Source organism: Sarcophilus harrisii, chromosome 3 (genome assembly GCF_902635505.1).
Source record: "Sarcophilus harrisii chromosome 3, mSarHar1.11, whole genome shotgun sequence".
Classification (NCBI taxonomy): domain Eukaryota; kingdom Metazoa; phylum Chordata; class Mammalia; order Dasyuromorphia; family Dasyuridae; genus Sarcophilus; species Sarcophilus harrisii.
The window spans coordinates 536,776,107-536,916,042 of NC_045428.1; the positions used below are offsets into that span (position 1 = coordinate 536,776,107).

At 38.7% G+C, this 139,936-nt stretch overlaps 2 protein-coding genes across 5 annotated transcripts; both read left to right on the forward strand.

Moving 5' to 3' along the window:
* The first annotated feature begins 5,637 nt into the window (after positions 1 to 5,637).
* Positions 5,638 to 105,523, forward strand: DNHD1 (dynein heavy chain domain 1). Of its 4 annotated transcripts, XM_031962083.1 has the most exons (35): positions 5,639 to 5,760; positions 14,443 to 14,484; positions 14,804 to 14,925; positions 15,475 to 16,156; positions 27,901 to 28,077; positions 30,136 to 30,339; positions 30,570 to 30,680; positions 33,028 to 33,184; positions 43,205 to 43,459; positions 43,555 to 43,692; positions 44,038 to 44,089; positions 55,643 to 55,959; positions 56,306 to 56,549; positions 60,074 to 60,231; positions 60,544 to 60,669; positions 60,944 to 61,220; positions 61,359 to 61,486; positions 61,717 to 61,915; positions 62,217 to 62,311; positions 63,913 to 64,129; positions 71,154 to 71,279; positions 82,272 to 82,369; positions 82,512 to 85,347; positions 85,651 to 85,828; positions 86,072 to 86,264; positions 86,374 to 86,656; positions 89,497 to 91,111; positions 91,332 to 91,540; positions 91,794 to 91,998; positions 92,240 to 92,342; positions 94,407 to 94,556; positions 96,077 to 96,259; positions 96,676 to 97,107; positions 101,978 to 102,022; positions 105,443 to 105,523. In XM_031962083.1, exons 3-34 carry the CDS (start codon positions 14,832 to 14,834, stop codon positions 101,999 to 102,001), a joined length of 10,266 nt encoding a protein of 3,421 aa, XP_031817943.1. In that variant the 5' UTR covers positions 5,639 to 5,760; positions 14,443 to 14,484; positions 14,804 to 14,831; the 3' UTR covers positions 102,002 to 102,022; positions 105,443 to 105,523. The 4 variants fall into 4 exon arrangements, 3 of the variants coding, with proteins under 3 accessions (XP_031817945.1, XP_031817943.1, XP_031817944.1); XM_031962084.1 differs by lacking the exons at positions 101,978 to 102,022; positions 105,443 to 105,523 and having other exon boundaries at positions 96,698 to 96,817; XR_004233301.1 differs by lacking the exons at positions 91,794 to 91,998; positions 96,077 to 96,259; positions 96,676 to 97,107; positions 101,978 to 102,022; positions 105,443 to 105,523 and having other exon boundaries at positions 5,638 to 5,760; positions 94,407 to 94,517.
* Positions 105,524 to 105,663: 140 nt separating this feature from the next.
* LOC116422772 (dynein heavy chain domain-containing protein 1-like) lies at positions 105,664 to 121,057 on the forward strand (the record flags this gene model as incomplete). The annotated part of the gene is made up of 11 exons (XM_031962086.1): positions 105,664 to 105,838; positions 106,475 to 106,627; positions 107,035 to 107,213; positions 107,727 to 108,698; positions 109,777 to 109,954; positions 112,211 to 112,330; positions 112,602 to 112,827; positions 113,058 to 113,149; positions 113,539 to 113,688; positions 119,442 to 120,571; positions 120,679 to 121,057. Coding segments are annotated over 11 exons (3,726 nt in total), but the record flags the coding sequence as incomplete, so codon positions are not given.
* Between the last annotated feature and the right edge of the window lie 18,879 nt (positions 121,058 to 139,936).

The window sequence follows — 139,936 nt, forward strand, 5'->3', positions numbered from 1 at the left end:
TCAGAGCTCCCAAAAAACTATTTTAATGACCTAGAAAAAATAACAACAAAGTTCATATGGAAAAACAAAAGGTCAAGAATTTCAAGGGAATTAATGAAAAAAAAAATCAAATGAAGGTGGCTTAGCTGTACCAGATCTAAAATTATATTATAAAGCAGCAGTTACCAAAACCATTTGTTATTGGTTAAGAAACAGATTAGTTGATCAGTGGAATAGGTTAGGTTCAAAGGACAAAGCAGTCAATAATCTTAATACTCTAGTGTTTGACAAACCCAAAGACTCCAACTTTTGGGATAAGAACTCACTGTTTGACAAAAATTGCTGGGAAACTAGTATGGCAGAAACTAGGCATTGACCCACACTTGACATCGTACACTAAGATAAGGTCAAAATGGGTTCAGGACCTAGACATAAAGAATGAGATTATAAATAAATTAGAGGAACACAGGATAGTTTACCTCTCAGATTTGTGGAAGAGGAAGGAATTTATGACCAAAGAAGAACTATAGATCCTTATTGATCACAAAATAGAAAATTTTGATTATATCAAATTGAAAAGTTTTTGTACAAACAAAACTAATGCAGACAAGATTAGAAGGGGAGCAATACCAAGTCATTATTAATCAGAGAAATGCAAATTAAGACAACTCTAAGATACCACTACACACCTGTCAGATTGGCTAAGATGACAGGAAAAAATAATGATGATTGTTGGAGGGGTGGGAAAACTGGGACATTGATTCATTGTTGGTGGAGTTGTGAACGAATCCAACCATTTTGGAGAGTAGTTTGGAACTATGCTCAAAAAGTTATCAAACTGTGCATACCCTTTGATCCAGCAGTGTTACTACTGGGATTATATCCCAAAGAGATTATAAAGAAGGAAAGGACCTGTATGTGCACAGAATTTTGTGGCAAGCTTTTTGTAGTGGCTAGAAACTGGAAACTGAATGTATGTCCATCAGTTGGAGAATGGCTGAATAAATTGTGGTATATGAAAATTATGGAATATTACTGTTCTGTAAGAAATGACCAACAGGATGATTTCAGAAAGGCCTGGAGAGACTTACACGAACTGATGCTGAGTGAAATGAGCAGGACCAGGAGATCATTATATACTTCAACAACAATACTAGATGATGACCAGTTCTGATGGATCAGGCCATCCTCAGCAACGAGATCAACAAATCATTTCTAATGGGGCAGTAATGAACTGAACTAGCTATACCCAGAAAAAGAACTCTGGGAGATGACTAAAAACCATTACATTGAATTCCCAATCCCTATATTATGCACACCTGCATTTTGACTTCCTTCACAAGCTAATTGTACAATAATTCAGAGTCTGATTCTTTTGTACAGCAAAATAATGTTTTAGTCATGTATACTTATTGTGTATCTAAGTTATATTTTAATATATTTAACATCTACTGGTCATCCTGCCATTTAGGGGGGGGGGGGGGGTAAGAGGTGAAAAATTGGAACAAGAGGTTTGGCAATTGTTAATGCTGTAAAGTTACTCATGTATATATCCTGTAAATAAAAGGCTATTAAAAAAAAAAAAAAAAAAAAAGAAATGACCAACAGGATGATTTCACTAAAGGCCTGAGAGACTTACACGAACTGATGCTGAGTGAAATGAGCAGGACCAGAGATCATTATATACTTCAACAACAATACTAGATGATGACCAGTTCTGATGGATCAGGCCATCCCTCAGCAACGAGATCAACCAAATCATTTCTAATGGGGCAGTAATGAACTGAACTAGCTATACCCAGAAAAAGAACTCTGGGAGATGACTAAAAACCATTACATTGAATTCCCAATCCCTATATTTATGCACACCTGCATTTTTGACTTCCTTCACAAGCTAATTGTACAATAATTCAGAGTCTGATTCTTTTTGTACAGCAAAATAATGTTTTGGTCATGTATACTTATTGTGTATCTAAGTTATATTTTAATATATTTAACATCTACTGGTCATCCTGCCATTTAGGGGAGGGGGTGGGGGGGGGTAAGAGGTGAAAATTGGAACAAGAGGTTTGGCAATTGTTAATGCTGTAAAGTTACTCATGTATATATCCTGTAAATAAAAGGCTATTAAAAAAAAAAAAAAAAAAAAAAAAGAAATGACCAACAGGATGATTTCATAAAGGCCTGGAGAGACTTACACGAACTGATGCTGAGTGAAATGAGCAGGACCAGGAGATCATTATATACTTCAACAACAATACTAGATGATGACCAGTTCTGATGGATCAGGCCATCCTCAGCAACGAGATCAACCAAATCATTTCTAATGGAGCAGTAATGAACTGAACTAGCTATACCCAGAAAAAGAACTCTGGGAGATGACTAAAAACCATTACATTGAATTCCCAATCCCTATATTTATGCACACCTGCATTTTTTACTTCCTTCACAAGCTAATTGTACAATAATTCAGAGTCTGATTCTTTTTGTACAGCAAAATAATGTTTTGGTCATGTATACTTATTGTGTATCTAAGTTATATTTTAATATATTTAACATCTACTGGTCATCCTGCCATTTAGGGGAAGGGGTGGGGGGGTAAGAGGTGAAAATTGGAACAAGAGGTTTGGCAATTGTTAATGCTGTAAAGTTACCCATGTATATATCCTGTAAATAAAAGGCTATTAAATTAAAAAAAAAAAAAAAAAAAAAAAGAAGGGGAGCAATAAACTGGGAAAACATTTTTACAGTCAAAGGTTTTGATAAAGGCCTCATTTTGAAAATATATAGAGAATTGACTCTAATTTATAAGAAATCAAACCATTCTCCAATTGATAAATGGTCAAAGGATATGAACAGACAATTCTCAGACAAAGAAATTGAAACTATTTCTAGCCATATGAAAAGATGCTCCAAGTCATTATTAATCAGAGAAATGCAAATTAAGGCAACTCTGAGATACCACTACACACCTGTCAGACTGGCTAGAATGACAGGGAAAGATAATGTGGAATGATGGAGGGGATGTGGGAAAACAGGGACACTAATACATTGTTGATGGAATTGTGAATACATCCAGCCATTCTGGAGAACAATTTGGAACTATGCTCAAAAAGTTATCAAACTGTACATACCCTTTGACCCAGCAATGGTACTACTGGGCTTATATCCCAAAGAGATCTTAAAGAAGGGAAAGGGACCGTATGTGCAAGAATGTTTGTGGCAGGTCTCTTTGTAGTGGCCAGAAACTGGAAACTGAGTAGATGCCCATCAATTGGATAATGGCTGAATGAATTGTGGTATATGAATATTATGGAATATTATTGTTGTTACTGAAGTAAGAAATGACCAACAGGATGATTTCAGAAAGGCCTGGAGAGACTTACATGAACTGATGCTGAGTGAAATGAGCAGGACCAGGAGATCATTATATACTTCAATAACAATACTATATGATAATCAATTCTGATGGACCTGGCCATCTTCAGCAATGAGATGAACCAAATCAATTCCAATGAAGCAGTAATGAACTGAACCAGCTACACCCAGCAAAAGAACTCTGAGAGATGACTAAGAACCATTACATTGAATTCCCAATCCCTATATTTTTGCCTGCCTGCATTTTGGATTTCCTTCACAGGCTAATTGTACAATATTCAGAGTCTGATTCTTTTTGTACAGCAAAAAAACAGTTTGGACATGTATACTTATTTTGTTTTTAATTTATACTTTAATATATTTAACATGTATTGGTCATCCTGCCATCTAGGGGAGGGGATGGGGGGAAGGAGAGGAAAAATTGGAACAAAAGGTTTGGCAACTGTCAATGCTGTAAAATTACCCATGCATATAACTTGTAAATAAAAAGCTATTAAAATTAAAAAAAAAAGATAGAGATTAGAGAATATTTAATAAATTATTAAATGGGAGAGATTTACTGGGACCAAATGGATCCATGTTTGGTTCCAGGGATGAATGAGACTATCATCTCCAAGAATCCAGCTGCAAATGTCAGATACAAGATTCTTTTATAGGGTAACAAGAACAATGACCTAATGGGGGGAGGCACCTAGGATGACATAATGGGAGGTACTTGGAGAGCCTCCTGGTATTCTAATGACATCTAAAATGGATAAAGACCTTTATCCCATCAAACATTAAGAGGGAATAATCATAGCCTAAGGTCTAAAATATAAGACGTTTATCGAGCATTAAAAGAGAATGGTTATAACCTGAGGCAGAGTAATTCAATAGGACATTTGGGGAAACTGGATCAGGACATTCTGTGGCACAGCACCATAAGCTATCTTGCACCTCAAATTTTAAAGCCCATGGTTTTCATTTAGTAAAGGTTATAACTTGATAGAACTGTGACTGTTCAAAATTGCTAACAGGCATTTCTTTAGAAGTTTTCTTAATTCCTTCTTATCCCAAAAGAATAGAGATTTTTTCCCCCTAACCTCCTTCCAAACTCTAAAAGCTTTTTACCCTCAAATCTCCACTCACAAAGTCAGTACAAAAGTTGATTTTGATGTGGGTGTGGTCCTTTAAGATTTCTTTCTTCCTGATTCCCAACCCCTCCTAGTTGATGTAATTATCAATCAAGGACCTTTTGATTCACAAATCCTGTCCCTTTGAATTGCAATAGAAGATCCAGGCCTGTGCCAGCCCCACCTGGATCTGAGCCAACTTGGGACTACACCCACAGGCCCCTCTAGCTACTCTCCCATTATAAAAGGGCCAAGCTGAGAGCCCCTCTTTGCAGGTTCCAAACTTGCCAGCCTTACACCTGGCATGCCAGGACCCTCTGTCCGCTGGAACTCTTGTTTCCCTTCTTATCTCTACCTTCACTTATTTTCTTAACTATACTCTAACCTTACTCCCAAACCCCACAATAAACCTCTTTTATCAATCTAGCTTTTCGGGCCAATAAAGCTTTATTGGGCACTGGGGCCGCTTCTAGACCTTATTTAAGTCTGTATCCTTGCGCCAAATCCAGTGGGGTCGCAGGGAGCTCTCTCTATATTTCTCTCCATGTAATAAACGATTGGATTGTTCTCTAATCTGTCTTGCTCAGTTTCTGCCGTGTTACACACTCTCCTCACGGCCCAAATAAACCTACTCCAGTCCCTTCACATATCCCGTATCACCTCCCACGCATCTGGCGCGCCCTCTCTTTGCCTACTCCGCAGCTAATCATGCCGTGGGAGACCTTGGTCCGTTTAAGCTGAGGCTTTCCACAGGTCTCAGTTTGTCCGAGACCAGCCCCGTTGGGTGATTAAGGCTAGCTAGCCGCTGAGGCAAAGAATCTCCTCTTCTACCCAGTCAAAAAAATCTGAACGAGTAAACCTGGGAGGGGAAGACCCTCGGGGTTTCTGGCCAAAGAAGAAGGACGGCTGACTTTCCCTCCCTCCCCCCTCCCCTCGCCACGCCACACCCTTGCCGACGACAGAGGCCTGGGAAGCTTTTTCCCCACTAGACGGGCGAGGAGACTCTTTGCCTAGGGCCAGGCCTCCCGGTTTGAGCCAGGGTCTAGCGGGGGGCTGAGCAGCGGAGAGGCCCCGCCCCCAGACGCCTCCCACAAGGCCCGGGCCGCTGCCTTAGGCTGGCCCAGCGCCAGGTGCCTTTTCTCTTCTGCCTCTTTCTCCCCGTAGGCCCCGCCCCAGGCATGTGCCCGCTTCCTCGCTCTTTAGAGGTTCTGGCCCCGCCCCCACCCGCGCTCCGCACATTATCCCCTAACTCCTGTAACGGCTGGAATGGAGACGAGCTGAGCCCCCGAGTGTGAGTGCGGACGCTCGGACCCCGCTGCAGGGAGACCAGAAGTGGGACAGGGGCCCTGCCTGGGGCACGGAGCGCCCGCCTCCACCTTCCTCTTAGTCCCACCCTCCCGCTTAGCAATCCCTCTCTCCTCTCCTCCCCTCCCCCTCCTCTCTTCCTCCCCGACTCCTCTCCTCCCTATTCCCTTTCTTCTTTCCTTCCCTTGTCTCTTCCTCTCCCCTCCTCCTCTCTTAACTCTTCCCCTTTTCTTCCCCCTTCCCAACTCCTTTTTCCTCCCCCTCTTGTACTTCTCCACCTGTTCTCTCCTTCCTCCTCCTCCTCCTCAAGTCCCCCTCTCCTTATCACCTCCCTTCCTAATTCCCTCCTCCTTGCCCTCTCTGCACCTATGACCCCCAGGGAAGCACTTCCGTAGCCTATGACCTTTGGCCTCCGTTTCTGGCTTGTGCTGTGTGCGGAGGGCTCGGAGTACTCGTACTCCAGCTCCCAATCTGGGACCCTTGGGCCCCCATCTGTCCCCCTGACTTAGTTCCCTTGTCTCTTTGACCTCCGCAGGATTTCCAGAGGCCGAGATTGGGGTAGGAGGAAGGCCTTGTCCGAGGTATACGGGGCGGGAGAGAGAGAGGGTCCCGCAGTTCCGTTTGACTCTGTCCCACCTGTCCGTTGTCAGTTAAGGAGGTCAGAGGTTGGAAGGGCTGGCCTTTGGAACAGGGCCTTTGTCTTTTGCTTGGCCCAAGAGCCAACAAACAAACAAATAAAGCGGAGGCAACTTTTGGCTGGTTGGAAGGAAGAACTGCTGCTCAAATCGAGTAACCCGAAAATGAGATGGGAGACCTTGCAGGGCCGAGGTTCCTCGTCACTGGACGCTTAAAGGATAGTGGGATTGGCCACTTGTCTGGCATATTCTAGAGAGACTCCTGTTCAGTTAGGGATTGGGTTGTAAATGGCCTTTGAGGCCTTCTCCAACCCTCCCATTCTATGGTGAGATGGAATTTTTTAGAAGCGGCCTGTGTTTGAGGCCCCAAAAAGGATTAGGCATCTTAAGTGCAATGGAAAAAATACTGAATTTGAGGACACACACATTTAAGTCCCAGATATTTTACTTACTGCCTTTCCCTTCCCAGTCCTTAGTTTTTAGATACATAAAAGAGGGGTCAGGTTGGATATCTTCTAAGGTTAACTTTTGTAGTTAACTTAAGTCTCTTTTGACCTGTGATTTTACAATTAGATAAAAGCGAGTGATAAGAGGAGTAAAACCCAAGTAGCCTCACATAAGAGGGAAACATCAATATATGAGTAGTCAATACTGCATCGAGATCAAAAAGGACAGTTGGATTTAGTGATTGGGAGTAATTTGAGATACTGGGGAGAGCATTTTCATGAGATGGGTAAAAGTAGGGGTGAAGGTAGGAATCATTAGACAGAGCTGAGTTGCTGATATATTAGAGAAACACCTTGATGTAAAATGGTTGAGAGTGTTGGTCTGGGAGTCAGAAGCTTTAAGTTGCCTCACTTCTAAAACTAGTATTAGTTGCATGACATTGGACAAGTCATTTAATTTCTCAGTGTTGTAGGCCTGTGGTTCCCAGTGTTTTTATTTTGTTTTTTTGGTGAACCCTCTTTCAGCAACAAAAATATTGCAATATATTCTTTATATTATTTTAGATTGATTTATTAAAAGCTTATAACTACAATGAAAATTTTTGCTCCAAATGCTCTACGTTAAAATTTACATTTTGTAATTATGAATATTTTATCTGGGATATTTTATAAGAATTTAAAAAAGAAATCCTCATATGCTTACTATTATCTGCAAGAATTCATTAAAATTTTATAAATGTTGGCTATAAATAACATTTTATGTTTTGGTACTTGCTCAGGGTTACAAAGCTAGTAAGAAAGATCAGATTTGCACTCTCATCCTCCAAACTCCCAAGATTAGTGCACCACTTGGTTAGACCCCCAAATATTTTAATGAAATAAGTTACAATTTGGAAGATTTTTAACATAAAATAATCATATATAAAACAAATTTCCTTTTTTGGGGGTAAATACTGTTTTATTTTTTCCAGTTACATTAAAGATAGTTTTCACCATTTATTTTTTATAAGATTTTGAGTTTCAAATTTTTTTCCCTTCCCTTCCATCCACCTTCCTGAAAATGGTAAGGATTCTCAAATAAATTATACATGTGTAATCATTGTGTCTTATGTAATGACATTCTCTCATAAAAAAGAATAAATCAACTAACCTGACTCCCATTTTGTCCCCCCCCAAAAAATCACAAAAGACAATCTTTTATGTTAGTCTCTTGCAGGATCTACTAATGTTTAGCATTCCTAAATATTGATACTTGTTTACCTTTTCATCATGCAGACAGGATACTTGCCACCTTTCAGAACTACTATCCTTCATTTGTGTAATATGTAGACTTTACTCTGTTTTTCTTTTGATTACAAGTTTATCCTCCTTTTTCTCAAATTGTTAGCACAGTAATGAACAGCAGGATGCTGGAATTGATAAGACAACAATTGAGCATAATAGCTCTGAGTAATTCCCCACACACTTCCATATTTGCAACCAGTACATAAAAACAGGTAGAAGCAAGGGTTTACTGTTACTGTGCATAAGTTACTATATATGCAGAACCAAGTTCAAGGGTATATTTTTTAGTCCTGCAGTGAGAATCTAGATTTAATCTCTCAATCTACATTGGCACTGGCAGGTCAGGTCGTCAGAATGGCTGAGGTCTCTTTCATGATCTAGGGGTATCTCAAAAAAGCATTGACTTCTAATGCTTTTGTTTTGAGCTCCATTTCTGGGGTGTTCTCCCTAGAATAACAAGTGATGAATGCCTCGTCATTCTTTGCTAGTGCCAGTTATATCTCCCCAGTATCATTTAACTAGTTGATTATTTTCCTTGATGACATTGATAAGCAATTAACATCATTGAGCTTTTAAAGCAAGAAAATATTTGCTAGTATAGTGGGAAGAGCTCTGGACTTGATGTGACATTACTTTGACCATATTGTGTGGCTTTAGGTAATTTTATAAGAAATTTGCTGAGATGATATTGCAAGGATGGATACACAAACTTATGTTTAGCACATACTTTTTGCACAACCACCTCAGTTTTTGAGAAGATTGGGCTGAAATTTAAAGTGGTTGAAAAGTGATTACTACAAAACACAAGTTAGCTTCCTGGAGGGACATAACTGCTATATGTGTTGCTTCCTTGCCTGTAGGTATCCTGGCAGTCAAATAGATTTTCTGATCAGGACTGATTCTTCCTAAGGCTTGGCCAGTAGATCTCTGGTGGATTTTCTGACCTTTGCTTGACACTTGATTGTTGGAAAGAACAAATAAATTATTTGTAATACTTTTATAAGTCATGAAATACCCATTTTGACCTTACCTTGGTAAATGGCATAAGATATTGCTCTATATCCAATTTCTGTTTTCTATCTTTCCTAACAATTTTTAAACAATGAAATCTTATCCCACAAATTTAAGTCTTTACACTTCTCAAATGAAAGATTACTATAGTTAATTTGCTGCTATAAGTTAAATATCTACTTTGTTCAGCTGATTTTTCTGTTACCCAGTAACAGAATTGGTAATTACTGCTTCATTTAGGTCATTAGTGACTACTTTTAAGATTTAGTACTACTAAACTATCTTCCCTTTATCATTTTTTCTATTCATTCCATTGATTATCTTTTGTTCTTCAAAAATTTTTTATAGTTCAGTAAAATATACATATTTTTTGTAATTCAATTTGCCTCAGCATTTAAACTCGGGTTCTCCTGACTCCAGAGCTGGTGCTCTAGCCACTGGACCATCTAGTTGCTCCAAGTCTTAGTATTAGTATTATTATTTAGTCAAAGTAAATCATCCCATCCTATCTTTTGCAAGATGGTTTTATTTACTCAGTTCTTATATTTTTATTTCTCCTCTTTTTGCTATTGTTGGGATTTCCAGTAAAATACTGGATAATATTGGTGCCAGTGGGCATTGTTATTTCATACTTGATCTTATTCCATTACAAATAATGCCTACTAATGGTTTTAGGTAAATGTTTCTTATCAATTTAAGAAAAAAGCCATTTGTAGCTATACTTTCAGATGTTGGGTTTTTTAAAAAATATAAACCAGTGTTGCACTTAATGAAACCTTTTTTGCATCGATTAACATAATTATATGATTTTTGTTATTGAAAAATTTTTTTTTTAATGTTAAAACACCCTTGCACTTTTGGTATAAATTTCACTTGTTCACAATTTACAAACTTTGTAATTTATTGTTGTAATCTCCTAGCTAGAATTTTTATTTAAGATTTTCGCCTTCATATTCATTAATGAAATTGGTCTATAATTTTTTACTCTTCCTGGTTTAGGGTATCAATATCATATGTGCTTGATAAAAGGAATTTGTTAGGATTTCTTCTTTGCCTATTATTCCAAATAATTGGAATTAGTTGGTCTTTAAATGTTTAATAGAATTAACATTTAAATTCATCTGATTCTGAATTCTTTTTTCTTAGGGAGCTGATTTATGGCCTGTTCAATTTCTTATTCTGAAACATGATTATTTAAAAATTCTATATCCTCGTCTGCTAATCTAGGTAGTTTATCTTTTTGTAAGTAGTCTTCCATTGCAGTTAAAATTTTAAATTTATCATCATATAATTGAGTAAAATAATTCCTTGTAATAATTTTGATTTCATGTTTCATTAGTGGTTTATTCACTCTTAATTTTTAATGCAAGTAATTTGGTTTTCATCTTTTAAAAAAATCATATTAACTAACGGTTTATCTATTTTATTGTTTTTTCCCCAATACAAAATCAGCTCCATGGTTTTCCTAGATCCAGGTTTATGAATCTTACCTTTAATTTTTAGGATTTCCAATTTAATATTCAGTTGGGGACTTTTAGTTGTTTTTTTCTAGTTTTTTAAGTTACATACCCCATTTATTGGTCTGTTCTTTCTTTGTTTTGTTGATGTAAACATTTAGAGATATAAATTTTCCTGATTACTGCTTTTGCTGTATATCATAGTTTTTGATACATTGTCTTATTGTATTCTCTTTAAGTATTGTTTTCTATGATTTGTTCTCTGATTTATTCTTTAAGATAACATTGCTTAGTCTTCAACTAGTTTTTATTCTGTACTTCCATGGTCCCTTATTAAATACAATTTTTATTGTATTTTGCCATGAAAAGAATGCATTTAATGCTTTTAACTGTAAATGTTTTATGCTCTAATATATGGTAAATCTTTATAAAGGTACCATATACCATTGTATTCCTTTTGATTCCCATTGAATTTTTTCCAGATTTCATATCTAGCTTGTCTAAAATTCTATTCACTTCCTTGACTACTTATTTATTTTTTTGGTTAGATTTATCTAGTTCTGAAAGGGGAAGGTTAAAGTACCCTGCAATTATAGTACTACTGTCTATTTCTGCCTAAACTTTTTTTTTTAAGTTTAGATGCTATAGCATTTGATGCATATAGGTTTTATATTGATATTGCTTCAATGTCTATGGTATCTCTTATCATAATTTTAGTTTCCCTGTTTATCTCTTTTAATTAAATCTCTTTTAGCTTGAATTTTGTCTGAAATCATGATTGCTAGCTCTGCTTTTTTTTTTCCTCAGCTAATGCATAAGTTCCACTCTAGCCCTTTACTTTAATTGTGCATTTTTCTCATTTTAAACTGTGTATTATAAACAACATATTGCTAGATTTAATCCATTCTGCTATTCCTTTTTGCTTTGTAGGCAAATTTATCCCATTTACATAAAAAGTTATAATTATTATATATTTTCCCCATCCTATTTTTCTTCACTATTGTCTTCAGCCTCTTTTTATTCTCAAACCATCTAGTTCTAATCATTAATCTCCTAATCCACACCCTTTTTATATGTTCCTTATGATTTCTCCTTAACTTCCACTTCCTTATTTTACCCATCCCCTTAAGAGTCTCTCTCTTACCTTTTTCCCTCAGCCTTCTAAATTTTAATTTACACACACTTTTAAAAATTCTTCGCTTATCTTATTCCCTTGCTCTCTTATTTCTTTATAAATTTAGAAGACTTTTATACCCTTCTAGATATGTGTGTGTGTATATGTATGTATGCATGTATATGTTGTTTTTTTAATATACATATGATGAGAGTAAAAAGTTCCAGCACTATTAGCCTTTCACTCCCACTTGCTTCCTCTGTATCAATTCTTCCTTTCATGTCTCATTTGTATGAGGTAATTACTTCTTTTTACCTTTTTGCTTTTTAGAATCTCCTCTATCATATTTAGCTCAACCCAATGTTTCTTTCAAACTCCTTAAGTAATGATAGTCTCAACAATATTTGTAACATTTTCACGTATAAGAAACAGTTTTTGACCTTTTTGAGTCCCTTATAATTGTTTACCTTATATTCCTCCTAGATCTTCTATGTTAACTTTAATATTGAGTTTTCATTGAGTTCAGGTATTGGACATAAATACCTGTAAGTCTTTCAGTTAGTTAAATGCCTTTTTTTTTTTATTATTCAGAATTATATTCAATTTTGTTGGGTGAGCAATTTTTGGTTGCGCAATCTCAGCTTTTTTGCTCATGAAAATATATTCCAAGACTTTTTTTTTTTTTAATAGCCTTTTATTTACAGGTTATATGCATGGGTAACTTTACAGCATTAACAATTGCCAAACCTCTTGTTCCATATATTCCAAGACTTATGGTCTTTTAATGTAGAAACCACAAGATCTCATGTGATCCTGATTATAGCTATGTAATATTAAAATTTTTTTATTCTTGTTACTTGTGATATTTTCTCCTTAACCTGGTAGCTTTGAAACTTGGTGATAATATTAGTACAAAATTTCATACTGGGATATCTTTCAGTTGATAATCAGTGGATTTTTTTTTTTTTTTCTATTTTACCTTCTTGTTCTATAATTTCACTTCAGTAATTATCTTTAATGATTTCTTATAATATTATATCAAGATTCTTTTCTTTGATCATAACTTTCAAGTAGTCTACTAATTCTTATCTTGTGTCTCCTAGATCTATCCTCCAGATCAGTTGTTTTTCTAATGCGATGTTTCACATTCTTTTCTATTTTCTCATTCTTTTGATTTTGTTTTATTATTTCTTTGTGTCTTGTCCAATTCTTATTTTCAAAGAGTTATTTTTTCCTTAAGTTCTTGGATTCCTTTTTCCAATTGGTTGACTCCCTTTTCATAATTTTCTTGGTTATCTTAGATTGCTCCCCTCCCCCCCCCCCCAATTTTTGCTTGATTTCTCTTATTTGACTTTTGAAGTCTTTTTAAAGTTCTTCTAAGAACTCTTTTTGGGCTTGTGACCACTTGACATTTCTCTTTGTGGTAGGAGTATCTTTTATTTTAATTCACTGTCTTCTTCCCTATATCTTCTCTGTCCCCATAGTAGCCATCTACAGGTGGGTTTTTTCTCTTTTGCTTACTCATTTAAAAAAAAATTAATTATTATTTAATTTAATTCCTACAATAACTCTGTGAAGTTACTGTCCCCATTTTACTGATGAGGAAAGTGAAGTTGAGGTAAAGTGTATTTGTAATTTTATTTTATTTTTGTATTTTATATCATATTTTATTTATTTTGAGAAGGGATACTTTCATAGGTTCCATCAGATTGTCAAAAGGGGCTCATGGCCCCCCAAAAAGGTTATTTCTGCTTTAAAGTAGAAGGCAGCTATTTCTGGTGAGGGCAAAAGCCTCTGACACTTCTTTTATAGACTGGGAAGAGGAGTGAGGCAATTAGAAACCTCTGGTTGTAGTGTCCAAAAACCTGTCCACTAGGAGGGACCAAGATATGGGCTCAGCTCTAAGGAAAGTGAATTATCCCTATCATATGAGAATACTTTTCATACAATGTCAGAAGAACTGCAAAGACAAATGTTATGAGAATTCAGAGGTGGAAGTGAGGTTAGTTATTGTTGGAAGAAATGAAGGATTTTCTGAAGGAAATGATATTTGAGGTAGACTTGAGGACATTATAATAAGTAGCATATAATAAGTGGGGAAAGCATTCTGGGCAGATGGATGAGTTCAGATGGAAAAGAACCAAGCATTTTATTTTTATTTCAGTGGAGTATAATATAAATGTAGTGTGTGGTAGTGTGACAGTGAGTTGAAGCTAGAGGGGAAACTAGATGGTTCAGGTGATAGAGCACTAACTCTCAAGTCATGAGGACCTGAGTTCAAATCCAGCCTCATACACTTTTAACATTTACTAGCTCTGTGACTCTGGACAAGTCACTTAATCCCAATTACCTCGACAAAAACAAACAAAAAACACCCAACCAATCAAGAAAAAAACCCAAAACAAAACTAGATGAAATACAGAATATAATGGACAAAATGAAAAAGTTGTCTTGTGTCATTCCCTGATTGCCTCTCTTCCTTCCCTCTGTAACCGGTCCTTCCTTCCTCTTCTAATATCATCTACTAGTGCTATGAGTCCTCTGCTCCTCTACTTAGGTCCCCTTTGAATCTCTTCTCTCCCTTCTCTGTGGACTTTGCTCTTCTCTCTTCCTCTCCTCACTTACTGATAGACAAGTTCTTCCCTATTGAAAAGGGAAGAGAATGAGAGATGGATTCCTCTCCTGCCTTACGTTAAATGAGGTATCTCCTTTCTTTCTCAGGTCAGTGCTAGAGTTGACAGAGGACACTTGATGCTCCCTAAGGTGATTAGACTGGACATAAGTGTGATTGTCTGAGATGGTGTGTGTGCAAGCGCCCGAGCATGTGTGCACCTGCTGTTTTTCTGCTACATGCTGAATGTGGTGGTAGGGGTACATGTGCAGTACGTCATTGGGGCAGTGGGTGTGTATAATAAATAGGGTGTAAGTGGATTTGATTGGAGAAGCTTCTGTGAAACTGGTAAATGATCATGACTTGCATTGCTGTGTAAAGATACAATTTAGGTGAATTGTGTGGGAGTGGTGTTTCTTGGGGCTGTGATAACAAATGTCTGTGATTGGGGGTTGTTTTGCTTGGATATAGGCTCAGACTCTGTGCTGTGACAAGGGCCATGAGCTACCCTATGACTTCTTCACCTAAGGAGCATGGCTTACCTTCATCGCCCCCATCCTCCCCTGTTCTCCTTAATCAGGAAATTAGACCAGGTGAGAGGGGAAGGGACTGGGGGGAGAGGAGGGGAAGGTTAGAACCTGAGAGTACCACCATTATAATTTCAGCCTCATTGAACCAGTTCCTTGTTGGGTCTCATAGGATAAATGGCTGGAGAAAGATAATATGGTACTTTGGAAACTCATGGGGTCCAAGGGGCATGATATCTTCTACCTCTTACAAGCCATGGAGAGGCCCCATCCACAGTCCTTTCCCCTATTAACCTCTCTCGCCATAAATATTGCTTTGTCACTACACAATTCCTAGTCTTTTCCCAAATCACCTGTTCTTGGGGAGAGGTTGGTAGATGGTTCCCAAGCATTCCATAGGCCTCCCAGTTACTCAGGACTAGGCAATCATTCACTTTGTATATTCCTCTAATATTTTACTGGGTAGGAATGTACAAAGAGGAAAGCAGAGAGGCTACTGAGACTTTTCTTCCTTATCCCTATTTTGGAGCTCTTCTCTTATTCATCTCTTCTTCCCTTCCTGCTCTCCCCTCTCTTTCTGTCTTCTCTTACATTCCTGTATTTTTTTCTCCCTAGTAAAACCAGTAACCTGGGACTGGCAATCAAAACCAGAGCTGTGGGCTCAGGTCCTTCGTCAACAACTCAATGCCCAGCTGCAGCTTTCCCAGAAACCGGACCAGTCTCCAGCAGTGGAGCTCCTTTTAGCTGAACTTCAGGTCCTTCTGACTGCTGTACTCAAGGATGGTAGTCCTGCAGCTTGGTACTACCTGTATAATGTTCTGGCCTCTCTGTCACCTTACCAGACGCTGCTTTGTGGACACCTTCACATAGTCCCTTTGCTGGAGCAGTTATATGCCTGGGCCCCCCACATCCAGGCCCAGCTTGGTCTGGATTTTCTGGAGATGCTGAAACAGACCTTTCCGCCAGACACCTCTATGATGGTCCCATCCAGCCACACTTCTTGCAGAAACCAGAAGCTGAGAGTACCATACTCCCAAGCTGGTTTGGGCCCACCATGCCCCTTTGTCCAAGCTGAACAAGGGCAGACGCAGAAGTCTACGAATGAGGATAAAAACTGGGTGTACCCTGTGACCCTCTCTCAGCTACAATATGCTCTGGGCATTGTGGGAGTAGATGTGGCCCATGATGAAGCCTTCTGGATGAATGGCCTTGGTCTTCTGCCTTTGGCCTTGGCCACAAACATCCCTGTGAAGTACCTCAGCAGAAAAGAGGAGGAGTATCCTGAAAGTGGTGCCGGGTAAGCAAAGACAAGAACCTGGAGAAAGATGGGAGTCAAGATCCTCTGACTTTCCTCTTATTCTCCTCCTTTCTAGTCCTTTCCCAAGATAGCAATAGAAACTCTAAATAACTGGGCCCCCTGGGTGAAGGTGAGGGAAGCTCTGCTTCTAGACTCTCTTATTGATACAATCTAAAGATTGTACCATTTTTGGTTTTTGGCCATGGGAACAAAGCCATCCTGCTTATTTTTTGCCCACTATTGCTAGATACTTTATGCTAGGCACAGTTTTTTCTCCTTGATCCACTTACTTTAGGTTAATACCACCAGACCCACATGAGTATTCATAGCAAATGAATCCCTTGCTTTCCCCATCTGACCCACTTGAAATATTCAGGCAACATGAGTACCTCTTCAGATGTTTATTCCAGTCTTGGAATGAAGTAGATGCAGTTTCAAGAGTGGAAGAACAGAAAGAGGACTGTTCCAAGGGATTTCAGAAGTTCAAGGAAAGACTCAGTGGGTTTGGAATTTGAAAGTTTAGAAGCTGCCTTTCTTGCTTTAGCTAAAATTTGTAACAAATTGTAACAAAAACAAGGTTTTGCTTGAGAAAATCTTGGCCCCTTTTTTTGGAGCTGGGAAGTCATCAATATCACTCCTAGATGACCTATTCTTGCCTACCTCTTAGAACAATATTACATTGGACTTTTGACAGAAAGTCATTGTCAGTTATCGAGCAAGTTAATTTTCACTTCATGAGAAAAGTTACAAAAATTGTTATAAATAAATAAAGCCCAACCTGTCAAGGTGAATAGATCTGGCGTTTAATCAGTTTACCTCAGCAGTTCATTGTGGAAATTGGCCCCTAGAGCTACCAACAGGGAAGATTAAGATTTCATTTCTAGAAGTTATAAAGAGCAGGGAGAAATTTTCAGTGACTTATATACTATATAGTGTGAGATATTTGTTTTTCTGGCATGGCCAAGTAACTGGCCTCTATCTTGAAAATATAGCCTAATATTGCTCCTATAAGGGAAGAAGCAGAGCTTGCACAATGCCTTTCTGTTCTCCAGTTTATTAGAATGAAGTATTTGTAATTGGGTATAGAGTTGCTGATCAGGACACTGCAAATCAATTGATTTTCCAACTTCTAGCCCAGTTGATAAAATTATAGAAGTTAAGGAACAGACAACAGAGACCAGGACATGTTAAAATCTTAAACAAAATGTAAAACAGTGCTTTATACTTTAACATTTTATGAGGAGTGAAGGTTTTTGGCTCATAATTGAAGTAGTGGATATTCAGCCATTTTGCCAACTGAAGTCAGTTAAGGTGGCTCTGAGGAATGTTACCCAGCTTAGAGAAGAAAGCCACCTATGGATTCAAGAGAGAATTACCAGTTAGGAGATGAGAATTACCAGCTAAATCCTGCCCAACACAGATAGTGCAGTTTTAGAAGAGAAGGGATACTATAGAACCAGAGTTGTGAATTGCCCTTACCATATGTGTTTCCTGTGTGTTATCTCCCTTAGCAATATAAACTATATGTGTGCTCATTCTTCCTTCTCATGATATCTTTGTGCGAGAATACATTTTAGGTATGGACCGAATGTTTGGTAGCTTTTATCATCATTCAATATGACTAAAAGCTTTTGCTTTTAGGTAATTGTCTTTACTGGCTAACTGTTAAAGGCTAACAGAGTATATTAGGTATTTGTTTTTAGGAGTTTCTTGAACCTAGGGATAGTTGCCCAGTGGGGACCCAATCTGCAAGCATGAATCAAGAAGCATCCCAGAAGGGGAGTTACATTTTTAAAATATACTTTCAGGTTTTCAAATCAGTAAACATTAAGTGTCAGCATAAATAAGGATCTGAAGATGTAGGAGAGAATCCCTGAATCAGGAAGTTGAAGAATAAAAAAAGATTCAGAAAAGAAAGGTTCACTGAATACTTGTAACACTAGATATAATAAATTTGTGTGTGTCTGTGTGGAGAAATTAAAAAAAGAATATGAAGAGGTAGAGAGAAATTCTTACATAGAATTCGAGGAAGGAAGACGCCGAAAGAAATATTTGGAGCCAAGATATAAATTTGAGCCTCTTTCTGAAGAGATCAGGAACTTGGTGGTTTGAGAGAAAGCAATTGTTTGAATTCCAATAAATAATAAGATTAGTAGATATTAGGCTTGTCAGGTCAAAGTTCATTTAGTAAGGGTTGTTGAAGAAGAAAAGAAATCAGTGAGTCTTTGCTGTGGGGATTATTGAGATAGCCATTTAGCAACCTGATAAAGATACAGAGATTTCCTATTTTTTCTGAATCATGTATACAAGATATGACCGGGAATCTGCTAAAATTTGTTAAAACAGATGACCACTATCCACTTCTGGTAATTCATTTGGGCAGAAATAATACTGTCAGAAGGAATCCAAATTACAAAATCTTGGGCAAGAAACCAATATAAGAGTACCAGTAGTGTTTTTATTACTCTTGCTCACTGAAGACAAATAGTGTAGAAGAAAAAAGGAAATTTGACAACTAAAAGTTAAGATGATGGTAAATGAGATTTAGATTTCTAAAACAAAACACAGGAACATATTAGCTTAAATATCTTAAACTATAAGAATGAGAGACTCATATAGGGATGGAATTTACCTTCTCAAAGATCGTTGAGCACATATTTGCTTGATAGTTTACAAATCTAATGAAGAGGATTTTAAACCCCTTAATCATCACAGGATCATAAAATTTATGGTATATGTGATGGAATATTATTGTGCTATAAGAAATGATGAAGGGGCTAGTTTCAGAAAAATCTGGATATGAATTGATAGAGTGAAGGGAGCAGATTCAGGAGAACATTAAATGTGAAGATTAAATGAGATAGTAGGTGACATAACATAAAGGTCTTTGTAAACCTTGAAATGCTTTAATAAATGTTAGTTCTATATAGCTTTTGTAGCTAAATAGCTAGCTAAGTGCCACTTTGCAAGTGACTTAATCTTTGTCCCCCTTAGCAACTGTGATTAGTTGTAGAGAAATTGCTAGTTTACATTGGGAGAGAGAGTTTCTACACTGGAAGTTTTCTATTAAAAAAAAAATTATAGTTGCTATAATTTCAGATCTGGAAGGGACCTTCAAAACCATCTTTTATATACATGAAAAGGAGTTCCCTCTACAGTTCTCCAAAAAGTTATTTATTACTTGAAATCCCCTAGGATGGGGTGGTTAACTACCTCCCAAGGCAACCATCATCAAAAGAGAGAAAGAAGGAGGCAGAAAACTACCTATGTAAAACTACTAAACTATATAACTACCTAACAAACTACATAATTACATAACCTACTTGGAAAGTACTTAACCATGTAGGAAGAATAGTAGCAGTTACAGACAAAATCCAAGGAAAGAGCCAGAACTAAAAATGTATGTAGACCTGAAGTCAGGAATACCTTAGTTCAACATTTTCCTCAGATACTTATTAGCTGTGTGACCCTAGACAAGTGACTTAACCTTTCCCACCTTCAATTTTTTGTTCATAATAATCTATAATAATACCTTTCTCTCAGGATTGTTGTTGAAGATTAAATGAGATAGTTGGTGACATATAACATAAAGGTCTTTGTAAACCTTGAAATGCTTTAATAAATGTTAGCTCTACATAGCTTTTGTAGCTAAATAGCTAGCTGAATGCTACTATGCAAGTGACTTGATCTTTCAGTCCTCCTCCCTAGCAACTGTGATTAGTTGTAAAGAAATTGCTAGTTTACACTGGGGGAGAGAGTTTCTACATTGGAAGTTTCCTACCAAAAAAAACTATAGTTGCTATACTTTCAAATCTGGAAGGACCTTTGAAACCAATTTTTATAATCTGTACATGAAAAAAAGTTTCCTCTACAGTTCTCCAACAAGTGATCTATTACTTGAAATCCCCTGAGACGGGGTGGTCAACTACCTCCCAACGCAACCCATTCTACCTTTGGAGATCTCTAATCCCTAGGAAGTATTTACTCTTGAATTTATTTATACTTAAATCTAAATCTTCTGCTTTGTAATCTTCACCACTGTCCCTGGTTAATAGACTTTGGGGAACCTGGGTCCTAATGGTGATCCTATGGAGTAATATTCGAATTTTGGGAGCTGTGAAAACTGAGATCTGTTAGACAACAGATAAGTACATGTTGCACTATCCTGAACCCTTATCCTTTGTTGGAAAAGAGCGTACTCAGGAAGAAGCCAAAGGACACCCAAAGTCTATATAAGGACCTAATTAAAGCAAATAGGAAGTGTGTAAGGGTGGAATGTGTTAGTAGTGGTAGTGAGCCCCTGTTATCCTCTTCTATATAATGCCCCTTCAGATACTTGAAAAAAACTATCCTGTATCAAGTCTTTTTTCCCAAGTCTGAATAGTTTTAATTTCTTTATTTGATCCTTTTACACTCTTTTGTTTATTTTTAGTTCAAAATTTGTTCCTTCCCTTGACTCCCCACCCTTGCCTATCGAGACAGCAAGCTTATACTTGTGAAGCCATTATACAGATGAAGTCATGCAAAACATATTTCCACATTAGCCATATTAAAACAAACAAAAAAAGAGAATAAGATCTGTATCAATCTGCCTTCTTGAATCCATCAGTTCTCCATCTAGAAGTGGATAACATTTTCCATCATGAGTCCTCTGGAATTGTTGTGGATCATTGTCCTGATCAGTTAAGTTTTTCTCTGTTATTGCATGTGTTGCTCTCCTGAATCTGCTCTCTTAACTTTATCAATTCATATCCAGAGTTTTCTGAAACCATCCCCTTCATCATTTCTTATAGCACAATAATATTCCATCAATATACCATAAATTTTATGATCCTGTGATGATTAAAAAGATTCAAAGCATAGTTTCTGGGTAATCATTTTATTAATAAGGCCAGTAAGTTATTAATAACAGGATGGTCATTTGATTGTCTATCTTAACCCAAAGACAATCCTGGCTTCAGATTCACAGTTTATATACCCTTCAAAACAGTAGGTAATCCACCAAATAGCAATCAAATCTAATTGGTTAACATGATAGAAAGTGAGTTATATTAAAATGAAAGGTTGAGTATCTTTTGGATGGGGAAAGTGTCTTTATACCAGACCACCCATAGTTTTAAGGCTATCAATTCAAAGAATGTATACCCCATCCTAGCCTGAGCAAAACACAGTGGCTTCTGCCAGATTGGGACCTTGAGCAAGAAAGTGAGCCCAATCTCATCATTATTAATGTTCTTAAGAACTGAATTTAAAGTCAGGACTTTAGAAAAAGGGTCAGGCTCTGAATTTCTACCTTGCTTATTGGTCATTAATAATAATTTCTCATAATCCTTTTATGATTTTAAGTCTTGATTACTGCAATCATTTGTCATCCCCCTCTAGACATGTTCCAGTTTATCAATATTCTTTCTAAAATATTATTATCTAAAATATTCTAAAATAAAATAAAATGCTCAGAACTGAACACAAATTTCAGATGTGACTTGACCAGGACGAGTAAAAATGACCATCACTCAATTCTTAGCACTATGCCCCATGCTACCTGATAGCAGGTTACTTTGACACCTAGAAGAGAGACTATACTTTGGAGATTATAATCCTTTCAGTTTTGGAATACATCCTGTATCTATCCTGTATCTAGGTTGGCTTCATCCTTGCTTCACTTTACTCCATCTTTTTATTAGCCACTTTGCCATCTTATATATCTCTCTACTCCTCCTCATCTCTGCTCCTGTTTTCCAGTAACATGCGGAATCTTAATCAAATGAGTATACTACTGCTGAAAAGATTGTTACTCTACTTATTGTTCCACCCCTCATTCTGCAACTTTCTGAACCAAAATTCCCTTCCCTGGCTACCACTGTTGTAGAAGTATTATATCCCTTATCTGAATATAAGATTCCATGAGATTAGGGACATTTTTTTTGCCTTTGTATTTGAATCTCCAACACTTATCAGAATGCTTGGCATTTAATGGAATGAATTCATGAATTCATTAGCTTTTTTGTTATGGTCCAGAACTTGAAACAAGGTTCTAAGTCAGTGGAATTGATAGAAACAATGGTTATTTAGCATGGTGCTTAACAGTTCTCTAGTTCAGTACATGTACTTAGTACTTATAGGTCTACAAGATTCACACCTTTGATTAGAGAGGATATAAACTCCAACAAACTCAGCCAGAATGAGAAGGAGGAAAGACATAGAAGTGGTGGCAGGCTCTCCTCCTTCGCTTCCCCACTGAAACCAAGAGCCCCAAGGCCTCCAGAAAAACTAGCTGAGCCCCGAGACAAAACTTTGAAGGAGACAATAAAGGATTTGGACTTTAACCCCTGGCAACTCGTGTGGTGATTACTGAACTGAAACAAAGGCTGCCTCCAGAGACCCCAAGAAAACCTCAACAGAGAATATTACATAAGGGTAGTGTTTCACAGCAGAAGCCATTAGGGCATTCCCCATCCTCTGACCTGCTTCCCTCAATTAACCCTTCATGGATGGAGGGAGAAGGAGGAGGGGGAGAGGTAGTAACACAATCAGCATCACCTATGAAGCAGCCTATGACAAGATTACAAAAGGCACTGGTTAAGGCAAAAAATGAAAGATAGGATATATCTGATTTAATAAATGCATATCCTGTTATTGAAGAGCTTGACTCTTCAGGTCAACAATGGAGAAGAATACACTCTTTTTGATCTAGAAAAAATTAAGGATTTGAAAAAGGGTTGCATTCTTTATGAGGCTACAACATCTTATGTTAAGATGTTATTAAAGAGTTTGGCTTATGAAATTTTAACCCCCAGTAATTGGAAATGCATAGCAAGGACATGTTTAGAACCTGGACAAAACTTGTTGTGACTTTTGGAGTATCATGAATTATGTAGGTTTCAAGCCGAATACAATAAGCAAACTGGAGTTAATGTACAAATCACTAACCAACTAGCAGGTGAAAGTCAATATGCACAGAATTCAGCACAGATTAATTACCCCATAGGAGCGTCTGAACAAATTGCTACTGCTGCTATAAAAGCTTGGGGTTCCCTCCCAGGGAAAGATCGAGGGGAAGCCTTCACAAAAAATAGAGCAAGGCAAGACTTTGAAGGAGACAGGACAGGATTTGGACTTTAACCCCTGGCTACTTGTGTGGTAATTACTGAATTGCCTTCAGAGACCCTAAGAAAAACTCAACAGAGAAAATTACATTTTAGAGAGAATATTACACTTTTTTGTCTTCTGTGTGTCTTTGTCAACACATTAAGCTCTGAGTCTGCTTGAACTGCCAGGATTTTTTATGTGTTCTTTTTTCTTTCATAGGAACTGTTTTCTAGCTATGTTTCTTCCATTTGGCACTTCATGCAGTTGCTTTTTGGAGCACAGATATAGGACTTCACATTTATGTGTCTACAGTTAATAGTAGATTTATAGAAATCATCCAACTTACCAGCTATATCTCCCAGCATATGTCATCTATAAATCTAGTAATATGTCAACCAGGAATGCTTATCCTAAGCCAGGCTGGTTGGGCTGTTTTTTTCTTTAAAAGTATTAAGATTTTCCTCAAGATTTGGATTAGCTCAGGGGAGCTAACTTGAATAAAGAAAAGAAGAGGATTAAGATATTTCTTCTACCACATGTCTATATAACAGCTAGCATTTATATAGCTTTTTAACATTTGTAAAATGTTTTACAAATATCTCATTTTCTCAGAATAACCCTGGGTGTAGGGACTGTTATTATTCTAATTTGATGAGGAAACTGAGACAAATAGTAATGATTTTCCCAGAGTTACAGCTAGTATCTGAGAATTTTGAATTCAGGTCTTCCTGATTCCAAATCAAGCATTCCATCCAAGTGCATGACTTAGCTACTTCCAAAAACTCCAAGTCATTGATAAAAATGTTGAATAGTGAACAGTGAAGGCATATTACTGGGATACTCCACTAGAATGATCCCTGTTTTAAGCCTATTAATTCTTTGGTTTCCATAGTTCTGTCCCCTTCTAAATCCACCAAACTATCATATCACATTTCTCTTGCCCATTAAGACAAGGAAGAGGTAACAAGGGCCTATTAGGATTCTGGCAGTAACAAGTTGTGAATGTGGAATTGCCCAGACTTGGTAACTGATTGATTTTTCCTTTTTCCTTCAATTCAAATCCAATGGGTTCCTAGGAAGATGGAGGTTTCATTAATGGAAATTAGAAATTTGGGAATAGAGATATGCTTAGCTGGGCAAAGATGATGGATTATAGAATTTCAGATTTAAAAGAGACTTCTATGGCCATCTAGTCCAATCATTATATAAATAGAATCCTTACTATAACTTAATCAAGATCTCCACAGAAGATAAATGTATCTTTTGAAGCAGCCAGCTTATTTCACTTTTGGATACCTCTAATTGTTAGAAGTTTTTCCTAAATTGATCTTTTTACTCTTCTAGGTCCAAACAGAACAAGTCAAACAGGGGTTTTTACATTTTAAAATTTACATTTACCTGACCACCCTTAAAATACTAATCAGCAATCATGTCCTTCCTGAGTTTTCTGATCACCAGAGCAAACATAAAAATTCATTCAACCAATCCTCATGTTATAAACTTGAGCCTAGATCATCCTAATTGCTAACCTTTGTATACTCTCTAGATCATTAATGACCCTCGAATTTAACACAATATTCCATATGAAGTTTGATAAGGGCAAAGTACAGTGAAACTCTCACCCACCTCCTAATTTCTGGAGGATTTCCCCCCTTTTTTAAAAAATATAAAGCTTTACAATTTCAAAACACATGCATAGATAGTTTTCAACATTCTCCCTTGCAAAACCTTGTGCTCCAAATTTTTTCTTCCTCCCTTCCCCCCATTTCCTCCCCTAGATGGCAAGTAATCCAATATGTTAAATATATGCAATTATTCTATACATATTTCTTTATTTATCATGCTGCACAAAAAAAATCAGCTCAAAAAGGAAAAAAAAACTGAGAAAGAAAACAAAATGTAAGCAAACAACAACAAAAAAGTGAAAATACTATGTTGTGATACATTCTCAGTCTCCACAGTCCTCTCTGGGTGCAGATGGCTCTCTTCATCACAAGACCAATGGAACTAGCCTGAATCATTTCACTGGTAAAAAGAGCCATGTCCATTAGAATTGATCATTGTATAATCTCGTTGTTGCTGTGTACAATGTTCTCTCGGTTCTACTTCTCTTGATTCTACTTACTACTTTTGGCATCAGTTTGTATAAGTCTTTCCAGACCTTTCTGAGATCCATCTGCTGATCATTTCTTATAGAACAATGATATTCCATTACATTCATATACCTTAATTTATTCAACCATTTTCCAACTGATGAATTTGCCCCTCTTAATGTACTCCACAGTCATGTTAGGTTTTTTGGCTACCATAATACAGTGATTACCACATCGAGTTTGCAATCCACTAAAATCCCCAGATCTTTTTCAAAACAATTGTTAATCTATTAATGTTTTTCCAGTCTTATGGTTGTGAAATTGATTTTTTTGTAACCAAGAACAAGACTTTATTTTTATCCATATAAATTAAGTATAGTTGATTTAATTATTACTTTTTTATTGGATATTGCTTCCAGTTTTTTGCAATCACAAATAAAGCCGCTATGAAAATCATTTAACAAATAACTCTTTTTGTTTTTGGTAATACTTTCAGATCATGTCCGTGCCAGTTGTTATAAAAAACTTGAAGGATTGTTACATGGAAAAGTTAGATTTATTCTGCTTTGCTCCAGTCAGTAAACCTAGGGTATATGGGTTAAAATTAGACTTGTTTTATTTTTTAAATGTATAGCATTCATTAAAAAATCAGTTCCATATTCTTAATTTTTTAAAAATGAGGTATTTGGGGTTAGGTGACTTGCCCAGGGTCACACAGCTTATATTTTAAGTATCTGAGACTAGATTTGAACTTAGGTCCACCTGACTCCAAGGTGGTCAGTACTTTATCCCACCTCCCAAAATTCTTTATAATTCCTGTCTCCTGTCCATTGAGAAGGCAAATTATACATGTGAAGTTATGCAAACATTTCCATATTTGCCACATTAGTTAAAAAAATAAAAACAATAAAAAGGAAGAAGCATGAGTGGAAAACACATGCTTCAGTCTCTGTATCCAAAGTTCATCAGACATTTTTCTGAAGGTGGATTGCATTTTAAAAATTCCTTTGGAATTGGATCATTGTATTTTCATCAGTGGATCATTGTTACAATATTGTTGTTACTATGCATGATATTCTTTTGATTCTGCTCACTTTTCTTTGCATTATTTCATATAAATCTTCCCACGTTTTTCTGAAACCATTCTTCTCATTATTTCTCATAACACAGTAGTATTCTATCACAATTATATACTTGTTCAGCTATTCAATTGTTGAGGATTTCCTCCATTTCCAATTCTTTGCCATTGCAAAAAGAACTGCTATAAACATTTTTTGAATTCTTTCCCCTTTTTCTTTGATATCTTTGGGATAACACTTAATTGTGAAATTGATAAGTCAAAGGATATGTAGATAGTTCCAAATTATTTTTCAGAATGGTTAAACTAGTACAATTCCAACAGAACATTAGTCTATCTGTTTTCTCACATTCTTTCCAGTATTTGTCATTTTACTTTTCTGTCATGTAGGTAATCTGATAGGTGTGAGGTGGTACTTCAGATTTATTTTAATTTGTATTTCTCTAATCAATAGCGATTTAGATAATTTTTTCATGTAACTGTTAATTTGATTTCTTTGTTGGAAAACTTGCCAATTCGTAATTTTTTTTACTATTAATTGGAAAATGACCCTTATTTTTATAATTTTTGTTCAGTTCTCTATTTTAAAAAATGGAGAATTTTATTAGAGAAATTTGCTGTAATTTCTACTTCTCTTTCATTTTTCTGATTCCCTCCTAATCTTGTTGCATTGGTTTTGTTTGCAGAAAAACTTTTTATTTTATATAATCAAGATTATCCTTTACTTCCTACAATCCTCTTTATATCTTGTTTGGTCATAAACTCTTTTTTTTTTTTTTTTTTGGTCATAAACTCATCAATAGATCTGACTTAATAAAATTTTCCATATTCCTCCAATTTGCATATATCACATCACTTTTTATGTCTAAATCATATGCTATGTATGGGTAAAAATTAGAGAAAGGCAAGTTTTACTCACCTGATAGAAAATTTAGTGAAAATGGCCAATTAGCCAAACATATAATGAGCTGCCTCAAAAGTACTGTGAATTCCCTGCCATTTAGAGATATATAAGTGAAGCCAGGGTGAAATCAAGAATATTTCATATTGGATTCATATTTTGGTTTGTAGTTGGTACCCTGAGGTCCTTTCCAGATCTAAAATTCTATCATTATATATATATATATATATATATATATATTTTTTTGAAAGGGAGGAGATAGGAGTATCTATGTGGTATGGACCTATCTGTGTAGTCATATGTGAAGAATGTTTTTATGTTATATGTGAGTTTCAATATCTGTGTTATGTGTACCCAAATTCCTTTTGTACCAAATCTCTTCCTCCTTGTTGATCTGTACATTAAGAATGAGCATATAGCTTCTCTCTGCTCTTATGGAAAACAACAGTCAGCATGCCATGGAACTGAGCTGTCTTTATTTCCTTAATAATTCTAGGTAAAAGGATCCTTTGTTTTCTCCCCTACTTTTACCCCTTCTTTCCCCTCTCTTTTTCAACACTGTTTAATATATTCTGTTTTACAGATATACACATCAGCTCTTAATTGCTACTGAAGAAAGGAGCACTGAAATGGTAAGCTCTGACTTCTCATCTAAGGCTAACCTGCTAAAGAACAAGATCATTTCTTTTCTTCAGGAGAGCAAATACCGATCTCAAATCCATTTCATTTACCTCAATTTGGTGACTACTGGGGGTTTCAGGTAAGGATCTAGCATCCAGGCATTCTTGATTTAGTCTCATATCGTCCAGTCACTTTCTTCATTTGATCTCCTCTTTTTTGGTCAATGTCCTAAATCCTGCCTTTCCCATTCTCTTTCTTTGTCCTTTTCCTACAAATCTTTCATCCTACCCTTATCTGACATTCTTTCCTTGGCTTGGAATCCTAGAATTAGAAATTACTCTAGAGGTCATTTAGTCCAGTCTTCCTTTCTAGTTCAAGAGTTCTCTTTGTTAATAGTTTATTCTGCTTGTTTGAGCAATTCCATTAACTTATCTCCAAAGACAACTTTTTCCATTTTTGGACAATTCTAATTGTTAATACATTCTTTTTTGCATCGAACTAAAAACTTCCTCTGTGCAACTTTCCATTTATTGGGCCTAGTTCTGTTCTGCGGCTCCTTCCTTCATCATCCCAACATTTCCAGACTAACTTTTCCTTTTTGTATACTGTTTCTGATGCTTTTTTTTTTTTTGGATTATTTCAAAGCATGAATCTTCTTTTGTCTCCTTCTTCCTCAGCTAGGAAAACTGTGCTATGGAAGACATTTAATTCATATAGGACCTAGAAGAGCAGCATATATCACCATGTTCTTCTGAACTTACTTTACTTTGTCAATGTTCTTCCTAAAATATAACACTCAGAGTTGATTGTAATACTCAGATTTGTCCTGAGCAATGTGAAGTCAAGTAGAACTGAACATTTATTGTTCAGTTTTAACATGCTAATTAAACATTGGATTTTGTTTGTTTGTTTGCCATATTGTTTTGTTGACTTGTTTAAACACATAATTCAACAAAACCCTAGAACTGTTTTGTAATCATGCCTCTTATATCAGTTATTGATGGAACTATTTTTAAAGTTAAGCACAGGTATTTTTATATAACCCCATTAGGTCATATAAGTGGTGCAATAGAGAGCTGGGCCTGGAATCAGGAAGAACTGAATTTAAATATGGCCCTTACTAATTATGTGATCTTGAGCAAGTCATTTAACTTCTGTTTGCTTTAGTTTCCTTACCTCTAATGAGGAATCCTCTAAATGAGGATAATCATAGCACTTCCTGCAATTGAGGTGAAGATCAACTAAAATAATATTGGTAAAGTACTTAGCAGCACAATGTCTGACACATAACCAACACTTGTTCTCTTACCTTCATTAAATTCTCTTTGGTTAGATAAAGTTAATCATTTTAGGCTCTAGAAATCTATTCCAATCTTGATTCAGTCATCCAACTGTATCTTTGTTCCCATCAATGCAACACTTGATAAACATGTTGAATGGAATAGGACCATAGGTATATGTCATGCCATTAGATAGCTCCATCACTATTCTTTGTATGTGGTTGTGCTACAAATCCACTATCATCCCATCTTCATCACTGCTTTTTGCTTATAAGAATATCATAAGATACCTTGTCAGGTACCTTGCTAAAATTCAGTTATAAAATTCAGAAATATCATTTCTCTGATTAATCTACTAGTAAAGGTATTAATCAAATACATAGTCAAGTAAGTTACTAGTCAAGTAACCCTATAGGTTTGTTCACATAAGTTGTTCTTAGTGAATCCATGCCACTTGATTGTGATTTCTGCTTCTAAGTACTCCCAGATCTTTCAATCAATAAATCACTTTAAGAGTTTACCAGACATCTATAGCTAGTAGTTTCCAATGGAGGGGGAACCTTTGGCCTTTTCCACTTATTTGACAGCTTTATTTCTTCATGATTTTTCAGCAATTACCAATACCAATATCATATTCTTATGTTATTTGTGTGAGCCTAGAGGCTAAGATTCATTTGAAGTGATCCTTACTATGATCTTATCTCTCTTGAACTGCATTTGGTTTTAGTTCTTTCCTATTTGAAAATTATGATGTCTTTTTCCTGTTTCTCTTTTGTCCTCTCATCCTCTCCCCCCATCTTCTATCCTGTTAACTTCCCACCTCCTCCTTCTCTGTCTTCTTTTCCTAGCAATATAACCTAATTGTTGGGGTTGAGGGTATGTTTGTGTGTTCACTGATTAAAACACTCCCTTTATAGGCCATACTGCCTGACAGTGGTGCCAAAGAGACTGGCAAATCCAGAGCACTACATCTTTTCTCCTTTTGGAATCCTGCATGTGCATCCTGAGGAAGGCAATGAGTTTATAACCCTGGGGGTCTGGCACCGGCATGCCATGCTCTGGCAACGACTCCAAAACATCTCTTTCTTCAAGCATTATTTTGTGAGGAAGGCCTTTACTTGGTGAGCGTGAAGTGACTGGGAATGCATGAATGAAGCAGCAGTAGAGAGATGGCGGGAGGTGGGAGAAGAAATGGAAAAGGTGGGTGAGGGAAAAGGTTATGGGGAAATGAGATTGTGAGCATTGCTGCAGACTAAGGGAGGCTTCAGGGATGATGAGGAAATTCTGGGATTAGAGTTGAGTCAGAGAAGGGGGAGGATGAAGAAAATTCTTACTGATCCTTTATCTACAGCTGGAGGAAGAATGTTAAAAGGCAGGTGCTGCAGAAACGCAAGGATTTCCTGAGGAATTACCTGTTCTTTGCAATACCCCACTTTGGGATTTGTCTGCTTCATATTAACAGGTGAGATCATGACTCTTTATTTCTTGAAATTTTTTTCTCTCTTCTCCTCATCAGCCCTCTTTACTATCTTTACTATCCAAGTGACAAAATGTCACATTTTCTATAGCTTTTTTCTTGGACAATGTGTGAGGAGCAGAAGACAAATCTAGCTGTATCCTGAGGGTCCAGATCCCTTATATCAGTCCTTTCTCACTTTATAGTCCCCTCCCTTCTTTGTGTTTCTAAGATGTCTATCTTCTTTTTAGGGTTTTGTTTACTTTTATAGACAGCTTTGGTTAAATCTTTCTAGGCTAGTCCTTATTACTGGGTCCTTCAAGATTGACTAGTAAATCTTGAAGAGAGCATAAGAAATAGATTTCCTGGCAGACTCTTATAACTCAGGTCTCTCATTTTTTAGTCCATTATTTTCTTCTCACTCAGATGTCCCAATATTACCCTTTTCTTCTTAGCTGGTTCAGTTCTTCTCTCTTGGCTCCTAGCTTACCCAATACATATCATTGCTTCCCATGTACCATATAGTCATTTAATATGAAGTAAACAGATAGTGATTTCCTGATCACAAGATCTTCAGAAATGATATTGACAGGGCAAGGAATTCTTCCTTTTTCCTTTTTCCCTGATTTTTCCAATCCCTCTTCTTAGATTTGCTTTCCTAGATTTCCTGTTTCTTTTATTCTCCTGCCTCCTTGAGTTTTTACCCCAAATCCTCACATCCTAATATTTCCATCCCTTGCTCTTATCTCTTTTTTCCCTGACTGGGCTACTATAAGCCTCTGGCTCCTTCTATCGGTCCTCTTATATTTTCCTTTAAGGAGAGTAGGGTAGCCAAGGAGTTTGGTCCAATCTAGTAAGCATGTAGTATTTTGCCTCTCATAAGCAGCTGGTCTTAAAGAGTAAAAGCCTGGTCTTAGTCCTCAGGTTTTCAGGAGAAACTCAACGCCACAAGGTACTTTCTCTGGGGCCAGAGAGTGAAACTGGTTTCTTTCTAAACTAACCAATCAGTAAATCCCTTGTGGATACTTATTATGTGGCCAAGCCTATGGCAATAAGCTCAGACAAGGGAGAGAGGAGAATATGTGGTTATTGCCTTCATGGAGTTTATTCTATCTATATAAGTAGCTCAGGAAAAGTAGTGTTACCTGATGCTAGCCTAGATAAGGTATTTTTTTTTTAAGTTATAGGTAACTGATACCTCTTTTTATCAAGTCTAGTTCTCTATCCCTCACCTCTTGATTGCTACTGATCCCCTTTCAGCAAGTGCTACAGATTTTTTTGCTGAAGAGATCAATTCCAGTTTTCTGTTATGCCCAGAAAGGCCAATAAAAGTCCAGGTACCATATCATTGGGGGGGGAGGGGGGAGAGAAAGAGAGGGAATGGGAGAAAGAGAAGGTGAGGAAGAGAGAGAGGGAGGTGAGGAAAAGAGAGAGAGAGGAAGAAAGAGAAAGAAAGAGAGAGAGAAAGAGAGAGAGGAAAAAGAAAAGAGAAAGGAAGGGAAGGAAGTAAAGAAAGGAAAAAAGGGAGTGAAAACTAAACAGGAACTATTCTTCTATCCCCATATAGATCTTCGTTTGTCCAGATCTTGAAAACAAGATGAAAAGAGAATCTAGAAGGTTACCTTGTCTCAGGGAATAAATAATTAGGGAGTTTAAGAAGTGGGAAGGGGAAGGCCCAGAGAAAATATCTTGTGGGGTTGAGACCTATCCTAACTCCTTCCCCTGAAAACCTGAGGGGTGAGACCAGGCTATCATTCTTGAAGATCAGCTGCTTAAATGAGAGGCTAAAATGCTACATGTTCACTAGGTTGGACCAGACCCTACTCGGCTATCCTGTTCTAATTAAAGGAAAATGTTAAGAGGACTGATAAAAGGAGCCAGAGAGTATAGTAACCTATTCAGGAAAAAAAAAAAAAAAAAGATAAGAACAAGGGATGGAATGATTAGGATGTGAGATGATTTGTGGTAAAAACTCAAGGCAATTTACTTACCAAAACCTTGGTTCTGCCTCTGAAGTTTGGAAATAATTTTAGGACTCCTTCACAAAAAAACCAAAATAAAACTAAATAAACAATTTGTACAAAAGAAATTGACAGTATAAACCAGATTATTTAGGAGATGGTTCAGTTACCTAGATCAAGCAAGAAAAGAAGATTTTTTTCTGATTTCTTAGAAGCTGCCAAAAACCTAAGACATAATTAGACTTAGGAAGGGGTACAGAAATACTACTGGTACAATTTCTTATGGATATTCAGAGAAGGAAAATGGGAAGTCCACAAATGGCTCCTGTCCCTTTGTGTAGGGGGCCCACAAGAAATTTTGATCTTAATAGTCTATGGGCCTTTCTTTACAGGTTTTTGCAAGAACTAAATTCTGTTTCCTGGCTGCCCCAGGAGGAAAATCGATGTTATACGCTAACTGAGCTGCAGCGGACCCTGGCTAAGATGAATAGAGAGGCCTTGAAGGTGTTGCGACGTTATCTCCGCCTCTCTGCAGCTGTGCTCCAGTTGGTATGCTTTCTAATCCCAAGTAGATATCTCAAAACCATTCATCCTCTGTCCCCAAGAGTTGAAGATAATATAGCATTGATATAGTGATTGATGGTTTGCAAAATGCTTTATAAATACCTTATTTTAGCTTCATAATAACCCAGGAACCATAGGTACTATTATTACTCCCTTTTTATAGATGAGGAAACTTGCTCTTGCTCTGGCCTAACCTGTTGCCCTTTACCAAAGTGCTATTGGGCAGATCTTTGTGCAACTTGCTGAGGAGAAACTTTGACGAAGGGCTTATCATGGACGGGGGTTTGACTCAGTCTGAGGAAGAGAGAAGGGAGCTACAAAAAACAACTGATTGCTACCCTTTTTCACTACTCCTCTATTCCTTCGGTTACCAGTTCACTCAAATATCATTCTCTTGTCTTCCATCTCCAGTTCCAAAGTTTCATCTACTCTTTGAATATGCAAATGTTCTTTCAAAAAGTAATTTATTATGTACTTTAAGCAGAGATAAAACCAGTCAATCATACACATAAAATGATTTTTTTTATAGCCTTTTATTTACAGGATATATGCATGGGTAACTTTACAGCATTAACAATTGCCAAACCTCTTGTTCCAATTTTTCACCTCTTACCCCTCACCCCCTCCCCCAGATGGCAGGATGACCAGTAGATGTTAAGTACATTAAAATATAAATTAGATACACAATAAGTATACATGACCAAACTGTACAAAAAGGATCAGACTCTGAAATATTGTACAATTAGCTTGTGAAGGAAATAAAAAATGCATGTGGGCATAAATATAGGGATTGGGAATTCAATGTAATGGTTTTTAGTCATCTCCCAGAGTTCTTTCTCTGAGCGTAGCTGGTTCAGTTCATTACTGCTCCATTGGAAATGATTTGGTTGATCTCATTGCTGAGGATGGGCAGGTCCATCAGAACTGGTCATCATATAGTATTGTTGAAGTATATAATGATCTTCTGGTCCTGCTCATTTCACTCAGCATCAGTTTGTGTAAGTCTCTCCAGGCCTTTCTGAAATCATCCTGTTGGTCATTTCTTACAGAACAATAATATTCCATAATATTCATATACCACAATTTATTCAGCCATTCTCCAACTGATGGACATCCATTCAGTTTCCAGTTTCTAGCTACTACAAAAAGGGCTGCCATAAACATTCGTGCACATACAGGTCCCTTTCCCTTCTTTATAATCTCTTTGGGATATAAGCCCAGTAGTAACACTGCTGGATCAAAGGGTATGCACAGTTTGATAACTTTTTGAACATAGTTCCAAACTACTCTCCAAAATGGTTGGATTCGTTCACAACTCCACCAACACACATAAAATGATTTAAGTTTAAAAATGAAATTCTACATAAAAATCTACAGTAGCCTATTCATTACTCCCCTCTATCCCATTCTGTTCTTTTTGTTCACTGATGTTTGTATTTGTATATGTTTAATATATCTCAAATGTCTTATACCTTAAAACTGCATTGCCAGTATAGTTCTTTGTATAAATTTTTTAAATTAAAATTTTTCTCAATTACATGTAAAAAGAAATTTTTATCATTTAATTTTTTAATGGTCAAATGGGCAGTTTTATTTATTTGTTTTTGATTAAATTTTCAAGTTCTGAATTCTTTTCCTCATTCCCTCCTCACTCCACACTAAAGAAGGCCACCATTTGACACAGATACATATGTATCTATATCATATATATGTATATATATCTCTTTCCATCTATTTATCCACATAATCCATATGATGCATACTTTTATTTATCAGTTCTTTCTCTGAAAGGGGATAGCATTTTCCATAATAAGTCCTTTGGAACTTATATTTGATAATGACTACGATCATTATATTTCTGAGAATAGCTAAGTCATTCATAGTTGATTATCAGACAGTGTTGCTGTTAAAACTGTGTAAATGTTTTCCTGGTTCTGCTCATTTAACTTTGCATCAGTTCATCTAAATGTTGTCAGGTTTTTCTGAAATCCTGCTTATCATTTCTTATAGCACACAAAATAGTATTTCATCACAATCATATATCACAATTTGTTTAGCTGTTTTCCAAATAATGGTCACCCCCTCAATCTCCAATTCTCTGGTGTTTTTTTTTTTGTTTGTTTGTTTGTTTTTTCTTGAAGCCACCCTTCCTTTCTCTGGAAGGAAAAAAGAATCTGGTGGGATCTGGGCCTCCTTCCAGTATTATAATTTTGTTATTTCTTTTGAGTATTTTTAGCTCTGTCTTCCTCTTTGCTTATTTTAACAGACCATAAAATCTAATGCCAGCCTATTTTGTCTTGATTGCAGCCACCTAAGAGCTCTGTCACTTCTACAATTTAAATTTTTTTTGAAAACTAAACAATCATACTTTGTGTTAATACAAATTCTCTTCTCCTTAATAATGCAGAATTTCTTGTAAAAAGTAAGTTTATGCACTTAATTTTAAGCAGCAACAAAGCTAGTCAATATGTTTATAGTTCCATAAAGTGGAAAATTATTTTTTACATAAAAATCCATAGCAGCTCCTTAATTACAACTTCTGTATTCCCATCTTTGTTGTTCTTGTCTGTTTGTATCTAGGTGTATATGTATATATATATCTGTAGATCTATATATTTATATATACATATACACATACATATATATACATGTAAATATATTTCTTCCTTATAGATAATTTGTTGACTGTTCTTTTGGTTTTAGTTTTTTCTCTTTGAATTACTTTACAAACATTTCAAATTTCTTCATATTATTCATACTTGTAATGTTTTATTGTGTTATACTATTTCATTGTATTGATAGACCATGATTAAGAAGTTTCATTAATTTTTGAATATTTTAGTTGTTTTCCAGTTCATGGAGTGATGTGGTGACTAGTGCTTGAACCTCATCTTCTGTTTAAACAGGTGGAACCATGGATATATAGTATCACTTAGAAGTGCTGTGTCCTACTATTTTTTTCTTGGAATCTTATCTATTTAGGATCATGACTTAACCAATTCTTTTAGGAGATCCCCATCTTAGCTTTTTCACTCTTTCTTGTCAACATATTATTAGAAGATCGTTATCTTAGTAAACAGTTCAACTGGATTAGGCATAAGATTAATAAAAACAGAAGTGTTTATTTCATGTAATATAGACTATATTTTCTATTCAGTTCCTACAACCAGTTTACCTTTTTAGGCTTGCATCATTTTCTTTCATCTCTCAGTCATGTGATGGGATTAAATCATGAGACCTAACCCAAAGTTTTATTTTAGACTTCCTATCTCCCAATGAAATGACAACTGGATAGATGCAATTTAATAATTAATTTAGAAAGCACTATAGAAACCTACAAGTTTCTTAGAGACACAGGCATATGGACAAATAGCAAGGAGGATTCTGACTCCAGGGTCTTGGTAATTTTGCTCCAGGATTTAGAACTTTGCTGTACTTCACATTGTTCCTGCAGTCCCATTAATAAAATAGGGTGGGGTTCAAGTGCCAACAAAATTAATGCTTAAATAGTGCTTCCTATTTATGGATCTAATGCTAGAAGTTACAGGGAACAATTGTAGCCCCTGCTGCCCATATGTCTTTTCCATACTCTGTTTCTTTTCCTTTATTTATATTCCTATGTGGTGATGTCTCCTGAATAAGAGTTGTTCCTAAAGTCCACCAATCAAATCCAATATTATTATCATGTTATCATAAAGCCCCTTATAATTTCTCAAATAAAATTTATCTTTCTAGGTTTTTTTGACTGTTAAAATTTCAAAGATTTATTCAACTGTTTTTTATATCAGAAATCTTTAACTGTTTTCTTCCATTAAAGGTCTATTTTTTCCCTTGTAGGAACTTTGAAGGGTAAATTATTCTCATTTTATAAGCCTATATCTCTTATCTTTTATAATATTGAATTTCAGGATTACCTCTCATCTGAAGCTGTCAGGTTTTGAGTGACTCTACATGTGATTCTTTGGTTCCTTAATTCTTACCATTTTCCCCTCTGGTTGCTTGCAGTCGTTTTGTTGTTGTTGTTGTTTGTTTGCTTGTTTTTTCCACTTTGAGGGTTTCTTTTAGGAGGTGAGCAAGCCTTTCTATTTTCTTCTTTGCTTTCTAATTCTGAGAGTAATTCTAATTCTGGGGTAGTTTTCACCTGTGTTTTCTTGAAATACAATGCTTAGGCTTTTAAAAACATATCCATAATTTTCAAGGAGTCTGATGATTCTTAGATTATCTGTCCTTTACCTGTTTTCCAACTAAGTTGTCTTTGGTAGAAAATAGCTTATGTTTTCTTCTGTTTTTTCAATCTTTTCATTTTTTTTTAACAAATCTTTTTTTGTTGTTGTTTCATGGAGCCATTCATTTTTCTTTGGTATATTGTAATTTTTATGGAATCTGCTATTTTGGCAAAATTTGCCTTTTGACAGTGTGTGTGTATGCACACAGACCATATAGGTTATATATGTCTGCATGAATTGTCTAAATGTGGTGTGTGAAAGGTGTTGATAGCTATCTTTGGAATCTTGCCTCCCTTTCCAAGGGAGATCACAGATTACAATTTCTGCCTTAAGGGGAGCAGAAGAACGACCTTGAAACTGAATCCTCTGTTCTTTAGTCTTTGAGAAGAGTATTGGCCTAGAATGATATCACTCTACTGTGTCCCCTTCTCTCCTCCCCACTTTGACAATTACTTGTCTGGGGTAAGATTTAAGTTCAAAACAAAAGCCACTTCCCTTGCAGTTCCTAAAGGAGAGTTACCTTAAATATATCTATAGACTTAACTTCTTCCTATGAAATGTTAGTTATATTAAAGATTATCATAGACAGTTAATAGGTATCAAAACATATAGCAAACAATTCAGAAAATTTATATAGATTAGAATTAACAGAGAATATAGAGTGAATGGGTTTTTTAGATTAAAGTGAGATGAGATTTTAGAATCCTTACAAAGTCATTTGAGTCAATAGAAACAATGTTTAAACCTTTAAGAGTTTACACATTAGAGTTCACAAGTTTGAGAGATTCACAAGTCAGAAACCCACAATCCCACTCTCTCAGAGGAACAGTCAACCTTTAGGTTCATACCTTTAAGAGATTCTATATAAGGAGCTCTTGGAGTCAATGGAAAGGAGAACCAAGATTCAGAGGGAGCTGGAGGCGACAAAAGACAAGCTGCAAGAGCTCTTAGAACCAAGGAGAGAGGTAGGCCTCTAAGAAAACTAACCAGGCCCAAGGAAAGAGACAAGACTTGGAAGGAGAAAATAAAATTTTGGATTTTATCAGCTGGCTGTATTTGAGGTGATTATTACTCTGAACTGAAACTAAGGCTGCCTCCAGAAACCTCCCCAAGAAACCTGCTCCCAGAGAATGATCATATTTTAGAAAAGAAGAGAACACCACAAGATTTCAACTCAAACAAGAGAAAGGTCCTGATCTTTCATCCAAAGGAAAATTCTCTAATCAGAAAAGCTTGAAATCAGGAACTTATTGAGGAGTTTTCTTCCCTATGTCTGCCATTTCCAGAGACTGTTTCTTTCTCTCCATATATTCAGAATTGGTCCCCAAAAGACTAATTTTTGGAACCTAATATATCCTTTTGATAAATATCTCCTCCCTAAAATTCTGGCACCTAAACTGCATTTTCACATAGACATGTGACCTGAGGTATTTGCTCAATCTAGAGTTATGCCTATGAAGCAGCATGAAAATATACCATACTTGGAAACCTGATTATACCAGTTTCTCTTTTAAGCTATTTATAAATATCTCACTATTTCACTGTTTTTTTTTCAGAGATTTTATTTAATTTTTTTTTTATGTCTAGCATAATTTCTTTTAGATATTTCCATAGTCCTTGTGGAAAATTTACTTTTTCCTTTGCAATTAATATTGAGTTATTTTCTCCTTCTAGATTGCATTTTTGTACATTAAAATTCTTTATAGCAGCCTATATCTTCCCTGTAGTCATCTTTTATTGGGGCTTTTTATCAGAGCCAGACTCTGCCTTCTTTGGTACTTTTGAGTGATGTGGTCAGTTCTTTTTGCTCTTAGTTTGATTTATCTGAGCTCCCTGTTCTAATCTCTTAGCTCTCCAGGTTAGGCCCCCTTGAATTTTTGAGGTTCAAAATGCTCCTTCTTCAGTGTACTTTGTGTTCTCAGGAGTTCCAGGGAATTGAATCTGTGTTTCTGGCTGAATGCTGCTATACCTCTAGACTGATTACTTGGAAGCCCTGTAGCTTCCAAGATACGCTTTTTGGGTCCCTTGTCCTCCAATGGATTTATCAAGGAAGTCCTTCACTCTCTCCGACTGGGGAGAGAGAATCTTATCACCAATATGTGTGTCTGGCCCATCTCTTGACATGTTAAGAACCTGCTGGATTGTTTGCTTATAAGTTGGCAGGTGGCTTGTTGACAGCCTTCTTTCCTATTGCCTCAGGCTTTCTGGCTGATAGTTTCTTGATCAATTTCCTTTTTTTTTTTTTTTTAACTTTTTATTGACAGAGCCCATGCCTGGTAATTTTTTTTTTTTTTTTTTTTACAACATTATCCCTTGCACTCACTTCTGTTCCGACTTTTCTCCTCCCTCCCTTCACCCCCTTCCCCAGATGGCAAGCAGTCCTATATATGTTGAATATGTCGCAGTATATCCTAGATACAATATATGTGTGCAGAACCGAACAGTTATCTTGTTGCACAGGGAGAATTGGATTCAGAAGGTAAAAAATAACCTGGGAAGGAAAACAAAAATGCAAACAGTTTACATTCATTTCCTAGTGTTCTTTCTTTGGGTATAGCTGCTTCTGTCCATCCTTGATCAATTGAAACTGAGTTAGATCTTCTCTTTGTCAAAAAAATCCACTTCCATCAGAATACATCCTCATACAGTATCGTTGTTGTCGTATATAATGATCTCCTGGTTCTGCTCATTTCACTCAGCATCAGTTCATGTAAGTCTCTCCAAGCCTCTGTATTCATCCTGCTGGTCATTTCTTACAGAACAATATTCGGTAACATTCATATACCATAACTTATTCAGCCATTCTCCAATTGATGGGCATCCACTCAGTTTCCAGTTTCTAGCCACTACAAACAGGGCTGCCACAAACATTTTGGCACATACAAGTCCCTTTCCCTTCTTTAGTATCTCTTTGGGGTATAAGCCCAGTAGAAACACTGCTGGATCAAAGGGTATGCACAGTTTGATAACTTTTTGAGCATAGTTCCAAATTGCTCTCCAGAATGGTTGGATGTATTCACAATTCCACCAACAATTTATTAGTGTCCCTGTTTTCCCACATCCCCTCCAACATTCCGCATTATCTTTCCCTGTCATTCTAGCCAGTCTGACAGGTGTGTAGTGGTATCTCAGAGTTGTCTTAATTTGCATTTCTCTGATTAATAATGACTTGGAGCATATTTTCATATGGATAGAAATAGTTTCAATTTCTTTGAGAATTGTCTGTTCATATCCTTTGACCATTTATCAATTGGAGAATGACTTGATTTCTTATAAATTAGAGTCACTTCTCTATATATTTTCGAAATGAGTCCTTTATCAGAACCTTTGACTGTAAAAATGTTTTCCCAGTTTTTTGCTTCCCTTCTAATCTTGTCTGCATTAGTTTTGTTTGTACAAAATCTTTTCAATTTGATATAATCAAAATTTTCTATTTTGTAGTCAATAGTGGTCTCTAGTTCTTCTTTGGTCATAAATTCCTTCCTCTTCCACAGGTCTGAGAGGTAAACTATCTTTTGCTCTTCCAATTTATTTATAATTTCATTCTTTATGCCTAGATCATGAACCCATTTTGACTTTATCTTGGTATATAGTGGTAAGTGTGGGTCAATGCCTAGTTTCTGCCATACTAATTTCCAATTTTCCCAGCAATTTTTGTCAAATAATGCATTCTTATCCCAAAAACTGGGGTCTTTGGGTTTGTCAAACACTAGATTATTAAAGTTATTGGCTGTTTTGTCCTTTGAACCTAACCTATTCCATTGACTTGATCAATTTCCTAATCATTATTTGGTCTGATGATTTGTTGTTGTTGGGGTTACGTGACTTGCTGAAGGTCACACAGCTAAGAAATGCTACTGAGGATTTTTTTTAGATTTTTGTTTGAGTAGATGTGGGGGAGTTGAACTGCCTTTATCCACTTAGGCAGGCATCTTTAGCCAGAAGTCCCAGGTCTAGACATTTAGCCCTTCACTACCTCCTAAGTTCAGTTCTTGCATCATTAGCTACCTCCTAAATATATCCAACTGATATCTTTTAAGCATCTCAAACCCAGCATGCCCAAGACAGAATTCATTATTTCTACGTACCCACCTACAACTCGTATAAATTTCCCTTTTTCTTTTGTGGGCTCTGTCATCTCTTTACTCAGATTCACAACTTCAAGTTCATTTTAATTGCCTCATTGTTATGCACCCTATATATACAATCAGCTGTCAAGTTTCCTTATCGGTTTCCTTGTTTCATGTCTTAACTTCTCTCCAATACATTCTCTACAGTTGCAAAAGTGGTACTCCCAAATAACAAGTCTTACCATGGCACTTTCCCCCACTCCCTGCTCCTTGAGATAAATTCCACTTATTTCCTCTAGGATCAAATACTGATTGGCTTTACTCAGTTTGCTTTTCTTTCTCAGGATTTTTGTGTCCCCAGCACCTAGCACAACCCCCAGAACATAGGAAATGCTTCATGAATATGCTGATTGTTTTATTGATTGAGGAGGGAAGGGGTATCATTGGTCACTTGTCTGAAAATCTTCAAACTTGGACTTTCCCCAGCTGAGTTTTGGTTCTCCATATCTGCTTAGAACAGCCTAATTCCTTCTGATAAAGTTAGAACCTTCTTAGTCTCTTGTTAAGGAAGAAAAAAGAAAAAAGGAAGAGCTATATATGTAATCCTCTCCCACTTTATCTTAGCCTTAGTTGCTAGCTAACTTTAACCACTGAATGGGTGGTTAGTCAAACTTGTTAAAGACCTTGGCTTTGAAAGGCCCAGGTCTCCCATTAGATCCAAGGCCATCTCCAGTCATCCTGATCTATAGCTGGCTCTGGAGGGGAAAGTGAGGCAGGCGACCTTGCCCAGGCCTCCCTAGCTCCAAACCAATTTACTTGCATGCTGTGGCATCTCCTTCCTAATGTCCTGGTTTTTGAGAATGAAGGATAAATAACAGTACTGTGTTTGGTATGGGAAGCCCTTTATCATGGATTCTTACTTGGCTTTCCAGTCTTATTCAGTATTACTTCTCTTCATCTATTACATATTTCATTGACCTTGTTCTTCACATAGTACATTCTTTCCTCCATCTTCATGTCTTTACACAGGCTAGACTCCTTATCTCCTCATCTCTCCCTTTTGGAATCCAGTTTCCTTTAAATATTAGCTAGAGTGCCATCTTCTACATGGCACTTGATTGGGAAAGAAGTAAGGAATGAGGGAGAATGAGAAAAGACCATTAGATTTGGCAATTAAGAGATTGTTAGTATTCTTGAAAAGTTTCAATTGAATGATCGAAGTTAGGCAAAGTTAGGATTACAAGAGTTTAAAGAGTAGATAAAAGGAAAGGAAGTAGAAGCAATCAATGTAGGTGGGTGGTTCCTTTTGTTTTTAGGAGTTTGAGAAAAGGAAGATCTAGACTAGAAGTTTGGAAGAATGGTAAGGTTAAGTGAAAGTTCATTCTCTTACTTCTCTTTCCCATTGGACCTTGTTTTCTTCCCCATCACCTGCCCTGAAGCCATATCTTTGGTCTCACAGAAATAGGCAAACTTGAGAAATTGAGTTCAACATCCTGATTGACAGATTAAATAAAACAAAACTTGATGACTTTTAGATTTTTAGCTCTAGATAGATCTATCCTTTTTTTCTTTACCTTTCTAAAAGGTGGTTCTACTTCACATATTTTTGCTGCTGTGTATATAAATGGTCTGGACTTTGGGTTATGTTGGACTTATAACCGGGTTGGGTCTGTGGCTCTGCCTTACTGTGTTTCCATCTTCTATGCCAGGTGCATGAAGACACATATCGCATGCGGCAGGGCCTGCAGGAGCGAGTGGAGAGCGTCTCTGAGTACAGTTCAGCAAAGGGCTCCATGTACCGAAAGTGGTTTCGTAGGCAGCAGCTAATGCAGAAGCTGAACCGAGCTGAGCTGTGGTGGCAACTTTTGGGGCGCCTTGCCTGCCTTGTTGACCTCATGACTTGTCAGAACCTCATCTCTATTTTGGAGAACGAGCTGATCAAATTTGTTACTTGTGTCCTACAGGTAAGAGCAAGGCAGAGTAGTATGGGGTAAGTACAAAGTTCAGGAAAATGGAGAAGGTTAGCTTCCCAATGATTTTTGCTGGGTATCCTCTCCAGGCTCCAAGGACAGTTGCCTTGCTGACAGGAAAGTTAGCCTTTGATGAAGATGGAAAGCTACTCGTGGTGCCAAGTGCAGAGCAGATGGCTCATAGTTTATCTGAAGGGTTGAAGACTGTGGTGACCTCAGCCCTAACGGTAACTGGACTAGGAGTGGAGTTTGAGAAGGGAATATATTTCTGGGTCACACAGTATCTGGCACAGATCTCTGTAAAGTTGTAGATATCAGTGTGGCCAGGCCCTATACTCCACCAAAATTCTGTGTGGTAGGAGCTCTGTCCTAGCTGTAGCTCCTGCAGTCATCCATGCACCTGAAATATATTTCTGGGGGCCACCTTGATTCCCACCACCCTTCTTTCCTTTCTTCTTATTTACCATCACCACCACCACCATCCCTTCAAAGTGCCCACTGCCCTCAGCCTAATGTTCATTACCCTCTCTGTTCTTATTTTCTGCATTTTCTCTGACATCCTCATTTGAAAGGTCATGAAGACTGCAGATCCTCAAACCCCTGTAAACCTTCCCCAAGCTTCAGGTATGTAACAAAAAAGACACATTCATTTTGGCCCTGGCTGAGGCCTGACCAAGCTTGGAATGATGAGCAGGAGAAAAGGGAACCAGGGCATTGGAGGAATGGGGGGAAAAGTGATATGAAAAGATTGCCTAGGATAGGTTATAGTGGCTTAGCTCCTTCCTTGTGACTCCAGAAAAGAGTTTTATGGAATTTGTGTTTAGTGTGGAGAGAGTCGATCCAAAGCTCTGAGAGTAAATATTGAGCAAATATTGTGGGGTGCGAATGAAAGTGGCAGTGGAGAGAGTTTTTGAGAATAGTTCATAAAAGTGGATATTAGTAATCTGGTCTTATCTGGAGTTCGGTCTTAAGAGTTACTGTGATGCTCTTTTTATAATTTGGCTCTTGGGCTTCAGGTGTTGTCTTCTCTTTGTCTCTGCCAATTCTTTCTCATTGGGCCTTGTTTGCTTCCCCATCACCTACCCTAAAGCCAGATCACTGGTCTCACAGAGACAAGCAAACTTTAGAAATCAAGTTCAACACCCTTGACAGATTAAAAAAAAACCCAAACAACTTGATGACTAAGCTTGTTAGCTCTAACTAAATCTGTTCCAGTTCAGTTAATGTCTTTAGTTCAATCTTGACTTGAATTTAAGGGTTTCTTCTGGATCAATGCTGAACTGGACTTTCTACTCTCTGGGCTCATCTTAGTTACTTGGCTCCTGAAGGAGAAATAATTTTTTCTTCAAGTTGCTTATATTGAACTTGTGCTTATTTCTGCTATCTCTTTCCTGGAAGTTTCTCTGCAATTTTTTTCCCCTCTAACTTCTCTTCTTTTTGGTACCTTATAAACTGATACTTTAATTGCCAATAGTAGTTTTCCAGGCAGATTAGTTTACTAGCACTGTAGCCTGCCTCTAAAGGACTCTTTAAAACCCAAATTCTGTCCTATACAGTTAGTACTATCTCTGAATGGGATGAGGCTTGGGAGAGAGGTGAGGGAGATTGCATAATCTCATAAGATCTTGCTAGAGGTCCAATCACTATACTGTGTACTCTCTAGCAGTAACTTTCAGAAATATAAACAAAATATTGTACCCTATGCACATGCTGAGTCAGGTAATGACTGAAAATGTGCTTAGGGATTAGGGTTGCTGTCTTATTAGAGAAGTACAGAAAAATGTCTGATTATAGGGCCAGATAGAGATTCCCTCTATTACCAAACTGAGAGCTTGATAAGTGTCTTGGAGAAATTTGGTTGCCAATCTCCTGATATCCCAGCATTCATTGTTTTGCTAAAATTGTTAATGGATAATCATTATTGGGAATTCTGCACTGATTACCCCAAGTTAGGCTTCCAGGTTTCCTATCTGACTGGGCTGGCTGTTCTCTGGGCCACATTTTATCTTATGACAACAACCTACTGCTTAACAACTTAGAAAACTTCATATGAGGATGCTAAAATTCCTTTTATCACTTACTTCACAAAGAGTCAGTCAATGCATGGCTCCACTGACTCTGAAGGGGGTGATGATTATTAATTGAATATGTAAGTGTAACTATTAGGTGTCACTGTGCAGTTCTATAGCAAGTGTAAGGAAGTCAGGCTGGAGAGTGAAACCAAAATAATTGATTTCCTCTTTATTGTCCAACCTTCTTTTGTGACTTATAATTATAATTGGAAAAATTATGAAGAGGCTTGGAATTCTATTTTTTTGATGTTTTAAAATCATTCATAAAACTAAACAATAGCTTGGTAAGTCTCCAAAAAACAAAATTTGTGCGCGCCCCCTCCCCCCCCCAGTCCCAGTATGGAAGGTGATATTTCCAACTTATTTGCTCCTTGCATTCTCACACCAAAGTTAAAGCATATCAACAAATACATATCCTAATCATCAACTTTTATAAAAAAAGAGCAAAATTTGTATAAACCCCTTAGCATGTAACATGAAATAACTCAATCAATAGCCATTTATTTAAGTGCTTTTTGTATGCCAGGAACTGTGTTAAGCCTTGGGGATACAAAGGAAGACAAAAAACAATCTCCTAACCTTAAAGAGCTCACAATTTAATGCAGATAACATACAAACAATTATGTAGAAACAAGCCAAATACAGGATATATAGGAAATTGTTGTTGTCTCAGATAGGACCAATGACGTCAGGCATGTTTAGTTTTGACATACAAGTGGGATTTGAATTGGATTTAAGTGAGGCAGAGCCTCATTCTTTCCTCCAGTCTTCTGGATCCAGTGGCAAGCCATGAGTCAGGATCCCTGGCAATGGCCCCAGTATAGTGAGAAAACTTGCCTTTTTAAGCTAAGGTCTTTCCCAAGTCTCAAGTTTGTCTGAGGCAGTGCCCATTCAGCAATTAAAGCCTAGATTAGAATTGAGGCAAAAGATGGCCTTAGTTTGCCTCCACAAAAGAATCAATTAGGAGGGGAACACATTTCTGACTAGAAGGTGATGGAGTCAGACTTGGCTTTAAGAAAATCAGGGAGATGGACTGGAGTGAGGAAAAATTTGTGGCAGATGAACCAACCAGCAGGCTGTTGCAGTAGTCCAAGTGTGAGATTAGGATAAGGGTAGTGACAGTATTAGAAGAAGGAAGGAGGTCTATTTGAGAGATGTAGGAAATCAAGAGGCTTTGGCAAAAGATTGGATATGGGGTGTGAATAATGGTGAGGAGACGAGAATGATATATGATATCTATGAATGTGGGGTAGTGGGATTATGTGGTGCCCTTAACAGTAATGGGGATATTAGAGAAAAAAAGAATTTGGGTAGAAAGATAGAGTTCAGTTTTGGACATGTTGGTTTTAAAATATCTATAGGATCTCCAGCTTTAGATGTTTAAAAGACTGTTGGAGATGTGAGACTGGAATTCAACATAGAGGATAGGGTAGGATAGGTGGATCTGAGAATCATGAGCTTAGAAATGGTAGGTAAGTAATCACCTTCCTAGAATAGAAGGAGAAGAGAACAGGCCTAGAACAGAGTAATAGTACCAACAAAGACTGAGAATAAGGGCCAGCCTGAATGACAATTAGGAAATCCAAGGAGGGCTAAGGAGACCCAAGAAGAGCCTTTTGCATGGGGACTAGGCTGGGACCTACAGAGCTGCATATAGAGCAGGGAGCAGGAAAGAAGTGAGTTGTTAACTGTGTTGACTTAACCCTGGATCCTAGCATTAGATCTAGTTCAGTAAAGGGTCTTTGAAGAAAGGCTTAAAGACCAAATTTAATTGTAGATTAAATAATCCTAAAGAATTTATGTCAAGGAATAGAAATGATAATCAAGGAAAATTATGAGATAACTCAAATATGTGGAATGCAGCTAAAGAAGTACTTAGAAGAAAATGTGTCTCTAAACATTTTTATCAAAGAACATGTTAATTTGTCATACAACTAAAAAGCTTAGAAAACAAAGAAATTTTTAAAATTTTATTTGAACAGCAAAACATTAATTTTAAAAATCAGAGAAACAAAATTGAAGGCAAATAGCCCTTATTTAATTAATGAATAAAATAAGGAACTGTTGTAAAAAAGAATTCACAACAAATGAAGGAAAACATATATATAGGAAATTATTAGAAACAATTTTGAATATATGTATATACCAATGAAACTTAGAAAAAGAAATTGAATAAGCCATAGACTTCCAAAGAAAAATCCTCAAAACAAGTTGGAATTTAAAAATTATATCAAATAGAAAAAGTCCTATGTGGTATTAGCTATTTGAAAAAAGTAGGAAAGAAATGGGTTTTATATTACTTATATGATAATAGCAAAGTTTTGATAACTAAGCCAGATAGTAGTAAAACAAAGAAAACTGCAAAACTGAAAATATCTATAATAAATATGACAAAAAACCTAGAAAATGTATTACAGAAATATATCACAAAAATGATACATTCAAATCAAATTAGATCAAAATTGGATTGTATCAAAAATACAAAGTTGATTATTCTTTTTTCTTTTTTATTGTTTTCTGGTTATGCATTTACATTAGTTTTTTTAGTACACATTTCTTTATGAGTCATGTTGGGAGAGAAAAAGCAAGACGAGGGAAAAACCACAAAAGAAAAAAAAACAAAAAAAGGCGAACACAGCATGTGTTGATTTACATCGTCTCCATAGTTGTCTTTCTGGATGCAGATTATGTTTTTCTATCCAAAGTTTATTGAAATTGCCTTGGAATATTGAACTGTTGAGTTCTTAAGAACAGAGTCTTTTCATAGTTGATCATCGCATAGTCTTGCTGTTACTGTGTACAATGTATTCCTGGTTCTATTTGTTTCACTCCATTTCAGTTTGTATAAATCTTTTCAGGCCTTTCTAAAATAGTTTTTTATAGAATAATATATTCCATTACTTTAATATACTATAACTTATTCAGCTATTCTCTAGTTGATGAGTATGTATTCATTTTCCAATTTTTTGCCACCACAAAAAGAGCTGCTCCAAAGATTTTTGAATGTGTGGATTCATTTCCTTCTTTTGTGATTTCCTTGGGATACAAACCCAAAAGTAGCACTGTTGGATCAAAGAATATGCACAATTTTATAGCCCTTTGGGCATAGTTCTAAATTGCTTAACAGAATTTCACATTTTCACATTACATTTCACAACTTTACCTGTAATGTATAAATTTCCCATTTTCCCTACATCCCCTCCAACATTTTTCATTATCTTGTCCTGTCATCCTAGTCAATCTGAGAGGTGAGGTGGTACCTCAGATTTTTAAAAATTTGCATTTCTCTAATCAAGAGTGATTTGGAGCATTTTTTCCATAAGATTATAGATGGCTTTAATTTCATCATCTGAAAATTGTTCTTATCCTTTGATCATTTGTCAACTGGGGAATGATTTGCATTTTTATAAATTTGACATAGTTCTTTATATATTTTATAAATGAGGCCTTTATCAGAAACACTGGCTGTAAAATTTTTTCCCCAGCTTTGTAGTTCCCTTTTAATCTTGTTTGTATTGATTTTATTTGTGCATAAAATTTTAATGTAATATAATCAAAGTTGTTCCTTGTGCATTTCATAGTGTTCTCTAGTTCTTTGATTATAAATTCCTCCCTTCTCCAAAGGTTCTAATAGGTAAATTGTAGAGGGCCGGAACCTCTGGAGAAATATACTTGAAAGGAGGATACTTACAACAAGGTGTTAACTCAGTGTGATTGATGAGATGATGGCTCTCTAGTTTACATACACTTAGTATTTAGCATGGTGAAGTAATAGTTCCACAATTGGCATGTACTCAGTATGCTATAATGATGTAATTGTAATAGGGTATTTAAGTCCTGAAAGAACTGGGGACACAGAGTCAGAGTGAACAGCCTAGTGGAGATAGACTGTGGAGGAGAGCCTGAGTGAGAAAGAGTGTGAGAGTGAGTGTGTGTGTGAGCTCAAGGTCAGATTCCAGACTCAAGAATAAAGACTCCAGACCCTGACCATCCTCATAGTGACTCTCCTGCTAAGACCAAGATCTATCCAGAGATCCTCAAGAAAGCTATCTTGACCATTACACTAAACTATACCTTGCTCTCCTAATTTGCTTATAGTATCACTCTTTACTCCCAAATCATGTACCCATTTTGATTTTAGTTTGGTATGGGATTGATTCAGTATTAAGAAAACTGAGCAACATGATTGACCTTATTAACAATAATAGCAACAATTTTTTTAAAAATAGCTTTTTATTTACAAGTTATATGCATGGGTAATTTTACAGCATTGACAATTGCTAAACCTTTTGTTCCAATTTTTCCCCTCCTTCCCCCCACCCCCTCCCCTAGATGGCAGGATGACCAATACATGTTAAATATATTAAAGTATAAGTTAAATATAAAATAAGTATACATGACCAAACCATTATTTTGAATAGCAACAGTTTTTATCAATAGATGCAGAGAAAACTTTGGTCAGGATTTTATCATTCCTATTTTTTAAAAAAAATTTAGAAAACATAGGAATAAGAGGAAATTTCTTTAATGTGATAGATATTTATCTAAAACGAAGAGCTAGCATTACATATAATGGGGCTAAACTAGAGGCCTTTCTAGTTAGATCAAGGATAAAGAATGTCCATTATTATTATTATTTGATATTATGCTAAAAAGATTAACCATAACAGTGAGACAAAAATAAATGAGACTAAGATGAGCAAAAAGAAAACAAAATTATAATTTTTTTTCATATGATATGACTTAGAGAATCCTAGAGAGTCAACTAAAAATTAATTTAATAATTTAAGCAAAATAGCAGGTAACAAAATAAATCCACCTTTTGGGGGTATAATATCAACAGTAGGAATTGATAGATTCTTATTAAAAATAATTATATAATATATAAAATATTTGAGAGACTACCTTCCAAGAAGAACCTATATGAATACAACTACAAAATATTCTTTACAGAAATAAAGACAAGCCTAAATAATTGAAAAAAAGTCTTCATAGGTAGGCCAAACCAAGATAATGAAAAGATCAATATCTAAATTACTTGTTCTATACTGTATCAATCAAATTATTAAAATGGTTACTTTATAGAGATAGAAAAATCATAAATTTATAAAGAAGTTCATTAATAATAGATTTAAAAATTCTTCAGGGAGATAATGAAAAACATTAAGGAATAGAATCTAACAATAGCAAACTCAGCTACATTATTTAGCAATAATCACAAAAATGATTTGCTACATAATAGAAAAAAATGAAGCTAAATGATACCTTTGATAAACCCAAACACTCCTGATACTGGAGTAAGGACTCACTAATAAAAATTGCTGGGAAATTTAGAAAGAAGGTTGGTAGAAAGAAATTTGGTATAGATCAAAGGTACAACCAATTGCACCTTCACATGAATACATGCCTTCGTTTTGAAGGGAAGAAATTATCCATAACTATGAATCAACAAGAATCACAGAAGATGGAGTGGAAAATTTTGGATATACAATGGTATCTCAGTACTTACCCTTAAATGGTTCCAGAAGGAACCTGCATGAATCTCCAATCCACAGCTTAATAGGCCTTCCCTATTCAGTTCCCCAAAGTGGCAAGTGGGGCTAACAAGCTAGCCTAGCCCTGCCCAGCGAAGGCTCTTCCTCCCTTCTTGGCCCAACTCACTTTTGACAGTAACTATGACCTTCCTGCTAACTCCACCCCCTCCAACCTTCCCAGAAAGGAGTGTGGGGGCGGGGGAAGACTGGATGTGGAAGCTGAAGCTGTGGTCCAGCCCTGGAGGAATACCTTGTGCGGCTGCTGCTGCTGCTGCCTCTGCCTGGGCTGCTGCTTGGGCCACCACTGCTGCTCCATGTCCCTTCATGTACTAGTGTTTGGGGAGCTGGCAGACTACACTGCAGTCACATCATCCTATAGGAACTGCCCCATGACCTCCCCACCAATGAATGCAATCTCAGCATCCTAGGCCCCAACTTAGCAGTTCTGTGCACCAGGACATCCTTCACTGGAGAGGAGCTGCCTGTGGCCAAGGGCAATGGTAGGGGGTTGGGGTTGGGGTTAGGGAGGGGGGAGGCGGCGGTGACTGGGCAGTATCCTGGCCAGTCTCACATTGCCTTGGCTCAACCAAGACAATAACCAAGTCTGGAGCATGCATCAAGTGCTGAAGCATCTTTTCCGGGTCAAAATGCATCAGATAGTGAATTCAAGTTTTGAAGCAGACAAGGGCCTGGGTACCACTATTAGTCTTCAGATACTTAGTAGCTATGTGGCCCTGTTTGAATTAAGTGACTTGCTTAAGGTCACAATGAGGCCAGATTTGAACTCCGGAAGATATCTTCCTGACTACAAATTGGGTACTAGCTGTGCCACCTAGCTGTCCTTAAAATAGTCACAACTGGCATTTATACAGATGCCAGTATTTGATATACAGTGTTCCTTCTAGACATTTGCTTCATAATCTATTGAATTCAATTTTTGATGCTGTTCAACAAGGGGAAAATGCTTCAGCGTTGAATGCTGTGTGACTCTGGGCAAGTCACTTAATACTGTTTGCTAAAGTTCCTTATCTGTAAAATGAATTGGAGAAGGAAATGGCAAACCACTCCAGTATCTTTGCTGAGAATATCTCATATGGGGTCTTGAATAGTTGGAGACAAATTTTTATAGCCTAATTTTTTTTTTTTTTTTGCTGAGGCAATTGGGGTTAAGTGACTTGCCCAGGATCACACAGCTAGGGAGTGTTAAGTGTCTGAGACTAGATTTGAACTCAGGTCCTCCTGACTTCAGGACTGGTATTCTATTTACTCTGCCATCTACCTGCTCCTACAGCCTAATTTTTAATCTAGACTTTGTTCAAAGATCTTTAGGGAGGAGGAACCTATTATTTCCCAAAGCAGCTTACACTTTTATAGCATATACTCTGGGGTGTTTATTCCAACTCTGTTTTCACTGTCAGTTGGAGTCAGAACTCATCTAGCTTTCAGGTTTTTTGGAGTAGCCCTGAGGATTTGAAGATTGTCTGTGCTCTGTAGTTCATGAGCTCCCACCAATATATTTCTCATCATGTTTGTCAGTTGATTATTTAGTCAGCTAGACTTAATTAGCTTTTAGTAAGTGGTATTTACTGTAATGTCATATAGTAAGAACAATTGATGTAAAACATGCTCTCACAATCTGGGACATACACATTCACAAGTATAATTTGAGTCCTGGGAAAAGTAGACTTATGCTTATGAACAGATGAGGTGAGATCTTTCAAGACAGTTGTGAAAATCGAGTAAGGCTTCATCTATTTCAAAGTTTGAGTAGGCCTGAAGGACTTTTTAAGCATTAAGTCAAGGGAGTACTTAAGTCCCCTCCCTGCTATCCCCTAAGGGCATACTTAAGTCCCCTTGTTATCCTCCTATGACATGAGTGTCTTTGTGTTTAGGCCAAATATGGTCAACTATGTACTTATTGGTCAAGTTCAATTTCTTGGGTAGTTCCCAAGTTTAGAATGTAAGATCCTCAGCCAATAAGAATGAGGGTCAGTGGTGGGAGGGGGTATTTGCATTAGGGATAAAAAGGGTTACCCTGCCCCCTACGGAGCTTCTTCCCTTCAATTGTCTGCCCCATGGGTGGGATGCCCAAGATCAAATAAGAAACTTTGCTTTGCTTCTTGATATCTCTCCAGCTTTTTTTAATTAAATGCTGTCTGAACCACACACTTAGAACATGTGGAAAGGTGGCAGTTTACAGGTCCTATATTAGAAGTCCTTTTCTTCCCTTAGTGGAATGTTCAGAAAGTGTCCTCTATGCAAGGTGTAGTTTCCTTGCAAGGCTCCTTGTAGATTCAGTCTCTTCTCCATTCCCAGTGCACATATTGTTGTCCTGGGAATACAATGATACTCTGGACTGCTCAAAGGCTCTGGCTAAATTTGGGCAGGGGAAGGAGGCCAAAGTTGAAGCCAAGGTAATCTCTTCTCCATCTCCCCAGTGATTTCCTCTCAGAGACAAATCTCTTTTCTGCTACTATGTACTCACTTGATTCCAAATCCCTTTGGGCCTAAAATGGCTTGATATTTATTAATAGCCTCATAGTTCTTCAACTATTATAAACATTCTTCCTGAATGGTATCATTTCTAATTCATCTAATAGCATATTAGAGACTTCTAAATTTGTCAAGGCCTTTTCACACTTTGTTGAAATGCCTTTGATTAATTTAATTCACTTCTTACCTTTAAATGAGACGGAGTGGGATGAGTTGATTTGCCCATTTGGTCTCTCTCTCATGCTACCTTTGGGGACCACCTCCAGGCATCCTGATCAATATCTTGCCACTGGATCCAGATGCTTCTAGAGGAGAGAGTGCGACTGGTGATTATGGACAGCCTGCCTCATTTAAATCCAATTTACTTACAAGTCATAATACCATCTTGCCATATAAGACATTATATGGACCCCAGAGACCTTTTTTTTTCCCCTGACAAGACCTATATCCAGAGGGGTACATATAGATGTAAAATTGTTCATGCTTTCTTCATTGTATAATGCTGGAGAAACCGAGGCAAGATAGAGATTAGAGAGGTTTTAATAGTTTATTTGGATTTCTGAAAGGGAGAGATTTTCTGGAACCAAAAGAATTCATTTTTGACCTCAGGGCTGAATGAGACTTTTGTCTCAAAGAATCCAGCAGCAAATGTGAGTTTCCCATGAAATATATATGGCTCTAAACTTGGGTAGGTAAACAAAGGTGAGGAGGGTGAGGGGGTAGAGTTCAAACTCTGATGAGCTGAAATCTCTAAGAAAAGGACCATCAATTCAGTTCTGACAGGTTGGGGGGTAGGACCACAAATTCTTACATATTGGGAAGACTTAGGAGGTATCCAACTGGAGCCAGGAAGTCTGAAACTTAGAGATATAGACAATGACAATTAGGTATCTGAGAGAGGACATCTGGAGTCTTGTCTTCTGGAATGTCAGACTCCACAGTCATAATTATCTCAGTTCTAATAAGCAGAAAAGAGGGGTTGCAACCAGGGGGTTTGAGACAGAACAATTCAAGGAATTGAGACAGAACAATTGGGGAAACTGAGGCAGGGTAATTTAGGGAAACTGAGGCAGAACAATTAGGGAAACTAATTGAAAGTAATGTCAGAGTAGGCTCATGAACTTATGTATGCATACATGTACGAAGAGAGTAACTATGCTGCCCGTGAAAGATGTATGTCTACATGAATTACCTGTGTGAAGCCTTTGGATAGACATTATCTTGGCATTCTTTCCAATCCTTCTCCCAGGGAGATTGCAGATTGAAATTCTCACTTGAGGGAGAAAGAGAAGGGACTTAAGGCTGATTGTTTTATAATCATTCTTTAAAAGAGAGGTCTGAGACTTGAATTATGTCCATCTGGCACCATCACTCCTTCCACCTCCTGGCCTAATATTGCTTGTCTTTGGGTATGATTTTGATATAAAACAAACTACTTTTCTTATAGCTTTTAAGTGGAGAAGCTTACCCCAAGCTTACATTCACAAGCTTAATTCCTTCCTACCAAATCCTAGTTACACAAAATGTGAAGCACAAATAATGAATAGTGACTAAACTTTTTTATTGAATCATATTACATATAGCATTCAGAGAAATTATACAAATTAGGATGTACTGGAAAATATGTAGACTGAATGAGCTCTTTAGCTTAGAGTGAAATGAGATCTCAAGCCCCGATCTCACCCAAAGAGAAAATCCCTAAATTTTCTGAGGAGGCAAGTTGATAATTGGAAATATTGAGAAGATGGCTGCCACTTCCAGTCTTTCTGTCTGTCTCCATATGTGTCTCTTCATACTGAAGAGTATATAGACCTTCTCAAAAAAGGGGGGAAAATGTCTCCTCTTTAAAGCTTTTGCTCCTCCCTTTACTTATCACATTATATTTAGCATTCTCCCCAGCAGTCTGGAATCACTCATCTATAACATGAAATATCCCAGGGTGCTTTGTGCTTGTGTGACTTGTGTGAATTTGTATTTGTGTGTATTCTGGAGCTGATTTTAATGAATCTATGTATGTGATGGTGATACATGGAACAGACTTGATGTCTATATCAGGGTGTGTGTTTTGTGGACACTAGATGAGGCTCAGACGGGAGGAAGCACAACGAACACTTCAACTATGCTAGTGGAGGAAGAGGATGAAGAGGAATTAGACTCTGCCTTAATTTCCTTGGCATTGCGGGCCCAGTCTAATGAAGCCGTCAGAATCTTTTGTGGCCCTGAGACAGAGATGGTGCGCTCCAGGAAGCCCGACTCCAGTGCCAGACCTCTCGAGGTACTTGGACACAGAATAAGATCCCAGTATGCTCCTCCTAGCCGAATCCAACTACAGATTGATTTGGACACAAATGACGGAATCCAAAAGGCTCTGGCTACCCAAAAAACATTAGTAGAGGTAGGGAGTAAGAGAACTCCCCTTCTCTGCTCTTCCTTCACCTCTCCTTCTCCATTCTTACTTTTATTTTACCCCATTCTCCTTTGTTTCTCTTTCTTGTCCTCCTGCAGACCATATGGTCTGACTATTTTTTCTTCCTTTTTGAACTTTACTGGCTCAGACCTTCTTAATACTTAATGACCTCTTTCCCTATGACCTCTTTCCCTCCTTGACTGTTCTTTCCCTAATCTAGACTATTTCTACTAGACCCCACCCCTTCATTTACTCGACTCTCTTACCTCCTATTCTTGTTAGTACAGAAGGGACTGTGCCCCACAGCCTCTCATTGCTTGTCTGTTGCATCTAGGATATGCTGTTGGAAGTGAAGAAGTTCTGTCAGAATTATAAATGGCTCAGGAACATTCACCAGTTTCTGAAAAACTGGGGTCCCCAGAAATTGGAGTCCATTGAGAACTGGTCCGCTACAAGATACCAGAGGCTCCTCACTGATCTGGAATCCTGGCAGAACCGAGTGAGTGAGGTGCCTACGGAATTGTTCACTGAAAATCTGCTACTGCGGCTCAACTGTAATTGTGTGCAGACAGACATTGGTGAGTTTCCTTCTCTTGTTTCTCTACTGCATTCCCTCACCCATTTCTCTTTCTTTCCCTTCCCTGACCTCTTTGCCCTACCTTATTCTCCTCTTCTCCTTTTCCTCCTTCTCTCTTCCTTTCTAGCCCCTTTCTCTTCCCTTCCTTCTCATACCTCTCTCCCTTCCCTTTTTTATTCTTGCTCTCCCTTATTGCTCCCTCTCTTCTCTTTTCATTACCACCTAATGTACTTGGCCTATCAGTAGCACTCTGAATCTTATTCCTTTTTTTGCCCCAACTACACACTGTAGAACACAAATCCAATTCAGTTTAATGACCATTTTAAAAGCTTCTACTATTTGCAGGGCATTGTGTTAGAGATGAGTATCATGTACATAGAGAAGAATAATAGATAATGATGTATTATAATGGATTAGAAGTGGGTCTCTTTCTTATAAATTCTCACTCATAAGTAAATTGGAAAATATTCTGGGGAGGGTCAACTAGTGACACAGTGGATAGAACATTGGCCCTGGAGTCAGGAAGAACTGAGTTCAAATTTTGCTTCACACACTTGATACTTCCTAGCTGTGTGATCCTGGACAAGTCACTTATCCCTGATCATCTCACTGCCCCTTCCCTCCCCCCCCCCAAAAAAAAAATCCTGATGGGGGGATGGGGAGAGGGAGAAAGAATCTCTTATGTATTATCAAAGAATCCAAGAGTTGTAGAACAGAAAGTTGCATAGGCCACACAGTCTAGTATTCAAGGAGGAGCAAAGTGAAATCTTCTTAGATCGAATTTTTTTTTGTAGAGATATCAGGGAACTACTGAAGTTTTATGACTAGGAGAATGACATAATGTATACTTTAAATATATCAAGTTTGGTAGGTGTGAGAAAGATAGATTGGACAGGGGAGAGATTGTTTTCAAGGACATCTTTTAACTGATATTTATCAGTTAAAAGACTATTGCAATATTCTAAACTAGGAGGATCTGAAATAGTGTGGTAGTTGTGTGAATGAAAAGCACCATGACTACCAAGAATTGCTGTATTTGATATTCCTATAAAATTCCAGGTGGAATTCTCCAGTAGGCAATAAGTGATGCTAGACAAAGGTCAAGAGAAAAAAGGCCTGTTACCTAGATTTGGGGATCATTTTTAAATCAATAGCTAAAGGTATAAATAGCATGCTTATCAAACTGCAGGTGGCATAAGGTTGTAGCAATAGCTGGCATACTGGATGACATATCTAGCATCCACAGAGATCTTTACGGGCTAGAATGATGGGCCAAGTCTAATAGATAAAATTTAATAGAGATAAATGTATAGTTTTACGTGTGGGTTTAAGAAATACATTTCACACATAACAGACTACAGGAGGCACTGCTAGACAACACTTTGTCTGAAAAAGGTTTGGATGGATCACAAACTCAACTTGAGTCAGCAGTGTGAAGTGGCAACCAAAAAAGTTCTTGAGACCTTAAGCTGCTCAAACTTAATGCATAACTTCCCAGCACAAGATGAGAATAGTGTTTTTCTACTCTGCCTTAGTCACACCACATATGAGTGTTAAGTTTAGTTCTAGATGTCATAGTTTAAGAGGAACATGAATAATCTGGAGAACTCCTTATGCTCAGAGGAGGGCAACTAGAATAGTGTGGAATCTTAGGGATTATGAAGACCATTTAAAGAAATGATTTCAGAGGTACAGGAGAGGTATGATAGCTTTCTCCATATATTTGAAGTAGTGTTCTATGGAATAGGCAACAGGTTTGTTAGTGTTATCCCAGGGGGTGGAACCAGGAACAATGAGTAAAGTTAAATAGGCAAGTTTAGAATTTTATCAAAAAACACTTCCTAACAATTTCTTTTATGTTGAGTAGTTTTTTCCAAATGTGAGCAAAGGGGCACCCCCAGCTCTTGAACAAAAATTGAAGGTACAATATGGATATTGGGTATGGGGTAGCTTTTATTTTGCCAGACACACAAAGAATCCCAGAGGAACCAATGAACAGATATAGCACTCAATTAGGTTGTCAGCTCTCCCTTTTCTCTAACAGGAGCCAAACTTGGGTTTGCTAGTGAAGGAGAAGCCTGCTATTCCAGTGAAATTCCTTTCTTCCACAGGGTGATGAATAGCCCTTTCTAGACTCATACTGCCCCCTTGTGGTTTAGGCCCCCATTCCCTTACCTGATTAGCATAGTACCAATAGATCAATGTCTCTTGGTACAACATCATTTATATAGTTAACTTAAAACAGTAGCAGAAGCAGCAGTACCTTTCAGAGTGAAAAATGAAGAAGCATAAATCCAAAAAGCCAACTGAGCTTTCAATTCTAGAAAGTCCACAAGGTACCACAATGAAGGACAAAATCCTTACCTCTGAATCTAGTTTCCTCAAAACTTTTACATTATCTTCTCCAGAGACTTTTAGACAATGTCCCAGAAGCCAGGGTTTGTAGATTCTATGGAAGCATCTTTCATCTCCATTACCATAGCAACATAGGTTTCCATACTTACTGCCTCTTGGGGTTATTGTGAAGAGAACAATTTGCAAATCCTGCAATGCTTTATAAATGTAAGTTATTATGATCATAGGCATTTCTAATGACCTTTCCATGGTGTGGTATGATTGAATTTCTCTATCATTGTCCTTTTAAACTTATAGGTATAATTGTGTAGAGAAATGCACTTGAAGAAGAAAAGGAGTGTTTGTTAGGAAAAAGAACCAGGAGACAAAATTGGTAGCAGTAGGAAGAGGACTGTAATTTTCAATGATCTCTGAATCCAAAGAATCAGTTCCAGGGATAGTAATGAGGGCAGGATGATCTAGCCTTCAAGTTGTATTTCAGGGGCATTTAGTAAAGAGTGTAAAATGAAATTTCCTCTGAAATTTCTAATATCTAGATCTAATAAACTGGGAAGCAGACTGAGGGTCTATGAAACTGAGACTCATAATTGGATCCTTGGCATCTTTTACAACTTCCCTTAGATTCTGAGATTCAATTGGCAGCTCAACAGCTGGGTCCTACTGCTGCCATCCCTTTGGAATGTGTGCCAATGTCTCAACTAAGACTTAGAGGCTTCTTTCCTTGGCTATAGCTTCAAGAACAGAAATATTTCTCATCAAGCAAGGTATTGATAGTCATAGAGTTGTAGGCCAGGAGTCCAAAGGTTAAAAAATGTCCTCCTGTTTGGGGGTAAGGAGTACTTAGGCGGTAACACTATCCAAGTTAGCAGACACTGAGTAGAGTCAGCATGTGAAATCCAGCTCTATGTGACTGGGTTTATTAGTGATCATTTGGTTCTAGATTCCTCTGCTCATTTGCTTAAGTCCAGGCTATTCATAGTCCATTCATCTCCAAAGTCCAAACTGAGTTGTTCCCTCAATCTTTCATCTGCTCTTTTCCCACCTTTCCCTTCTATCTACCCTTTCTTCCACTTTTCCTCAACTTCCATACTGCTCCCATCCACCCCACTATCTTTTCCTAACTAACTCATCTCCCTGACACCTCCTTCCAGCCTACTTTTTTTTCTCCAGGGTCACTGTTGAAGAATGTCAAGGATGACATCCTGGCTCAGGTGAATAGTGTGAGGGACACTGAATGTGAAGAGCTCATGAATGAACTCTCAGAGTTTGTGGAAGTTTTCCAAAACATCTTTGATGACATCCAGACCATTACCAAGTGTTTCCAGAAGGTGGGCATATGAGTATATGATTATAACCCAGGGACCTCATGGGAAAGATCCTGCCCCTGGCTACATGGAGCCTTGCTCTGATAGTAGTGTCCTTGGACAAAGCAAGCTCCTCATTTGGTGTGGAGATGGAAGTGGTGCTTCTTGTCTTCTGTGTGACTGTTCTGTGGATTAGATTCTAGAAAAGGAAGGTGCTAGTCTATGGCAGTTAAACAGGGAGGAAGCTCCTGCTGAAGAGAAGGAGCTGAGGAGGAGAGGGCTTTGGATGGGGAGCTGGTAAGAGAGGGCATGGGTCCTGAGGTGAGGTGCCTGCAGCTGACAGAGGCCAATGAGAAGAGTGAAGACCTGGAGGAACGAGTAGATCATGTGTGTGCTCTCAACAACATCATCCGATCCCACTTTGGCAAATTATCCTATGAGGATGAGGGGCTGGAGATTGCGGTGAGAAACATGCTGGACAGGACTCTTCCCAGGGCTTGTCCTCGCCACTCCCTCGGGGGTCCCTGGGCCTCCCTGGGGGTTCCTGTCCCTCCCTGGGGGTTCCTGTGCCTCCCCGGGGTCTATGTGTTTCCTTTGGGGTTTTTGTGCCTCCCTCAGGGTCCATGTACTTTCCTCAGGGTCCCTGTGCCTCATTCGGAGTCCCTGGGCCTCCTCGGGGTCCCTGGACCTCTCTTGGGGCCCCTGTGGTTCACTATCTCTTGCTCTGGGCCTGTAGCTGCTAGATGTGTGGGAGACCTTCCTCTTTGAGCGGCAACAGGCCTCCGAGGTCCTACTGGGCAGGCAGAGCACCTTGGTGCCCCAGCTCCAGGAGATGATGTCAGATGCCCTGAAAGAGATGGAAGACTTGAGCATTCAGGCTCTCAATGACCCTTTCATGGATCCCACCCAGGACCAGCACAGCACTGAGCAGGAACTTATCAAAATGGAGCATAGATATTTCTCCATTTCTGCCCACCTGGCGGAGCTGCACCATGCCTATGTCATCCTAAGTGGTACAGAGTTCATTCCTTGTACTGTGTGATGCCCCTTGTTTCTGTCTCTTGTGTCTGTCTCTTTCTCACTCCTCTATAATCCTCCCTCCCCTTTCCTTGGGAGAGTCAGGGGCCTAGAAGTACTTCCTTCCTCTGCAGGGGAACGCTCGCCAGTGCCAGAGCCTCAAAGAGGGCCCCGGCCCATTTTACTGCAGCAGCGTGTCTGGCATCTCTTTCGTGTGATTAGTGAACAAATTAGTGAATGGAAATGTCTGGCTTTTAGTAAGGTATGGGTAGTTTTCGGGCTAGAAGTATTCTAAATTCTATCCCTCCCTTGATTCAGTCTCCCTCCACATCCTCAACCAATCCCATCCACTCATAGCACAACTCTCATTGTTGCTCTGCCCCTGCCTCTGCCCTGGCTCAACTCCTGTGACAGCCCAGACAAAAGCCATTTGATTGATTTGTCAAGGTTTAGTGGGACCTGCTGATGGGAGGTCTCCATCATTCTCCTTAGTTCAGCACCTCTTTGGCCTGGGACAAGACAGATGAATGGTTGACTGAGGCCGCCAAGTTAAGCAGGCTATTCATGGTAGCAAATCCTGTAATACAAACCTGTATGCGCCTGGTGGAGGAATTTCGGAGCTATTTGCCAGTGCTTTCTATGATGGACTACTCCCACTTGCAAATCAGCAGCTGGCACTCCATTTTTCGAGGTGGGAGAGAGGGTCAGTGGGTGGAGAAGCAAGAGATGTCCTAGTCAACCTGGTCAATTTTCCATCAGTTCTAGAACTTGGGCCCTTCCTTTCTCTGGTTTCCTTCTTTCATTGCCCACTGGATATAGGGTCCTCTCTTTCCCCTAGGAAGTCCTAAGATTGTTGGCCTCTTTCTTCATTTTACATATCTACCCACACCCCCTGCCTAGTAGATGGGGCATCCCTTCCTCATGTGGAGAAAGGTGAGCAGGTTCGAGCCCATGTGGTCACTCTAACCTGCTCTGCTCCTAACTTTCTATAGCCATGGGGGCAGGCTGCCCTGAGAACATTGAACTCCTGACCTTGGGCCAGCTGCTTTCCTACCCTCTGCTAGAATACCGAAATCGAATCTCTCAGGTAGGACTGAGGCTGGGTTTGGGTTGGAGGATGGAGGTAGACATTAGTTAGGCTGGAGTTAACTTGTGAAGCCTCCAAATGATTATGTCTATAACAATCTCTGTTAGTATGAGTGGGGGGGCAGGTTGTCAGGTTCCCCTCCTTTGAAGAGGGGGGTAGAAAAGAAAGCATTGTATTAGGGCCACGTAAGGTAGGTCCATTAAGAATAAGCATTCCTAGACTCGTCCCATGTCCTTTTCTGATAAGGTTATTAGTTGGCAGAACAAAGTAATGCCATAGTCCCAATATCTCTTAACTTCAGCAAAGCATTTATAAATTGGAAATAATTCATGGATAAATATAGATAAATTAGAAAAAAAATAACACAAAACCTTCTGGGATAAGATATCAAAATAAGTAGTTGAAGATTATCTAGGTGAAAACAATAGTAAGATGAAAGCTGGTTAAACAATGGCATTCAGGAAATGTTTATTAATGGTGCTCAATCCAACTGAGGTCTTCAATAGGGTGTCCTAGAGATTTGTCCGTAGCCCTGTTCCATATTATCAATGATTTAGATCCAGATAGAGAAGGCTAATTTATAAAAATTTACAGATGGCATAAGAGGAATAGCTAAAACATCATTTGGATGACAGAATAATAGTGGTGATAAAGATGTTAACTTTGTGTTTCACTTTAATGATTATAAAAGCCTTTACCTCCGATTATCTCATTTTATCCTTATATAATGATCCATGTTGTCAGAGCAAAGATTATTATCTATATTTTATAAAATAGGAGACTCCAGGTTTTTGACTTCTGGTGTCCTCTCCAACATTGCAATACTAGACTAAAAACATCTAGGAAAGGTTTAGCAGAGATAAATATAAAGTTATATGTGTAGGTCCAAAAACTAAATCATATATATAAAAAGTGGAAGTCATTTTCAAATGAAAATATCTGCTTTGAATTTGTTGTTTGAAATCACTATGAGACATACAGACCAGGACTAGAGGTAAATAAATATGTGTAGATTTGTATATAGATATTGCTTATTGAAAAGTCTAATACAATCTTAGACTATGTTAATAAAGGTATAGTGGCCTAAGGGAATGCTTTTATAATTTTGTCTTTATCAGGCCACACTTGGAATATTGTGTTCATTTCTCTGTATAATCTTTTAGAAGGCACATTGGCAAATTGAGACATTTTCAGATGAGAGCCTATAAAAAGGTGAAGGGAAATATGGAAAGTTCTGTTGAAAGAACTAGAACTATTTGGCTTGAAAAAGAAAATTTCTAATAGCTCTAATAGAAAATATACTACAAATTTTTTGTTCTTGTCTAGAAGGGCAGACCTAGAAGCAACAGGTAGAAGAACAATGATTCAAATTTTAGTCTCCTTAGGAAGAATTTCCCTTATAGTCAAGGCTGTCTAGCATTAAAATAGGCTGTTTACTTTATAAAAACAGTTTTTATAAAATAATGATCTCCCTGTTACAGGATATATCTAAGTAAAGCTTTTAATCACCACTGTCATAAATATTGTAGAGAAGAGTCCTTCACGGGGAATGAGGTTGGGCTTTAAAAAACCCTTTTCAATACTGAGATCTATCATTCCAGATATGGATTAATGAGAATGAGCGCCACCAGATTCAGGATAGTATGCGGGAGCTGGAACAGACTTGGAAGGGCCAACAGCTCCGTCTTCTCAATTTTATCCTTTATGTGCCCTATGAGCCACCTCCTTCAGAGAATTCCCGGAGACATTCGCACAGCCGAGGCCAAGGACAGCAGTTGGAAATAGTGGCTAAGGACAGCGGTACCTATATGCTGTCTGGTAATGTTTAATATTCTCTAACTCTGCAGTTGTCCTGACTAGGATATAGTCTCAATTTTGTCACATCCTTTAACTGTGAATTCACTACTTTATAGAGCAGTTCATTCCATGGATAGACAGCCTTAATTGTCAGGAAAGAAGACTGAAATATGCAACAGATAGATACATTATCTATCTTATCATTCTTATTATGGCAATGCATGGATTTTTTCCTCCAGGATTTTAGAATGTTTTCTTACAAGATCATGCCACAATTTTTTATTTTCCATTTTCTGCATTAATTTCCACCTTCTGGACATGCCTTTAAAAAAATATGTTGGTCAATTCTTTCCTCATATATTAACATAAGTCTTTTTTGGACAACTTCACCTTTTTCTTCTCCCCCCCTCCCCCAAAATTTTTTTGAGTCCGCAGAATTTCTTTTTTTTGAACTTCTCATATCTTTTGGACTGACTTTCTTAGTAAAATTTTAGGTTATGGATCCTATCTATCCTTTCTCTGAACTTTTTGAATCTTCTGCGCCCAAATCTTGCCTGTTTTTCAGATTGTAGTGTGAAAATATCTGAATATATATGCCCAGTTTTCTTCTTTTTCTAGAACAAAGCTTCTTTGTTGCAACCTTATGTGGGATTGCATATGAATGAATATGGGGGGGTGTCATGAAATTATGATTTATTTGATGTCTCTACCTATTTTATATACCTATATTCCCAGGGCTATGTAAAAATTTCTTGGGTAAGAAAGGATGAGTGGAAAAAGTTTAAGAAGTCCTAAGAAGTCCTGTTCTTTAGAATGAATTTTAGAATGAAATGGTAATTTCATATATAACCTCTTATTGATATTCCTTTCATTTCTACTTGAGCAAAAGCTCTTCGTTTTCAGTTGGAACCAGGCCCAGGATGGGAGATTCTTTCACTGGTTCCTCCAACACTGGAAAGATAAAATTATCATTAAGGATAGCTTTATTATTAGGTATTATAACTCTTCTGCTTTTGGCACAAAGATCGCTCACAGATATCTGGGCAATTGAAGTTGCCTCTATTCCAGGTTTGAAAGCTCTTTTCCTAACTCCTCACCTCTTCTTTTTGTCTTGGTAGTCTCTAGTATATAATGCAGTAACAATGTTGCTTCTTATTTCTGATTTCATTTGGTATTGAAAGGAAAAAGATTAATGCTTTGAGTGCTTTGTTCTATATAGCCTTTGTAATCTTTGAGCTGTAATCATTAGGATAAAGAAATAACTGTATGATTTATATTAAGAGCATAGTGCCATATTAAAAAAAAAAAAAAAAGCCCTGTGTATAATCAGACTATGATATAATGCCAGGGAAATTGCTGTGTTAGTTAACTTTAGAAATGTAACTAAATCATTTTAAAGTGTGTATCTTAAGTATATGACCATAAGAATCATACTTAATATAGTAATCTTTACATTAAAATAATAAAGGAAGAAAACCTCATCAAAGGGCTAATTGAGAAGAAACAAAGGATGTCATAAAATTAGGACATAGTGACCTGCAAAATGCAATCCTGCATGAATCAACTTCTGGAAGATTTTGTTACCATGCATGAATCTATAGATCTATAAATAAATGTAAATTTGATATATCTTGGGGCCTCAGGTTTCAGGTTTCTTTTTTACAATATTCACCTAAATACTCACCACAGTTCATTGCCCCTTGGGTTTTGGAGTTCTTCAAATAAACCTGTCTTTATAATATATGAAGTTATAGTACCTCTTCATTCCAATTCCTTAGTCTATTCTGTCCCTATTAAATAATACCTATCTAGAACCATTTTCCAATCATAGACTCCATCACACCAAGTTTCAGTGATATAGATGATATCAAATTTGCTTCATTCATTGATTCAAATAAGCATTTATTTAGTGCCTGTTATATGTACAGGTAACTGTTCTGGTTAGTTATTGTCCTTTGCTCTTGAAGAAGACCAAAATGACATCGCTATGTTGATGTTAAGGTAAAGTACAGATTGTGACTGATCAGATCAATATGAACGTGAATGTTCTTTTATCGGTTGGGTACAAATAATCTATACAAATATTTAGAATGGAGATGTCTCTAAATTTGCACATCTCATGTTTCTGTTGCACTACACTGCAATTCTGCTTCATTTATGGAGCACAGCATCTTCTTGGATGTGGGTTTGCCATTGGATAGTCCTTTGCCAGCATCTCCTGTGTCATGCAATCAATTCCAAAGTTCTTCAGAAAGACCTTGAGAGTGTTCTTATATCATTTCTTCTGATCACCATGTGAGCATCTTTCTTCCCCGAGTTCTCCAGAAAGTAATTGTGTTTTTTGTTTTTGTTTTTGTTTTTTTGGCAAATATATATTGAGCATTTGAACAACATGGCCAGGCAATTGTAGTTGTGCTCTCTGTAGTAGAGTTTGAATGCTTGGTAATTTAGTCTGTTTGAGAAAAGACCTCATTGTTTGGTATCTTATATTGCCAGATAACCTTCAGAATCTTCTTAAGACAATTCAAATGGAAGCAGTTTGGTTTCCTGGCATGATGCTGGTATACCTTCCAGGTTTCATAGACATACAATAATGAAGTCAGACAGAAGAAGAAAACAAGTCCTGGCCATGAGTGACTTTCTACTGTGGAAGGGATATAGAAGCAATCATTAGTGCAACATGACCAACTAGAGGGATATCTTGTTATCTGAGACTTAATACCTGAAGAAAATTGCCCTTTTCTTGTGATTCTTGAATGGTTTAGAGTTAGAAATTATCTTGGAGGTCGTCTAATAGACCTATTTAGAGTTAATCTAGATCTTAGAAGTTGTCTAGTCAAAGCTCTTATGAAGACTGAGATGTTAAATGACTCCTAAAGTCATCTCGACAGTGACAGGATTAGAATCTAGACATGGGTCTTAGGATTCCAGATCCACACTATCACACTGCCAGAAAGAATCTAGAAGACATCTTCAGAAATTATAAAATTCTACTCAGAAACCTAAGATTTTAGATGATGTTTTTATCATTGCCATAATTTGAATATATGAAGAGAAAGGAAGATATGGAAAAATGAACATCTTGTTAAGAAGATAGTGCTTAAAAATAGAATTTGGATTTCTAAATGGTGGCTTAAGATGAGCACCTGGGAGAAAGGAATGTATGAGGGCTTTCAACTGAAAAAAAGAGAAGAAACATCACAAATGCAACCTTTACACCACATATTATGGAGAGTCGCAAGTATGATATAGGAAGAATAGCAATGGAAGTGTCCAGTGGAAAGGAAGAAACAATATCTAGGAAGAAGAGCAGTAATAAGTATTGTTGTCTCAGATTTCTTTATAGGGATTATGTGCAGAAATATGCAGACTATGGGTACAAAGTGAATTTGAAATCTTAAATTTAAGATTATTGTGATCAAGAAAGTCTTAGGTATAATTGGAACTTAATAGGATATTTAGTTATTCCTGGAATATGGCAATGGAAAGCTATACTTCATTCAAAAGGACTAGTGTAGATAAAAGACATGGTGAAGTCACATTGTAAATCAACATAACAAACTATGTAGAAATCCATGAACTAGACCATGGAATAAAAGTGGGAAAAGGATTTATATGATCAAAATGAACACAGAAATGATATTCTGATGGAATTATGCTACAAACCACCTGGCCTGTAGAAAGTGAAAAAAATGATGAATTTAAGATGTCTCAAGTTGACATGGAAGCAGAATATGTTAATAATAGGGGATTCTTTGTTTCTCCTGGAATCTTATCTGCTAGAAGTAAATCAGCCAAAAAATTACTGATTTACTATACTGATAAGTTTATCCTTCATAAAGCAGAGTAATGAATCTGCTATTCTAGAAATGATTCTGTCCAAATACTTCCAATGTTTTTTCCTTAATCATACACATCACTGAAATCTGAAAGAAAACTAAGGAACTAAGAGAATAACTTGGGGCTGAAATAAGTCACCTTGAAAGTGAATAGACTATTTCAAGGTTCCTAACAGATAAAAAGACAAAAAAACCGTTATAGTTTGATATATATACTATACTACAGGATAATTTAGAGAAAAGTTGGGCTGGATCTCATGGCACAAGATTCTGTGAGGGAAATTAATTCAGAGGCATAGGAAGCTCTCATCAATGAAATTGTGGTGACACAGATGGAATTTATGTTAATGAGAAGTAAAAGGAGTATAGAGGGCAGAACTTTGGAGAAGTATACTTGAAAAATATATTTGAAACAAGGTGTTAACTCAGTGGAATTGATGAGACAATGGTTGTCTAGTTTACATATACTTAGAACTATTGTTCTTCAAGTGATGTAATTGTAATAGGGTATTTAAACTGAGGACAAAGTCAGCCACAGACATTCTATCTTTGACCAACCTTGTGGTAGCTCTCATGCCTCCTGCACTAAGATCAGACTGGCAGACTGGCAGAGGAGACTGGGTTAGACTATGACAGACACAGACTGTGAAGGGGACAATAAAGACTTTGGACTTTATTCTTGACTATTCTGGTAGTGCCTATCCTGTTGAGACTAAGGTCTGTCCGAAGGACCTCCAGAAAACCAGCCTGAACATTACAAAGGAGAATTAAAGAAACTTTCTAATTACATTTCTCTTATCAACTAATTTTTAAAAGATATATATAAGGTTGACTCAAGGGCAGTCAACTGAAAATTAATACCAAACCATTACACAGGAACAGTAAATTCTAGTGTCTAGATTCATGGGCCTTTGCTTGGATCAAGGTCTATTCTTGTACTCTGGAATGTTGTTTACAGACCGTGACTAGTCTTGAGTTTGGTAGCCAATACTAGGCCACTCTTCAAGGTATTCTGAGTCTGCTCCAAGTTTGTTTTACTCTGCATAAGGTTTCCCTTTTTCACAAGAGGTTTTTGGGATTGTCTTTTATGTTAGATTCTTCCCAGGGTCCTTTTCCCATCTCCTAGACTCAGAAGTTACATCAGGAATGTGCCTACTTTTTGCCACAGGGAACCTGGCCACCTACCACTTTAAATTTCACTGTTGCCCTCCTTCCCTGCTACTGGGCAAGGGGGCTGTTCATGGGCTAGGTTCTTTCCAGGAGTTCTTTATTGCCTCAGGGTTCTGAGGTACCCTGTTGTGGGCTTTTATGAAGCTCAACCTTTCTATAGCTGAATTCTGGGGTTGTCCCCTGGAGTTTCCAGGACTAACTTTTGCCTAGGAATCATCTTCTGCTAATGTGCTCAGAGCTATCCTTCTCTCATTATGAGGCATATGCCATGCTTTCTATCGATCACAGTAATTCAATCTTGGGGTTCTGGTGAGATTCTGCAGTCCTCTTGTGTACTTCTGGTCTGGATAGAAGAGCCTTTTAAACTTCTCTTTTCAGACTTTGATTTGTCTCTTTCATGCATGTACTTTATCTATAATTCAATCAACTGACTTGCTTTTCTTCACACGTCATTCCATCTCCCATTTCCACTCTTTTGCACAAGCTGTCCCTCATATTTGTTAGCTTCTTTTACCTTTTGATGAATGAAAACCATTATTTTCATTAACCACTTATATCTTAGATTGTATGAATGAGAGAAAACTATTGGGATATGTGACAAGTGAAAGGTAAAATGACTGAGGAAAAAAAATAAAAGAACATATTGAGTTATTAACCAATGCATGACAATTGCTCAACGAACTGGAACTATATTGCCTCACCTTAGGCTTTGAAAATGGAGAGAAACAGATAAAATTTTATACATTAAAAACAATTATTCAAATAAGACCAGTTAACTAAAAGGAAACAATAAGACAGGTAATCTGATTCCAATTGGATGAAAGATTAGGGACTCTTCAAGTTGGAGGTGGGAGGAGAATGAACAGGTATAATTATCTGAAATCAGAAAAGGAGGTGTTCCTTTCCTTTGTGCTTCCTTCGAAGTATCTATATAGTCATGGAAACTATAATTGATTGATCACTATGGGGCTACTTTTCAGATAAAATGCATGGATTGCTTGTGATGTACAATTGTTCAATCTTTGGGTCTGAGTTTCTGGTTAACTTAAGTCCTTAGTTAAGGATCTCACCAGATAGAAGTTTATAATTTTCTCACAAGATAGAAATTGGACTAGACCCATAATTGAATAGCAAAGGAACTGAGCCAGGTCCTGAACTGTCACAAGATGGAATCAGTGTGGTTAACTCAGTTCCTATTTGCTGCCCTAATCTGCTCAGTTCCCTCAGTTATAGCCCCATACTTTTAACTTTTTTGTTTTTTTAACTCAGCCACATATATCATTGAAATTTTAAAAAGAACAAATTTGGGGTAGCTAGAGGCCTAGTGGATAGAACACTCGCCCTGAAGTCAGGAGAACCTGAATCCAAATTTGGCCTCAGAAACTTAACACTTCCTAGCTGTGCAACTGTGGGCAAGTCACTTAACCCCCAATTGCCTCAAAAAAAAAAAAAAAAAAAAAAAAAAGAGAGAATTTTTGTAAATTAAAAAAAAAAAACATAAAACTAATACAGAGTAGATCTGATTATTATAGTAACCCTGGGAACAGGTGCTTTTTATGAGAAGCTAAAGGTTCTCAGTTCTCTCATTCTTTTTTTTTAAATATAGCTTTTTATTTACAAGTTATATGCATGGGTAATTTTACAGCATTGACAATTGCCAAACCTTTTGTTCCAATTTTTCCCCTCCTTTTCCCCATCCCCTCCCCCAGATGGCAGGTTGAGCAATACATGTTAAATATGTTAAAGTATAAATTAAATACAATATAAGTATTCAGTTCTCTCATTCTTCAATCCATTTTATCAAAACCTAGCCACAGATGGTCTAATTGATACTGCTTCTGGGTTAGGGTGAATTTTTTATCCATCTGAGATCTGGAGTTCCTTTTTAAACATCTTCTTCATCTCCACCTTCCAATTGCCTTATCTCCCATGGGCCTACAGGTATTAAAACTAGAAGAACAAGTAGCTCAAGAAAGAATGGGACTCTTATTAATTGTTCCTTGCCCAAACTAAACTGTATCATATTTTATTTCCAGATATCAGTAGCCTGCAAGATGGAATTCAAGAAAGCCTGCAGACACTACGCAAAATCTTGAACTCCCAATATACTGAGAATATCCGGGACCAAGCCCAGGAATGGGTGGCCATCTTTCGAGGCTTACGTGAGTGTTGAGGGGGGTCCACAGGCAGAGAGGGGCAGAGGGGGAGATTTAAAGGAATGAAAAAGTTATGTGTGTGTGTGAAGGAGATTGCGGGTAAAATGGAAGAATAAGAGCTCTTAAGGGAAGAAATAGGAAGTAAGGAAGAGGTATTTTTGAAACTCTTGAGCGACCCTAAGAAGAGAATGTAAGTAAGAAAATGAGAGTGTGTGGATATCGCTACCATGTTAAAAAACCCAGGGATTGATCCAAACTTAAATGATAATTATGTAATTTAGTCCTAAAGAAATGGTAAATTGTGACTCTGGGCAAGTCACTTAATCTCAGTTGCTTTAGGAATAACAAAAACAAAACCAAAAACAAACCACCAAGAATTGGTAAATCAAATCCTAGAATTCTCAAAGAAAATGATAAAATTGAAATAAGACTTTTGGGATACAGTCAAAATGGAAAAACTTGTGACATTTTCATCAACGAAAGAGAAAAGGATAGCTCAAAAAATGCAACTCAAAAACTAGAAAATTTACAAACACAATGAAATCCCTAAATAAAAGTTTAGAAAATTAAAAATTTAATACAATTGAAAACAAAAACAAAAACAAATTGTTGGATTGTTAAAATAAGATTTTTTTTTATATGTAAAATTATTAGGTAGTCTGATTTTTTATTTGAGGAAATTAAATTGCATATATTAAAACTATTATATTAAAAATGAAAAAATCCTTATACATAAAAATAATAAATGAACTTGAAATTATTACATCCAATTTAATGTATCTAAAAATGATCATTTAATAAAATGGATATTCACAACAATGAATATGAAACAAACAATATGAAATGTCCAGATAACAGAAAAATAATAAAGATCTTAAATAAGCAAAACTCAGAAAAAGAAGTTGAACCAGCTGGTGAATTTTGTATCAAACATTTAAAGAATAGTTTCAATATTTTATAAACTTTAAAAATTAGGAATGGAAGGGATCCTATCAAATTCTCCTGTGAAACAAATATGACCTGATATTCAAATCATGGAGAGAAAACTGCAGAGAAGGAAAATTGTGGGACATCTCTAATATTGACAAAAATAGTTAAATGACAGTAAAGAGATTAGTTTTTAGAAAATTAAATTTATAAGATTAATAGTTTTTTCAGTGGTAGGAAAACTAAACATAACCATATTAATAACAAAAAACACATTATGCTAGTAGAGTTAGAAATAGTACATGGGGGCAGCTAGGTGGTGGTGTAGATAGAGCATTGCCCAGAAGTCAGGAGGACCTGTGTTCAAATCTGATTTCAGAGATTTAACACTTCCTTAGCTTTGTGACCCTGGGCAAGTCACTTAACCCCAATTGCCTCAGGGGGAAAAATAGTATGTGACAAAATACAATAACCATTTGTTTAAAAAAAAAGTATAGAAATAATTTCTATATATTTTCATAAACAAAAATGAAATAAGTGGAATAAATGGACCTTTCCTCAGTAAATTATATATTTAAAATCTATAGCCAGCATTATATATGGTGAAGAAACCCTGGAGGCCTTTCAAGTAATATCAAAGGAAATATCACAATTATTTGATATAATACTAGAAATGCTATATATAGGAATAAGCTAAGAAAAATAAGGTATACATAGTTAAAGAGAAAATGATTAACTTTTAAAGATGTTCTGATGGATTAAAGAAACTTATTCAACTAAAATTGACAATTTTTTAAAAGTTGTAGAATATAAAACAAGTCACATAAATCTTTAGCATTCTGAATATTAAAATCCTTCAAAGGGAAATTTAATTTAAAATAATTATAGAATAGATAAAATATTGGGGAGTCTGTGTATCAAAACTAACACAGGAACTATATCAATGCAGTTATAAAAGACTATTGAATACAGACCTATATAAAATGGAGAGAAATTAACTCCATAATTAAGCCATATTAATATAATAATAAATGATAATGCATCCTAAGTTAATACACTTATTTGGTGTCATATCAACCAAGTCCTTCCCCAAGAATTTACAAGTTAATGTTAGAAAAAAAATTTAATTCATCTGGAGAGGAAAAAAATGTCAAGGATTTTAAAATAATTTTAAAAAGTAGAAAGGAAAGGGATAGCAATACCAAAACTCAGACTACATAGGAGTAATTAATCATCAATTTGGCTGGTTAGAAAAATAGAAAAAATTGATCAGTGGAGTAGAGTGATGATAAAGATAAGATATATCTTAAGTATATAATAAAAAAAAAAAATAAATCCAAAGGCCCTTACCTACCAGGTCAGGACTTGCTTTTTGACAAAAACTGGAAAGCACAATTTCCCAGGGTGGTTGTGAAAATAAGATTTCTGAAGTACTTTGCATACCTTAAAAAGCTATGTAAAATAATAACTTATTATATAATTTATCATGGCCATCATCATCATTATTGTTGCTACAGTAAGCTCCAAATGAATAGGTGACATAGATATAAGAGGTCACATAACATCAGCAAGGAAGAAAATATATTTCTCTGCTTTGGATGTGGGCAAAATTCATACCCAAACAAGGGACAGAGAAGATCCTAGAAAATGAAATTAGTAATTTAAATTATATAGAAGATAACAAATTTTGCACAAAACCAATTGAGTTAAAATTAGGAAAAAGAGAGTTATTTTTAAATCTTTGCAGCAAATTTCTATGATAAATATTTGGATATATAGAAACAACAAATTCAAATTTATAAGAACAAAAGCCATTCCACAGTAAATAAATGGGTCAAAAGAAAACAGATATGGTTTTTTTTTCCTCCTTTTATAAAATTTTATTTTTTAGATTCACATTCTCTCTTTCTAATTTGCCCTTTTCCCTTCCATCAAGAAAGCAAGAAAAATGAAACCTTTTATAAAGAAAGAAAACAAGTTCCCTCAGTGGCCATGTTGTTAAAAAAAAAAAAAAAGAGTTCTCAGTTCACCATTTCTTTATCTGGAAATGAAAAACTTGTTTCATCATATAAGTCTTCTGAAATTTTTCAGGTTTCTCCAAAACTCAACACCATCATTTCTTAAATCACAACAGAATTCCGTCACATTCATGTACTATAACCTGTTTAACTATTCCCCAATTGATGGATTTTAAATTCTTTACCACCACAAAAAGAGCTGCTATGTTTTTAATATATTAATCCTTTTTCACTTTAATATTTTTGGGGTATAAAACTAAAAGTGATATTACTGGTACTATACAAAACGGGCAATTTTTAAAGGAAGAAGTCCATGTTGTTAACATGAAAAAACAGTCTGAATTATTAATAATTTAGAAAAATGCAAATTAAGGAAACTAAAGTTTCAATTGTAAATTGGGTTCAAATCTTGCCTCAGACAATTACTAGCATAAGTAGATTAATTTCTTCTTGCTGCTTCAGTTATTCTTTTTTGGGGGGGGTTGTCTTCTTTTTTATTTTTTAAATAGTATTTTATTTTTCCAAATACATGCAAAGATAGTTTTCAACATTCATCTTTGCAAAACCTCTTGTTCCAATTTTTTCTCTCTGTCCTCATTCCCCCTCCCCAAGATTGCAAGCAATCCAATAAAAATGTGCAATTCTTCTAAACATATTTCCACATTTATTATGCTGCACAAGAAAAAAAGGAAAAAAATAAGAAAAAACAAACAAACAAACAATAAAAAGATGAAAATACTATGCTTTGATCCACATCCAATCTCCTTATTTCTCTCTCTGGATGTTGATGGCACTTTCCATCAAGTCTGTTGAAATTGACTTGAATCATCTCATAGTTGAAAAGAGATAAATCCATCACAGTTGGTCATTACATAATCTTCTTGTTATTGTGTACAATGTTCTCTTGGATTTGCTCACTTAAGTTAGCATTAATTCATGTAAATCACTCCAGGCTTTTCTGAAATTGGCCTTCTCATCATTTCTTATAGAAAAATAATACTTCATAATATTCATATACCATAACTTATTCAGCCAGTCTCCAATTGATGGACATCCATTCAGTTTCCAGTTTCTTGCCACTACAAAAAGGGCTGCTACAAACATTTTTGCATATGTGGGTCCTTTTCCCTCTTTTTTTTGATCTCTTTGGGATATAAGCCCAGTAGAGATAATGGATATTGATGGGGTATGTACAATGTGATAGCCCTTTGGGCCTAGTTCCAAATTGCTCTCCAAAATAGTTGGATCATTTCACAACTCTACTAATAATGCACTAGAGTCCTAGTTTTCCCATATGTATTATTTTTTCCTGTCATCTTAGCCAATCTGAGAGGTATATAGTAGGTACCTCAGAGTTGTCTCATTTGCACATCTCTAAGAATAGTGATTTGAGCATTTTTTCATATGACTAGAAATGGCTTTAACTTTTTCATCTGAAAGATTAACCTATATTGAATTATTTGCTATCTAGGAGAAGGGGGAGGGAGGAAGAGAGGGAGAAAAATTGGAACACAAGGTTTTGCAAGGATGAATGTTGAAAACTATCTTTGCATGTATTTTGAAAAATAAAAAGTTACTATAAAATTTAAAAAAAGAAACACTGGATATAAAAACTGTCCCCCACGTTTCTGTTTCCCTTTTAATCTACTATATTGGTTTTGTTTGTTCATAACTTTTTTAATTTAATGTAACCAAAATGCTAAATTTTGCATTTCATAATGTTCTTTAGTTCTTCTTTGGCCATAAATTCTTCCCTTTACATATCTGAGAGGTATACTATTCCTTATTCTCCTAATTTACTTAATCACGTTTTTTTGTGTGTCAAAATTATGAACCTATTTTGATCTTATCTTGGTATAAGGTGTTAGATGTTGGTCAATGCCCAGTTTTTGCCATCCTGTTTTCCAATTTTCCCAGAATATTTTGTCAAATAGTGAGTTCTTATCCCAGAAGGTAGAGTCTTTGGATTTATCTAATGCTGGATTATTATAATCATTGAGTATTGCATCTTGTGAACATAATTTATTCTGTTGCTCCACTATTCTATTTCTTAGTACCAAATGGTTTTGATGACTGCTGCTTTATAATACAGTTTTAGGTCTGACACAGCTTGACCACCTTCCTTTGTAAATTTTTTTCATTAATTCCCTTGAACTTTTAAAACTTTTATTCTTCTGGATGAATTTTATTATTACCTAGTAATTTCTTGCCAGTTTGATGGGTATGGCAGCAAATAAGTAGACTAATTAAGAGAGGATTGTAATTTTTATTATATTAGCTCAGCCTACCCATGAGCTCTTGATAAATTCTTCCAGTTGTTTAGATCTAACTTTATTTGTATGAAACGTGTTTTGTATCGCTCCTGGCTTTGTCTTGACAGGTAGACTCACAAATATTTTATATTGTCTACAGTTATTTTAAATGGGATTTTTCTTTCTGTCTCTTGCTGCTGGACTTTGTTAGTAACATATAGAAATGCCAATGATTTATTATGTAGGTTTATTTTATATCTTAAAACTTTAGCAAAGTTGTTAATTGTTTCTTATAATTTTTTAGTTGATTCTCTAATGTTTCTAATACAATATAGAATAATAGTGGTGATAATGGGCAACCTTGCTTCACCCCTGATTTTACTGGGCTTTTAGCTTATCTACTTTACATATAGTACTTGCTGATGTTTTTAGATAAATGCCACTTATTTTAAGGAAAACTCCATCTATTCCTATGCACTCTGGTGTTTTAATAGGAATGGGTATTTTATTTTGTCAAATGCTTTTTCTGCATCTATTGTGATAATAAAATGATTTCTGTTAGTTTGGTTATTGATATGGTCAATTATGTTGATTCTTTTTCTGATGTTGAACCAGTCATGCATTCCTGATATCAATCTCACTTTGTCTCATACTGTATTATCCTGGTTATTTAATAAATTTCTATTTTTCTCTTTGCTAATATTTTATTTTAGATTTTTTGCATCAATATTCATTAAGGAAATAGGTCTGTAATTTGATTCTTCCTGAGTTAGGTATCAGCACCATATCTATGTCATAAAAGAAATTTGTTGGGACTTCTTTTCCCCCCTATTTTTCCATATAGTTTATATAGTATTGGAATTAATTGTTCTTAAATGTTTGGTAAAATTCACTTATAAATCCATCTGGCCTGGAAATTTTTTCTTAGAGAGTTCATTGATGGCTTGTTCAATTTCTTTTTCTAAAATTTAAGTATTTTATTTCCTCTTTTGTTAATTTGGGCAGCCTATATATTTTAAAAATATTTATCCATTTCATTTAGATTGTCAGATTTATTGGCATACAATTTTGCAAAATGGCTCCAAATTATGGCTTCAATTTACTCTTCATTGATAGTAAGTTCACTCTTTTCCTTTTTGAAACTAGTAATTTGGTTTTCTTCTTTACTTTTTAAAATTAAATTCAAAGGTTTGTCTATTTTGTTGGTTTTTCATAAAACCAATTCTTAGTTTTATTTATTAGCTCAATAGTTTTCTTACTTTAAATTTTATTAATCTCTTTTGATTTTCGGAATTTCTAATTTGGTATTTATCTAGGGTTTTTAAATTTGTGTTTTTCTAGCTTTTTTAGTTGTATATACAATTCATTGAACTTCTCTTTCTCTATTTTATTAATGTAAGAAATATAAATATATTCCCTAGAAATATAGAATGTTCCCTAAGAATGATTTTGTATGTATCCCATAAGTTTTGTTTATTGTCTCATTATTGTTATTACTTTAGACGAAATTATTGTTTCCATGATTTGTTTGACTCACTCATTCTTTAGGATTAGATTATTTAGTATCTAATTTTTGTTCTACTCATCCATGACCTTTTACTACTCATAATTTTTGTTGTATCCTGATCTGAAAAGGATACATTAACTATTTCTGCCTTTCTGCATTTGATTGTGAGGTGTTTATACCCTAATACATGATCAATTTTTGCATAGGTGCTATGTACCACTTAAAAAAGGTACATTCCTTTCTATTCTCACTCAATATTCAATATTCTTTTCCAAAATTCTTTTCACCTCATTTTTTTTTCTTATTTATTTTCTGGTTAGATTTATCTAGTTCTGATAGAGGAGTTGAGATCTCCCACTAGTAATCATTCAAGAATTTGGATGCTATATCACTTGGTGCATATAGGTTTAGTTTTGATATTACTTCATTATTTTCATAACCTTTAGCATAAGGTACTTTCCTTTTTTATCTCTTTCAATTAGGCTTATTTTTGCTTGCTTTGATCTGAGATCAGAATCAATACCCCTGCTTTTTTTTTTTTAAATTCAGCTGAAGCATAATATATTCTGCTGCAGCTTTTTACTTTTACGCTGTTTGTATCCCTGTTTCAAATGTGCTTCTTCTAAACAATATATTGTAGGATTCTGGCTTTTAATCTACCCTGCTACCTGCTTCTGTCTCATGGGAGAGTTCATCCATTCAAATTCACAATTAAAATTACTAATTCTATTTCCCATCATCCTATTTTCCCCAGATTAAACTTTTCTCTCCTTTCACCATTTCCTTCCTTACCAGTGTTTTGTTTCTGTCCTCCCTTTTTTTAGGTTCCCCTTTTCTTTCCTCTTTTCCTTTCTATTTCCCTAGAGTGTAAAACAAATTTTTATGCTGAACTAAGTATATATGTTATTTCCTCTTTTAGACAAATCTGATGAGATTAAGATTTAAACAATGCTTAGCCACCTCCCTTTTTTCCCCTCAACTGTGAAAGGCCTTTTGTATCTCTTTATGTAACATAATCTATCTCTCTTTTCCTCTTCTCTCAGTACAATCTCTTTTCTTTTTTATATCATCCCATTAATCAACTTATACTTACAAGATATAGTTTTCAATAGTTACATGTATCATCTTCCTATGTAGAGATATAAACATTTTAACCTTTTAAAAAATTAATTTTTTCTTTCCTTTTACATTTTTATGCTTCTCTTGAATCTTGTATTTGAAGATTAAATTTTCTTTTCAGCTTTGGTCTTTTCAGCAGAAATGATGGAAAATCCCCTATTTCATTCAGTATCCATCTCTTCCCCTGAAAGATAATGCTTAATTTTTTGGGTAGTTGATTCTTGGTTGTAGTCCAAGTTCCTTTGCCTTCTAGAATATCATATTCCAGCCCCTTCTGTCCTTTAAGGTGGAAGCTGCTAGGTTCTGAGTAATCCTGATTGTAGCTTCTCGATATTTGAATTGTTTCTTTCTGGCTGCTTGCAGTATTTTTCTCCTTGGTCTGAAAGTTCTAGAATTTTCTACAATATTCCTTGAAGTTTCCAATTTAAAATCTCAGAAGGTAATTGGTAGATTTTTTCAATGACTATTTTACCTTCTGGTTCTAGGATATCAGAGCAGTTTTCCTTGATGATTTCTTAAAAGATGTTATGCAAGTTCTTTTTCCCATCCTGGCTTTCAGCTAGTAACACTGATTTTTAGATTGACTCTCTTGGATCTATTTTCCAGATCTTTTTCTAATGAGGTATTTTGCATTTTCTTCTATTTTTTCATTTTTTTTTGTTTTTGTTTTCTTTGATGTCTCAAGTCATTTGCTTCCATTTGTTCAATTCTAATTTTTAGTGAATTATTTTCTTCAGTTAATTCTATCTCTTTTTGCATTTGGCCAATTCTACTTTTAAAGAAGTTGTTTTGTTTGGTGGATTGTTTTTTCATTTCTTCAATTCTATTTTTTAAGAAGTTTTTTTCAGTATATCTTTTCCCATTTTGCCAGGTTTATTTGTTGTTGTTTTCTTCATATACTAAAAACACTCTTCCTTACCATATCTTTTCTATGAGTCCGAGTCTCATACCCATGTTTCCACTATGACTAACTAATACACCTCCTATGAAAAAACTTCTTACCAATAACTCTAGCAATATGCTTATGATTTATGTCCTTATCCACCTACAATTTCTGTGCTTTTTTCCCCCAAGCTGTTGGCTTTTTCCCAAAACTTTAATAGTTCTCCTTCATAGCTCCCATTCCTCTTCCCCCCGCCCCCATTTTCTTCTATCTCTCTTTTAAAATCCTTTTTGAATTCTTTGAATTCAAAAGAGACCCTTTTGAGCTGGAGATAGTTCATATCCCTTTTTGAGGCTTTACCTATTGGACTTTTGCTTTTGCTGTCCTCTTCTAGGTTTGTTTTCTGATCTCCCTGTCTCTATAGTAGCTTTCTAGGATCAGAGCTCTTTTTGCTTTTTTTGTTCATTTTAAAAAGTTGAGCTCTACTCCTAGGGCACAGAGGAATTGTTCTAAGCTTCATTTGCAGGGAGACAGGAGCTTCTCATTTATTGTGCTGGGGCCAATGGGGCTTTCTGATTGTGCTTGATGGGCCTAGCCAATTCCCACCTGTCATTCTAGGGTTTGCCTTGTGTAATTGTGTTGGATGTCTCACAATTGGCCTATTGATCCACTGGCCTTCTGAAGTAGGATAGAGTAGCCAATGCTGCTGCATTTTGAATAAGAATGTCCTGCTAGATTCCCTAGGCTAAGCCTCCCTGTGCAGGGTTTCCTTACACTGGGCCTCCCTGTGCTGGGCTACTTTCTCCTCTGCTCAGTTGAGACAGACCTTTCCTGAAGTCCTTTCAAAATATCTTAAATTGGAAAATTATTACATTCCAAATATCTGTGAGTTCTGGTTCTGTCACTCCAGAAGCCATTCAGATGTGTGATCTAGCATTCTAATAGAAGCTCTCGCTCAGGAAGTAATCCTGTCTATATTCTCCAGCATCTTGTCTCTGCCCCCTCAGTTATCTTATCTTTAAAATGAGGATAATAAAAGTATCCATCTTGTAAGGTTGTTATGACTATATGAGTACTTGCTGTTATTATTGTTATTTTTTTATTATAATAACTTTTTTTTATTGACAGAACCCATGCCAGGGTAATTTTTTACAACATTATCCCTTGCACTCACTTCTGTTCCGATTTTTCCCCTCTCTCCCTCCACGCCCTCCCCTAGATGGCAAGCAGTCCTATATATGTTAAATATGTCGCAGTATATCCTAGATACAATATATTGTGCAGAACTGAACAGTTCTCTTGTTGCACAGGGAGAATTGGATTCAGAAGTAGATATAACCCAGGAAGAAAAACCAAAATGCAAACAGTTTACATTCATTTCCCAGTGTTCTTTCTTTGGGTGTAGCTACTTCTGTCCATCATTGATCAATTGAAACTGAGTTAGGTCTCTTTGTCAAAGAAATCCACTTCCATCAGAATACATCTTCATACAGTATCACTTGCTATTATTATACACCTAGAAAAGGGCATCTCCTTGATGAAGGAGGGCATTCCTGTCACATGAGGTTGATTTGAAGGGACTGAGTATGTTCAGTATGTTCAGCATGTTGAAGAGAAGATTTAAGAGGAGCACAATTGTCTTCAAGTACTTGAAATACTGTTATATGGAGAATAGAATTAGCTGCCTCCTTCATGATCATAGAGGGCATAAGTTAGAACAGTGTAGGAATGTTGCAGAAAGGCAGATTACCTACCAGAACAAAGACTTTAATTGTTGCTGTAATTGAAAAGACTGGGCAAAACTTCCTTTCCTGATTCTAGTTAGATAGCTTTCTAAAAGGGAGATAAGGATATCTGAATCAGGAAGGAGTGAATTCATCACTAAAGGTCTTTATTTGGAAGCAGGCTACTTATTAGGCTTCATGGTATGGTTAAGAGTTGAATTACATGACCATTGAGGGATCTTTCAATTCTGAGATTCTATGGTTCCAAAATATTGAAGGCTACTGAATAGATTTTCTGTGGATGATTTATGGAAAGAAATGCATAAAAATAGCACAGGATGAGAAGGTCTGAAGGGTAACAATTTGTAGTGGTAGAAAGAATGTTATATTAATGACAGTGGATCCATTGTGATTATGCAGTCACATCACCACCTTCATTTTTGCTTACCTTGTACATTTTTATTCTTGGGGTTGGTCTTCAGTTAAAATAGTGGGCCTGGATCTTTGTTTTCCTTTACTAACCTGTAATTCCTCAAGGACCCTAGCCCAGACTCTCTTATCTTTCTAGGTGCCTTGATGGAAGTTTGGGTAGTATTCCAACAGAAATGGATTTTTCTGAATAAAGTTATCTATGAGATGAAGATCAACTTGCCTAGCCCAGAACTGGTAAGAAGGCGGGCTGGGTATTTTGTAGAACAAGTGGGGAAAGGAGCACTGGACAAGGACTCCTTGGCTAGGCTCTTTTTTCATTCCTCCACCTCCTTTTCCTACCACCTTTTTCAATCTTCTGACCTCTTTTCTTCCACAGAGTAGAAGGTTTCAAGTGGTAGACTCTCAATACCGAGAGCTTATGCAGATCTCCTTGGAGGATCCTCTGGTGTTATCCCTCATGGTGCCCAGTGGGTCACGAAATCCCAGATTCCAGGACCAGCAGCTGCAGAGGCTCCTACACGTGGGCAACTTCGAACTGGAGCACATAACCATTGCTCTAGAAACGGTGCTCTATGGGGTGCGCTCACGCTTCCCTCGCCTCTTTTTCCTCAGTGACGGGGAGCTCGTGGCCCTGATGTCGGCCCCCCGGGAGGCCGCCGAGACTCAGCTGTGGGTGCACCGCTGCTTCCCCCACATTCAGACCGTGGTGTTTCAGCCATGCAGCATCTCCTCAGGACCCACTGCCCTGGAAGTCAAAGAAGAGGCCCAGTCCATTGTGGGCAAATTTGGAGAGGTCCTGGCCCTGCGCTCTCCCCTGCCCCTACAACATGATATCCCCAAGTGGCTGAGCAGCCTGGAACAGTGGATACGGGCAGCCCTGGTATATGGGCTGTCAGACTGTGTGGCTGCTCGCCTGGCCCTAAATCAGTCCTTGGACCATGTTTTTCAGCAACCTCAAGGTCCTGGGGAGCCCCACCTGTATCTTCATAGTCATCATTGGCTAGACTTGGCCCAGGCCTTTCCAGTCCAGTGTGTGCTGGTAGCCGAAGAGGTGGCCTGGCGGACCCACGTGGAGGAGGCAATGCAGAATAAAAAGGTCCACCTCCTTAGTTTCATGCAGCTCCGTAAAATGGAGGCCTTGTCCAATTTTGCCCGCGAACAGCGGAACACCCATATTGGTCACCCTCCCCCCTCACCTAGACTGTCCTTTCTGCTGACCCTGTTGCTTACAAGGGTTATAGCCCATCGGGACACAGCAGTACTTTTGCAGCAGCAACAAGTCACTGAGTCTGAAGACTTCCACTGGGCCCGCCAGTTAAAGTACTACTTGGGTCCTCAAAATAGCAGCCAAATCCCAGATTCTAATGAGTCACCCAAAGTTGGCTCATCCCGTAGGAAAAAGCCCACATGTTGGGTGGAAGTACTGGGGCATCCCTTCCTATATAGCTATGAGTATGTGGGCCCCGGCCAGAGACGCATAGCCTCCCTACTGCTTGAACGACCTGCTCTGGGACTGCTTTTGGCTCTGAAAGAAGCCGCTTGTGGGACCCTCCTTGGCCCTATTGGAGTTGGCAAGAGTGCCTTAATGGGCAGACTGGCCTCTGCCCTGGGCCGCCAGTTGGTGATCCTCCATTGTGTAATGCACATGGAAGCCCACTGCCTGGAGTCCTACCTGAATGGAGCCCTGCAGAGTGGCGCCTGGCTCCTGCTAAAAGCTGCAGGTGCCTTGCCAATTGGCTTGCTCTCGGCTCTGGGCCAGCGCTTGGATGATCTGCGGCGTCTCTATTTACCTCTGCTTTTGGGAGCTCCAGAAATTTCTGAGTTGGATCCTCTGAAGCCTCAGATCCTAGGCAATAGCTTCTTTGAAAATCATCGAGTTCATGTGCGCTTTGGCTATGGATGCTTTTTAACACTCACCCACCTGAGTTCCACATTGCCCACCAACCTACGCTTCCTGATTCGCCCTGTGACCATGGCACTGCCAAATCTAAGACAGCTGACTGAAGTGACCCTGATGGGTGCTGGACTCCGGGACGCTGTGCGCCTGGCATCTCGTCTGGCCACATTCTTCACCTTGGAGCAGGCCCTAGAGCCCAGGCTGCTGCCCAGCCGCCTTCCCATCCTGGTACAGATCCTGGAGACTACCCTACAATTCTTGGAAACTCCCAAGGAACAACAGGGCCTCCAACTTCCTCGAACCCTAGGTGCTGCAGAGGAGGCTGCTCTGCTTCATGCCCTGCTGCACTCACCACTGTTTAATGGTCCTGAGCGACCTCACCTCCTTATGCTGCGTCAGCTGCTCCGTGACATCTTTTCAGGGGCAGGCAATGTGCTGGCCACACCATGGGCTGTAACTCCACCCAAATTGACAAAAGAATTACGGAAGATTGGCTTGTCTGTGGGTCCTGATTTCCTGTGCTCCTTAGAGCAGTTGAGCCAGGCCTTGAGGCAAGTGCGTGGAATATTGCTCATGGGTCCACCTGGCAGTGGGAAGAGCACATGCTGGCAGGCCCTGGCTAAGGTCTGGAACCAGCTGGTAGCCAGGAACAAAGCCTCTAGAGATGTTAGGCCTGTGAAAACCACTTCCCTGTATCCTAGTAGCCTTAATCCAGAGGAATTCCTAGGTTGGTTTGAAGAACACTATTGGAATCATGGGGTCTTTTCCCAGCTGTTGTGGGCTGGTATGAACCAACATATGAGGGAACCACAGGGAATTCAGCATTGGATCGTCTGTGATGGAGTGCCTAGTGCTGCTTGGCTGGATCCCGTTGCCTCCTTGCTAAGTAATGCTGCTAATATTAGTCTGCCCAATGGTCAACAAATACCTTGGCCACGAGATACCTGGTTCCTGCTAGAGATTGTGAACACAGCTGGTATGTCTCCTTATATAATAGGAAGTTGTGCCCTGGTATATTGTGGAGGGCATCAGACATGGCAGGCAATGCTTGCAACTCTAATGACAGAACTGCCTCGAGAGTACTATTTGCTCCCCCAAACCATGGTTGAGTTGCAAGATCTAGCGGATGACTTAGTGCCCCCCATGCTTCACTTCCTAAACCGCCAGGGTGCCAACTCTGTGCTCCATGTCCATGGACAGCCAGCATCCAGCCCAGGTGTGGCAGAGATCTACAGCATGACCCACCTCCTTCAAGGGCTGCTTAATCCCTATCTGCACTACACAGAAGAGGAGCAATACCACATCACCAGTGGGGGTACATGAGAAGAAGGGAAAGGGTGAATTTGAGATGAGGGAAGAGGAGGCCTAGTACCGAAGGGGGGAAGGAAAGAGCCAGGCTATGGTAAAGGGAGGAAGAGAAAGGGAGCAAATACAACTGGAAAAGAGGGATGGGCAGAGGATTTGCTAGTTGAATGTAAATAGCCTAGGATAGGAAGAGGCCCTACAATCTAAGAGAGGGGGTTGATGATAGTCTGACAAGAAGGAGCTTTTGGGGTAGAGGTTTCCCTTTTGATCTGTTTTCCTCCCATATGGCTCTCCCTGTGTTTCCCACTTACAGATAACATGAGCCATTCAAGCTCAATGGTCCAAGACTCTGAAGGTACTCAAGAAAGCATATCTGCTGAGGGACTCCAGAAAGATATGGACGGGGACAAAAAACGTCGAAACCATTTGCTGGCTATCAATAGCTTCCTCTTGGCTTTTATTTGGGGCTTTGGATCCCACCTCCCATCCAGGTGCCTCCAAGGAAACCCCAGAGTGGATGCCCTAGAGGCCATCTTCTGGTCTTTGGAGAAGCAGGGCACTGCTAGATTCAGCAACATTTCTGAGTGTGAAAGAAAGACTGTATGTGTGACAATTTCTGTGCGAGAGATTTTGTGTATATGTAACTAGTAGTAACTATATGCATTCAGCACATGGACTTCAGGTCCCAGATGAGAATTCTGTAAGCATGCATCTTCCTCTTTTTATTTATACAGGCATTGGTCTACCTTTGACAACTTTGTTAGGGGAATTTTGAAGCACCACTCTGAATACCCTGAGCTGCCTACCTGTACCTCTGTGTTTGACTTACATCTTTGCTCTGAGGACGGATCGTTGGTGCCTTTCTCAGGCCTGTATTTGAGCAAACGGATCAAGGGAACTATAGGGACCTTCAACTTTTCAGCCCAGGTATGGATAAGTAGAGAGGGAAGAAACTAATGTGGGAAAAGAGCTGTCTGGAATTGGCTTTCTTTGCCATCTGAATGTCCAGAGCTGATGTCCCACTTCCTGCTTACAGGCAGAATGTGTACTGTATGTGACAGATCTCCTCTTGTCAGCGGGACATCCTGTGCTGCTGACTGGAGAGACTGGCTCTGGAAAGTCTGCCTTTGTGGAAGTGCTGGTGGAGCCCAACCACCCATGTGTGCATATACCAATCCATTTGGCTCTTACCACAACTCATCTAAGAAACCTTCTGAATCAAGAGATCCAGAAACAGAACCAGAATTGGCCGGGGAAAATAGTGCCCCCCAGGGGCTCTTTTCTTTTCTATCTGAAGGATCTGCACATGGCAGCAGCTGGTAAGAGTCAAGAACTGGGAATGGGATGGAAGAGATTTCACAGATTACAAAAACAAAGGGCTCCTGAGACGAGAACTACTGTCTAGAGGAGTAGGATGTTTTTTCCTCTTGTGACTATAACCTTGGGACTTTTTGGGTTTGATCTGTCCTCCACCTCTGATTTGCTTTCTGTACCTTCCATAGTAAATTATTGGCACATCACACCCCTCTCCATTTCTGCATAACCATTAAAATAGTTAAATTTCCAACTAGCCTCATGCACACTCTTATAACCATTAGATCCATCATCAGGCAACCTCATTTCTTAGTAGTTCCTAGGGAACCTCTGGGCAAATTGTCCATTTGCCCCTCAGTTCCTCAGTTCTCCTTTTTGCATCTCTAATAGTAATTTTATGGACCATGATTGAGTTTCCCCTGACTCTCAAAGTGGACTGCAGTCTCACTTTGCAGCTATCCTAGCCCATTTTCCCTGTTCCGCGACACTCTGGATAAAGAAGACATTTTCCTACCTGGCTACCAGACTTTTCACCTACATTTTAGGCTATCTGGTATCAACCTTTAGTCTATTCCTTTATCCTCCCTAGAGGTTTCACTGTCTCTCATTCTGATAACATCTTCACATTTGACCCATTCCTCTTTTGTTCTGTTTTGCCAGAAGTTTCATTAGAAAGTTGTTTCAAGCGGCCCATGTTATAAGTGGCCCTCTGTCTCCTGCTGGTTCTAACAAGAATATTGAACTAGACTGTATATAATGCTTTAAGGTTTGCAAAGTAGGAAGGTGCTATTATCATTCCAGTTTTACAGATGAGGAAACTAAGACAGGCCTACCTTACATGACTTGCCCAGGAATACACAGCTAAGTTTCTGAGGATGGGCTTGAATTCAGGTCTTCCTGACTCCTGTTCTCATCTTCCCAGTTTCCCATGCTATCCAAAGCAGCTCCACTAGATCTAATAATCATAGAAATTAATTGGAATTGGATTGGACATTATTTGGATTGGAAGGGACATTAAAGTATTAACTAATTTAACATACCTTCCAGGCCTTTGGGGCACACAGGGGCACACTGATTTCCCTGATGTATCTCTTGCTGATAACCATATACTTAACCCATATCTCTTCCCCTAAATTCCATACCACACACTCAACATCTTTCACACAATTCTATACCCATCATTCCATGTCATAGTTCACACTTCCCTAAGCAATATCCTCTCCCCATATACTTCTAAAATGAGGATTGACATTCCCATGTGTAAAAGATAATCGGGTAGATCATTCTCTACTTGGAAAGTAGAAGGCAGTGCTTGCCGTGGAAAAAGAGCTGATGCTATTGCAAAATAGGAAATTGCCTGAATTGCTATGTAACTGACCCCTCTCCCCTTTCTACTAACCAGCTTCTTCTCCCTAAGGTTTAAAATATAAGTAGTCATTCACATATAATATTCACAAATTTGGTATATTATTTTATTTCCAGCTAGAACTATGAAAAAAATCTCCAAAAGTACATAACAGGACTTCTTAATTTCTTTTCCATTTATGACTCCCTTTCTCCTGAGAAATTTTCACATGACCCCAGGTATATAAGTATACAAATTAAACATTTACTGATAAAAAAAACATAATTTTGCATAATTCTTTCAGTTATAAGACCCCATGTGAGGTGGCAGCCCACAATTTAAGAAGCCTTGATCTAGAATATTTACTCAGCTCTAAATTATGTAGGCCCATTCCCTGGTCATTTTCTTCCCTACTACTAAGCAAATACCACCTTGTCTAACAACTCTTTCTACTTGAGATCAACACTGCCTCTGGAAATTTGGCAGCAATTGCCTGCCCTGGTTTTCTGCACACCATTTCAGCAATCTCCTAGATAAAAACACTGCATTTCCTGGCCACCACCACTTTATGTATATTTCCTTTCCTCCTTAGAAAGTGAATTTTTGCTTTTGTATTTATATTTTCTGTATTTAGTATAGTGTTTGGTCCATAGTAAACACTTAAATGCTTTTTTATTCATTCATCTTGAAAACAATGATAATGAGAAAGGTACAGTTATAAAACCCCAAGTTGTGACATATCATTCAAGTAGAGTCAGCTACCCTGTTACTGTTAATAGCTGGGTTGATGTGTATATTATTGCCAAGAGAACAAACTTCCTAAAACTCTTTAGCAGAGGAAAGCTGTTGTTCAGTCTCCCTTAACCCCAGTATCACAGTCATAAGGTTGTGGAATATTCCTTCTTAAGCAGTTCACTAGGGGATTCAGATCAAAAGCTGTCTTGACCATTTCCTAAAGCTAGTTACTGCCATTCTTTCCCTCACAAATCTCTGCATAGTATAGCTGGGCCATCTCTACCATTCTTTACTTGGACTCAGATATGCTGTAATCTGTGTTAGGATGATGCAACCAGAGAAAAGGGAGAAAGGAAAGAGATTATACTTACTGTCTCTGAAAAACTCTCAAGTTTCTAACTTCCCAACTGCTTCAGCATCATTTTATCACATGACACTATGTGACTTTGTGTCCCAAGGCAGGCAACTAACTGTTGTCCACTTAGCACAATAAATGGTATTCCTAAATGAGATTACCGTTATCTCTACCGTTACATCCAAGTAGGAGCCAGACAAATGCAAAGGGAAGATTCTACTCTTCCTACTCTATATCTTATGATGGAGATACAGACATCTGATAGACCCTCATCTCTCTCATATCACACAGTCCCCATTCCTACCACTTGGTGGTGGGGGTACTCTTGGTGAGGTGTGGGTACCTGGGGCTGCCAGAGAACATTCTTTTTAAAAGGCCTAACACTCTATCTTCTCCCTCTGATGCCGCAGACCCCACGAGAAAATGTCAACCTGTGCTGGAGACACTGCGACAGGTCCTGAGTCATAGCACATTGTATGACAACGACACCCTGGAGCTGCAGGCAGTGCCCACCACTTTCAACTGGCTGGCCACAGCCACAGCCCCCTGCTGTTCTGAGCTGCCTTTGTGCTCACGCTTGACCCGGCTCTTCACAGTGCTGCTGCTGGACAACGTAAGCCGGGTGACCATTTTATCCAGGCACTGCGCAGGGGTCCAGGCCTGGCTTGAGCGCTTCCCCTCCCTAGAGAAGAAAGAATTGATGGCAAGGGCACTGGTCACTGCCACTCTGGATGCCTGGGAGGAAATGCGGACCCACTTCCCTGCATCCCCCCACAGACCTCACTACCGCTTCTCTGCACATACTATAGAACATCTGCTCAACAGTCTGCAGTTGCTCTACCCTCGACCTCCAGTGCGCCTTGCTCACACATCTTCTCGGCTGGAGCAGCTTCGTCGCATGTCAGGCCTCCGGGGCGCCCCCTTGGTCACTCTAGTGACCGTCAGGACCGTGGCCCACCTCTGGCTGCACGAGGCCCAGCGCATCTTTGCCGACCGCCTTATTACAGACACAGAACGGGAGCGCTGTGTTCAGATGCTGCTGGCTGTTGCAACCAGTGCTTTTTGTTCAAATACTGATTACAAGAGCATTTGGGAATCAGAAGAGGTAGAGGAGGAAGGGAAGGAACTGGTTCCTGAGGTAGAGTCTGAGGAGGAGTTGGCCCAATGGGAAGATCACAGCAGCAGCGAAAGTGAAGATGAGGATGAACCTGGGACTAGAGACTTGCTGGCCTTGACTGTGAATTGGTCTCCACTGGGCTCTGGTCCCAAATTCCTGAACTTGCCATTGACTGGGCCAGCACCACTTGACCAGGCCCCTCCCTCAGTCATCTCTGTGACTTTGAGCCATAAGAATATTTCTTCTACAAAGCTAGAGAAAAAAAGTAAGATTCGGTGGCAGAAAGCTTATCACCTGAGTGTCTCAGTCCCGCTGTTGCTACCTGCACTACTGCTACTGCCCCAGGAAAGGGCCTCTGAGCTGCTCTTCACCCAGGAACTGTCACTGGAATCCACTATGGAGGAATCTAGACTCTATTTGCAGCAAACCTGGGAGGTCCTAGAGCAGCAGCTGGAGACTGCGCTGCCAGAGTTGGGCCCAGGTCCCCGGCTTTCCTCATGTCGCCCCTTTGCCCAGCATGTGGCCCGCTTGGCCCGGGTATTGGCTGGTCCACAACAACATGGAATTCTACTATCGTATACCAGGGGAACAGGACGACGAACTGCTCTATACCTGGCTGCCCGACTTAGCCAGGCTTGCCTCTTTGAGCTGCCCCTGGAGCCTAAGGAGGCTGTATTGAAATGCCTCAAGCAAGCTGTCTGGCATGCAGGGTTCGTGGGCAAGCCAGCAGCCTTGATGGTGCCAGAGAGAGCAAGTTCCTCCCTTTTGAATCTTCTTTTAGGCCTTGCACAAGAAGGGTACTTCCCTGGCCTGTACTCAGAAGAGGAGCTGAAAACCATTGCTGAGCAGCTGCCTTTAGAGAATATAGCCGTCAAGATTAGACCCAAGAAGGAAATGGTGCTATTGAGGTAGGATGATGCAGGCCACCACAGAACGGGACTGGTGAAGCTGGCCCTGGGATGTGGGAGAGGGAGAAAAAGTCCCAAAGCTCTATCGACATGTAGTTGTAGAAGGAAATCTTTCCCATTATTGAAGGATGGGGAGAGAGAGAGTTGGAGGGGTTTGCAGAGGATTGAGAATGGGTTATTAGGAGAATTAAGTGGCTACTCATCAATCCCTTGCTCATAGGTTCCGCCGGCTGGTATGCAATAACCTCCATGTATTCATCTTGATGTCTGAGAGTTCCAGACCTCCTCAGATCCGCCCCACCACTTTTCTGGCTCTCCTTGATCGTGCTTGCATCAGCATTGACTATTATGAGCCCTGGAACAAGACTACCCTAATCAGCCTGGCCCAGCATTACATGGAGAGTATCTTTAACAAAAGGCTAGAACTTGGTAAGCCTGACTCAACTGATTTCTCTACCTTTCCTACCCCATCCTTGCTGAAGCTCCTCTTCTTTGTCACATCTTGAAAAAATACCTTCTCCTGATGGGACTATCCTTCTCCTTTTTGCCAAGCCCTGGTGAAGTACTTCCTCCTTTTCCTCACTGTCTCTTCTCCTCTTTCCCCCTTTTTGATGCTCAGTTCCTTTCCTTGTTCTCCTTTTCTTCCCCACTTTCCCACATTCAAAGGCTGGATTTCTTGCAGAGTGTCCTCGGCTCCCAGCTCTGAAGGCCTCTGTTGCCAATATAGCCAAAGTTATGGCTCTGATCCATCTATCAGCTACCAAATACTATCAGCTCCTCTGCCCACTGCTGCCCTTAGCTACGCCCAAGACTTTCCTGGACTTCTTGGATACCTTCTTGCTGCTGTTCTTCCACCTATCCAATCGCATCCAGAACAAGATCCAGCGGTGGGACCCTGTGCCCCTTTTTATCCTCTCTCCAGATTTCCCTACTCCCTGCCACCCACTTCTCTCCTATCATCCTTAAGCCCATGATCAAACACTGACCTGGCCTTGCCCTGACACCTTCTTCCCCCCCCCCCCCCCGGGAGTTCCTAGGTCCCTTCCTGCTCTTGCCCCTTTTCTAAACACCTCTCCCTGCGACTCCCCCTTCCCCACACCTCCCTCCTTCCCTGGCATCTCTTCCCAGGATTCAGACGGCCCTGGGGAAACTGACCATGGTGATAGAGCAGAACACCGCCCACTATCGCTTGGTGGAAAACCTAGAGAATGAGCTGCGAAGTGCCCATGAGGTGTGAATGTCGGGACATGATCCAATCCATAACAGATAAGGGGAATCACAATGGAAGGTAGTTTTGGTCAAGGGTGCGAGAAGCAGCAGAGAATGATGCTGGCTTGGAACAGAATTGTTGAGATATGAGAAGTGTTGGTAAGAATAAGGAAAAAAGAATCGTTCAGGTTAGCTATATTCTTACTGGGAGCTGACAAATCACAATAGCTAGGGAATTGTATGTCAGGAAATTGAAGTCATTACTGCTAATGATTCTTTGAGGTTATTACTGGTGGAAATAAAGATCTGTGCCCAGAGCCCAGATGCTTTTGATTATTGGAAAGATTGGTCAACATACCTGTTGGGAGCCATTTTTATCAACACTGATGCATGATGCCTCTGGTGTTATCCAGAGGATGGTCCTCTCTTCCCTTTCATTCAGGGGGAAAAGGTGAGTTTGTTGTGGTTCTCTTCTAAGGGAATGTGCTTGTGTCCTAGGAAATTAGACAGCATGGAGAGGGAGTGGATCTGTTTTCATCTATGGATTTCAGGAAATAACTAAAAAGTATCCTGTCTCAGAAGTATCACTTTAGACAGCTGCCTAGAGAACAGTGGAATGCAGATTTCTTGGGGGCCCTTCCCTGAAAGTTTGCCCTGCTTTTGGTAGATAGAAGATTACTTAATTATAACATGCTTCAGTCAGCCTTGACCAATCCAGATTATTGGTGGACTGGACCTGCAGAGAGAGATGTAATTCCCATGATTATTCCAGCCCCTCTCAAACTTCTTTCCTCATCTATCTCTACTCATATTGCTTAGGAAAAAGGAGAATGCATCTGTATTTTGAGGATATTGAGAGTTTTACTTTTGTCCTTCCATGACTCTCCCATTGATTTACACATCTTGGCAAATCCAACCTCATAGAATTCTACATTTCTGATTGATGCATAGGGAATAACTTCTTAGACTTAGAATGGTATTGACAGAGGTGTGGTTGTCCCTTCCTGATTTAACATAAGAAAAAGATCAGACCTAATTTGATCTGTACACATCACGTTTCTTTAGGGTGTGCACTCAGGGTGTTTTATTTTTCATAGGTGGGGAGAAAATAAGCATTCAAATAGTGTCTACTACTATGTGCTAAGTGCTTTTAAAAAAACCCAAATTTTATGGGGGAACTTTAAAAATAAAATACTAAAACATAATAAAAAAAAAACCCCACTGAAGTCAGGAGGACCTGAGTTCAACTATGGCCTCAGACACTTAACACTTCCTGGCTGTCTGACCCTGGGCGTATCACTTAACCCCAATTGCCTCAGCAAAATAAATAAATAAATAAATGAAAATAAAATAAAATAACAACCACATTTAACTTTTAAAACACAAACTTTACAAAGAACTCCTTGTAAAACAAAACCAACTCTTCACCTTAACATATAGAATTTCAGCCTTAACTTATTGGCTAATATGTATCTTTCCAACTGGACTTTGCTCCTGCTCTCTTAGAATGGCACTTCACTATGAAGGTGTCTGGTTGGAGTTTAAGGACTGGTAATGTAGGGGCTTAGCCTTTTAATTTTATTTTCAATCAACAAGCATTAAATGCCTTGCTAAATGGCTATCAGGCTGTCAGGAAAAAACACTTAATATATGTTAAGCAGTGTGTTAAATGCCTAGGATACAAAGAAAAGCAAAAAACGGTACCTTTTCTCAAGGAGCTTACAATCTAATGAGGACATGTGAGGGATTAACCTATGGAGTGGAATATTGGATGTAGGAAATGTCAGATATGAGAAGTAATGGTGGTAGGAATGTTCTCTGGTGTGGGGCATAGAAAACTAAGCTTGAGTTTGGTGGCAATAGGGAAAGAAGGGTCAGAATGAAGTAGCTGTTCTACTAGCCTGTGAGATTTATGTTTCAGGAAATGTGATCTTTAAGGGCCATGACAACTATTATTCTGAGAGTATCCCACACTATTGGTTGAGCAATTGGCTGGATTGTACGATTCCCTCTGATCTTCCTGTATCTGTGGGGTAGGGATTGCTGAAAGCTGAAATTAGAGAGAGCCTGACTTCTCTGTTCACAGGACCTCCTTAATTGTCAGAAGCAGTTGGAGGCAGACAGGATGCAGTATCTTCAGTTCTTAAAGAATTGTGAGCAACAGGAGGTGGTACTCAGCAATCTTACCAAACAGAGAGACGTACTGCAGAGCCAGGAAGAGTCACTAGCTGAAAAGGTGATCCCCTGCCCATTTATCTAATTCCACCTTTCAAACCAACATGTTATCAGGATGGATAAGGGACCCCTCACTGAGCACTGGAGTCCCAGTTCAGAACTGGGGTACCTATTGCCCTCTCTATTACTCAGTCATTCCAGAGTTGCTATGGGTTAGTGATACCTTTTTCCCTCCCAGTCCCAGCTTGGCTTTTAGGGATTCTAGATCTTGCTTATGTTTACCACTTTCTTCTTCCTTAGGTTAACCAAGGCTACAGATTGATTTTGCTAAAAGATTTAAACACTGAGTAGGCTTATGGAATGGAAAGAATCCTGGATTTATAGTCAGAAGGACTGAGTTCTAATCCTGGCTGACACTTATTAGCTGTGTGTGCCTTTGGGAAAGTTTTTCAGCATATTTGTTAAGTATTTACTATGTGCTAGGCATGGCATAAACACTGAATAGAAAAGCTAAAAACAAGTTCCTATTTTACAGTATGAGGTTAACAGCATGAAATGACAAAAATACATGCAGGAAAAATTGGAAATAGTATCGGGGAGAAGGAATTAACGTTACAGAGGACTGAGAATGGCTTCTTTCAGGAGATAAGAATTTAGTTGAGTTTTAAAGGAAGGTTAACATGAGAAGGGAGAAAGTTAACAAAACTTTGGGAAATTACAACCTTCCTAAACTTGAGATTCCTATATGTTAAAAAAAAAAAGGGGGGGGGGATATTATTTACCTGTCCCATGTCTTGGGCTGTATGTTGGTTGACTGAATATCCACAAAAGCATAATAAACTTGGCAGCAAGAGGTGTTAAATCAGAAAAACACTTTGTAACCTTTAATATGCGATCAAAGTGGGAACTGATATTAATGACTACCAGAAAGGAGGTAAAAAAAGATGAAATTCTGAGAATACAAAATAATTTAATTTTATTGCTTATTAATTATTGCTTATTAGTTTGAGAATATCACAAAATCCTATCAGTAAAAAAGACCTCTGAAGCCAGGTAGACCAAGAATTTTCCTTCACAACATTTCCAGCCTCCTTTGGAAGACCACATGTGAGGAAGAGCCTGCTTTTTCCTTCCACATTTGGATGGCTCTAATTGTCAAGTCACATGTACCTATGCAGAATCTACCATTGCTAGATTCACATTGACAGTATTCAGGAAAATATGTCACGTGCTTCCCAGCTCTACTTCTGACTTTGCCTTGCTCTGTAAGTTTAATTTGATGAATTCTGGCTTCATAATTGAAGTAGGGAAGCTTTTTGCTCAAAGGCCCTCACAATATCTCCATGTACAGTAATAGGCACATATAAATTCCACCAATAAATGGCAAGGAAAGAAGCATCTTGCTATAATGCTTAGCCACAGAGATGTTGATGATAAAGTGCCAGAAAGGGGGAAGTGGATTACTCATTAAAAATACCTGCTGGTAAAAATACCAGTCTTGGCTGGGGACTAATATCCTTCTGAGAAGTTCTATGTTTAGAGCCTTTTTTGCTCTCATCCCTTTGTGGTTCTTTTTCTCAGATGGACGAGACTTTCTTGGGGCCCCTAATCCAGCTTAAGGTGGCTGATGTAGAAGAGCTGCGTAGTTACAGAGCTCCCCCTGCTTCTGTGGTGGCGGTGACTGATGCCCTCTGTGTCCTGTTCCATTGCCCCCCAGGATGGGAGAACGCCAAGCAACTACTAGGCAAAGAGGGCTTTTTTGAGGTAGGGGCCTGAACCCAAGTGTTATAAGATTGGACAGGAAGAAGTGATGGGCAAAATGAGAATGACAGAGGTAGCTATTAGGGAAATCAGGGTATGAATATGATTGAGGTTATGGGAATCATGATGAGGAGGATTAGGGGAACAGGGTAATAGGGAGATGATCAAGAATAGAGGAACATCAAAAAGGATGATGGGGCAAAAGCCATATTGGAGGAGGGAGCAGTGATAGGGCCAGAAAATGGGGGAGAGAAGAAAAGAAGAGACAATGGAGCCTGAAAGAGACAAGAGGAGGGGAGGGATGAGGTGGGAAGAATTGACAAGGCCCAAGTAAAGGTAGGTAGGCAGAAGAGTAGAGACAGAAGGGATGCATTTGTGCCCCTGAGCTAGTGTTTCATTCCCTTCTCTCTTGGGGACAGGACCTTTTATTCTTTAACAAAGGGACAGTAGGAGAAGCAGATCTGCAGAGGCTGAGTCAGATAATGGAAGACCCAAGCATGAAACAGGAGAAGCTGTGTCACGTGAGCCGGGCTGCAGCAGGGTTAGCTTCCTGGTTGCGGGCTATATTATGCTTTGGATTGGCCCAGCGCGAAGGGGTACCCACATCGATGCTACTGAAGCGAGTGGAGGACTCGCTGTTGTTTGAGCAGAACCGCATGGGCCGCTGCCAAATGCACACAAGGGAGCTTCTACAGCAAAACCAAGTTCTGGCTCTTCAGGTTGAACAGGCGAGGCAGTTCCACAATCTGCTGGCCGAACGGCTCAGTAAGGCGTTACAGAGCCGGGAAACAAAGGGACAGGTTCAGGCTGCCCTGATCACCCCCATGAATGTATGGACTGTCCTTCTTCAGGTAATCTTCTGTACCTGTACCATGGGATGAGTTGTTCACGCTTTTCTCTGCTCAGCCCAGGATGTTGCTGCTCCTCTTGCACCTGCCCAGACCCAGGAATTTCCTGCCCCTCTCAGTCCTGGAAATAGCCTTTCCTTTGTCTCTAACAAACCCAGAGACCTGGAAAGACTCCTACCCTGAGAGTCACCCTAAGCATCTAAATTCAAGTGTTGGCTTAAATACATATTATCATGAGCCAGCCACCTAACTTTTCCAAATCTTAGCTTCCCCATTTGTCAAAAGAGAATCTGGAGACTTGTAATACCTATCTCACAGGGTTATTGTAAAGCTTTGCGAATCTTAACTACAGAAATAACAGTTGTGATTAGTAGTAGTAGTAATAGTAGTAGTACTAGTAGTACTTAGTAGTAGTAGGTAGTAGTAAGTAGTAGTCATGATAGTAGTAGTAATAGTAGTACTTAGTAGTCGTAGTGGTAGAACTTGGTAGTAGTAGTAGTAGTACTTAGTAGTAGTAGATAGTAGTAATAGTAGTAGTAGTAGTAGTAGTAGTAGTAGTAGTAGGTAGTAGTAATAGTAGTAGTAGTAGTAGCACTTAGTAATAGTAGTAGTAGTAGTAGTAATAATAGTAGTAGTAGTACTTAGTAGTAGTACTAGTAGTAGGTAGTACTACTAGTAGTAGTCAATAACATGCCCCAAAAGGCAATATGAACAGTCCACTCTTGCCTCTCTCTGCCCAAGAAACTTCTCCCCTATCACTTTTCTCCTTCGTTAGTCTCATTTCCTTTTCCCCCTTTGCTTCCATTTATCCTTCCCTCCTGTCCTGCCCTCCTTTCTCCTTCTCTCCTACTTGAGCCTGTTTTTCTTACTTCTCTTTCCTGTCATCTCTTCCCTCTCAGAAGCTGAAAGGGAACTGTCAGACAGTACCTGGAGATGCCTTGCTCTCTGCAGCTGCCATCAATTATCTGGGCCCCTTCCCATCCCCAAGACGCCAGGAGATCCTAGACAAATGGTTGGCACTCTGTTCAGGTCGCCAGGACCATCTGGACCCAGATGATGTGGCCTTAGAACTGGACAGAGAACAGGGCCTACCAAGAGAACTGGAAGAAGTCCAGATACCAACCCAAATACCCTTTAGCCTATTGTCGGTCCTGAGCTCTGAGACTGAGCAGCACCAGTGGGATCGGGACCTGAAGCCCCGTGCAGTGTCTACGCGTCTGGCTGCCCTTTTCCTCCGCAGTCCCACTCACAGGTGGTCTCGACGATGGCCCCTGATCCTCGACCCTGATGACCAGGCCTCTCTCTGGCTGCTGTCTCTTAGCCAGCAGGATAATGAAGATATCCTAGAAATGTCCCATTATCTGGACAGATGTGAGAAAGGTATATGATTTTCCAGAGAGGATTTCTGTGACTGCTTTTTACTGGAATCATAGAATCTTAGAATTGGACTAGTAGAAATGGGGTATTAAAAAAAAGGTGTAGTATAGCTGGCTATATTAACCCAGGATTCTACTCAATTTGGACACAATCACTTTTACTGTTTGAACTCTTTAGACTTGAAACTGGGCACAGTAGTTGTGTCAACTGGTGTGAAAATGAGTGGGCTTTTGGTTTGCAGCAAGTGAGAGAGGTCCCAGCATCCTGGAATTCTTTAGGGGCTCTCTCTTTTCAGGAAGGCACAAAGGTTATTGCTTATCAAGCAAGCATTTATTATGCACCTACTATTGTGTCAGGGACTGTGCTGGGCAACAGGGATACAAAGACAAAGGGAAACATTCCCTGTCCTCAAGAAATTAGCATTCTAACTGAGGAAGCAACTTGTACATATAGAGACATATACAAAATACATATATAGGTAGTTATAAACACACATAAAGCAGAGGCAAAATTTGTTCAAAATTTGTTTGTTTTTGGAGGAAGGCACTAAATGAAGCCAAAAATCAGTCTTTATGTGGAAAAAGGTAATTGAACTGGCCCTTGCAGGAAACCAGGGATTCCAAGTGGGGAAAATAAGAAGGAAGAACATTTCAGGCATGGGATATAGCCAGGATAAAGCACAGAGAAATGAGACAAGAATGTAATTACAGTTAAGTTAATGTGGCTAAAGCACAGAGTACATGGACAGGAGTAATGGAGAAAGGTACAAAGGGTCTAGATCATGAAGAGTTTATAATATCAAACAAAAGAGGCATCAGGAAAACTGGGGCTTTTTCTTTTTTTTAAATAGATTGAGAGTGACAGGAGCAGACTTATGCTTTGGGAAAAAACAGAATGGGGAAATACTTAAAGCAGGGAGGCTAATTAGAATTAATTACAAAATTACAAAACTAGGCAAAAGGAGTTGAAGGCTTAGATAAGGGGAAAGACCTGGCATCTAGATGGCACAGTAGATAGAGTGCTAGGCCTGTAGTAAGGAAGATTCGAATTCATATTCAATCTCAAATATTTGCTGACTGTATGATCCTGAGCACATCTGATTAACTCTGTGTTTGCCTCAGTTTCCTCATCTATGAAATAAGCCAGAGAAGGAAATAGGGAAATGGCAAACTATCTGAGTAACTTTGCCAGAAAAAGCCCAAATGGAGTCACAAAGAGTCAGAAACAACTGAAAATCACTACACACACACAATATGTATACATATGTATATATAAATATATACATACACAACTTGTAATATATAATGTAACACATGCATATGTGTATATACATAATTTTCCTCAGTCTCCAGGCTTTTTGACCAGTGCTACACAACTAGGTAGTAAAATGGATAAAGACCTGAATTCAAATTTGACCTCAGATACTAACTGTGTAACTCTGGGAAGGCAAGTCTCTTAACCTTATTTGCCTCAGTTTCCCCATCTGTAAAGTGAGTTGGAGAAGAAAATGGCAAACCACTGCCAAGAAAATTCCAAATGGGGATCACAAAGAGTCAGAAACAATTGAAAACAAGTGACACTGCTGATCAACACCTTCTTCTGGATATTGTGTCCTCCTTGAGTTTTTGTGACCCTACTTTGTTGTGTCTTCTTCCTGTCTAGCTGTTTCTTCCTGTCTAGCTGTTTCTTCATAGTTTCCATTGCAGATTTGTCATGTTTTATTCCCTGTCAGTAAGGGACCTTGCTCTCTATTACACTCTTGGTGGGCTAGGTAGCTAGGTGGTACCGTATATAGAGTGCTTGATCAGAAGTCAAGTTCAAAAATAGTGTCAGATACTTGCTAGCTGTGTGACTCTGAGCAAGTTGCTTCACCTCTGCCTACCCCATTTTCCTCCTTCACAAAATGGGAAAAATAATAGTGTCTACTTCCAGGGTTACTGTCATGAAGACAAACTGAAATAATAGTTTTAAAGTATTTTATAAACTTTAAAACACTGTGTAAATGCTAGTTAATATTAATTGTAGTAATATCATGTGGTCACACAAACTATCATCTCTATGCAGGTAACTTCCAAATCTATTTATCCAGCCTTTCCCTTCTCTTGAACTCCAGGTCCATTTCTCTATTGGACAGTTTCAGCTGAATTTCCTATAAGCATCTCAAACTCAGTATCTATAAAACTGAACTCATTATCTTCCTACTAAGCAAGAAGTCTTGCTTTTTTGTGTCATGGATCCCTTTGGCAGTCTGGTGAAGTCTTTGGATAGCTTCTGAGAACAATGTTGTTTGTTTGTTTGTTTTAATAATGAAGGAAATAGTAAAGTTAGAAGTTAGTGGAAATAAGGATATTTTTCCCATCCAAGTTCATTGACCTTCCTAAGCAACTTCTCCTTAATGATTTCTATTTAAAACATCATCCTTTCCCAGCTTTGCAATTGAAGAGATAATCTTTGATTGTACTTTTTCATCATTGCATATACTCCCCATAATCAATTGTTGAGCCTTGTCAACTATACCAACTTTTTTATACCAGCATTTTCTCATACATATCACCTTCTCTCTACCTCATACCACAGTCATCCCAGTTTCCGACCTCACCATTTGTCACTTGGGTTATTGAAATAGCTTTCTACAGTCATTGGTAACTCCATAAAAACTCTTTTACTTTACTAATCCATCCTCCCCATAGCTTGCAAGGTTGATATTTCTAAAGATTGTGACTGACCATGTTATTCCTTTGCTGCCAAACATACATCAGAGGTTGACTGGCTCCTCTACACATTTATTTTGTCAAATATCAATTGGGTCTGCACAGATGCAGAGCATTCCCTTTGTCCTCTTTTAATTGATTCTTTTTCACATAGCACTGTTCTATAACTTTTCGATTGAATCTCTTATATCACCCTATTCCCTCCTCAGAAGATGATCTTGCCTCTAATTTTACTTTAAAAATTGTGTTCATCTTAAGCTCTCAATTCTCTACTATGGGTATCTCAAAATCTCTTGACATGTTTGCCTCTCATTTTATTCTCTGCTGTTCTAGGCTCTGAATAAAACACCCATTCTCCTTACTAAGGAAACCCCTCTAATTGACTCCATCCCTTCTCATTTCTTCCTGGAGCTTGAACCTTAAATCACTCCTGCCTTCTCTCCCTATAATTTCTCCTTGTCTACTAGTTCTTTCTCTTCTTTCTCTTTTCTCTAAATTGACTTAGATTTTATATGTCCGTAAAAATCTCTTTAACTTGCTCATTTGATCCTGTCTACCCAAGCTGTTATCTTACATCTCTCCTCCCTTTCACATTTCAACTCCTAGAAAAGGCCATCTGTACTCATTTCTCCATTTTCTTTAACTCCATTAATTTCTTAATATTTTACAATATGGCTACTGACTTCAGGATTGTAATTGATGTCTTTATATGTTCTTAATAAAGTAATTTTGGATCTTTGTGACCACTTTATTAACTTGTTTTTACTTAATTTTTTTAAATACAGAAGTTCAGGCTGCCTTGGTTATGAAAGTTTTTTCACACTCTTCAGGTAAGATTGCTGTATTGTTATTTTTCCTTATTTTATTTTGTTATAAGAGACCTATCACAGAGAGGAGATAATATATAAATCTTTGCATTGTAAAAAACAAAACACATCAATAAAACTTAAAACACACACACACACGTGTGTGTATATATATATATATATATATATATAGATATAATATGTATATTTATATATATTTATTTATTTAATACTATTGACCCTTTCTCATCCTGGATATTCATTTTTCTATGGATTTTCAGAGTGCTACTCTTTCCTGGCTTTATCTGTATGACAACTCTTCATTCTCCTTTGTTGGCTCATCAACATTATCATACTCATGAACTCTGGGTGTTCCCCAAGGATCTGTCCTAGGCTCTCTTAGCTCTATAGTCTCCCTTGGTGACTTCATCAACTCCCATGTATTTTATTAATATCTCTATGCAGATAAATATTAGGTCTACATATGTTTCCATTCTTTCCCCTGAGCTTAAATTCAAAATGTCCAAAAGAGAACTCATGATCTTAACCTCCAAAATCTATTTTTCAAACATCTTTATTTCTGCAGGTTACTACCATTACCCCAGCCTTCTAGATTCTTTATTTCAGTAATGTACTTCTTACTCTCCTTTATTACACATATAACCATCAATCACTAAATACTCTCATTTCTATCTCTCGCGTTCTGCCCCTTCTTTCCACTCACAGAGCTACCACCATAGTTCAAGCCCTTACAATTTCTCATTTAGATTATTGCAATAACATTTCAACTGGTTTTCCTGCCCCAAGTCTTTACTAGTTTCAGTCTATGCACCAGATTGCTGCCAAAGTGATATCTGATCATGTTGCTCCTCTGCTCCTCAAATTCTAGAAGCGCTCTATTGCATCTGAGATCAAGTAGAAAATTCCTCTGTTTAGCTTTTAAAGCCTTCACAACTTGGCCCCAATTGATTTTTTCTCCATTCAGCACTTTCAGTCTAGCCAAACTGGCCTTCCTTCTATTCACCACACATGATCTCTTAAGACCCACTCCAGTTCTAGCAGAAAAAAAAGTTTATAATTTTGTTGTTTGCCCTAATAAACCTGAAACTTTCTTGATGGCTTCTCTTTCTGTACTTAATACAGTGCCTGGAACATAGTAAATGCTTAATAAAATGATTGATTGATTGGCTAAAGAGATAATATACTGTGATAAGGCAACGTACACTGGCGTTATGAAACCATATTAGAGTGAATGAAGGATAAGGTATTGATTAACTGTGTTAGTAAACATTACTGTGTTCAGTTCTTTGCACCAAATTTTAAGAAATATCCTTTAAGAAAGAATATTGGTAAATTGGAGAGTGTCCAGAGGACAGTGAACAGGATGATGCAGGGTCTTAAGAATTTGCTATGATAATTAGAAGTAACTGATGATTTGTCCTGAGGAAGAGAAGATTTAGAGAAGGATTTTAACTGGAACTATGATTTCATTGCTATGAAGAGTTCCTGGTGAAGAAACACCTTTTACCAATTCAAGTTGCCACATTTTCTGAAACTTCAAAGTCTTAGAATCAGCTGTACCACAGAGAGGCTAAGGGTACGGCCAGTATGTCTTAGCAGGATCCCTGCTTTGAGGCCAGCTTGATATCTTCTATATACCATGCTTATTAGAGATGACTGGGGATTTAAGAGAAGAAAAGATTTAAAGGAGCATGATCACACTATTTGGAAGGCTATGTGATATGGTAGAAGAATTAAACTTATTTTGTTTGGCTACAGAAAACAAAATTAGAAGCAATGGAGAAAAATTGTAGAATGCAATTTAGATTTGATAACAGGAAAGAAGACCTAAAAATTATAGATATCTAACAATGAAATGCATTGGAAGAGAAAAGCAGTGTGTTTCCCTGTCACTGAAAGTCTTCAAGCAATCACTTGTTGGACAGCTTATAAGAGTATGAATTGTACTAAATGACTTCTGACTTCAAGTTGCAATACACATTTATTAAATGTTTGCTATGTACCAGCACTTTGTTAGGTCCTCTCACAGACCTTTATTTTATTAATATGATTTGCTTATCAAATGTGTTCTCCTTCTCCAGGAATCATTTGACAGTTTTTTCCTTGAACTTATTTATGTATCCAAGGTTTCAACCTCATGTTTGGTTTTGTTTTCCTGATAGGAAGTTTGATAGTTTTCACACTGAATCTATGCTCCAGGAAGCAAGATGTCTCATGGAATGCTGCTTTTAATTAATCTTATGCTCTCTCTAAATCTCTGAGGTCTCAGTAATTGGCAATCAGCATCAGTTTGCTAGGCAACTCATTTAGGTGTTATAGCCCTCTTCTCTAAGAATCATTAGACATAATAAGCAAGATGCATAAACAAGAATATCCAAAAATCTTTTCTGTTTACTGCATTTACTCTCTACCTAATCATTTCATGTGGAAGTTTCTCAGTTGTCACTACCAAGTCTATTCATTCATTTCACTTCCTGCCCTTTTCAAACTGCTCTCATACAAGCATTGGGAAATTATCAACAGTTTGTTAGCTGACTGATTTCTTAGTTTGTTCAGTCATTAGACAGAGTTGATAACTTGCAGAGGTTTTTGTGGCACCTCAAACTTATTATACCTCTTAGAATCCTTAGCTTTCTTTCAAGGCTCAATTCAGGTGCCACATCTTAGGAAAGATCTTGCAGGAAAGATCTTGCCTTTTTTTTTTCCTTAGTTGTCAATGTTCTTTTCCTGTTCAAATTATATTTGTAGAGTAGTAGAATAGAATTGTTTAGCTTCAAGAAAGTGGGATTCTTAAGGACAGGAACTGTTTTTTTGAATCTCTTAATAAATACTTGCTAAATTAAATTTGAATTTCCCCCAGTTGCTAGCCAACCAGCCTCATGAGAAGTGTTCATAGAACACTCTTCTACTATACATTAGAGTGTACACATGTGCCTACTGCTCCCCATGTTTCCAGTATATTTCCTCTTTACTTTTCTTCAGTTATCTCCTCTTCTTTCTCTTCTTCCTTCTCACCTCCTTTCTCAAGAGGATGAATAACAATCAGAGAACTTCAGGTTTATCAGGAATGTTATGTGCTCTTATCCCTCTATCCCTCCCAGAACATTAGTGCCTTCCTCTACTTCCACAGCATTGATAGAATTATCTTAAACTCTGCCACCTCAGTCCACAAAGAAACCAAAACAGCTTTGTTTACCCTGTTTCCCCTCTTCCACAGTTGTTCATACTGATCCTGTGTCTCTCTTTCAGCAGCAACCTATTCTTTCCCTCATAGGCACCTATTCTCCCAAAGATGTCACCCTTTCAGATATACTCCTATGAGACTGGACCTCTTGAACTTCAAGGGATGGGAAATTGCCCCCTGAAGGCCTGAGTTGACCAGTTTTTTAATGAGAAAGTTGCACCTTTGGTCCTGTCTCTTAGGGAACATCACTGAAGAGGACAGAAAAGATAAGGAAGAGATAAAGAAGGACAAGTCTTATGAGAAAGAGAAGAAGGAAGAAGAAGAGAAGGTAGAGAAGGAAGATAAGAAGGAGAAGGAAGAGGAAAAAAAGAAGGAAGAGGAAAAAAAGGAGAAGGAAGAAGAAAAGGAGAAGGAAGAAGAAAAGGAAGAAAAGGAGAAAGAAGAGGAAAAAAAGGAGAAAGAAGAAGAGAAGGAAGAGGAGGAAGAGGAGGAGGAGGAGGAAGAAGAAGAGCTGGAACAGGAGGAAGAAGAGAACATGTCTATTCCAAGCTTGTCCAATTCTGTAATTGTCTTTAGAATGCTTTCAGCCAGTGATACAAATCTGGGAAGAGAACTGCTAGAAGCAGCTGCCAGTGGTAAGAATTGACCTCTTGACCATTTTGCCCTTCAGAGGCTGTCTCTGTGACCCCCTTGCCCACCATTTATTTCTTCAGTCTTCTCTTATCTTCTTCCCCTAGTCACATACCCAAATATCAGCCCAGGATGCTCTCACCTTTTCAGAAATTAACTTCTCCAGAGTCTCTCTTGTTAGCTGAATGAGAGGTCAATAGTAGGGTTGTAAAAGACCTGGAATGCAGCTAGAACGTGGCTAGACCCTAATATGAACAGAGCTGGTGGAGCTGGGAAAGGGTACTGCAGAGAGAGAGTATGATGAGAATAGGTGTGGCCATGATGGGGGTCAGCTGACCTGGATTTGTGACCTGAAGACCTAGGCCCTGCTATGTAACTATTTATTATATTATATATATATTATATGCTATTTATTCATAATGTGAACAGGTCATTTCAATTTGTTGGAATTAGTTTTCTCAACTGTAAAATGGGAAGGTTAGGCTAGATAGCTTCTGAAGTCCCTTTGAACTCTCAGTTCTACAAGGTATGATCTAAGAGAGTGTCTAGCTAGGAACACCCCTTGGAGGTATGGCCATGTGCAGGTGTGTAGCTAGGTTTGTGGGAGGCTGAGGTGAGTCTCAATGGGCATTTCTTGGCAGGTATGCCAGTGCTGCTGAGAAATGTGGAGCTGGGTCTGTGGTGTCCTGAGTTGCTGTGGCTTCTTCAGAGGGAGCATCTGTGCCTTCCTGAAGTACATCCCAACTTCTGCCTGTACCTGAGCACCAGCCTGCACCTTGAGGCTTTGCCAGCAGGTGAGGCCTGGACTTGGAGATTGGTGTGGGGTCACCTTCCCCATTTCTCCAGGATTATTTGCTGCTATCACTCAAGGACTCTTCCTCTTCTTCCCCAGCCCTTTGCTACAAGATCCAATTTGCTCTTCAACCTCTTGTATAGATGCCCCAAACTGTTATAATGTAAAACATGAGGATCACAGGCTAGATGGAAGCTGGAAGATGAAGAGAGACTTGGGAAGCAGTGGCTGAGTGAAGGGCTGGGAATAGAGGCTATCAAAAATGTGGGAGTAGATGGGGATAAGCCAGGGGTTGAAGCCAAAGGCAGGGGAAGAATAAGGTTGATGGAGGATGGGGCATAGTATAGTTTAGGGGCTTGGGTGGAGAGAATTTGCTTGTGAGGAAAACTGCATTGGGCCTATCTCCAGGTCTGAGCTCAGAGACACTGAAGGATATGAATATAATAGAAATGCACACAATTCGGGAGGTGTTAGAGGAACAGCTTTTACAGGAAATCATAAGAGCCGAGAAGCCAGATTTGGAGACAAGATGGCATAGCCTGGAGCTCAACATACTGAATACTTATGATCGAATTGAAGCTATTCAGGTGAGTTGGGGACTGAGAGACAGTAGAGGGGGAGGAGTTGGGGGAAGAAGTTTAGGATGAATAAAATGAGGAAAGAGGATTAGGAAAGAAGAGACAGGGACCTAGTAGGACAGAGGTTCTTAACCTTTTTTGTATCATCATCCACTTTGCTACTCTGGTAAAGCATATAGACCCCTTGTTAAAATAATATTTTTCAATGTAAAAAACAATACACAAAATCAGAAAGGAATTCAAATATATTGAAATAAAACCACCAAATGTTTAAAAAAAAAATTCATTGACTCTAAGACTAGGATCCCAGACATTTGAGAGAAAAAAATAGCTATTCAGGAGGAAACAGGGGCAAGGATCCAGGAAAGGACAAGACCCTTAAAAAAAAGGGAGGGGTCAGGACAAGTATGAGAATTGTGATCTACAGGGGATGGGAAAAAATAGGATTGGGGTGGGATGTGAAGTGGGTGGCTAACAGAAGAAAAACAGACCAGACTTTGAGCAGGGCGGGGGCCCATACAGGAAAAGCTGCTGAAGATGGTGTTAAATACAGAAACAGAGCAACTAGGCCGAAACTATCTTCTACGGGACCTGCTGTGCTACCAGGCAGAGCTCTATCAACAGAAGGCTCACCTGGAAGAGCTGAAGGAGTTGGAGGCCCAAGAGGCCGAGTTTCATACACAGTTCCGGGATGTGGCTTGTTTGGGCACCGCCATAGCTCAGGCCACATCCTCCCTGCAGAATTTACACCCCATGTACCCCTTGGCCTTAGACAACTGTCTGACAGTGACCCGCCGGACTCTGGCCAGCATTGACCACCAGCTTCCCCCACAGCATGGTGAAGACCTGGAGAGCCACCTTCAGGATTTGGGAAACCGATTAACTCGAAGGCTGCTGAACAATACTCTGCTCTCCTTGCAGCCCCGCCATGGACCCCTCGTAGGGGCGTTGGGGGCCCTGGCCTTGCTGCAGCTCTCTGGGCAGGCTCCTGTCCTGGAGAGGCTAGCGCTGTGCCCAGGACTAGCAGCCTCCCCAGTGGTGGACCAGAAAGTGCTGAGCTCAGATGTGGCCTGCCCCTCCTGGCTGGGGCCCAAAGCCTGGAAGGAGTGTGGCTTGCTGGAGCTGCTGCCCCCCTTTGTGGGCCTGAGGACTTCCTTGGCTGCCAACTCAGGGGCCTGGCAGGAGTATCTAAGTTTGCCCTCCACAGTGGTGGGTCAAACCCCGGGCCTTGGCCCCAAGCCCCTGAGCTTGCTTCAGAAGCTGGTACTATGGCGGGTACTACAACCAGAGCGGCTGGCCAATGCCTTGGCTGACTTTACCACCTGCCTCCTGGGACGCTCTTTATCTGAAGATAAGGTTCCGGCTATCAACCCCTACAAGCTGAGCCGCCCCACACGGCCCCTGATTGTGCTGATGCCCCCACCAGGCCACCCCACTGCCTCCTCGCACCCCTTACCCTTCATCTGGAAACTGGCGTGCCAACAGAAGAAGGAGGTGAGGCTGGAGTATGAGGGACCCTCTCAGCATCCACTGTATGACCCAGGGCAGGGCAGTCTCATTCCTCTTTGTGTGATTCTGGGACAGCTGAGGCCCTGAGAGTAACTTGACCACAATAAAGCACATGGGCACGAAGTAGGACCCAGATCTCTTAATTCCCCACTAGATGTGATTTTCCCAATTTCCCAGACCCTAAGCAGGGCACAATCTGAGCTAAGAGTTTTTAGGAACAACAATTGGCTCTACTCCTTAAGACTTGGATTAACTGAGTCACACGATTCTTCCTTTTTCCAAGTTGTAAGAAACAAATGCTCTTTGTCTGTTTCTCTCCCAGCATGGGTTTCAGTCACCGCCCCCTTCTTGCCAGCCTGAAAGCTCCTTCACAACTAGTAAGGGCCTGACTCCCCCGTTTCCCCTGCACATAAAACCCTAAGTTGGGGTGGCTGACTCCTGTGGTAGCTTTTTCTCCGTCTGCCCTAGAGTACCTTCATTGACTGCTCATTTCTGATAGCCAGTCAAATGAAGGCTCTTCATCTCCCTGAATCTGGGAGCAGAGCATTCTATAGAAGCCCATCCTCAAGCAGACACTGGCTGAGTGTGGCTTCTGACTACTTCTTCCTCACCCTGATACTCCTTACACCCACCTTGCTCCCCATTCAGAGGTCAACCTTCATACATCCAGCTCCCTCCACTGACACTTCCATAGATGGCCCTTTCAGAGCCAGCTGAGCCAAGGACTGTGGTATGACCCTGTGAAGTTCCAGGGATAAAAATGTTTCGGCATCAAAGAGGGGTGAGGGGTGAGTCCAAAGAAATCCACACCTGGCCCTGAACCTCTGCAGACAGATGGTGACCAGGAGACACTATGATTCTCACTCTGATTGCTCCCTGAAGGGGCTGTGTAGGAGAGAATTGTTTCTTTTACAGACCACCACCTTCAAAATGGCAAGGAAAGTATTCTAATTGTTTTCTCAGTAAATGCACTAGGGGGTCACCCTGTGTTACTTGGGGCTATGATTCCTATATAGATTCCTAAAAGCCACTCAAGGCATGACTGTCTCTCTTGGGGCAAAAGCATCCGCAGGTCATTGGACTGGGTTCCTCTCTATGGGACTCTTCTCAGGCTGTGACCACAGCCCTCAGCGAAGCCATGAGAAAGGGCAACTGGGTAGTGTTGGACAACTGCCATCTGATGTCGTCTTGGTCATCTGAGCTCCTGGAATCTTTGTTGGGGATGTTAGATGGGGCTCAGGGTAGGTGAGCCTGCTGCCCCACATCTGTCCCTCACCTCATATCTGGGCTCCCTTAGTGTCAATACATCCTCCTTGTGTCTTTGTCCTTGGCTATGGCTTCCTCATGACTATACTCACCTCACATATATAATCTCTGTGTCTCATCTTGTGTCTTTGCCCCTTTAGGAATGTGTGTCTCTTATTACCCTTCTTCTGCCACTTCCTTTTGTTTGTGCCTCCCTAGTGTTTTGTATTCCTTTCATATTGTTTTCCTTTTCATGTCTGTGTTTCATATATGTTAGCTACCTGCCTCCAGGTGTTTCTATTCTTGTCTTGTCTCCACTGTATCTTTGTTTCTTCCTTAATGTTTGCATCTCATCTTATGAATATCATCTCTGTGATTCATTGTGTGTATCTTTATGAGCTCTCCTATCTGTGTCCCCAGTCATTGCTTCACAATGTCTATCCCTCGAGTCATGTTTATGTCTTCCTTCATGTTCTCATACACAGTGTCTTTTTCCTTTCTTGTTTTGTTTTCCACATTTCTGTCTCCTTCCTAGTAGTGTTTTCCATATATGGCCATCCCTCATGACTGTGCTTCCCACAAGTCTATATCAGCTTCTTCATGTCTGTCCTTTTATTTATTTGTTCCCTCCCTATGTTTGCATCTTGCCCCTTGTTTCTGTGTCCTCATATTATTCTCTCCTACATTTGTCCCCTTATGCCTTTGTCGCTTCCTCCTTGTCAAGTTCTGTCTCTCCTCTCTGTGTCTGTGCCCTTTCCTTTGTGTTGGCAATATGGCAAAAGCAGAAGGGAAATGTGGTGGTCTTTTTCTTTTTTATAATATATGATGGTTCTCTGTGGGAGCAAGTTTCTTGGGGAGTTTTTCTGGAGGCAGCCTTAGTTTTGGTTCAGAGTAATAATCACTCCAAATGCAGCCAGGTGTTAAAGTAGTTCTTTATTGTTTCTTCCAAAATAGCCCAGTTAGTTTTCTTTGGTTTCAAGAGTTCTTATTGCTAGCTTCAGCCTCTCTCTGAATCTTGGTTCTGCCCAATTGCAGATTAGCTTCTCAATCTCCCGAACTGAACTCTCACTCTGTCAATCTTCCAAAGTGACTTCTGGCTCTAGCTCAACTCCGACTCGTGGCTTCTTCTGAACTGACTCTCCTTCACTCTGAATCTTTTCAATTGACTCCTCCTGACTGAGCTCTGCTGTTTTTATGCTGTTTTAGAGGTTTAAACTCAAAGGTTGACTCCTCCTCTGACAGTGGGATTATAGGAGGTGTGAATTTGGATGTCTCATAGACTTAACACCTTGTAAAGATTTGCTCTAATGAGTGAACTAATAAGCATTGTATCAATTCCATTGAGTTAACACTAGGATTCTAACAAGGAAAAAAGAACACTGCCTCTGGAGGTACCAGTCTGGTCACATCTGCAGTGGCCCTATGTGTCAGGCCCTACACAAATGAGAACTGGGCAAAAACCAGTGAGAAGATCCAAGTGGAGACCTTATTCTAGGCATTTATTGATTGTATAACTTTGGATATGTCCAATGCAAGGAGTGAATGGTTTAGTTTCTAAAGTCCAGGGCTTCAGACTTATGATTCTTTCATTACTTTTTCTTTGTGTTTTCCTTGAATCTTATGTACCTCACAAGTTTCTATCTTTTTCTTCATGTCTTTGTCCCCTAATGCTTCTATCCTCTTCATGTTTTTGTCTTTCTTCTTGTGCCTGTCCCCATGAGTACATACCCAATCTTTGTCCTTCACTGTTTCTCTTCCCTTTTGTCTGTGTCTCCCTTGTGTCTGTGTCCTTCTCATGCTGGTGTACCCCTAGAGCCTGTTTTCCCCTGTGTACCTTTCATCTTATATCAGTATGCCACATGTCTTTATCCTTCCCTCCCTTATATCTGTGTCCCTGTCCTAATTTCTGTGGCCTCCTACTGTCTGAGATCCCTTTATGCATACATCCACTTTCATATTTATGTTCTCATGTTTATGTACTTTTGTACATTTGTGCTATGTGTTCGTGACTTTTATTTCTCTTTCACATATTTATTAGCCTCATATCTGTACTCCCCATTTATGTGTATGTCCTCCCATAACTGTCTAACCATTTCTATGTCCCTTGCATGCCTTTGTACCATTTATAACATAAATCTACTTCCCTTATCTTCCCTCCCCTCTTATCTGTGTCCTCGTTTCTATAGCCCACTTTACTGGTGTTCCCCATGACTTGGCCTTTCTGCATCTGTTTGTACCCCATGTCTCCACAGTGACATCAGAAGTTTTGCCTCAGGTCTTGCACCAACCTGTGACCAGACATAATCTAATTATAAATAAGAATTTCCGGCTATGGCTTATTTCCTCCATTAATGCTATTGACTCCCTTCCAGGTGAGAAAGAAAAGCCCTTAACCAGAATCCTAATTGAAGTGGGGGAGGAGCAGAAGAGTAGGCAATTTCCCAGAAGCAAATTCCAATGATATTACCCTGAGAGAAGGAGGGACTGCTGGCTAGTGTATGTTATTTGGCTGTAGTGGAGAATCATAGGTAGGGTTAGTGGTCCAGGGCTCTTTCCAGAGTAAGTATGAAAGATTTCCCATTGAAAATTGGTTGTCGATGGTTATGCTTTGCATCTTGTCCTCTTCCCTTTCCTTCTTACTAGTGGTGGTGATACATCATTCAGTTCCTATATTCTGGGAGCAGTCACTAGAACTGGGCCACATCCTGATATGCAGCCTGCATGAAAGATCTGAGCAAATCCCAAGGTGTCTGGACAGCTCCCAAACCTCAGTATCCCTAACTTTGTCTGTGCCAGTGATGTTCCTGCACAGCCTTCTGTTGTACCGGCAGCTCTATGGGCCCTGGCTGCAGGCCAAATGTGGCAAATGGTAAGTCCCCCACCCCTGAAAGCTTTCCCTTTTTTCCCCAAGCCTAGGACTCCCAAACCCAGCCAAGCCTTCCTTCTGCCCAGTGCCTGACTGGGGAGACTCTCCCTGGGAAAGGCTTTCCCTTTTTCTAAGCTTTACCATAGTGCCATTATTGACTTCTCACTGGATCTCATCTCTTCTGCCACTATCCTCTTGACTTCAACTCCCTTTATTCCCCACCATACCAACAGGAATCAAATGGTTCTGAAACAGACTCTAAAAGTACAGGAATGGATATGGAAGAAATTCAGCAATCACTGGGTGGCCCTGCAAGAGCTGACTGGCAAGACCTTGTCCCTTCCCCCTTTCTTGCAGCTTCATATAGCCTCTTATGAGGTTCCTGTCATCATTCCCACTAATCATTTATCTTCTCTTCCTTGCCCTTTGGCTAACTTCATTTCTCCTTTCTTCTGTCTGTTCCCAGTCTCTGGCTTCCTCTGAGGTCCCTCTATTCCCCCCTTTTACCTTTCCCCCTTTTCTGACTCCCATCCCACTCATTTTTTAGTTTCCTTTGTTTTCCCCATTCTTGATCTCTGCCTCCTTAATCCTTTTTCAGGAAATGGACCTGCAACCTGAGTATCTTTTTCCAGGTGCAGAGCCCAAAGGTCAGGCAGGGAACAGATGGGGTTGGAGTATAGGGCTTTGAAGTATGACTATGGTTCTGTCTTCCAGGAGCAATTTTTTATGGTGGTGCTGTGGCTGATCATGAAGACCAGGCTACCATATTCAGTCTTGCCCGGGTCTGTCTGGACTCCAAAAGTAAACTGAAACCAGGCAGTTTTACCCCACAGAAACTGTTGGCCAGCCTTACACCATGCCCAGGTAAATAAACCTCTGCTCTGTGGGGGTAAGAGATGGCCAAGTATGATCCCCTTCCCTATTGAGAAGGAGATATATGTGTGAAGGGCCCAAACTCATAGATGGGAGGTGGTTTTCCACCTGTGGATAGAAGCATTGGTCATCTCTGTTTGGGGATAAAGGGAGTAGGAAGATGTACATGTGAGATTGTGTTTGTGTGTATGTGGTATATGTGAAGTATCCTACTTCTACATGTGTATGTATAATTCTGAATCATTGTGTGTGAGAACAAAAGGCCCTATTCTTGATTCATGTCATACAGTGGGGGCTTCCTATTCTTGTGTGTATGAGACCCTGTTTGTATGCATGTTCTGGGGTGTTTATGGGGGAGATATGTATGTGTGCATGTGTGTGACCAAGGCTTTTTCCTTCCTTGTATGTATGTGTGTGCTTTGTAGTGATGGTGTTCCTTTCCCTACATATGGGAAGCCATGTCTATGTGTATGTTCAAAAGATGGGGGGAAAATGCCATCTCTCTCTCTCTCTCTGTGTATATGAAAGGAATTATATTGTGTCCCAATGTATGTGAGATTTATGTGTGTGAGGCTTTGGGGGCAGGGCAAGGGATAGGATGGGAGAAAGGTTAAAGTAAGGATAGATAGAAGCCATGTCCTTATATGTGTGTGAGAGAAGGTACTCCGTAGGGGAGAAGGAAGGGGGATATCATTGGCCTTGTCTTATAATTCTGGAAGCTCCTTGGATTCATATTTTGTGTCTATCATCATAGCTCAGGATATCACACTGACCTTTCTCTTCACTGGTTATCCTTAGCAAGACTTGTCTCTCTGTTTTTAATCTTTATTCTTTGGATCAAGATGTGGTTGACATGTTTTCTGTATTCCCCATCCCCACCCTGCATAAATCTCTTCCTCTGGCTCTGTGTTAATAGTCAGAATTTCTTTGAGCTTATCTTGGGGAATTTCTCACAGATTGATTTCTCTTCACACATCAAGATGATATGTCTCTACTGTATAATCAACTTATTACAGTTCCCCTGTAGTCATGGGGTTCAGAACTTCTAATGATTTTGCCAAATCAAGAGTTCCACATCTAGATCTGGAAATATGTCTACTGGAAACATTTGCCATAGAAATCTTTCTTTGAAATCTCAAGAGGCAACTGATGTTGAGATATAAAGGTAATGACTGATAACACTCCTCAGTAAAGAGTGATTTTCCAGACGTTAATTATGAGATGGTTAGTTTTGAAGCATTTAAGCTGAGGTTGAATTAGGCAGATAACTATAGCTGCACACATAGCTTTGGTTCAATTTCTACTTTCCCTGATGATTCTATGTTCACAATCAAAACTGGTGTCTCCTAGATAAATGGACACCTTTTAGAGATGAACCAGAGAGTAATCAAGCTCTAGACTTGCTTGTCCAGGCCCACAGCTCAGCAGGGATGACTGAGGCAACAGGAGGTAGTGGAACCTTCCAAGAGGCTGCACAACCTTCTGGAATAAAAGACTTATTTTCTCAGAGCAATTAAGTTTAGAGGAAGCATCAAGTCCATGTATCTTCCTGAATTTTTAGCTCTCTAAACTTCATCTATATTTCTCAGCTTTAATTTCTGAACAATACCCAGGAGTAATACCACTATCATTCTGATTAAACAAATTTCAACCTAATTTTTGGATTATGTCTGCCTGGAAGAAGTCTTAAGTTCTTTTGCCATCAAAGAGGATTACCTTTTCTCATACGGAGGAATTTATATACTTAACATGTTTATGCCCATTCTGTCATAGACTAAATTCAACACTGTTACAGTAATTTATAAAACATAAGCCGGCTTTTAGCTCGGCAACTACTCCAGTTTGAAATGGGGTAGGCCCCAAAAGCACCAAAGTTATAACATCTGCTGACTCAGACTTCTAAAATAATTGTCACACTTTAGAGAACGTCTGAAGATCTTGAAAGCTGAAAAGTGTAACACCCTCACCATCCCCCAGCCACTGTTCCCAGTTCTGCTTTTTGAATTCCAAAGAAAGCAAATCTCTTTCACCTGATAGGCTTTTGACAATTTGAAGACATGTAATCAGCTATTCTGTCCCCAACCAGAATTTTCTTTTCTCCAGGTTAATCTTCATGTTTTAAAGGTCCTTTACCATATTGACTGTAATCTTCTGGATTCTCTCCAGTTTATTAATGTCCTTCCTAACCTGTGGTCTTCAGAACTGATTTCTCCTGGAGTCCATTGATCCATTACTGATTCTTTTCCCCTTTCATATCCCCCACGTCCAATTAGTTGTCAAGTAGTCACTTCTTCTTTCACTACATCTCTCAACCATCCCTTTCTCTCCCCTCATTTTCCAATCCCAGGTTAGTAGTCCTCATCAGTTCTTGCCTGTATTACTGCAATATTTTTCTGGATTACTCTTTTCTCTCCCCTTTTCTTCCTTCTCTAAAAAAAAAAAAAAATCTGACCATTTCACTCCTTTTCTGGAAAACTCTCCTGTGGCTCTCTATTGCTTCTAAGATAAAATACAGACTCTTCACCCTGACATTTAAAGCTCTCTGCAATATATAATTTCCATTGATTTTTCTTATTATAGTCATATTATGCCTCTTCATGCATTCTCTGGTTTTCTTACTGCTCATAGCATTCTATCTCCTATCTCCATCCATACGTTCCCCCTATCTCTGAAATACACTTTTTGCTTATATTGGTATCATGTACTCCATGTTTCCTTCAAAGAACAGATCAGATATCACTATCTACATGAAGCTTTTCCTGATTTATCAGGTTGTTACTACTCTCCTCCCTCTCGAAAAGCCATCGTAGTGCTTTGCACATACGTATTGTTGTGTCATATTGCCCCAGTAGAATATAAGCTCTTTTAAGCAGGGACAGTTTTATACTTACCTTTGTATCCCTAGCACCTGGGTGCGTGCATGACATTACTGAAGTCAAAGAGGAAGAAAGGTTTAACCTGAAGAGAATTAGAGGAAATGAATGCTGGCTGTCTTCCCATATTTGATTTGTTCTGTTGGGTTCCAGGTGCCAGAACAAGTTGAAAATTCTCATGTAGCACATCTACAAGCATAATAGTGGAGGAAGGAGTGCAGTTTTTATTTGGATGTTGGAAGGACCTGCTTCCCTCATCAGTCTAGGTTGGGGAAGGGACTTGAGTCCATGCCACATGAAAATAAGTTGAAGTAATTGGGGGATATTTAGCCTGAAAAAAAAATAAGACTTAGGGAGGATATGATAGTTGTATTTAAGCTCCTTAGTTATAAGAGAAGCATATGGAAAGATTGTCATATGAAAAAGAAATTATATTGGGCTTTTGGTCTCAAAGGGATGAACTGGGAACAATGGGTGGAAATTGCAAAGAACCAAATTTAGATTTGGTGTCTGGGAAAACTTCCTAGTAATTAAAGCTATCCAAAAGTGTAATAGAGTTAACAGGTTTTCCTTCACTGGACTACATGACTACATACTGGATATATAATAGTGGTGATGATTTTTCAGATATAGGTTGAACGATTGAAGTTCCTTCAATCTCTGTGATTCTGCGCCGTTTTGAATCCCAATCTCTCTGATTCTGCGCCGTTTTGAATCCCTCTGGTCCCAAAGTGTCTTGGATCTTAAACTTAATCAGTCTCCCAAACATTTAATCTCAATCTCCCTTGCCTAGAAGCACCATAGATATAACTCTTTGCAAAGGTTTATATATATATATATATATATATATATATATATATATATATATATATGTATAGTAGAGTAAAATTTCCTAACAACTGACAATGTCCCAAATTGCAGAGGGCTACCTCTTCTCTGGAGGTCTTAAAATAGAAGATTCTCAGTGATGTAGAGAGGATTCCTACAAAGCACCAAGGGTGCCTTGCTCATATGTGGGACTTACAGAATCATTACTCCAGGATTAAGATTTGGTCCTAGTTCCATTTTGGCCTTGACCCTATCGGTGATATGACTATGACTGTATATGTCGCAAACTACCATTAGAATTAGGACCTAGACAGGATTGGGAACCTTCATATCTACCTTATAAAGTTGTTGTTAGAGCTAAACTAGAAATATAGTTTTTATATATAGAAATATATATATATATATATAATATTATATATATATAGAAATAAAGGTTTGCAACCTTTAAAGTGCTATCTAAATCTTAGTTATTACTATTTTAAAATAGTATTTTACTTTTCCAATTGCATGTAAAGACAATTTTTTAAATTAATTAAAAAAAATTTTTGAGTTCCAAATTCTCTCTCTCTCCCTTTCCCCTCCTTAAGGTGGTAAGCAATTTGATATAGGTTATGTATATGCAATCATATAAAACATATTTCCATATTAGTCATGTTGTGGAAAGAGAAATAGACCAAAAGAAACACACACACACACACACACAAATAGTATGCTTTGATCTGCATTTAGATTCCATCAGTTCATTATTAGTCCTTTTAGAATTGTCTTGACTCACTGTTTTACTGAGAATAGCTAAGTCAATCATAGTTGATCATTGCACAATATTGTTGTCACCATTTCTGGTTTTGCTCACTTCATTTCATATAAGTCTTTCTAGGTTTTTCTGAAATCTGCCAGCTTGTCATTTCTTATATACTTAAAGAATATAGTATTCCATTACCTTCATATACCACAACTTATTCAGCCATTCCCCAACTGATGGGCATCCCCTCAGTTTCTGATTCTTTGACACCACAAAAAATCCTATAAATCTAACTAGAGCAGGATCCTGACTATCCTCAGAGAGAGAAGCTACTCTGTTTTAGCCAAGTAAAACTGAGATGGGTAGCAGGGGACTTTGAAGAGATGAAGTCAGAAGCAAGAAGAAACAATAGTGGAAAAGTCTCCATTCCCAGCATTTATCATAAGACAGTGGAGTAACTCAGCCAGGAAAGAATCCACCTCCAGAAGTTAGTTAACAAGCCATGATTTGGGGAGTCCTGTAGTATCAAAGTCATAGATTACTCCCTTCTCACTTGTTCCCTGGCTACATGTGTTCCCTACAAGTGTGTTTCTCGTACTTGATTCTTATTGTACCTGCTCCACCTATTTTATGGTAAGGGCTTCAGTTCTCTCTTCAGTGGGAGAAATGGAGGAGTTACTAAACTTTTTTTTTGCTTTGAAGTAGTTGCATTTACTAACTAGAGAAGAACATATCAGTGGAGGCTTGAGAGCCATAATTTTAAATGAAGAAACCCACAGTACCTTGAATCTGGGATAGCTATTTTGGGTTGACTTCCAATCTTTGAGATTGTGTGTGTGTGTGTGTGTGTGACAGAGACAGAAAACAAAGACAGAGAGAAGAGAAAACAGAGTCAGAGAGAGAGAAAGAGTCAGAGGGAGAAATGAAGAGGAGGTTGAGATGGAGACAGAAACAGACACAGAGAAGGGGAAGGAGGGGAGGTGAAAGGGAAGTCGGGTCCTCTGTATGTTTATGGGGAGAGGGTCTTTCTGGATTTATTTGTATATATTCTGTATACACACACACACACACACACACACACACACACACACACACACACACACACACACATTTGTATATATCTCCCTGAGTGTAGAAAAAGGCAAGTTTGGGTATTTGTGTGTATACTTTTCCTCTGCATGCATCCTTGTGTCTCTTGTGTGGGAGGTCCTGGGTCTGTGGGAGAAAGCCCTTCCCTTGTACATGTTGGGTCTGGAGCATCTCGTTCTTCTTACCTTTCCAATCTCACTTCAACTTCCTAGGTATGTCAGAGCTGGAGGCATCCTCGGAGGTGGAGGCCCAAGCACACCTGATAGCCTCACACTTTGAGCCTCGCTGCTATGGAGTCAGTGAAGGGCCCCAGGCCTGGTTAGTAAAGAAGAAGAGTCGGGCCCTGTGGGCATCTCTATACAAGGCCCAAAACTCCTGGGAGCCCTCAGGACTGCCTAGTGCCCAAATGCAGGTCCATCATCAGATGGAGCATCGCCTGAAGCATCGAGTGTCCCAGGCTATCCGGAGACTGAAAGCACTGCAGGCCATGCTGACCTTGAGCTCTCCTAGCCAGCCTTTTGCGGGGAGCTCCTTCAAAGGGCTGCAGACCCTGGAAGGCTTCTTAGAGGGGGAAGCTACAGTATTAAGTATGCTGATGCTCGAGCTCCTTAGTGACTTGAGCTGCCTGGAGAGCCAGCTGGCTGGGAGCCTTCCCTGCTCTTCCCCACGATGTGAAAAGGTGGCCATAGCTCTGCGGGCTGGCCGGCTGCCTCCTCCCTGGCGGTGTCACATGTCTGCTGGGCCCCAGCCTCCCTGGCTCTGGCTGCATCAGCTGTGGCACCGGGGCCAGCTGCTAACCAGATACTTAAATCTATGTGCACAGCTGGATCTGGGGAGGTTTGAACAGCAGAATCGCTCATTTCACCTGTCTGCCTTCCATCATCCCAGAGGGTTATTCCTGGCTATTCGCTGGGAGGCTAGCCACAACTGGATTAGTCCCTACAACACTCTAAGTTTAAGGATAAGTACAATTTCTGGCCGTGGCCGTCCGCCCCCGTCCTGTCCTGCCTCCTACCCTGGGGCCCACCCTCACTTCCAGCTTAAACCCAGTTTTATTGCCCCCTCCCATGACTCACCCCCAAGACAGGAGCGTAGCAGACCCAGATCTGTTCAGCAGAGTCATGGTCTTGACCTCCGGAGTGGCTCTGAAGCTGGTCTTGGACCCGATTTCAATCGAGGCCTTACAAATAGATATAGTGCCTATAGCCGACTTGGTGGGAGCACTGGCATCAGCTCCAGGCCCAACGTGGGCCACTTCCTGGGTACCAATTTTGTCTTTGGTTTTAATTTCAACACTGCCATACCTCGACAAGGGATCCAAGGAATCAGCCTTCACTTTCGGGTAGGTATTTTCAAGTCCTGTCCCTGTCCCTTCTCCTCTTCAACCCATAAGCCTGATTCTTCCTGTGCCCTTCCCTGATGCCTCCCAGGCCATAATTGTGTCCCTAGGTGGAATGTGGACCCACACCCTCAGCTTCTGAGGATGGTCTTCTAATAATGGGACTGCTTCTCCATCATGCTGAATGGAATCCTGAGGCCATGGCCCTGCAAGATGGGCAATCGGGCAAGCCCAGCCCTCTGCCCCCTGTTAGTGTTAATCCCCACTTCACTAACCAAGAGCCCCCCTTGCCTTTCTCTCCTCTGCCTTTCTATCACTGTCCTGTCTACCTGGGAGGACTCCTGGGCCACTCACAGCTCGACAGTGCCCACCTCTTGTTCCATCTGCCACTGCCCACCAAACTCTGTCCTGACATCTGTGTTCAGCGCAGGGTGTATGTGTGTAGTCCACCCCTGACTTGAGCCAAAATTTGAATAAAGGATGGAAATGGCTGAAGGCGTGGGGTGTTGTAATATCCAAGCTGGGTCTCTGGATGGAGTCCCAAATCTTCTCTGTGTCTGAGACTCTTCTGTGTCTCCCAGCCCTTAAATACCTAAGTACGATTACATCACCACAGCATACTGAGCATGCTCCAACTGCTCATTACATCACTATCACATTAAACATATATTTAGAGAACCATTATCTCACAGTGAGTAGGTGCTTACCTATAAGCATCCTGCCATCCTTGATTCAAGCACACCTTTTCAGAGTTCCTGCCTACTACATCTCCCATCTTCTTTTGTTTTAGAACACAGGTGGCCACACCTCCCTGACTTCTCAGAAAGAGAGGTGAAAACACCAAAGGGAAATAGGGAGTCAAACCAGATATTTTTTAATGGGTTTCTTAAGGATCTCACTTGAAACAGGTATAAATAAATCCATCAGCATGGGAGGTGTTATGCAAGCACATAGTAATACAACATAGGCTAGTAGTGATATAACACACATAAATCAACATAGTGATACAAGAAACAATATGAACATACATGTCCATAAGTCCTAGAAGGAGGGTATGTAAGTAACAATCACACATATGCCTCCTTCAGCAACCAAGAGATAGTCCAAAACCAATCTACTGTCAATTACTTCATGTGTCAAGGAATCCAATGATTCCTGCAGATTTTGAAGCCCTGCAATAGTCTCATTATGTATCAGAGAATCTAATGATTCCTGCAGATTTTGAAGCCCTGCAATAGTCTCATTATGTATCAGAGAATCCAATGATTCCTGCAGATTTTGAAGTCCTGAAACAGTCTCATTAACAATTTTTGATGTTCATGAGTCAATTGCCATACACATTGGGTCAACAGCCATGCTTTTTCAGTGGCACATCCGATGTTTCTTGGGTCTTCTCCTTCATTTCAAGGGTCTGCTCCATCTCTCTCTGATGGACAAGGCAAGTACGGCTTGTTGGCACCCATCTGATTCCTTCTCCATCTGTAGAGATATAAGAAGACCCTCTCCTCCAAGCTGTTAGACTATCTGGTCCCTTCCATTCACCACTTTCTGGGTCTCTTCCACATCACCTGGCGATTATCTAAAGTTAGTGGAGCCACTCGCACTGGACACTGACCTTCCGGTGGGTTATAAAACCTGTCTGCTGGAGCAAGTGCATCTTTGTCAAAAATCAAGTTAATAGTATAAAGAACAAAATCTAGAAGTTCTCTAGGGTTACCTATGGCTTCCCTTTTGTTATTGGAGGAGTGTCTTAATGTCTCTGTTTTTCCTCTCTACTATTGCCTGTCCTTGAGGATTAAAGGGTATGCCAGTGGTGTATAAAATCTGATACTGTGCACAAAACTGTGCAAAATGTTTAGAAGTATATGCAGGTCCATTCTCTGTTTTTATTGCTTGTGGCACACCCATAATTGCAAATGCTTGTATAAGGAATTCAGTGACCACTCGGGCTGTCTCTTCTGCAGCTGGTATTGCAAAGGTGAATCCTGAAAAGGTGTCTTCCACAACGTGGATAAAAGACAGACGACCAAAAGATTTATAATGGGTCACATCCATTTGCCAGATTTCATTGGGTCTCAAACCATGAGGGTTCTTCCCTGAAAGGAGTGTAGGAGCATGGAAAGGAATGCAAGCCATACAGGCTTTTACTATGCTCCTGGCTTCCCCTCTTGTTATTCCAAATTGTAAATGTAAAGCGAGAGCAGCCTGATGATATTTAGAATGAGATTCTTGGGCTGCCTGAAATAAAGGAGTATTGGCCAACATGGTTAGAAGGCTATCTGCCTTTGAATTACCATCAAAAATAGGACATGGAAGTTCACTATGAGAGTGGACATGCAAGATATTAATCTTACTTGAATGCTTTCTCACTTGCTCTTGAGTTCCTTAAAGAGCTGATATATATTAGAGGCTACAAATTTTATTTGGGCTGTGGCAATTCTTTGTACCACACCTACTGTATTCAGTAGGCTGAATCAGATATTATATTAGCATCTCCTTGATAATAAGTAAGAGCTAGCATGATTTCATACAATTCATTCTGCTGAGTGGATGGAAAATGAGTTCTGGCTACTGTATAGTTAACTCATGAGAGTATAGCACAATGTTATGTTTGGATGCATCTGTAAAGATAGTTGGTCCTTTAAGAGGAACCTTAGAAATCTTTTCTTCAAAAATCCATTGCAATTATGCAATAGTCTGGTTATCTTTAATGGAGACCCGTGTGTAAAATTAGGAGTCGTGGCCAATAAAATTTGCCACTCTGGGATGTTTTCACAGCAAATTTGTGCATTAGTATGAAAGGTGTATATCTTGTCAGGTTTTATCCCAGATTTATCCCAGATAATTGTACTGCTTGCTTAATGGCCCTTAATAAAATTCTAAATACAAGCACTGGGTAAGGAGTAAGGCTTTGTTCTGGTCGTACTGGGAGGATTACCAACTCTATCACACTGTCTCCTTGATGAAGGACTGCTGTGGGTGCCTCTCTTGTAGCTGATATTTCCAAGCGTTTTTAAGTAACTCAACCACATTGCATAAAGCCAGTTCAACTTCTTTAAAAGCCTCTTGAGCTTCTTTTATAAGCTGACATGGTGAGTTTAAAGCAATTGTCTCCCCTTAAGATGTTGTAATTGGTTGTAATTGATGGATAGTTAAGCCTAACACTGGACACATCTATTGGATATCTCCTATCAATTTCTGAAAGTCATTTAAGGTGTTCAACTCTGTTCTTGAAGAAAGTTTTTGTACTGTAAGCACCTTAGGGTATACTTCATATCCTAAATATTGAAAAGGACCATGTCTTTGAATTTTTTCTGGAGCTATATGCAATTTGTAGTTCCTTAGTGTTTCTATGGTCTTTTGTAGACATTTGCTCTTCAGGGGCACATCCCAATATACTGTCCTTGTAATGTAATAACATTACTTTTGGTAATGCTTTTCTTACTGGAGTAAGAGTAGCAGCAACATACATTTGACACATAGTAGAGCTGTTTTTCATTCCCTGTGGCAAAACTGTCCATATCTTTTATAAGGCTCAGCTAAATTAATGCTGGATAGTGAAAAGGCAAATCTTTTCATAACCTCCTTATCTAGAAGGATAGAACAGAAATAATCCTTAATGTCTATAACCCAAAGAGGCCATTCTCTAGGCAACTGAGTAGGAGACAGAAGTGTAGGCTGGAGTTCCCATAGTTTCCATCTATTCATTTACTTTTCTTAAATCAGTCAACATCCTCCATTTTCCAGATTTCTTTCATACAACAAATACTTAGAGAAGGTTGTAAGTGTCCTTGGTCAAGTTGTTCTTGTATTATATCTAATAAGGCCTGAATTTTTTCACTTTGTATGGGCCACTGTTCTATCCACACTGATGGATCAGTTTTCCATTCAATAGAAACAGGTGAGAATGCAGGCAGGCCTTCAACAGCAGCCCTGTCTAAAGAGCTGAAATACTCATTTGTAATCCTAACTGCTGTAAGATGTCTCTTCCCCACAGACTAATGGGGATTTTATTTACTACAAAAGGAGTAAAAACTCCTGTTTCACCTTCAAACATCTCAAAGGAGTAGCACTAATTTCAGCTGCTACTGATCTCCTACACCAGACACATAAGTGTCTGCTCTAATCTTTGGCCAGTGACTGGGCCAGTTGGCACCCCTAAAGACTGTACGATCTGCACCTGTGTCTACCAACCCTTTCAATGGTATGCCACTTACATATATTGTAAGCATAGGTCGGTCAGCTGTCACAGCTGCTGTCCAGAATATTCCTGGATTCTGTTGCTTGGAGTCAGAATCTGGGCAACTATCACCAGATTACCTATTAAGAGTCTGTATCAGTAAACCTGATGCTACTACTTCTCCTGGTTGATAAGTCACACATTGTCTACCTGTATTAGTAACTGGGATATTAGCTACACATTCCCCAGTTTCTCACATCAGTGTATGGATGAACAGTTACTCTCAGGAAGTGAAATGGTCAAGCCTACTATGCCTGGAGGCAAGGGATCCATAGGCCGAACAAGGACATATTTCACTTCTCCAGGGGCTATCTCAGTAGTCCCAGCTGCATACAACTCTATTCTCCCCAATTGTAATTCCTTTCTCCCATCAGGTTGCTTCCTGCCTGATTGATTATGTAATCCCTTTCTCCCATCAAATTGCTTCTCTGCTGATTGATCACGTTGGAGTACTGAACTTCTAAAGACTCTCTGGGTGTAGCATTGGCTGCCATCATGCCCCAAGTTTTTTGGGTTTTTTTTGCCTGGGGCCCTGGAGCCAAGCCCTGTTTCCTGTTTCCCTGAGTCAATCTACATTCTGATACCCATTGGAAGCCTCTGTTGCATTTTGGATATGGGGTTTTGGGTCTTGTTCTCCCACCCTGTTTTCTCACTGTCTTTATGCCAACATTGAGCTTTCAGATGCCCTACTTGAAAGCATTGACGAATCTCTCTGGAAGTCCCTTGCCAAAAGGGACCTTGTCTTCCCATGTTCAGATCTTGGGAAGTCTGCATCATAACCTGGGTATAAGAGGTATTTGTGCCCACTGTGGCACAGCATCTTATGATCTCCTCTAAAGGAGCATCCTTGTGTAGTCCTAGTATAATTCTTCTACAAATCTCATTAGCATTTTCTCTAGCAATTTCTGTTGCTGCATTTTCACCAATATTTCCTATGACAGCTGTCTGCAGATGTCCCACAAAATCAGCAAAGGGTTCATTTGGACCTTGCTCTATTTTTGTGAAGGTTTCCCTCTATCTTGTCTTCCTGGAAGGGTGCTCCATGCTTTGATAGCAGCAGAAGCAATTTGCTCATATGCTGCTATAGAGTAATTAATCTGTGCTAAAGCATCTGCATAAGGACCTACACCTGCTAGTTGATCAGAGGTGACTGGTATATTAATTCCAGGTTGCCTATTTTGTTGGGCTTGTATCAATAACGTTCACTATACTCAGAAAGCCACAACAGGTTTTGTCCAGGTTCTAAATATGTCCTTGCTATAGACTTCCAATCATTAGGGGTTAAAACTTCAAAAGCCAAGTTCTCTAATATCTTAACATAAGATGATGTAGACCCATAAAGAGTGCAAGCCTTTTTTAGATCTTCCACTATTTCCAGATGAAAAGGAGTGTTATCTTTTTTCTTGATCTGAAGAGTATATGCTTCTATTCTCAAATCAGATGTATCCTGTCCTTCCTCTTTAGCTTTAATTAGTGCCTTTTGTAATTGTGTCAGGGAGGTGGGCAAAGCTGCTGCATGGGTGGTGCTGATGGTGTCACTGAGAAGCACCCATGAAGGCGAAATTGGAGGAGGGTTAGGAGATGGGGAATGCCCTAAGGGTGCCTGCTTGGGTGTAACTAAGCTGTGAAAGTGAGAAGCACCACACCCCTTAAATTCATCAGCACTGTACTTGTTCAGTTCTCCATGTTTTTCAGCTGCTTTGTCAGTACCATCCCCCTCCTGCTCTTTCTCTTCTCACTTCCTTGCTTGGCAGTCCACCTTAAAACTTTTCCTTTTTTTAGAACTTAGGGGATTCTTTAAGCCAATTGTATCATATTGTACTTAAAGAATGTTTACTCAGGAATTGAATCAGGACCCATAGCTTTGTAATATTCATTTAGTTGCTCTCCCACTATTTCCCACATATCTGGCTCTAATTTTTCTTCCTTAGACAAGGAAATGTGCACTCTTAATATATTTAAGAGCTTAGTGATCTTCTTCCAACTTACCAACACACCTTGCTTCTTTATTAATTTAACTAAGCATGCTACATACTCCCCTTGAGGTGGGGAAGGCTCTTTTCTTAGTATTTGCCCCATTTCAGCTGAAAAAAACCAGTTTAGCCCTTACCAAAGTTGCCTGTTTATTTTTATATTCGCCCTATTTTCAGGTCACAGGGACTTCTCCACGATTGTGTCAAACTGATTAGTGCCCTGCTTTGCAAGACCCTGCATTTCCAGGGTTTCATATTAGGTGCCAAAATATAATGTCTGGGCTAGCTCTCTGGAAGGTCTCAGGATGGGCCTTGGTTTTTAGATGGAGAAGTGATGAAGGCAGGAGAGCCACTATGAGGGTGGTCAAAGATGGAGTCATCTTCTCTTGTGTCTATGTCTGAGACTCTTCTGTGTCTGTTGCTGAGAGGCTCATTCCCAGTCTTCCCAGTCCTTAAATACTTCAGTATGATTATTATCACTAGGGCACACTGAACATGCACCAGTTGCCCATTACATTATCACATGAAGTATATGTTTAGAGAACCATTATCTCACACTGATTAAGTCCTTAACTATAAGTACCCTGCTGTCCTTGATTCAAGTACATCTTTTCAGAGTCCCTCTACAGGGTGTGTGTGTGTGCATTCTCCTGTGAACACTTCCACTCACACACATTGGGACTGCTCTTGAGGCTGAGGGAAAGGGGGTGTCATGAATTTGTCCCCTTTCCCTCTTCTAGCAACAGCTATTTTGGTCTGGTCATATTCTGGTCATTTGGGGTTTGGCTGGTTTGGAGAAGGGAATAAAAACACTGAGCTGTTAAGGGGCTGAAGCCAGGCTGTGGAACAGGATCTAAAAGCTCATCCTACTCGGTCCTTCCTCTCTCATATGCTGTATACTCCTACAGGACACCTGTCTAATCAGAATGCCTTTCATCAAGCTAGAGCTCCCCAGGTTCAAGAAGGACATTTATGTAAAGCACCGAGTAACAGTGACAGGTCTCAAAGCAGACACACACTGACTGTACGACCTTGGACAACCCACTTTACCTTTCAGTGTCTCACTTCACTCAGCATCAGCTTATATAAGTTTCAGGCTTTCCTAAAATTAAGTCAGGTAACTCTTCACTGATGTAGATTATAGAACCAAAGAATCTCAATAATCCAATGATATTTAATTTTAAAAAGTAAAGACCTTTAATTGATTGATCATTTATTATAGTGTTTACACTGTTGCAGTGTTCAAAGGTAGACAAATATTGGCTACAAGGTCCCTTAATGGAGGTTTATATTTAAGCTGAGAAACGCACACATATACCCAAGATTTCAACAACAAAAGATTTGCTCTTTGAATCTGATTAAATACTTGTTTTTATGACATCTTGAAGATCAGCTTTCATACATCTGGCCCCTCTTGGTTATTGTTGCCACAACCTCTTGTCTGGACAAACAGTCATTACCTTGGACTCCAGTAATCTAGGAATCTAGGGCAAGGTTCTTTGCTGAAAAATGATAGCAAGGAAAGGGAGACAATTCCTCAGAAGGTAAGGTTCAAAAACACAGCATGTTAGAAGTTAGAGGGAATTTATATCAACTGGTCCAATAACTTCTGTTTATATAACTTATATAAGCCCAGTTAAGGGATATCTTCACAGTAACACAAGGAGCATGTGGCAAAATTGGGATTCGAACCCAAAATAGTGTTTTGAATGAAAAATGCATTAATTACCATATGCTAAGTACTTTGATTACAACACAGACACTTGCCCATCACAGATTAGTCCATATTGGAAAGTATTGGGGTGGGAAGCACATATACCAACTTGGGTAGCAGGATTATTGAGTACAAGATCACATACAGTTCTGAGTAATGATTATTGCCTACTATGAACCAGGCACTGTGCTAGGAAAGCAAAGGCAAAAATGAAACAGTCTATGTCTTCAAGGAATTTACAATAATGGAATGATACAGCATATTCACAGAAAAATAAATGAGATATAAAAAAGTTATTTTAGTGAGGATAGGGGTACTGAAAATTTGAATAAATTTTATGTATAAACATACCACAAAAGAACAAAAATTCCCAGTTAAACGTTTATCAAACTGGAAATCTGAAAAATTACAAATGATATTAATAAAAGTGATTCTAAGAAAACTATCAAATTAGTAAAACCAGAAATTGGTTTTATGGAAAAAACCCCACATACCACTGGTTAGTGATTATTTTTCAGGGTTGGTGCTCTATCTGGGACCAATTACCTGCTTCTAGTGATTTTTTTTTAAAGATGAAACCCTGCCCCCCCAAATCATTACTATCAAAAATGGAAATTGTGAAATATACTATTAATGAAAGTGAAATCAAAGCAATTATTAGAAGTTATTTTGCCCCAATTACATGTCAATAAATTTAACAAATGAAATAGAAAAACACTTGTAAAAATAAAAACTGCTCAGAGAGAATAATTTAAAATTTATTTAGAAAAAGAAAATGAAACTAAGGAGCATAAGAAAAAAAAATCAGGACCAGATGGATTTATAAGTGAATTCTACCAACATTTAAAGATTAATTCCAATGCTAAATAATTAATCTGGAGTAATAGGCAGAGAATCCTATAAAGCTTTTATGAAGCAGATATGATACTGATAACTCAGGAACAGAAACACAAAAAAAATACCAATTTCTCTAATATGGATACAAAAATCCTAAATAAAATAACTAGTAGGCTACAATATATCACAAAGACTATACATTATAATCAAGTGGGAGTTATATCAGGAATACAGGGACAATTTAAGATAAGAAAAGTAACAAAAAGCACATCAAACAGATAACAGAAAAAGCCTTTGACAGAATATAGCATTTATTCCTCTTAAAAACACTTGAAAGCATAAATGTAAATGGATTTTTCCTTAAAATAAGCATCTACCTAAAGCCAACAAAAAGCATCTCTAATGGGGATAAGCTAGAAGCCTTCCCAAAAAGATCAGGAGTGAAACAAGGATGCCCATTATCAATATAATTTAGAAATGTTAGCAATAGCAATATGGGAAGAAAAATTGAAATCAGAATGGGCAATGAGGTAATAGTCTTTTTGCAGATGACATTTGGAACAACTACTCAAATTAGCTATAAAGAACCTATGAAGGAAGATGCTCCAGAACATCTCCACAAAACTGAGAAATAGTGTGGTGTTCCCTTTAAAATATAATGGTTCTCTGTGGGAACAGGTTTCTTGGGGAGATTTTCTGGCGGCAGCCTTGGTTTCCGTTCCAAATAATAATCACTTCAAATGCAGCCAGCTGATAAAATCCAAACGTTTATTTTATCCTTCCAAGTCTTGTCTTCTTTCCTTGGGTCCGGGTAGCTTTGTTAGAGGCCTATCTTTCAGTGGAGAAGCGAAGGAGGAGAGCCTGCCACCATGGTGGTGTGAGATGGGATGAATGAATCTGGTTCTGCCTCCGAGACTGGGCTTCTTCTGAACTGACTCACTTCATTAACTCAGTTCCTTTTTATGCTCTTTTAGAGGTGTGAACTCAAAAGGTTGACTCCTCTAATAGAGAGAGGGAGTGTGGGTTTCTGACTTGTGAATCTCATACGGAATACTGACTTGTGAATGTCCCAAAAGTGTTAATTCTAATAAGTACTTACATTAGTGAGCTAGAGAATTTTTTAAGTACCATGCTAAATTAGGCAACTGACATCACTTTGTAAGGATTCTAACAAAATAGAAGTACACATATAATAGTTTTCCACATCAAATCATGGTCTTTTCTAGTGAATAGAGAGGAAGGAGGGAAAGAATTTGGAATTTAAAAATGTAACCCAAAAAAGGAAAATAAAAATTTTAAAAATAGCTCTTTTATATAGTACTTGGTAATAGTTTACCAGACTGTTTCCCAACAATCCTGAGATGGGCAATATAAAGATCAGAGCCTTCTCTTACAAATAAATCTAGGTGAAGTAGACTGTCTAAGACCATACAACTTAATTTATGGGCCAAGACTCTTAAGGTCTTTAAAAGTTAAGGCTCCCTCATCATACTGATGCTACTTAACATTCTTCATTAATTTTATACTTCAACTTTCTCTAAAAAAATAAAATTAAGGATATAGGGCTGCACAAGTTTAAAATAACCAGTTGCACCAATATAGAATAGAGGACATTTGGAAGTTTTAGGGAAAAGGCATGGGGATTTTCATGGATTACATACTCAATACGGATTAATAATGTGAATATGGAAGCTAAAAAGGACTAATATTTCTATTCAGCTCTGTATGTAATACTTTAGGACTTTAGGACTAAGTTGTAATTCAGCGGACTGAGACCAGGATGACTGGACAAAATAGACTATAACATAAGGACTGATTAAAGTAACAATTTTTATCTTCTCAGAAAAGGATTAAAGGGGGATTTCTAGTCCTATGGTAGAGGGATTAGAACTATTCAGCATGGCCCCTGAAAGCAGAAGTAGTAGATTCTTCATTACTAGGTATTTGACCAGAGCTGGGTGACCACTTTGTTGAGATTGTAGATTGCTATTCAGGTATGAGTTGGATCAGATGGTCTCTGAGGTCCCTGCTAACTCCTGAGATCTTGAAACTCTTTAAGTTAAACCATGTAAGGTTGGTACCTGGAGAACCAGTTTGGGGGAAGGGGAAGAGAAGAATTATTGGGCTTCTGGCCTTCAAATCATCAAGACCACTTTAGAGTACCCAGGCCATGCCAACTTCCATCTGTGCCAGTATAAGAATTCCTACCTCCTCCTGCCAAACTGATCTCCATGATGTGGAAAACTTCTGATTCAAAGAGAAACGACCTTTCTTTTGATCTCAGGCATCCATTTCTAGCTGTGCCTGTCCCATGAGAGAAGAGGAAAAAGAAAGTTGATGGGTAGTGGGATTTCCATCTCTCATGGTGCAGATTTGATTTTTCATTTCCTGCCCAATTTCCAGCCTTCAAAGGGAAGAATAGTGAAATGAAGGCTCTCATCAGACCAGCTTCTACGGGCCTTTCCTCAAACATTGCATTTGTTTCCAACTCAATCTCCAATCTTTGGGAAAAGGAGTGGCACCTTCCTTTTAAATCATTATCCAAATTCCATTGCCCATACTCCACCATCAGATTCTCCTCAATTCTCCCACCGCAAAGTTCCAACTAAAGACCCACCCCTTTATGCTTGTTCCATAAGCAATGATCTTCTCTTCATCCTAAATATCTTCTTCCATTCCTTCTCCCCCCTCCCAGCATATAGTCTCCTTATCTTCACATAACTCTTCACATAACACTGGTAGAGTCAGGGGAGTTAGAATAAACTTACCTCCTAATACCACTTCCAGATTTTCTTCTCATCGGTCACCACTCAGTTGCTATATACCTCCTAATCAAAATCCTAGCAGCTGTTTTCTACAGACTTCCAGGTCTCTCCCCTTTCTCAATAATTTTGGTATAACAGTTTTTCCCTCTTGTTCTTATACTAGGAGACTTCAATATAGATATTGGTTCTCAAACACTTTAGACATTCAGTTCCTTAATCTACTCAATTCTCATGACCTGCTCCTCTATCCCAGCAGTCATATCTTTGATCTTGCCATTACCCACAAATGTACTGCCTACATGTTCAAAAGTTCCTAAATCCATAATCTATTGGTTTTCCACTAATCCTGCTCTTCAGTCCCAATTCCCCAATAATGAGCTTCTGCCCCTTCCAAATCTTTTCATCCCTTGTCGAATCTCAAACCTCTACTCATCCCTCCTTATCCTCAGATGAGAACCTTGCCTTACAAGAAAAACTGATTTTGTCATGAGCTCTCTCTAGTCTTTTCTCTTTCTCATATATTCTTATGCTTTCTGTCACTATTTCCTCCACCTTTTTTCCACTTAAAGTTGCCTTACTCTTTACCAAAGCTAAATCTATCTGCTCAAGTGATCTTGTAACATCCTACCTCTTCCTATATACTGCCCCTTCTGTTATTCCCACTCTACTATTTTTCAATCTCACCCTGTTTACTGTTTAATATCTACAAATATGATGATGTCTCTTCCATCTTTAAAAAATGCTCACTTGACCTTTCCATCCTGGATAATTATTGTCCTTTCTCTCATGCCCTTTGTATTTAAACTTCTTGAAAAGGCTATCTTGGATTTGCAAATAGATACCTTCGCTTTCTCTCCTCTCGTTCTCAACCCTTTACAATCTAGCTTCAGATTTTATTATTCCACCGAAACTATTTTCCAAAGTTAACCAAATGATTTTGTAATTGTCAAATCCAGTAGCTTTTTCTTAATCCTCATTCTCTTCAATCTCTCTGCAGCCTTTGACACTGTTGACTACTCTCCTCCTTAAAAAATTTTCTTCTCTGTAGATATTTGGGACATCATTCTCTCCTGCTTCTCCTATCTGACCACTTCCATCTCCATTGTTGGAATCTCTTTCAGATCATGTCTTCTATCCATTAAGTATTCTTCAGGATTTTGACCTGGGTCTTATCTTCTCCCTTTATACTACTTTACTTGATGATCTTTCCAGATCTCATGAACTGACCATCTCTTTATTGATTTTTAATTTACCTATCCTACCCTAAACTCTGTTGACTTCTAATTTTGAATCTCCAATCATCTTTGAGATACTTCAAAGTGGTTATCTATTTAGACATCTTAGTCAAAAAGGAAATCATATCTTCTCTTCCTCCCTCTTAGCTTCTCTATTATCTCCCCACTTCAATCCATTCTGCCATATCTAAGCTATTCCCAAGGCCCGTCAAATCACCTTTGCAACAACTCTCAAATATGCCCCCTTCTGTCTTTTCCTATCACTATGGTGCTGGCTCTCTCACCTCACACTTAGATTATTACAAAAGCCTCACACGTAGACTACTACAATACCCTGTTGAAGGACCTGTCTGCCTCATGTCTCTCCCCACTCCAATTCATCCTTTTAGCCACCAAAGTGATTTTCCTAAAATATAGATCTGACCTTGTCACTCGCCTATTCAATAAGCTCTAGTGACTATTTTTTGCCTCCAGGATCAAATATGAAATCCTGTTTGGTGTTTAAAGTACTTCATAATCTAACCCTTTCCAGTTTTCTTATACCTGACTCCTCAACATATACTGTTTAATTAAGTGACACTGGCCTCTTTGTTCCATGAACAAGATATTCTACCTTTTGGCTTTTCTGTAGCTGTTTCCCCCAGCCTAGAATGTTTTCCATCATTTCTGCCTAATGGCTTCCCTGGCTTCCTTTAAGTTCCCTTCTACAACAAGCCTTTCCCAATCTCTCTTAATTCTGGTACATTCCTTCTGTTAAGTATTTTCTATTTATTCTGTATAGAGCTTGTTTGTATATATTTCTTTGCACATTTCCCTTATTTGTGAATTCTCTAATAGAGGGGGTTATCTTTTGCCTTTATTTTTTTTTTGGGGGGGGTAAATCTCCATCACTTAGCCTTGTTTGGTATATTGTAGGTGTCTGTTTAAACCTAATCTGTGATAGGCTGAGAATTCTCAGTTGTATTCTGTTGCCTATACTATGGCTGTTTCATACCTTGCTGTTGCAAGAAAGCCCAGTTTATATGTGCTTTTGTCCTTTCTAATGATTCAAGGTTATAGCTATGGAAAGTAGATTTGTTAGAAGCCTTCTCCAGGTTAGTAATGCTTTCCTTATACCTTAGAGCAGTGGTTCTCAAACTTTTGTTTTCATTATCTTTATACTATTTTAAAAACTACTGAGGATCTGTCTGAAGAATTTTTGTTTATGTGGGTTATATTGATATTTACCATATTAGAAAAAAATTAATTTGAATTTGCAGACCTTCTGAAAGGTTTCAGAGACCACCAGAGAATCTATGGACTTTATTTTGAGAACCACTGCCCTAGAGTCTATGCAGCTGGAATTCCGGTACCCAATTATCCCTCATAGCAGGCATGGAAATTAAGAAGCAGGCCACTGAGCTGCTGTTAAGGAGTTCACTAAGGAAAATGGGGAAAGTGCATTAAAAGTGGGGTGATCAGCCTAGCTATATCATTTTCCTTCCTGCTCCCCTAAAGTCACCACATCTGTCACTCATTTTTTTCATGATATCCATTCCTTCCTGTACCTTCTTCCCTACCCCCAACATTCCTCAGTGAACTCCTCAAACCATTTTAAACTCCAAATGCATTCCTAGTTGACTAGGTCAATATGATCTCTGTGGATAATGAAATGAACCTCTGGGTACACAGGGAGCATAGATGAATGCTATCTCTTGCCCTTGGCATGACCATAGTCAAGCCATAAATAGCAGTTCTTTTTTTGACAGTTTCCTTTAAAATCACTAGGTTGGGGCTGAATATCCTATCAGCAAAGACAGGAAGTGTAAGAGGAGAAGATTTTGCAATGCCTGGAGCCCTGGTAGGGAATAAACTAGATTCATGAACAACATTGGACAACACGTAATGTAGATGTGTGTGACTTGGACCCAAAAAGCCAATTCTGATTACCAGAGAAGTAGTCAAAAGGTACAAACAGTAACAAAAAACAAGTAATGCAGACTATTAACAATCACATGAAAGAATACCCCAAACCATTATTGATAAGAGAAATGCAAATTAAAACTGCTCTGAGGTTCTACCTCAATTCCAGTAAATAGGTAACAGTAATAAAAGATGGAGAGTCAACACTGAAGAGGCTGCAAGAAGACAAGTGTAAGTATGGCCAAGTTTGGCCATTCTAGAAAACAACATTGAAGCATACCCCAAAATAAGACAACTGCTTGTGCCCTTTGAACCAACAATCCGCTGCAAGAAATAAATCCCACAAAGACCAAAAAAAAAGGCAGAAAGGATCACATATACCAAAATGTTCCTAACAGTACTTATTGTGACAGCAAAATGCCAAAACCAAAGTGTATACCCATTGATTATTGTTTAGTCATTTCAACTCTTCCCCATTCCTTCTGGGGTTTTCTTGGAGGAGGTACTGGAATGTTTGCCATTTCCTTCCCCAGCTTATTTTACAGATGACGAAGCTGAGGCAAGCAGGGTGAAGCAACTTGGGTAAGGTCACACAGCTAGACTAATTGGGCAATTAGGGGCTCAGTAGATTGGGCCCGAAGTCAGGAAGTCTTCTCTTCTTGAGTTCAAATCTTACCTCGGACTCTTACTATGTGTCCTGTTTGCCTTAGTTTCCTCATTTATAAAATGAAGAAAATGACAAATTGCTCCAGTATCAAGAAAATCACCAATGGGGTTAAAAAGATATGGACATAATTGAAAAACGATAAAACAAGAAACTATATATGAAAATAATGAGATGAATAGTGCCCTTTTGATGGAAAGGGGATATACAAGGATGGAAATACTGGCAGAATGTCTTAAGCATTCATGGGTTTTGCCATCTTTTTTTCTTTGCCAAAAAAGAAATTAGGGACTTGGATATATTCAGAAATGACTAACATAAAAATAAAAGGAACCAATCATAACAACAACAACAACAAAAAACAGTGTTCTTGAATTCTGCCTCTCCTAGTAATAAAAGGTCCTTTGATAATGTGACAATCTGACTGGACCTAATGGCAGCTGAGAGTTATTCTCTAGGTTCTGGGTGTCACAGACTGAGGACCTTCCCTATACGTCTAGCTGTTCTTCCTGCCCACTTGGCCCATAACGGGGCCTCTTATCTCATACATGCAGTTACAATTGGATCTGTTCCTGTTTCTATTTCATTCCAGGGAGCAGGAAATTTGCTGAAACCACAGATCATGCAGGAAGTCAGGAAGGACAGTGGCTAAAAAAAGAGTCAGGAGTCAAACTCCAACACAGCTTTATTTCTTCAATGAGATACAAAAAACTGGAGGGGCTGTTATTCATCTCCCCTCCCCCATCCTCTTAGTTCAAAACCTGCATGGCTCTCAGATCTCACCCAAGATCCATTTCTTATTTCATTGATGAGGAGAAGGCAGCCCAAAGAGATGAAGTTGATCATTCTTACTATGTTGCCATAGTCCAAGTCAGGTCTTGAACTATGGATTCTCTCTGAAAATCCCCCACTTTGTTGCCCAAGTCCTTCTGTACAAGTCAATTCAATCTTCATCACTTCCTCACCTGCTGCCGTGGTCCATGTCCTATCACAATGCTCCTGTGCACAAGCTTCTGTACTATCAAGAGGCCTTCATGACTGGGCAGTAATGGTAGCTCAGTCCTGAGGCATCAGAGAGGAGGCAGAAGGATGTCAGACTGAGTCACCGGCGTTTATACAGACATGGTCTCAAAGTCAGGCCTGGAAGGGGACCCTGAGCCTTGGGAGGTCCTGTCTTGTGGAAGTTTAACAGGTAGAAGTAACTGTTGGTCAGGTCCTGAAAAGAGAAGAGATAGACGACAGATAGAGAACATTAACTTCTCCTATGGCCCCCTTTCCATTTCCTTATTGTTTAGGTGAGATGGAGGGGAGATGGTGGGAAAGGGTCAACAATCAATCATTGCCATGAGAGGCTGGCTCTCTTTCCTAGCCATCAACTCCTTAGGGTCCAACATCTTGTTTAATTTCTACAAATGGGTAGGGCAACTTAATGAATATTATCCCGTCATATACTTGTCTAACCTATGGGACAAGGGCTCAGGATGTGTGGGGGAAAGGCAGAAGGCATAGCCCTGTTACCTTGGAGACAAGCTTGAAGCCCAGCTGGGCTAAGGCTCCCAAGAAACTCCTCATATCCACAAACCGGCTGGCTACCTCAGCTATTTTCAACAGGCCTCTGTAGGGAAAGAAAGGACATGAAAGGAGGAGGAAATCATGGCAGAGTTGGATAGGGCAGAGAGGTACAAGATAGTAGCGTATTTAAGTGAACAGAACAGAGCGTCAGAGAGTGTGTGTGTGTGTGTGTGTGTGTGTGAGAATTATCAGTGCATAGGTAAGGTATGAAGCACTCAAATAAGCAAATGAAGAAAACAGACCAGGGAAGATGTAGAAAGAATTTGGATGAAGAGTAATAAAGGAATAAAGCAACACTGTCATCAGGGTACTCGGACAAAGAGACTGCACGCCTGGCACAAAAGCATGCTATGCAAAGGTAAGGGATTTCAACTTTCTAAATATTTACTAAAGCCTTTTCTTTGCAAAAAAAAAAACAAAACAAAACAAAAAAAAAACTGAAAAACCGATTTACCATAAGTTTCATAGATTTAGAACTGGAAGGTGTCTTTAGTCATTGCTTATCTCCTCAATTACTTTTATCATTTAAGAGGGAACAACCATGGAAGCTACCATTCCAGCCCCAATTCTCATCAACAAGAAAACTAGTTGCTTAAGTAAGAATTCCTCTCCTCAGATATCTCAATTCCTATGCAGGCACTTTTTTGGTCATTTTTGGCTTCTCTACCACATTATGCTTGGGACCTCCTTCTCTCTTAGCTTTCTTTTGTGTATTGTCTTTCCCTATTAGAGGTAAACTCACTAAAGGCAAGGATTATTTTCTTTTTTGTATTTGTGGCCCTAAAACAGAGCACAATGCTGAGCCCAAGCAACATTTTACTGTTTACTGACTGTTGATATAAGCCTTGAAAAGAAGTGACCATTCTACCTTAAGCCCTAGAAACAATAGGGTGGATTTTCAAGTCATAACTGGGGATAAATTGATCTGAATCTATAGATCATAGAACCCTGTGACCTGGAGACTCTTTAAGGAAAACTGACATGAGGAGATACTGGAGAACAGAATTATAATAACACAAACACAAATGATTCTCAGGATGAAAAAAAAAAAAAAAAAAAAAAAGGCAAACAGCCTACCAAGATCAATGCAGATGCAAAGTTCATCAAGCAATGTAGTTTTTAAACATAAATGCAAAGATGCAAGTTGGAAGCAAGGATAGATTCCTTCAAGATATTTTGCATTTTCTTCTATTTTCTTATACTTTTGATTTTGTTTTATTATTTCTTGATGTCTCATGGAATCACTAGCTTCAACTTGACCAATTTTTAATTTTTGAGAAGTTAAATATTTTCTTTAATCAGGTTTTGTACTTTTTTTCACCTTGTGGTCAATTGTTTTTTTGTTTTTTTTTTTTTTTTGGATGATGTTGTTTGTCCTTTGTTTACTTTTCTTTTTTCTGAACAATATTTTATTTTTCCAAATTTGTGTAAAGATAGTTTTCAACATTCATTTTTGTAAGATTTTGTATTCTACATTTTTTCTTCAATATAATAAAGGTTACATATGTACAATATGATAAAGATTATATATATATATATATATGGTACTTCTGAACATATTTCCATATTTATCACATTGTCCAAGAAAAACCAAATCAAAACCAATTCTGATTTTTAAGCCATTTCTTTAGTATTTTTATGCCTTTTACCAAGTAGGTAATTCTCCCTTCATAATTTTCTTGCATTATTCTCATTTCTTTTCCCAAGTTTTCCTCTCCTCCTATTATTTTTTAAAATCCTTTTGTTCTTCTAAAAAATGTCTTTCTTATATGTGATTGCACATATATAACCTATATCAAATTGCTTACTGTCTTAAGGGAGGGGGAAGGAGAAAATTTTGAATTCAAAATTTTATAAAAAATGAATGTTAATCTAGGAAGGGTTGGGGAAAGGGAGAGAAAAAAATTTACAACACAAGATTTTGCAAGTGTGAATGTTGAACATTATCCATCCACATATTTTGAAAATAAAATGCTTTAATTAAAAAAAAGAGCAACAATAAGAAACCAAGGTAAAAAATGAATGTTAAAATTTATCTTTACATCTAATTGGAAAAAATATATTTTAAAAGTATTATTATCATTTAGATCTTGTAGAATATAGTTGGGCTTGTGTCCAATCTGCATTTTTCTTTGACATTTTGTTTGTAGATGTTTTTCAAATCATTGTCATCTTCTGAGTTTGTCTTAAGCTTCCCTTTCATTATAGGAATTCTTTGTTGTCGTTTGTTCATTTTTCCAGACTACTTCTTGATTTTGGACTCTATAAATTTGCTCAGCTCAACTGGCCAGATTTGGGGGATAGTGGGGTGGGATTGATCCTTTAGCTTTCATAGCTTGATGTGAAGGCCTTTAAGTTTTTGGTGCTTCCCATAGCATGAGATTTGGGGAGAGGTCTGGTTACTGCCCTCCTGGTCTGAACTCTAGTCCTGGGCAGGAAAAATGACTCACTGCAGTTTTTTCTGCT

What these genes read in the sequence shown, in the direction of transcription:
- DNHD1 (XM_031962083.1), top strand. Translation starts at nt 14,832, where the DNA reads ATGAGCTACCCTATGACTTCTTCACCTAAGGAGCATGGCTTACCTTCA. An exon ending in TAATCAGGAAATTAGACCAG is followed by an intron (nt 14,926 to 15,474) that starts GTGAGAGGGGAA and finishes TTTTCTCCCTAG; the next exon opens with TAAAACCAGTAACCTGGGAC. An exon ending in CCTTCAACTTTTCAGCCCAG is followed by an intron (nt 86,265 to 86,373) that starts GTATGGATAAGT and finishes TCCTGCTTACAG; the next exon opens with GCAGAATGTGTACTGTATGT.